The sequence below is a fragment of the Achroia grisella genome, unplaced genomic scaffold (assembly GCF_030625045.1).
Source record: "Achroia grisella isolate CSIRO2021 unplaced genomic scaffold, CSIRO_AGI_Agris_v1 utg146, whole genome shotgun sequence".
Classification (NCBI taxonomy): domain Eukaryota; kingdom Metazoa; phylum Arthropoda; class Insecta; order Lepidoptera; family Pyralidae; genus Achroia; species Achroia grisella.
Genome location: NW_026712636.1, coordinates 1 through 133831, shown reverse-complemented (window position 1 = coordinate 133831; position 133831 = coordinate 1). Strand labels below are relative to the sequence as shown.

The window sequence follows — 133831 nt, the reverse complement described above, 5'->3', positions numbered from 1 at the left end:
GTCGTATTTCAATTTCCGTTTGTATAGGACAGGGAATCGATTGGATATATATAGTATTATAGAATGTACTACTGTACATATATACAGTACACATACAGTAGGTAAAACTGTAGACCATTAATACCTTTATCACGATCATATTTTATCAATCATTCAGACACGTCGTAACTGAACAGTTATTAGTTTCATTAATCGTTACGTGTAGTAACGATTAATGAAAGTTAACAATTGTCATTTACAACCACGTTTGTAACGAGCCTAATATCTGCAGGCTTTAAATGACTTTTTTGTTATTTTGTTAACTTACTACCTCCTCCAGGCTTTGGCTACGTGCGTTGTTTCATGACTATGTATAATTTTCATCTTTATCATTTTTTAAAAGAACTTCGCTTGCAACCGTGTAGTGCCAATTGTCCTTGACAAAGTCGCTTTATACACAACTCTAAAAGCTGTGCTATATAATATAATGTTATATAGATTAAGTAATAGTACAGATCCTTCCATTTTTAAATCTATTAGAAACGGCAGGCTACAATGTGCATTGCAATGGTAATGGATAGATAGTCTTAGAGTAAACTGTTAGTACTCATTGTCATTCAGCATTCATAAGGTTCCCACTCCATGTGTTGCCATCACGCTGACACAATAGTGGGCGTCGATAAAAGCTGCAAACGTTGGGTAGTGTGGGTAGAAGGGGGAGGTCGTATCACGATTTACTCGATCGCATCTGCCTGGTCGTGCTCCCGCGTCCTTCGGCAGACGCGATTTGAATCCTGCAATGTTACGCAACAGTGCCGTATTTGAACGATCTCAAAATGGTTACGTTTTTTTATGATTAATTTATTTAATATTCAAACAAGCTCAGCCTATACTTGGTGATAAGTGTTTACTTAGACTAGTCTATATAAATAGCACCATGACATCATTTTATCATTTGACGCCCATAGCATCAGTCACCCCGGGACTAAGGTATTATGCCTCCTTTCACTGTAATTTCATAGCCTTTAGCCCAACCGCACCTTACAAACCCAGCAGCTTAACGGCTAAAAAAGGTCTGACTGAACTAAGACTATCTCGATAATGTGTGCGAATGTTCATTTATAGATACGGCTCAAGTCAGGTGACTGTGAGAAGATAAAAAAATACTACATGTATGAATACAAACGTGACTCAACCACCAATGATGTAATAATCAAATGCATTGTTTTGTTTATTTCGTTCATCTGGAAAGATGTGTCATGTGCTCGTTGTCGGGTGGGGTCAACAATGGTGTTTATAAAACGTCTGATGGATGATTTAATCAGGCCTATTAACAAAAGTTGCTATTTCTATATTGCAAAATGTATTTAACTCGTTACAAAAAATGTACTTACGTCTATTAGTTATAAAGTAAACAGTTTAAGACACAATTCCAAAATAATTAATTTTATTTATTCAAGAAAATGTAATGAGTTAATCTTATTATATTTTTTTCAGGTTATAAAATATCTGTCTACTATACACCGAAGGTATAGATCACTCGATAGTCAGTTGTTACTATACAGTTTTAGATTTGGCCGAATAAATGAAATTATGTTTAATAAATACCATTTGTATAAGATTCTTATTTTCTTTAATCATCTTGTTTTTTTCTTAAAGTGTATCCGTCAAATGGAGTTGTAAGAAAAAGTTAAAAAAATATTATTTATTTGAAATAAAACATGTATTAAATAGACACATTTACTACAAAATGTAGAAAACTGTTTGTTAGAGCAGGTTGAAGCTTATTGTAGTTTTCCATATCTTGTAACCGGGACATTTACTAGGCCTGTAGTCTTACTGATGTTTGTTTATACGATTACATCAAAATATTTCTAAACCATAGCGATTTGCGTCAGCGCATATGTATACGGCTTTTAGCGCCCCACCGCGAACTAGCATAACTTGTGCCAATGAATAATTTGCGTCATATTTATTAATATAGTTTAACACCATGTAACTACATTTTTACATTAATAACAATTTGCTCACGATTTTCGCAAGTGTTGCCCTCTCTGCAATGTGTTAAAAAATATTTCATTATATACAAGTATTCTTTATATCCCTATATCGTGCTTTGTATTTGATTGTTGTTTGTCATTTACCTTATTACCACAACAGTGTGAATTGTTATTATTTAACCTAATTTGATAGGATTATATTGATATAAACATTGCAACTGATTCTGATCTTTTCTTATCTTTGTTAATATTGATATAATGCCTATATATACGTACATATAATAACAATACAGATATCAATTTAATTTTTTATACGTTTCATGTCAATAATCTCACTGGCATGTATTTTATATCGAATATATGGTAAATAAAATGAAAAAATAATAATAGGGTAGAAAAGTTTTAATGTTAATTGTTCATATTAGAATTAATATCACACAGATATTTAATAAGAATATTTAGTATGGAATAATAAAAAATTGGCTTTAACATATAGTCGTTTTATGTACGACACTACTATAATACAAGTATTAGTTGTCATCGAACTTAAAGCTTGGACTGTTTCGGATGAAATTTTCTGTCTATATTTCAATATGTTTCTGTACAATGGATACTCTGTCATAACAAAGTGCGTCATATAGAATCACGCTCGTATATCTAAAATTATTCTTAATAATAACTACTATCTATAAGTTATTATAGTTCTAGTATAGCAAGCAATAGCTCTTTGACTTCAAGGTCTCTACAATAAAACTCCTCTGATTACGAGGTACATTCATATTGTGCTCTTTATAATGTGTCTGCGTGTGGACTTACAACTTTGACGTTAAAGCTTAATTTAAATTAAGTTTAATAAACCACTGACCATTGAATGACTTCCTTACAACGGTATCTCCTAGAATGCAATCGTGGTTAACTCCTGGTTAATTCGGTACCTTGCAGTAACCAACTCGACTTCATGTAATTCTCCTGTCATCGTTTACTAGTGTCACGCCAGCGTATGCCGATAGCACCATGCGCTATTCCATACCCACCCATACAAAAAAAACAACTGTTATCCGTTCAATCGGAGATGCTCAAAGATTCTTAATACTGGTTAGTTGTTCCGAACATGACAAATTTAATAGGCAGTATTTTTTTATACATTATATATCAGAATAATTACCCCTAAGTTCGTCCCAAGTCCATCTGCACACCTCAACGCTCGCATGACGTAGTGTCGCTACGTGTTGCGAATTCCAACATTCATAAACCTCCGTGCCGCATACAAATGTACGGGGGACGAGTGCTTGAGCGAGCGTACGTGTCGTGCGTGCCAAGCACCTAATGTAAGGATTTGTAGCTTGAGAGCTTGCCCCTACTGTGTACTCAATTATCATTAGAGCTTCGGGTTTACAATTGGGTGAATGGAAAGAATTGACTTTGTTAAATAACACATGAAATACATGATTTCTAGTAACAATAAAATTATTTTTATTTATAAATAATCCTTTATTGCACTTGTGTTTTTTTTTAATGTACCTGCTTTGATGTTGCAAAGCAGGTACATTAAAAAAAAACACAAGTCATCATCATCATTTCAGCCCGGAACGCGTCCACTGCTGAACAAAGGACTCTCCTAAAAATCTTCACGACGTTCGGTCCTGCGCTGCTCGCATGCAATACACAAGTAGTTGTTATAAATTGCAATGGTGATTTCTGTATTTTATTTTCAGTTTTAACATTATACAATTCTGTAATGGTTTCTATAGAAATGATAGTTTTAAGAATTGTCGTTAAGTACTTTTTTAACAAAGTTTACAATGACCTAACAACAGTGTTGGTGACCTAACCACCTGATAAACCACATCATTCGATTCAAAAGACGTATGATGATTATGACTCCATCGACAGTCGTAACCTTACAACCAGCTGCGACAGATGTTCTTAAATGCATCCCTGCCTTCCCATCCCATCGCACGCAAACTTAAACTTGATATACAACTTAGTAACTGGTAGAGAACCTGTATTCCATTACATTCAAATGTATTACGTTACGTTCTTTCCTGTATAGGGTAAGTAAGAAAAATCTTGTTTTGTAAGTAAATTTTGCATTCTAGGTGCTTATTCGATTTACCCAAATATTCAGTATTCTACATTTATTACTGCTTAACTTCAATTAATTTAATGCAAATAATTTATCGTACTATAATATAAATCTTCCGTCTAATCTCGGTCTACTTTCTGATAATAATGAGTTTCGTCTCGTCGTCATCACTTGTTGATGTAATGAGATGAGAATGATGAGTGGTCTATAACTCGCCAGTGCTGTTAAGTGCATATTACTCACTACAACTTGAAGGTGACGTCATAGCTGCCTCATCCATCAAGCTGACTTAGTTAGATCCTAGACTCCTTGTTGAAGAAAAACTACTTCCCATTTCTACCGGGTCCATTACTGAGTTGTATTAAAATTAAGCTCTTGTAATATAAGTCATCTATCGTGTACCACAATTTTCCATCCACTTAACTTTTCCTTTCTCCAAAATTATACATGGTCGTGACATATTTATTAGTAATGTATATAGTCAGTATTTTTTATATATTAAGAAACTGCAACGGTTTCTTGGCTAACTTCAACAGAAGCGGTACCGCATGACTATTGCGCAAACAAGGATGTTGTCTCAGGTGTGTTTTACGTAACCTAGTATATAGAACCCGCTATGTCACTCTGTCACATACTACGGTGATTCACCGATAAGAATTGCTACCATCATATTGTAAATGTAGCTACCTGTTTTTATTTTATAAGTGACTTCAGACACCAATTGAAATAGAACGTCATATGATGTGTCTTGGGATGATGATGTATTGACTTTTGATCTGTATCTGTTTCATTTAGATTTGTTATATTAGGTGGTAACAAGAAATAGGTATTTAAAAATATATATGTTTACCAATTACATAGCTTATTATGGTTATAGTTAATTGAATATAAATTCTTTGGTGTATTAAATGGTATATATTAAATGGTATATGGGACAATATTTCTATATAATATTTTTTTACATGTTACACAATCTCGACATTTTTGTTCACTAATTCAACAATGCGTCGTAAATAGCGTGAAATCATACATAAACATACTCTGCATATAATTGTTAGTATTAATCTAATAAATTCGACATAAGTCATCAAAATTGTAACATTCTTCTACTAATTACATTGTTTTAAAATAAACAAAAGAGTTTAGAAAGAAATGTGTTAATACTGTGTATATAATATATGACTTAACTATCTTTATGATAAAAATGAAACGATAATTCTTTATTGTAACAGACAGTTACAGAAACTAGCAAGACAAAGAGGTAACAATATGCGGCATTATCGTTAAATAGCCATCTCTTCCAAGGAACAAGAACCATACATTATATTAGTTCATTTTACTGTCTTTTATGTCTTGTCCTAACAAACCTCGGTTCTGTTGACCTCAACGCATGGATTCCTTTTGAACTTTATGTTTATTCTATCAACCTCTGCTGGTGTTCCGTCAGCGTACATAGTAAATGAGAGTAAATATGTATATAGTATTGTTGCAGTTTCATTTAAAGAAAGGTCTTTAGCATAGAGCACTTACTTTCAAGATTTTCAACAACAATAACTATATTACACAAGCAACAAAAGCTTTATCTTATTTTTTCTGGAATCGCTGCAACAATTACTCATTGACATTCAAGTTCATCCTTGTGAAATATGAAACAATCAGTCCATAAAACATTTGACTAACTTGGGCTGTTGTTCCTACTGCGTCACCAATTACTATGCCACTCACTATAGTATAATACTGCATAACTTCATGAACAGTCCTTTGTCGTTTTCTCAGAATTTTGGTTTATGTTAAAATATTACCGTTCCCAACTTTCACTATATTTTACAACTTCTCAGGGACATCATCATCTGTTTTGTTTTGAAAAGGAAAGTTACAGCAAAGTTGTTTTTTTTAATATTGATGTAGTCTTTTTTAGTAGCGTCTTTTATCTATTCGGATGATATCAGTTATGCAGTTCCAATACTATTATTATGTTTAGAGAGGCTTCCTGTCCTCGGTATTAGATACAAATAACGAGACGCTTAGTATAGGAGAATTACATATTATTTGGGCGTATTTAAGGGGGTTGGCCGGCCCTCCAACATTAGTGGTAACAAAAAGAGAGACGCAATCAAAATGCAAGTATCGCGTACCAACCATGTACGAATACAAATTCATGAATATTTGTATTCTTCATTTGTGCTCTGCAAGCACTTATCATTAACGTATATAGAATCATCTTTCATTATAACATATTAAGAGATAAGTCAGATTGTCTTTTTTAATTGCGTATTCGATATTGCCAATCAATAACTGATATACCTATTTCAATGTTTAATTGCATTCCATTTGCTCAATCACGTTTGTCGCATCAATGAGCTACATATTATATTATGACTATTACAATAATTACATAGAATTTGTTATCAGTACTATTAGTTCTGATTATTTCCCAATACCTATCCACAAGTTAACGCAATTTAGAGATGTTGGCGCAAAAATGGGTATGTATTGATTTTCGTCGAGTCATAATATTGATGATTGGGCAGAAAATGATTGATCGATAATAAACCAGTATTCTAAATTACGTGTATTCTACGTTATCGGTTTATTTACACAACGCGGGAGCAATCATGTTTATACTTGGCACTGAACGGGCCGACCGTGACGTCACCTTGAGACGGTTGTTGCCACATACAGAATAGATAATTTCTTCTTCTTATTATTTTTCATTGTCTTTCTCTTTGATTGTCGACGTAATGAGTGTTTTACGTGTAAAAATTATTGATATTATATATATATGCAAATATTTGCAGTCTTGGGAAAAATCTTTTGATTCATAAACGTACATTACGTAGATCTCACATACAACACATCTTAGTTTTAAAAATATAATACGATAATATTACTTTTTACTTGTGCAAATTAGTTGTTAATTTTTTTTATTAATTCTATGTATGTATAATGCTACGTTTATTGTAATTTCTGTGTATCTTTAAAATACACTTTACCACAGTGTTTTAATGACGAAATTACACATATTGCATTAGTTCACGCAGTAGTGTAATGTGTTATTGATTTTTTTAAATATATTTGATTACGTATATATATATGTTTCAAGTTTTATAATTAAAAAAAAATCTACTGCTGTATCTTCGACAAGAGCGTAGCTCTTAAATTATGAATGAATGAATGTATCTTCGTCAACTATTCATAATGCTGATGGTAACTTCATGTTAGAGATTCTAGAAACATCAAAATATTTTAGTGTAAGGTATCTAAATATTCTTCGGTTTCTAAGAGTTTGCTGTATTCCTACCTCAAGACAAACTATAAGTACTAGTATTTTACTTGTTATCTAGTAACTATTGCTATAATAAAACCACTGAAGTTATTTATATCTTTACCTACTAAATGACACATTTATCCAGCACAATTATCAACAATCTAGCTTTGAATCGATAAATTTTTTAATTTAATATTTAGATGGAAATCCAAAATGTATAAAAATAACTATGAAGTCTGCAAGCTGGCATTATAGTGACAATACGCATCTACAGGATATATGACTGCGATTACATCTGCAAGAGATGAACGAAATTGGACACTTCTTACAGAGTTTTCCCTTCTCGAGAATAGTGTAAAGTAACTGGAGCCAAAGTGGAATGGCATTGAATTAAATGAGTACCAGCAGTGCCCAAAATCCGTTCAGTAGTTTTTGCTTGAAAGAGTAACAAACATCCATACTTACAAACTTTCACGTTTATAATATATTAAGATTAAGCTATTCACTGTGTAGTATATTCACTGGTGACTAGTATGGAGTGTTCACATTTTATTACAATGATAAAATGCGTGATAAATCTGTGAGAATGTAAAATTAACAGCTTCATTCGTTGCGCAGAACCTAGACAGAATTTCTTACATATTTCTTTACTACAAAACTCTGATAGATTTATTTAAATTTTAATATATTTCAGCCTGTTGATGATTTCATTCTGAGTTGTGATCATAGCGCAGCGGTCGATGGCAACGCTCTGGTCCTTGACAGTGGCTTCATATGACGTCAACCGGTGCTATTTCCGTACAACTAATACATTTTGTATTTCCTAGTAATACGGTACCCTAGAGAGCTGGTTTATATTACATTCTATGTGATTTAGTTTGATTTATGGCGGAACAATTACGTACAATATAACCGCTAAGATTAATGTATTATTTAAAAATAGTGTAATCCGGAATCATTGCTATATCCGGATGAACGTGATTTGTTTGATTTTAGTTAGATTTTTTGTTTAATAGAACAAATATCTAACTAGTATCAACTCTGTGCCTAGTATATTTCTACTTCATATATATTTTTTATAAATATGTTGTAAATTTGTAATACAGAAATGGCTGTAACTTAAAAGCGCAGTCACAATGCGAATAAAATTGAAGATATGACATATAGCATTGCGGATTCAATCTAAAATATTAAAGATATGTAAATGAACTTATATGTACATATATTAAAATATATCTATGATAGTCTAAAAAAATCATCAACAGTAACTTTTTGAGGCGATTTCAATTTAATTTCGATATGCTGGCATCTAAATTTATCATAAAAACATATCATTCTTATTTAATTTATTAAACTCAATTACTCTATTTAAATATTATCTTCTCTGGATATTTTCATATCGTCTTGTTTAACCACCGCCCACACATAGACCACGTAGGTAACTATTATCGTAGAAATTGACAAGCCCACGTATGTTTACATTGGGTCACTTGTAAGCCCGTGGACAATGATACACATATGTTTAATTATTAAACTAGTTTTATAACACAAACGAGTTTTGTGATCATACAGGAACTTAAAGATGAACTTCCTTAATCCTCTAAATGTGAGAATAGTTATTTTGATTTAGTTCATTATTTCCTGTTTTAATTTGGATCGTTTACGATGCGTTAAAATGTGACGGCCTGTTTTTTAGGGATATTTTAGGATTTTTTTTTCTACGACCAGTAAATATTTAGAGCTTCAAGTTTTTTATCATTTATTAACACATATTTCATATAAATATAAAATTTCACTAAAAATATTCAGTCAAACTGATGGGGCCTCGAAAAAAAGAGCAGATTCCGGATCGCTTATCTGAAAAAAAAAAAAAAAACGGCGTTTTAATTTGTAGGCATAAAAGCACGGAATGACCTATAATCAAATCAATATAAAAAAAATTGATTTTTGATAGACATTTGAAATAAAAGTTGCAAATTAGGCGTTTTTTTTTTTTGTTTTTTGCTATAAAAAAATCGAAGTTTTGAAAATTTTCGATTGATAATAGTTCATTCCATGCGTTTACATATATTGAGTGTGCCCTGTAAATTTCAAGTAATTCGGTCCAGCCGTTTCTGAGATACAATGGAGGAAAGTTTGAAAAACACAGTTTTGAGAAAAACGCGTTTAAAGTTTCAAGTCCGTTAAAAACTATTAAAATATCAACTTACTCTCAATCGGCTGGTCCATAGAGTATTCCTCTTCCTCGTGAAACTGCAGATTGTTCAGCTCTTGAGTCAATCCATTGTTTAACGTCACTTACGCGCCGCTCAGCGTAAGATCATCCCGTTCAACATACGCTTGGGCTTCACGACCAACAGGGCATCCCATAATCGACATAACTTTTAAAATACCTTGAAAAAATTAAAGATAATAACTGCTAAGTAGCTAATTTCAACAACTTTGGGACCAGAATGAAGATGTTTAATCCAAATCAAAGATAAAGATTTTATTGTTTTGTGTCTCTGCTCCTAAACAACGAATTAATAATTCGTCTTTCGATAAATCTTCGAAAATCGGTTTGATAGCTTCTTGGACTTGCGGAATTAGAGGTGGTTTATCGTGATGAAATTGGTCCAGTTCATTATTAGCTTCAGCCTTACGCCATTTACACCAACTGTCTTCGCCTTCTGGACAAAATTGATGCTGCTACGACCAGGATGAACATTTCCACTCGTACTTCCTTTCCGTCCACTCATTATGAAAAAAAATAATTTGTAGCTGTTGCTCTCTTCGAAGTTCAACCAAGACTAAAATAACTTCGGTAAAATATTATAACAATAGAAATTTCTGTTTAAGTCTGTAGAAACGTGTCTAAACTTGTATAAACAAATATATTAATAAAAGGGAGGCCAGGTATAAAGCCGACGGTACACAATAGGCCCGGTCTCTAACTGCCAACTCACCGCTCCGAACCGCTCTTTCTTTTACCTGCTGTATCTTTAAAACGACTTCGAATTTTCTAAAATCGCTTTACTACCGTATTCTAGACATGTTAAGGGAGCAATTTATGAAAAAAAAAAATCGATTTTTTCAACCCATCACATAGGAAACCCCCTTAAAACTGCGCAGTTCATAATCTTGAATACTTCGCATGATGGGGGACAGCAGAGGAGCAGGAATTTGTTAGTAGTGGGGAATATGTATCGGAAATCATCCTTGGATTAATTCCTTGTAACTTCATCACGGTGGTCTAAGTGACCTCACTTTATGCTCATTGTATCCATTGATGTCACGTAGCATCATTTCACTTTCATCATTAAAAAAATATATTGTTATATACTTGTTGAATGATATATTTTATTCATTACACAATATAAAATTAATCTTTGTTGTTGTCTGTCTGTTTTCTGTCTGGCTTACGTTAAATTCGGTCATTATTGTTACACAAAATTCTAAAAACAACAATTACATAGCGTATCCCAAACCCAAGTACGTAATCGACCGAGTTGATTGCTACCTATTCTAAGAAAATCGCTAGGAAAACATACATTTTTGTTTAACTTCACCTGTAACAGCGCACTGTCTCGACAAGAACACGACAATGCCATACCAGTGCCAAAATTATTGGTTGAATTTGGGTGACATGAATATTTACTGTCCAAATGACAGATTGAAGTAAAGTGGTAAAGAAAATTATAATGTTTATGTCATTGAAAATACATAAAATAAAAACTGGCTATAAACATAGTACATTTGGAACAACGCTTCTGTTTCTGTTGATAATTGGATATCCTATGATAGGCAGAATCTGCTACTTTTTACAGATATAATTAGAGTAAAAAATAGCGAGTTATGTTTTATGAAAGTACATAATAAAGTTATAACATAAATCGCGGAATTTATAAAAATAAAAACGAGCAGGCACTTCAACAGCCGAAGGGACATCGTCATACAGAAACCGGTAACAAAGCCGATACTGACAAGGCTTCAGTAGTCAAGAGTATAAATAAATTGTTTTTTGTACGCCACAAAACGAGTTCTGTCGGACTCGCTCAATTGCTCTTTCATCCGCTAACAAGGACATATGCGCACAACGAATGTCGGTTCGCTATAAAGCATATTCATTCTGATACGCAGCGATTATAGAGCTAAATATAAACCAAGTGACGGTGATTCATCAGCGGGTAGTAAAAGTGGCGAAACCTTGAATAATCGCGTCCTAGAGAGGCCATAGCAACTTGAATAAGTATAAGTGAACTCAGAAATAAAATATTTGTAATATTTTTATATGTTCACTTTAAATTTACTGATAATAAACAGCACCGATATTAACTTCTTAAAAAGTACTTATGTAATGTATTTTTGGCTACTATATACATATTTGAATTGTAAATAATATTCTAAAAATAATTCTTGCGGAAGAATTAATGTTAAATGTATAGAATTCTGATCAGCACGATCTATAATTAGTATATCTTGTTTTGAAGCAGGTATTTGTATGTTATTAAACTATAATGAATTACAACATGTTTCATATACAACTATTTGTATGTATAAAATTGAGAGACTGACGGATTGGACATGTTTCATTATGGGAGTAGTTGAGTACACTATGTCCCCGTCCCCAGTTATTGAAGAGTACATATATATATATATATATATTTGTATAGAAAGGGGACAACCCGTCTGACTGGGTAAGACCATCTTCGACTCGAAAATATGGAATGACGGCACATTTCGCGTGTAAAATATCTGAAAGTATAAAAGCGAACTTTCTTAACAAGTTTGTGTGACTTGTAAAACTAAAATGTAGTCTTACTCTATTGTTGGTATAAGAACGCTTGACATCGTACAGTTGACAGAACCGTAGGGTTAAGTATAGAACCTCAAGTGTTCAGTGTATGAAATTCAGCGTGGTTTTGAAATTTAAGTAAAATTGAAGTTTTTTGAGATACTATGAACAAACTTTAAAAAAATTACAAATAGGGTTCTATTGGTTACTATATCTTCTTTCTATTTCACAACTACTAATTACCTTAGAAATTATCTCCTTTTGATTGTACGTTGCCAATTTTTGACTGAAATATAAAAAATCTTTTCAGTGTTCATTCGGTGAAATCTAAATATTTTTAACCTTTTGTATATGGAATCTCAGAGAAAATTACGATAATTACGAACCACGGCCACTATAACGTTGCCAAATGACGTCAAACTTGTATAATATAAACTGTTGAATGAACGTTCTGCACCGTTAGTAGCCAGTTGGAGACTTGGGAATATGGATAAATCGTTTATTATTCATGTTTGGCTCGGTGCCCGTCATGTAGGAAGTTGAATGACACAAAATTATCCCAATATGTTCCTGAAAGTGGATGTAAACCAAGATAACAAAAAGCTAGAATTTAGAACAAAAAATATATAAATTCAGCCCAACAACTACAAAATGACATTAGAATTATTGTTAAATTTGTTGCAGATAACAAGGAGGTAGGAGAGTTATCTCTTAAAATAATCTCTTCCAGATAAGCTTTAGAGTAAGAGAAGTAATTTTAAACTCATTGTCGTGAGGCACAAAGAGATATTTAGAGCGTTTAGTCACGAGATTCATGAAGTAGAGCAAACTTAGTATCAAGCACAATATCTTATTTCTTGATTTATCGACTATTTGTTGTCTACTGTATATAAATAGAAAGTACTGACGTCAAAGATATGATAATACCTGAATTCTAGTATATTTATCAGTTATCACGTGAAATACGTCCATGTCGTTTTAAGTGTGATTTGATAATATTATCCTATAAAGAAAGGAGGCAGTTCTGTCAGAACAGAATGTTTTTTCAAATCAAATTAAAATATTTGTGTACTTCTTTATTTGTGTAGTTCTATTGCAGGCTTTTATGTGTATAGTATACTCTATTTATAAGGATATAAATCTACTCTATTCACTGATCTATAATAGTTATTAACATCTGGCAATTCTTCTGTGGACTCCTGCAATACAGGTTCGCCTATTGCGGAGTCCAATATAATCAACTTTATAATGTTTGTATGTTTTAAATATATATATATATATATATATAATAAATAGTAAATTCGGACAATCTGTATGTTATCGTAGTGAAGATCAATATTTCAGCACACAGTTAATGACACTCCAATGTCGTAATAGGTAGTTCCAACCACGACATATTCTACAACTCTACTACTCACTGTCTACAACTCTGGTGGGCATATTTTATGTCATCATATATATAATAATACACGCAGTAAAATGTCGAATAAAAGAAAACAGTAAACATAAAATTTACTTATATTTAGATACTCATATATATCTTTAGTAGTAACTTCCATGAACGCATATAATATAACAAGTAGTTAGAGTTTTGTGTTTGCATGGTAACTACAAATGGTATAATTTTTCCACAGTACATTTAATTGTTTCGTATTTAAGTATTATATGACGTAAATGTATTGGCTTCTTATCAATACGTGTAAAATTATGACTAGCATTGTTAATTAACTTCTGATATACAAATCACATCTTTATGATAACTGATAGGTAAAGTCCATTAAGATTTCTACGTCTGTGTTATTAATATCTATTCATTATGACAGCTCTATTTATTTATAACTACGGTTTCATACTGTATAACGTCGGCTCATTATTCCACATTACTCACAATCTCATACCTCTCATTTCTCCCTAGAAATGATAAAACCCATACCTCCCTAGGTATGGGTTTATGAGTAATGTGGAATAATGAGCCTATTACTAGCAATGAACCATGTTTGTTGACCTCCCCGCGGTTCCCCCTGGAAACCATCGTGATAAATTTATGGTGAATTTCTTATCATGGGCTATCTGACGTGACTCAGACGTCATACTTATGTTAATGTCGTAAGTAGGTAGGATTGAACATACATGTAGATTAAACTAACAAAAAAAGCGCGAATTTCTTCATAAGGTTGGGAACTAAATTGTTACGTGCGGATAAACCGCGAGAAACATCCATAATATGTAGGCAGCACATGGATAAACACTGTTGGACAACAGATTTGGGATTGAAAATACAGTTCGTCTGTTTAATTTTGAACTAGTAAATGGCTACTTCTAAATTATTTTAACAGATTCCAACACTGCGATGTAAGTACTAGCTAAAAAAATATAAATTGTTACATGGTGTCTGATATCCAAGTGGTTTTACATTTAAATGTAAAACAGATCTATTAATATAAATCTAAATATTATATATTATGTATACATATATTATGAAGAGGAAACATATAATTTTATATGTGTTTATAATGGATAAACATATTTAAATATTTTTTTACATGATCTATTATAAAATTATTTTAATTAAAGAAAGGTACATTATTTGAAAGTAATAGACTCATACACTCTGTCATAATAAACTCTACTTAAGGCGGGAAGTACAGCAGCATATATATAGTTACATATAGAGTTAACTTTAAAATATTTTGAAATTCTTGAAATATCATCATAGTAATCTAAATTCATATAGTAAACACACGTAAAATAATATGGCGACATTAAATAGTTAATTATATTTGATAATGAAACACGTTCGTCCCTGTACGTGGCACATTTGCATTTAGGTATTGCGTAGTAGCTTGCTCTGTGGCTACTACATGCATTATCACAATTTCGTGTTTTATGACTACATAGGTACGGCTTCATATCAGTACTGTATTCTTTTATTGTAAAGTCGATGTAAAACACATAGTCGTAGACAAAGTATAAAGTACTATATGACAAGTGAAACATGTACTATTATTAAGTACTCTCAATATGTACTCATAATATGCACTGTCGTCAAGACTAAGTCATTTGATAACCGATATACTATATAAATAATCGTACTGTAGAGGAATTGAACGTACAACCAATTTACCCGGAAAATAAGTCGACAATCTATTACTGCCATTATATGAGGTTATTCGTAATGGACACGAGTAAATTCGAAATATTCTAGACGAAAAACAGACATTATATTTGGTCGAAATTAAAAAAAAAATCCGGTACTGGCATATGTATATGAGATGAACTCGTCTACATTCACATTTATAACTATAAGTGTGAAAGAATTGTGTTTAATAATTGAAGTGAATCCCAGTACTCGCTGTCTGTATTGTAACACAAGAAAAAATTGTCAATTTAAGCAATCTTTTCAATTTTCATATTGCAGGAGAGGCGAATAAGCTGACGGACCTCCTGATCGTAAGCGGTAATATGACATTATGATAACACTCATATATTTCTATTTGAGAGGACTAAGATGTCATGCCTCTTATTCTGTAATTTCACAAGCACCCAATAACCGTAATATAACTTGAAGGACAAGCTGCAGCAAGGTGTTAATATATATGTTAACTTGCATATTTTGACGTCGTGAACAATATCAATGCGTACATATATGTCTAATATCAATACATCATAACCAACGGAATATTCCTGTTCGACCCCTGACCGCTTATCATTCTTGTATCAGCTGTTGGGTCCGCATAGCACTGCGTAGTCGATTACGATACGTACAGCGTAACGCTGTGCACGTGAGTAATTGTTGCTCATGATATAAATAAACACACGGTGGTTCTTGTCTAAACGGGATAGATTGGGCAGCTGTTGACGTAAGAACGACGCTTTGATCATGTATCTTGACAGTTATGATGTTATGAGGTTTGTTTTGTGTTTCAAATTTAATGGTAAGTGGTTACCAACAATTTTAGAACACTTTACAGCTGCGGACCTGGTAACTCAGTTTCGTTGGATACTTCCTTAAAACCGTTTGTTGAGGATTTCTAAGTCACTGAAATTTATGTGATAAATTTTACTCTTCAATGGCCTTGTGTTGATTATGTGCGTTTGATGCGTGTTGATAGATCAATCTGTCACAGCGGTGTTACGTCATTTGGAAGATAGTGACATTTGTAGCGCTATTTCAAACGCAGAGTGAATAGCTTTGTCTGCCAATATGGCAAATACAAAAAAAACAACAAACAACAACACAATACACCTGAGAGTTCGTACGGTGCGAATTAATTCATAATATCCGTTTACAAACTTGAAAATAGTTTGTATATGGCATGACGATTATCGAATAAGTATATAACCAGTTCTCTTGTAACTGAAACTTTAATCATGCACTTTAGAATATAGTATTTTGATAGTAAAAAAAGGTATCTGGAAACATGAAAACAAAATATGAAACTGGTAGTCCACCAGCCATACTACAACATTTGTTTCATCATCAGGGCAATATATTGATCGTAGATTGGAAACCGAGTGTTGACACTGTTAATCAAGCAGAGTGAAATTATTTTCATTTACTAGGGGGTATTATGATATCATTACTATCCATCTAAAGAAACTGCGACTTCCGTCGTCTCACAAATTTTTCATCATATTCGTATACTCTTGATTGAAAGTCAAGTATTCTCGTGGTACTACTAAATCGTTGTCATTCCGGAGGGCTAAGATGTCATCACTCCATAGACTGTAATTTGTGCCTGCCTCCTTCCTTATCTTACCCATGCAACCGACACAAACTTACAAAGCAAGCTGTTTCGTGGCAGGGATTGATGGGATATATATATAACCACGTAGACGAGTTTGTACAAAGTTTACCTTGTTTATATTTATATCTTAAATTACAGTTAATTTTAGAGAATAACACTTCAGATTCACTTGAATCCACCGTAATCTTATCTAAACATCATTCTTTATCTCCATCTCCAAACTAAGACTTATACACATAGTTTCAGATAATATTATTTTAAAATCGGCCCTTTCAGGAGTACCTACCACAGTGTACATATAAATTTTATGTTGTCTCTGAAAATGACATTTCGTGAGCCAGGTCACGTGTCGTGAACTGTTGAACCACTGCCATTAATCACCAGAGACCTTCGGCGAATGACTTTTAACCTTTAAATGTGAAGATATCACAGCCATCGTAATGCCCGGCACCGTTACGCATGCCGCACTTACATGAGTGATACTTAAAATAAACGAATTTCATTAGTTGCTAAATATTATATTGTGAGTAGAATTTACAGGAGTCTGGTGGTTCTGTCAATGAAAACAATTAGTACGTAATAGTTTTGTTTATATGTATACCAACCTTTCTAAAATCTTGTAGTTGTTTATTATTTATATTTATATCTACTTTATAGATATTAACATACTAAACGTTGAAACATTTGTTCTGTACTTACAAGTACTTTAAGACTAGCGTAGAATCGTACAATTCGCAAATGCAAATTTGTTTATAAAAATAAATAAGACAAACTTACTAATATGCTATGTGTATTGTTTGATCAATATTTGAATAATTTTAAAATGGTTTTACAAGGTATGGTAGAAGAGGAAAAGTGTGAAGCAACACATTAAAAATTACATTGCGAAAAAATTGTGTAGGGCTACTTTAATAATTTATATATATATTAAAACCTATTTATAGGAATAATTTTGATGGGATGAACTTAACAAATACATATATGAACATATATGTGTATACGAGATGAATGCTTAACATATATAATCACAACCATTTCTAATGGATGATTGCCAGCCCGTGTAATCATTATATCCAATTACAGTTAGATAGTTACGTAATATTGTTCTTCAATTCAATGACGACTAATGATAATCGTGTTCTATCCATGAGTAAATGTTGTTAGGTATATCTTCGTGAATGAAGACTGCTCTCATTTCGGTATGATTAAATAATTGGTTGGTCTTTTTATGTTGATATCGAATGATATTTTATGATATTTTTATTGTTTATGAAATTCTAAACAAATTCTAATAATCTAGTCGTCAGATGTACCCAACATCTGTCACTAAGCAGGCTACTTTGTAAGCATTATTCTGATGTGAAGGTTAAAATATGCCGCTGAAGTGAAGGTATTCATTATATAGGATTACCTTCGCAAAAAAATATTATCATCATCATGATTATAATTGCTTTGCTACTTCTGGCTACTCGTGCCTCTCTGTTCGTTTTTCATAAAAGGAGGATTTAGCCTACTTTACCATTTCTACGTGGTGGCTTATCAGCACCGATATATTGTGCTTTATTTCTTTAATGGCTTCTTACAGAAGAATATAACAATAAAAAGTGGCCCCGTGATCAATAGTGCATTCCGTCGATTCAAGTTTATCGCTGTCTATCACGACATAATTAATTCTATATACTGTACAGCCTTAAACGAGTCAATTATAATCATGCTAGTTTTCTAATGTTAGCACTAGTAATTATAGGACAGTTTTTTTTTCAAAATTATTCAGATATGAGTTATTTAATTTAAACCACCGTCCAATTCAATTTTATTATATAACGATCTAAAGTTCCTTTAATATATCTATATCTATGTCAATGAAGAGTTATCGACAACATCAACATTGCAGTGTTGTGATCGCATCATGTTTGAATGGAGTTCAATTGGAGTTAGAGTGTTACTTAGGATAATAAAGATTTAAGGCATTTAATATAGCATATAGCGTTAATGAAGGCATTGGTAAATGCAACTCGAATAGATGTTTCGTGTAAGCAAAGACTTGGTGTAGGAGCGATGCGTGTCGGATCCGCGCTTTCTAACACCCGACTCGCGTGACTGCTGCCACGCTATTGGTTAATTTGTGTTAATTTTGCTTCGCGTGTTATAACCACACTTTTGCGTCTAATGTTTCTTACACACGCCAGTGGGCTATCCCTTCATTCTTGATTACGAACGGAAATAATACTTGTACTGTAATCTAAGGAATTGTTCTGTATTGTTGTCAATATCTTCTGAACTTTACAATTCCACGAAAAAAACATTCGCCATTGCGATCGTTTAAATTATCATCTTTCATCACAGGTAATGATTCGATTTAAAATCCCTTTATTATTATGCCGGTTGACTAATTTTCAGCCGGACCCACCTTTCAAGCTTTTTCATCCCTCCCAATTTTCTACAAGTGGATTAATACAGTTTTGTCACTAACACCGCAACCTGCAACTAACTCTGATCATCGAAAAAAGCATGTCTGTACTGACATGCTTTTTTCGATGATTCTTATTAATATTGCAAATCTTGAAAATTGTCATTTTTATGTTTTCAACCCTAAAATCCTATAACAAGTTAGTAGCTGTTCTCCTACAAAATTAGAAAAAAGAAACTAGTTTTACAAATGATTAATTCATGCGCTGTGCAGAATTGTTGGAGTCATTAAATTTATTAATTTAAAAACCCACAGTTGCCGCATAATAATTTAAATTGTTATTTAACTGTGATAGAGCGACAATGTTTCCAATATCCTATATCAGCAATTTTAGCTGGAAACTCTGCATTTTCCGTAATCATGTTTATATTATTTAAATTAATCCTTATTATTTCTCCTTTGCTGCTTTTTCTGCTCGGAGTATGAGTAGCTCTGACTTGATAATTTGCGGAAAAAGAAGTAGACCCAGGAACTTTTAATACCAGAGAGTGTAAACCTCGTACAATTAACAGAGCAATAAAAGAAACTCTCAAATGCTGAATGCTGTTTAAATGTTATTTGTTCCTTACTTTTAAAATAATGGGAGCAGCTTTTTATCCGTGAAGGATAGAAATGCGACAGTGACGTGAGACACGCGAGGCTTGGAAACCATTCGCGTGAGTTGGCTACTGATGGCGGCACGCGAGTTCACGCGATCTATCAGGCACACACCATCCTATAAACAAACCGATATATATATATCATAGTATGAGACTATAGCCATTTTTATTACTAATGTAACCTGTTTATCAAGATGATATATTTAACTTCGAATATGTTATTATTTTTGATAGAACAGTTAGGTAATCAAACGCCCACGTTCACACAAATGTGATCTAAATTATATTGTAGTATGGGCTATTATCTAGTTATGGATATATGAATTTATATTCTAACATAATATAATTTTGGCTAGCACTTCTAAAAATATAATTCTTAAGCTGCTTTTATGAATGATATGTAATTTACCATTTAAATTCCATTAAATATGTACGTTTACGCCTCGTTGTTTGTTTAAAGCATTCAAGACTCAGAAATATATAATACTACTACTTATCTTACTGCTACTAAAAGTGATCTTTGATATAGTTCACGTCATAAAACTGACAGCATCTACATTCTATGACACTAATCAAATTTCAAAGAAAGCATTAATACAATCTAACATTTCTATGGCGAATTAAGATAGACTTTTAATTAAATTCTTATTATTCTATTAGTAAAATATCGATTGTTATTTAAAAGAAACTTGCAAACTTTCGTTGTTTTTATGTAAACGATCTTTTTTATGAATCTGTCGAACGAATCAAATGTTATGATTTTGCTTTTATATAATTTATATGTATCTGTATAACTTCTAGCATCAACTTCGCAACATTTTTTTTTTAATAACTTTATGATGTGTGCTTATGTTTAGGTACGTTTGTGTTGACTTGCTGAATGAACTTATTCATTCTGCTTTTAAAATATATAGGTATTACATATATTTTAAAAGCAGAATGAACTTATACGTGACGTTTGTTAAATTTATATGTGGTTCAAATAAAGCATAATATTCTCCCGCTTATCGTTATGCGCGTTTTACTCATAAGAAATGAATGTCGTATAATAATTACAATAATATTATTGTTACTGAATAATTATCTGTGGTTTGGGGGTAGATGGAGACTACACAATGGCACTATAATCACAATAAATATATTAGCATAATAAATATTAATGTACGCATTACGCACGCTAAACTAAGTTAATTATAAGACAGTCTTAAGTAAAACAAGTATCCTTTGTTCCAGGTATTGGAGAGAGCCTTTGTTGCCGCACTGCGTTATAGTACCTTTTTTTTTCTGTTTTGCATTTTCCATTATTTATTTTTCATCCAACGATTTATTTTCGTGAGACAAATTAAGGGACTCAATTATTGTAATTCTTACATCAGGTGCTATTGATCAACAGGGCGAGGAGATTATTAGTGGTGGAATCTTGATCTGGTTCCATTGCTAGCAGCATACCCTGTCAGGTCACCAATTTTTACCATACGCGCAGTTGGTATCACCATTCTATGATCATAAAAAAAATGGCTATCTATTAACAGCATTTGCTGTAATTTACTCATTTAGACCATTTTCGATTAAAAATATTGTGACATCCTATATGGCATGATACGGTACCTACATTTAACGTTATCAAATATGAGTAACGTTTTTATACATACGTATTTAACCACATTAGTGTAAATAACCAGTAAAGTATATAACTTGTTTCCTATTTAATTCATCAAATCAAAGTCCTTCTGCTAGAAAATAATTTATTCAACGCATTATGAAGGCATTTGGCCAATACAGTCGTGAAATCATCATTGCCATATAATCTAAGATCATTTACATAAAATGAATGTTCCTAACGTACGAGAACAGACGTCACGTCCTAGGCTGATCACGTTTCTCTCGCTTCGCCAAATAGAGATGTTTGCGGTGACCGAAACAAGTTTGTCGAAGGCCATCCACTCACATATTTTAGGAATAAACACATATATAAGTTAAAATCAACTTATAAACAGGTTTTATATTTTGGAACATATCGGTAATATCATGCTTTGAATTTCAAATTTGATATCTTGAGGAAATCGTGCAGTTTTTAGACAAATATTTCAGAAATTGTTGATGATTATAACATTTAATGAGGTGTTGTAATTATTGTATCATTTAAGAAATGTTTAATGCTTGTATTTTCTGCAGCGACTCATAAATTCAAATACTGTTTACTTTATTATTGTTTTGTCTTCGATATTTTAGTATAAATTGGCTATATATATTATTACTTACTATTGTGGATACATACAGTATATAATTGACCGAGACAATAACATCAGATTTAATTCCCGATTATGAAAGAAAAAAAAAATATTTAAATAATTTTTTATTATTTCCGTCCATAGTTATCGTCCAATGCGAGGTAATATTACAGAATATTTAATATGTCTATTAAGTACAGTAAGTAAATATGGCAATAAAAGTAGTTATTAGAACACTTCTGAACACACATACAGGATCTTTTCTATGCTATCACAACATACTTAATAGTTTTGAATTTTAAATCGGACCCTATAAAAATACTTTTTTAGCTTAAAAAGGGTTGTAAGTGCTTGAAATTGGGGATGAAAATTGTATGGAAGAATTCATTTTTGAAGGTAGAAGCAAACTTATTTTTGAGCGCATTAAATATAAATAAATATGACAAAAAGTTGTTGAATGGTGGGAAGATATTTTTTTTATGTACGCCGTTATTATTGAAGCGAAGACGAAACTTCAAGGATTAAATATAATATTAACATAGTCTACAGTTACATTATTATAATTTTGTTCATTACGTTGCTTATACTCTATAGAATGAACATATGGTGCTTCCAGTACTACAAATTCTTAAAGTTTGCTAATGTCACTTGTTGTTATTATTTCACCTGTCCATAACCTCCGTCTTATCTTTCTATGACAATTTCACATATTAAAAACCCTCTTAATGCACAATACGTTAAGGAACCAATGTACAAAATTACAATTATTCTTTGTTTAGTCTCTTGAAGTTTATTAATATGTATTAATAACAATATAATACTAAAAGTGTTATTTTTAAGATTGTGGCTAAATAATAAACGTCACATGTATAGCGATGTATAGAAGATTGATGCTCCCAAAATAACCTAATCAAAAGATGAACGGGTGACCTTGGCCACGCCAACATACCGACACAGAAATAATGCAGGTGGCAGGAGATAGGCATAGAAAGATAGAAAGGAACCGTATAAGCGAAAATCAATTCATTAATATATATATATAAAAAAAATCCGTAAAATATTTTTTTTCTTGCAAACCACAATTAGTGCTGCTATTGTAAAACTAATTCCATGAGAACTAAATGCTATAAAATTAAAGTGCTATTCTAAAAAATTCACTTGGCTCATTTGGGCCTATTAACTAGAGTAAGATTTTCCAGGTGGGTCGCTGCGCACAATGACTTAGGGAACTACTTAACATTTAACACAATCGGCGAACACGCAAGCGTATCGTGAGAATTTTGCTAGATCGCTTCAAATGTCAGATTGGTTTGTATTATGAGGTAATTTCATAATCGCTCTCTCTCTCTTTCTTATTTAACGTTATTAATGTGAGGTTCTTGAAAGACTTGAAAAAAATATGTCACAGATGTTATGGAAATATTGTCATCTTATGATGATGTTCTGGAAATGTTGGATGGGATTGGGGCCTGTCTATAGTAATAGAGGCGGAGTGTACACGTAATTTGAATTGATGATGATATTTCTTATTATTTATGTGGCAATTGAGTACTGTTATCACTACTTTACCGATACCGGTGAAGAAAAACTTGAAATAACTCCTCACAAGTCGTTGGTCACGCTTTGCTTACAGCGTCTGTGTAGAGACACGTGACCACCAATATTACAAAATTTTAATGGATTGTTATGAAAATTATTATATTTTTTATTGTTATTAAAATTTACGTTCTCTGGTAAACCTTGGCTTGTTGATACTAGTCCAGTAGATACGTAGTAAGTTATGCATACCAGTTAGTCACTCGTGCGGAATAAATTTCAAATATGCGGTCTAATAATTATATGGTCTAGAAATTAATTATATTATTAGGGTTTTATTTAGTTAAATCAATAATACGATGGCGTGAAAATGTTATTATTAATACTTATGATAATTGACAATTTATTACATACATAAGAAAAAATGTTGGTCATATAATTTGATGTATTCGTGATTTTATAATGCAACTGAAATGTGATGTGTGATGCAGGGGGGAAGGGGATTGTTAGTAATGTGGATTAATAGCCATATTGTTAACAATGTGCCATGTCAGCTTGACTCTACGCGGATCCTCCTGGAAATCTGAAAACGTGATAAATTCTTAGTTAATTAACTACTATGGACTAACTGACCTAACGTCATGCTCATAGCATCCTCCCGTGCCCCGTGCCCCATGATGCCCCGCCAGAATAAAACGTTAGCGCAGGCAGACGCATTATTCCATTATCATCCACAAAAAAAATGTGACGTAATTCATGGATACTGATATGATACTTGGTAATTAATTCAAAGTAAAGTATATCCCGTAAAGAATTTCAACTGTGCAAAACACAGTTGAAATTCTTTGTCGCATTGCATTTTCGAGTGCAACTAGATCGTGACTGATAAATGGTTGATGGCGACAACTGACAAGTGTATTGTTCAACTGTAAATCTCGACATATCACAATTTATTGCTGTTCTCGTAGATTCACATGTGTTCATCGCAATTGCAAAAATAAAATAACGATATTAGTAGGTATATTGATACTGATAGCACATCGATGTTTTTATCATTTATTTAATAACTAGCTGTTCTCGCGACTACGTCCGCGTGGAATTTAACATTATTTTTCTAAAGTTACTCCTTATTACATTAGCTACCTTACCTACCTTAATATTCATATATAGAGTGCAGTTTATATAGAAGGCACTTAGCTAATATTGGTATTTTATCATGGCAAGTGATGATCAATAATGGAGTACGTTAATAATAACAATACTGAATCGATTTATACTTTTTAGATAATACAATAATAATTAATTTATTTTTTAACATACTCGTAATGTGGTGATAAAATAATTATTAATTAATTAATTTTTCAACACACTCGTAATGTGTTGATCTAATTTCCCCGGTTTTCCTTATATAAAGCAGCTCATAAAACGCAAATAATGAAGTAATATTCCATAATACCACTATTTTCTATTTTATTTTTCAATTTCGAATTGACAACCGATCTGCTCCAGCCAGTAGACAAATCGCTGATTTAAAAAAGTAAAACAGCGGGAAAGCAACAGTGTGCATTACAGTTTTATGGTTGAGTTTCTCTAAAATCAAGTGTGTTAAAAACGTCGTACGCCCTTGCCTTAGCTCGGACTGAAATTCCGCCCCATGTATTATAAGTACTTATAACGTAATATATTATATACGTAATATATTATATATAAACATTAAAATTATTCTTTGTTATATGCTTGTTACAAAATAATCAGTGTTGAGAGGCGTAACAAAAGTCAATTAAATTATTTTAATACGAATAGTACCTGCTGTAGAACTGCCAGTCCTATTCTGGGCCTTGTACGCGTTTGCAGTCATAATGTTTTGGCCAGTGTAAGATAGCGCATTATTGCCAATTGCCACTTTTACTATTTAGATAATTAACGAATGTCCGACTTTTTTATAAAAGTAACTATCTGTTTATCATTTTGTAAAGTTTGTTACTAAACGGTTGATATATAGCGAAATCATGTTTAATTTGAATTATTTTTAACACAAGATCCATAGCCCTATAAACTTTCGTCATCTTAAGTAATAAATAATGTCTCAAGTTTGCCATGTGGTAGCTGATTGACACCAAATACTAACTAAATCAACTTCTTTAACAAAGTTGTCAATACTGCGTGAACTGTATGTTTGCTGCCGCGACGGCTAAGATGGCGGCCAATGACGTCACTGTGCGTTTCCTTTCGCATTGCCTTCACCTTGACATTTAGATTTGATTCTTGAGAGAACGCGACGTAGCTCAATACGCGGCGATCGCTCATCCGCAGTAGTAGTTGCATAATTAGAACTGTCATTTTTTTCTTTGGTTTCTTGCCATATTTCTACTCTCATTCACTACTCAATTTCAAGCTACTGCCAAAAGGAGGAATTAGTTTACTGTACAAAAAGATTACAATATCATTATATATGTTTGTGTAATCCAACACACATCGTTTTTTTTAATTGACAATATTTTATATAATGAGCCTCTTCTTACTTGTGTGATAAACTTTGCTAAAGATCAAAAGTACAAATATAACAGGGTTTATAGGTTAACAGCGCAAAATTTCCACTAAAATGTCATTCTCAACAAACAATGTTATACGTTTAAATATGTGACCTCTTAATTAAAATAGATATAACTGTACAATAACAAATACTTCTTCCTAATAGATAGTTATTGTAAATATAGCAATTAAAAAAATGTTTACAAAAGTGTAGTAGACATTATGAGAAGTTCCGCTTTAATATAAGCCAAATTAATTATTATTATATCTTCAAATTAATAGTAAACTCATATTACTAATACTATAAACGCAAAACTTTGTGGGTATGGATGGATAGATATCCATCTATGGATGGATGTTTGTTACTCTTTCACGCAAACACTACTGAACGGATTTTGATGAAATTTACAGTAATATAGCGTATACACTAGAATAACACAAGCTATAAATTTCATACGGGTGAAACCGTGGGCACAGCCAGTGATAATTACGTGCGCGATAATTCGCGCCGGCTCGTAATATTAGCAACAATTTTATTTTTGTGATATTTCACAATAATCTCAGTACCTACTACTTACACTACAAACGACATTGTTTTAGGCAATTAATTGGCTATCGTAATTTACTATTTAAGATATATGTAAGTAGATAGATAAAACTTATTTGCATTAAAGGACACACACACAAGTTCAAGTAATTCAAAAATCATTTATACATGTAGGACATTTTAGCCGCTTATAAACATAATATAAACTAAGTACCTAAATGATGCAAAGTAAATACACATTGGTCAGTTAACAATATATGTAGGTGTAAACGACACGACATGAGTAACGCAATGTGTGCAACGCCCATACGCAAAAAAGTCAGTATTTCAGTGTTCTGTTTCTTCAAGCAGTAAACCACCGATTTTTAGGTATTGCCCAGGGATATACACGAAGACGCATGCAACATCATCGCATCGGACCATCCTTAACACTATGACTAATAGCCCTAAAAGGTCTTATACAAGTATCTATAAGTGTGAAATAGTGACTTGCAGCTTTTTACAAGGTTATTTAATATTCATTTTTATAACAACTGCATACATAATTATATTTCAATCCTAGTAATAAGTTATTCTTTTGTTAATTATATAAAGTGATAGGGATATATTTTAATTGTGACTTAATAATTCAATAACAGTCATAATTAAATTTGTGACAATTCATAACAATGTCGATAAGACTGAGACAGTAATAGCAATGATGCGGTGGAAATTGTAAATATAGTATTAAAATGAGGTCCTCAGATGACTCATGACCACATTTGGTATTATTAAGTATAGTTAAATTTAATAATTTGATATTTATTGACTCAATTCAACTTATTTATCTTTTTTATTTGAATGGAATAGTAATCAAACTGATGATGCACCTAATAGTAAGTAACCGTCGCCTATATAATAAACAGTCAGTAACAGGTGATAAAAGTAGTTAAATTACAGTACCTACTTATATCACCTCTCAGCCGGAATACATCTAACGATCCATGCATACGTCTGTGTACAAAGTCTACTGCGCTCCAATAAAGGTATGTAAATATATTTTAATATAATATATATATACATATTACTCGAGCCTTAGACAAAGCCAAACATTTTGTAATATCCATAGTGATATCAATGTTATTCGTAAGGCGACGGTTATTGTCTACTAGGTGTGTTTTCAGCTTTATCAACAGACAAAAGCATTTAAATTACATAATACAATTATTCCTGAAACATTTGATGTTTTATACTACATTGTATATATAAGTTATACGACGTTTTTAATAATCGGACCTGTGACACCGGAGATTTAAACCAACAAGCTAAATGCGCCTAAAGCCACACCTAAGTGTGCCGTAAATAAATTTATTGCGTAACTTGACAACTTTTACATTGAAACATTCTATCAAACTACTCGAATAGGGCATTGAGATAACATATCAATATATCGTACGATACTAATGAAATTAAAAATTCCACATATAGGTAAAATGATAATGTCATGATAACGGAATACTGTTCTATATAAAGGTCCGTGACTGTAGCTACTGATAAGCGATTTTATATCCAGGCTGACGCAAGTCCCGTAATCTTATCCCGTAGTGATTTATTTGATGATTGATGATAAATATAGCTTCCCACGTTGATGCCGAAGGTATGATTGATAGGAATGACGACATTGATGTTTTCATTAAATGTAAATGTCTTTGTGATGATTTTTCTATTGAGCCCATTTCATTTTTTGACGTATAACGCCGTCAATGTTATTAAACCATCATGGGTTGTCTCTACTTTTGTACTGCAACACTAAATTAGGAACAGTATATTGATCAAATGTCATACACTCCAAATGACCGATGCTAGTCATATATATATGTATCGATGATTGCTTATTAGATTTTATTTAATCAATGTTATTAGTTTTAACATTATCCAAACACTTCAAACTATCATTTGTAATATTAGTATTTTTTTTCTTGACGGTGACTACTATTCTGTTGAAAATCCTTGCTTAAAATACATGAGAAAAGGTGTATTATTAGTAAGATAATAAATTATTATGATTATACAACATACAGTTGAATTTTTGACAACATACATTAATTAGTCTTTGAAAGGTACAAATTATTATCATGTATCTTTAGGCTACGTCGCGTCGTATACTTAAATATTACTGTAACTGAATATTAAAAAGAGAATAACTCCAACACATTGAATGAACTAATGATGATAGTTGAACCGTTTATGGAAGTTAATTTTTAAAACATTTAACATTATAGTCAACAATAACGTCAACGGTAACTTCTTACGCTCAGTCCAATCAATATGTACTGTATTCTACTTAATTTTGTTACAAAACTGTATACATATAAATGAAAGTCAATTGCTATTCCTTATTATGACTAAATATAAATTACAACTTACTCAATTTAAATATTTTTTCTTGGCCTTAATAAAAATGCTTAATAAACGTCAGAAAACACACCACACACACAACAACCTAAGGTTTAACTGAAAATGGTAAATTATGTAATTACTTTGGATTACTTTAAATAAATACGCGTTCGTGTTGGGCTAATCAGGCGATATATATATAACTAACATTAATTCCTAATAATTTGTTTTTATTTTTATTTTAGCATTCCGACTACTTTTATTACTGGTCAAACGGATTGTAGTTTAAAGGTTGATTGGGATTGATCATCACCAAGCAAAAAGTTGTAATAAATTATATTGTAGGTGATACTAAGTTCATCGGGTCATTTAATAAATATAAACAAGATGCAAAGGATACAGTTACGTACCTACTCATGTGTATCGATAGTAGTAAACAAATTAAATATATTGGTACAGATAAAAGACGAAGCGTCACACTGAATTCTTGTCATTAAAGTTCCTCTGTACGCAAGAGACCCTACAAGTGAATCATTGTGCTATCGACATAAGATAAAACTATTTTTTATATATGTAATGCACGATAAGGTGTGGCCTTATCACGAACATTATTTATAAAATAGTCGTAGGAATTATCCACTTTTTAATCAATGTTTGACCTCTATATTATGACATTATCATATACTCATATACGGATTCTTTTATAGTGCCTTCAAACTAACTACCTATGGATTTGACAATGTCACCCTCTATTAGTTCGGGGGGGGCTGTTAATAGTCGCTTTGTTAGAGTACATTGATAGTAATGGGGCTGACCTTCATCATAACTAAGAATAATAATAACATAAGAAAATTACTTCTCATCTTAATATCCTCTACCAAAAACTAACCTATTGAAGAATAGTCTATATATAACATTTTACTTGATGTTTCAGTGTTTTAATATCTAACTAATAGTTAACAGTTGTCTTTTAAAATATATCAGACAATAATTTATCTTGTAGATAACAATATATATTTATTGGTTTCATGGTAAAGCACTTATTTGAACACATATATATATATATTATATTATTTACTATAATTTATTACTTAGGGATCAATCAGATTTCATATACTTACGTATTACTTTATTTACAAGACTTTGTTTGCAATTAAACTAAATACTAAATGTGATGATTACTTTACTACAATACATCATTATATATTTATATATATATATATAAATCAGTTTAGTCGTTTCTGGGATTAGAGTACACTGGCGCGCAGACAGACATACATTATAAATAAACGAAAACTGTTTTTTTTTTAATAATTATATTTTTAAGACTTCTAATTTATATATACTGATATTATAAACATATGTATTATTAAAATGCCAAGGTGGGTACCTTGTATTAAGAGCAGCAGTTACCAACTCTATACTAGAAACGTCATAAAGCCAACAAACGCCTGTTTGTCTCGATTGTGGAGTGCGTTATCTGATAACGTTCGAGGATCCACGATAATATATCAAATTGACACCTCGTAGATTAGTAGGTTTAAGCTAACTGACAACAAACTAAACTCCACACCCAGATTCTCTTTGTGTGTAAAACATCGTTTATTTTAACGTTTTCATTTATTTAGTAAATACTACAACATAATTTTAAAATTAAATAACTGAGATAGAAATCGCAAAATCTAAGCTTATGCTAAATTTTATGAGGATAGGTGATATTAAACATTTTCAATATTATTGATATAGTAGATATTTAAAATTAATAAACACTAAGAATTTATTAGTATAGATTAGTTTCAAGTATTAAAAACAATAGGTTCTAACCAAACCCCAAAACTTAAATAAATATTGAAAACTTAAGATCTCTATGTAGAGTGCGGACTATTTTACACATATAAGTGTTTAGTGAACATGATATAACAATAAGTGCATATATACAATACAAAGACATCTATAATGCCTCTATTTATATTGCAATTACTTTTGTGAATGTGGCGGAAAGTTTGTTTATTCACAAATTTTAAATAGACATAAGTAAGAGTAGTCTTTAGAAAGAACTTTTTGACGAATGCACCAAATTGTTTTACTAATATTATGATTAAAGTACCTACTTGTATTTCAGTATATACATAGCTTATTTTAGGATGTTACGAAACCAAACTTTTAATTACCTTTTAATGTTGACGATAAATCGTTGCTACGTTTCTTAAATACATGTATTTATATCCTCCAATGGCATCACTAATCAAAATACGCGATATTTTTTTTTAGATAAACATCCGGCAACGAAAACATGATCAGTAAATAATCGCGTAGAGTGGAAAGTTCCCGAAGTTCAGTGATAGTGGTTATCAGTAGTGGCGACAAGCACGCGGGTGCGACGTGGGCGTTATCGAACGCACGTAACACTACGGTTACCGATTGTATATTATACTACCTATTAATTTTTTTGGAATTATTTTTATAAAAAAATATCTAGATTGGACTATGAACGAACCGCGTACAACGATGGTGTTAAATAATTATTAAAAAGGTTTTCTTACAATCATTCACATAGGCAGATTATTAGTCAGCTCAACCTCCATGACATGCTATCCCCCTTCTATCTATTATGAAACCGATCTCCTCCTCTGGTACCATCCAAGCATATACGATGCGGCTGAACACATTATCATCTTAAAAAAAAAGTATACTGTCAAATAATGTGTACACTCACTTTAAATAAATAGTTGATCATTTCATATTTATTTATAAAAACAAATTAGAATTGTAAATGTATCTAACTACATTATTCCTAGTTATACAGGTCATTGTAAAACTTTATAATACTTTAAAGTGCATCATTAGTAGCTTCTTAGCAAAGCTTTGTGATTGAATTAATCAAGTTGCTATACTTGATTAATTCAAATACAAAGCTTTATATTCCTAGCTATGAATTCCACTCCGGTTCACATGGCCCTATCAATATTCCGGTTAGGGTGTAGTTAAAAATCTCTAGAATAGTGCAATATATGCAAGAGGTGATATAAAAAAAGAATTGACCTAGAATTATGTGTTAAAATGTGTGTCTACTACCTAGTATTAATATTTAATGTATTATAGGCGTATCCGTTGGTATAAATTTCAAAAATTAATAGCATGGCAATAAGAATACTACTTATTAAACGAAGACTCTCGGATTAACTCTCTATATACAAACAAATAATATATTTCCTTTAATAATATTATGTACCTACAGATATAAGTACTTAATTAATTACATAAATAGTATTTGGTAAATAATAAGTAGATAATAGGTATTAATTTTACATAATATATATAGTATACAGATAAAATAACGTCTCGTGCGTCATTCGACCACAACAGTAGGTATGTCGTGATGACATCACTAAGGGTTCGTCATCATTATGATATTACAGACCTTATGTCATTGTGTTATTGATGTATTTGAAAGTGAGTTTCGAGTGGCAAGTAAACATCGTGACCAATCGTATGAGGGCAAACTCTATGAAGAATGGAAATGCATTATTTCATACCCGATTTCTTCACCTTCAACGTTAGACCTAAATTATGAGAACATCTATTGAAATAGTCCGCATTGACACCGAATTTACGAATTGCCAAATTTCAGATCAATTGACGGCCAGAAGTGGTTGACAAGAAGATAGACGGCCTCCTTTCGAATTTCGGATGGATTCCTTCCACGAACAAACATTTGTAAACATGATTACAATTGTTTATATCGGTCTAGGTATTCTCTATATCGGTTACGTATATATAAAAAAAATTGTCTAAGTATTTATATCAGTTGTCACTAGACAAATAGTAGAGATAGACAGACCGTCTTTTTCTAAAAAAATCGCAAGAATGTAGAGACTTGATGGCGTCGCCGTCTACGAGAAACTCGTTTCCTGTACTTTGACTTACTTTACACATAGATTCCTAGAGGATGTGTCTATTTGCAAACATACGAATAAACACTCGTTATCACTTATCATATCAGCAATATTTACACGAGGCACGACAGCTGCGTAATATGAGTGACAATGTTTAGAACTTGCAGCGGTTGCGGGCCGTACTAAATAAGTAATATTTTGAAAATTTTATTTACTTTTGTATATATTTATTTAATTCATATACAATCAAAGCAAGATACTACAAGTAGCGTGTTGTCATAATCCAAATTTATTGGATGGAAATACCAATACCGATTTTTCTTATTATATCATTTCATAAACACACGTACAAGGACCATTTTAGAGAAAAGCAGAAATAACTGCCATTATACTAAAATCTGTAAAATTGGGTATAGATATCTATATAGTTTAATATCCAAATTTCTATACGTTTGTTTATCTATATTATATAGAACTTTATGACTTTATATATTCTGGGTAGTCTCCTGTACTACTGATCCGATTTTGAAAATTATTTTAGTGTGGGGCATAAAATATGACGCAGACGAAGGTGCGCGAGCGAGCTAGCTAGCTTTAAGTTTATTTTTTAAACATACAAATATTATAAAGTTGATTATACATTGGACTTCGCACTAGGCGAGCCTAGAGTACCTCGAGAGTCCACAGAAATATTGCCAAATGCCAACTATTACAGTTCAGTGAGTAGAGTAAATTTGAAATATCATAAGAGCCTGACAGATTTGCATAAATAAATATATTTTAATTATCATTACTAGTATCAAAAGTTTCAGTAATGACACGGGTTTATAACTGAAATAGAACGCAGGCGTGGCTACTTGACGGTAACGAGTTGAAATGTAAGACGTGTTTTCCCATACGAGTCACACAGAAATCTTTGCCAACATCAATTTAAAAGGTCGGATGCTTACACAAATTGGAAATACTTCTCGCAACCGCTAGTAACTTAAAACGATGTAATCGCTAACGGATACCAATGCACAAGGCCCCTCTATGTCTGTCAGTACCATAATAATATTTGTTTGCTAATGTTCGTTAGGTTATACGCGACATTTCTTAGTATTGTGTAATCGGAAAGTACTTCACGTGTATTAGATATAATCAATATATCCTAGCGTATTTGGAATTGGTTTTCCAAAGGCGTTCTATTGTAAAATTTCTTTAAGTATGTCTATTGCCTTGAACTCGACTAAACTGGGTAGGATCTTTTTATCTTTTTTTTTTGTACACCGAGATTAAGATTACAGAAGAATGATGCACTCATTCTTCTGTAATCTTAATCTCGGTGGAGAAGGAATAGCAGTCAGTGGCGCAATAGGAAAACTAGTTTTTAGAATATTGGTTGTCATTTCTTATATTTCTAACTTTCCTTAAATAATTTTCACATTCTGAAATAAAGATGTGCGGCCTAATGTTTCAGGTTATTTTTGAGCTTTATCACGGGGCGAAATAAAAAAAAATATAGTATATTTTTTGTTACAATCAAATCTCTAAACACCAATTTTCATGTATCAATTTCATTCATGACAAACATTCATATAATATTAGATTATGTTCTTACTAACTCAAAGATGATGATTTTCCATAATTTAATTTCATAAGTATTCATAACATATACACGCTTTTTTCCAACCACAATTATATCAATTATTTTAGATTTTCCGAAAAAATTATACCAATATCTAATTTGAATAGGCTATCACTAAAATCTAACCTGAGAAAGAGGATTCCTCATATAAGCTTTTTTTTAACTTGATTTATTTTTCCCGTTTAATTGACTTTAAAAAAATTACCATAATAATTTTTTTGGTTATTTGTTAAAATTATAACATTTAAATGCTACGATGTTATAAATTGCTTTAATGTTAAATGTTAACATTACAGTATAAACAAATTATCGTCATCCAAAGTATACCTACTCGTCCATTCTGAGTAGCACAACTGGCATCGCAGTTTCTGTATAGTTTTCCTTTATAGTCATGACGTGTCCTTATTAATTAATCGTCTTTAAAGGAAAAAATAACATGTTTTCCTGTATGGTCAACAAAACAGGCAAACCGCAAATACCTATCTAGTACCTACGTAAAATGTTACATTTATTAATAATTAAATTAATATATTATTAAGACTAAAAGCATTGTCTATTATGAAAATACATACAGCTAAAATATATTGTTGACAAGTGGCCAATTCGTTTCAATACGATACTGCATTCAGAAATACTATACTGGTCAACATTGATTACCGACAGTGTTAGTTATGCAATTATAATTATTATATTTAACGTCCCATTATTAGTTACGAATTAATATTACATATTATATTCGTCATTCGGACGAGTGAGGATCATGATTTAAAGAGGATTTTAATATAAGAATGGGTGATAAATGGAGAGAATGGAGTGTGGATGACTGAAGAAAAGATGGGAAGTATTATATTAAAAACGATACACATAAAAGGTGATTAAGCTGCTGTTAGGAATTGGTAGAAGAAGTCGCAATATGCAGAAGTTGATAAGGCAATCACATTGGTCTGGATCAGTCTGTATCATTGTATTGCCATCCAGATGATTATGCTATTAATTCTGCCATATGTTTTAATACTTTTTGTACACGTGTGTTAAGTTATATAAATATTCTTAATTTTTATCGACTTTTCAGTTTCTACGAATGTACCAACATGAAAATCGTGAAGAATATATTATACCGAAGTATTTTTAAAGCTGTTGTTGTTTTTGTAGGGAAGGTCCTATCTATAAGTTAAGATTACTACGATATATAAAAATTATCGTTAACTAGAATTCGCGAAAATTGTTTATGATGAGTCATATATTTTAATAAAATTGTAAATTTACTCATTATTTTTTATGCAGATAGAAACAATGTTACCTAGGCTACCTTTTAAGTCGTGTCGTTAAAAAAAAAGCATATGGCATTTACATCTTTTTGAATTTAGAATTCAAAAACAAAAGAATGTTTTCAGATTGGTTGAATAGTTTTATAGTATCGACTATTCAAAGGTGACATGTCAGTTGTAAAAATGGAAATCACTAAGGAAAATTTGCGTGCGACAATTTTCTACAACTTTCAAAGGAGATTATCGCGACTTCAGTGCTTTGAGGAGAACACTTCTGTGTTTACTGATGTAGCACCATGTCTTAGGACTATAGAACGATGGTATTTAGAAATTCAACGTGGGCACTCTAGCCTCTGTGACAAGCCACGTGAAGGTCGTCCAAAAACCGCCATGACGCAAGAGAATATCGAAGCCGTGCAGCAACTAATCCTCGAAGATCGTCATGTGACACACCGTGAGATAGAGGCATCCGTGGGCATTTCAGGGACCACTGTCCAAAAAATCCTGCACGGAGAGCTTGGCGTAAGAAAGTTGATCTCTAGTTGGATACCACATTTGCTTAGCGACAACCAAAAAACAGGCCCTGTTAGTTAGTGTCGTAAAACACTGCAGTGATTCAACCGAGGAGAGTCAAAGCATGTTTATGATTTGGTTAGTGGTGACGAGTCTTGGATATATGCTTACGATCCAGATTGTAATCAGCTTTCCACTGTTTGGGTCTTCCAGGATGAGCCAAAACCAACCAAAGTAATTTGCTCACGGAGCAATAAAAAAAATGGTTGCCTCGTTTGTGGCAAAGGGTGGTCACGTCGCCATTATTCTATACTAGAAGATTGCAAGACGGTTACCGTTGACTGGTATACCACTGTTTGTTTGCCACAAATCATCACCGAATTTCGAAAAAACTATTCCAGACGTCGTATGATAATGCAAGTTCGCACACCGCCCGTCAAACAAAGATGTTTTTGAGCACCCAAAATGTCGAAATTTTCATCCGCCTTACAGCCTTGACTTAAGCCCTAACAATTTTTTTACGTTCCTCAAAATTAAGCAAAGTCTTCGTGGTCAATGTTTCAGCTCACCCGAAACGGCCATTTTGACTACCCCAACTTCGGAGTGGAATAAATGTTTTAAAAACTGATTTGTACGTATGCAAAAATGTCGCGAATTCTTTGAAAAACAATAAATGGTAATAATCTATTAGAATATTTATACTTATTTCAAACGACACAACTTAAAAGGCAGCCATTTTCCTAATCAATGCAATTTGATAAAAAATTCTTAAAAATTAATATGTACTTGTTTAAAACAATCACGGGATGTTCTTTTTTTATGATAAGAAATTATGCATTTTCTGACATTGGTTAAAAATGCAATCTATCTATATTGATATTATATATATCTTTCTATATTGTTAGTACTATCTTTTTCTTCTGTGTCTTCAAAAATATCTTTTATATTTTTGAACTTTTCTTTTGAGAATAATTTGCGTTTATGTAATTTTCTTTAATATGATATTCCTCCGCATAACGTGTCTATACCAAGAGTACCGGTACTGTGACCTCTTTGTCTCTGGGGGACTCATGTATACCATACTTGTGAGATGCGACAAGAAGTGTAATTTATAGTTCCGCAATGTATCTCAACATTATGATGTCCATGAATTAATACATATTTTGATCTAGAGACCATCATATCAGTCAACGTTGGTACAGACTAAATATATTACCTTTAACAAACATAAAGCAACGATGTTTACATTAAGAATAAATTACAAAATAATTTATGATATTATAGATGACAATGTGTTCCAGCCAGCATCTGTAGCCGGGTCAAAGATCAATAACCAGAGGCGACCCGGTCGCGGGATCCTTGACCCGATTTCTCCAGTTCCTCCGTATCATCCTGTCACTCCCCTGTTAAAGGGAAAACCATTCTTCATTCTTATTTCATCACTAAATTGAATGCCAATAATACAATGAATTAAATAAAAATGGCTACGTTATAAGACGATGATATAATGATTAAAAATTATATTTTTAAATATTTAAATGTTAGGTGTACATTCCTATTATATTTGGGGTCAGTTTTACATTTGGATTAACAATATATAATCGATGTGTTTTTCTGAACATACTCTTATATAGGATACCATACACCTGGGCCCTTACAAAATTTATTAGAGGACATTTTTATCGAAGTAACGTGTAGAAATAAAGCTACTTTAGTTAGCACGCAAGGACAACTACATATATGTGTCACTCGGTATTTGATAACAATAGAAAATAAATAAATAACAAAATATTTGAAAATGAAGCCACCGATTCGAGTACCAGAAATTTATAAATACTGAAATGCGTAAATAATATATTTAAAATTATAAACAAGTATACAACTAAACACAAATAAATAATTATAAACAATACAACTATGAGTTATTCAAATAAAAAAAGATAACACAGGCAATAGAAGCATTCCTATGGCCTATTTAAAATCTGAGTCACATGGAACTCATACGGTCTGAAAATTATTCTAATTATACTGTATTTTTTTAGTTCAATAAAGAATATATTGAAATGAATTTTATTAAAATTGTCGTAGGTTAAAAAAAAATTCTATACCTAGATACCTACTATGTATTAGTAGGTATCTTACTCGCATATATTATCTGTAGGTAAAATAATTTTTAAAATCGGTACGGCACTAAGTATTACAAATAGATAAACACAAAAAATTTTTTTTTTTTTTTTTATACTCTTATAGAATAGGTGAAGTGAACTGTACCTCTTTGTATGTAGAAGCATTGTGTCATATTAGCAATACAAGTTGCCAAGGCAACCCCGGCGAGGTTACGGGGCTAGAGTCCGGGTTACCTCCGAAATGAGGCCAAGGATTGTCACAGCCTCCGGAAACAGAGTTGGGTCGGAAGCTTACTTACTTTCAGTCGAACACATCATCTTTACTGGACGGAAAAGGAAATTAACTGAAGATAATAAAAATACTATAATAACGGTTACAAATGTGTCATAGTACTGGTTAATACTTATATTGTTCCATGATTTTTTTGTACCACCATGGTGACAATCAATCCTACATTGTATTGTAACATGTTCTAATTATAAAGAAATAAATTAACTGATTTTATGTCAGTTTTCAGTAGATGTGCTATAGATTTAATTATCTTTATGTTAATGGTAGAATTCAAGTCTAGAATGAGATTATCTGCGTGCAAAGTGTAGGATTTCTAGCAAATTAAGTCTACTTGGACTCATCTCTTTCTAATACTTCGCGTTCCAAGTGCCTTATGCTATTCGAGACAGTTTGTAGAATTGTTATAGTTGATTTTGATTCATAACTAATTTTAGACTTTCTTGTTTTTATATTATGTAATGGTTTGTAATCTAATCTGAGTCGGTATGATATTTGTATTTGTATCGTGCTTAATTTTCCGCTTTAATTTCGAAGTATATCGAGAGAAGGAATATATACAGAATGATTAAATTCCATTTCATCAGAACAGTTTTTCTGATCAGTTTTAGTACAACCTTTTTTAGATTTCTGTTCAAAACGGTTTTCACATAGTGCGATCTTTCCATTCATTTTTCAGAAGCCACTGAGGGTATCGATTTGAAATTTAAAACAGCTAAACCAACCATTTATATTTCTTTATTTTATAAAGAAATATGCGAGCGTGCATGGCAATAGTTGTTCATGCACGGGATTTTCATTGAATGTTAGACATAGACACTATATAAGTAAAAGTTGTAAATAAACTGGCTTTTTAAAAAAAAAAACTATTGAATTTCTTGGCAGTTCTACTCAATTGAATCTGTATATCTACTGAACTGGACGGTAGGGAAATTGTAATATAAAAAATTTGACGTTCATGATGATGCATGAGATTTCAAACCCTTACGGACTTCTTGCATTACATATCTACTATTACATGTTATATAAAATATTTAGTGTATTAAAATTGTTATCTAGCGTTGCTCTTATAATGAACATTATATAGTTGTGTTTAGGAATTAACCTCTATACATATCTCTTTATCATCTCAGCATAGTAGCCACTGACGGCGGCTGCGATGCCGTCGACCGGCACCAGATCGATGTCTTCGCGCATGCGTGTTGTACTCACGTCTCGCTCAATAACAAGCAAGATGACACGTCAGCGTTACCCCGCGTTGCGTCGAGGTAAACGACTCACGAACGTTAGTACGTTATGATAGGTCTAGAATATTTTTAGTAAATACTGGCCGAGACAGCGACTTCGTACGCGAATAATTTTTTTGTAAACAGATTGGAATAAAACTAACACTAAAATTTGAATTAAACTTACCACAATATATGCATTAGTGGACTCAAATCGGTTTAGCCGCTTCTGTGATTCGCGCGCACAGATTTACAGACAAACAGTCAAAAATTCTTACAATCACTATTTTAGGTTCTATTACATCGAAACGAAAATAATTAAATCTCACAATAATATTGTGAGATTTAATATCTCACAATATTATTGTGAGATTTAATTATTTTCGTTTCTTTCATATATAGAGTTTTGTTAATTATTAATTTTGTTACATTATTAAAAATTTATCTTTGGTAACTTTACAGTAGTTTAAAGATGTTGATACTGCAAAGTGTTAATAACTCTCGAATATAAACAAAATAATAAAAAAACCTACTCAGAAAGGTTCTAAAACGTAATATTGCCAAAATCAGCAATATTCTGCTGTTTTGTAATATGAGGACTTTAAGCCATATTAAATTTTCTTACTAATGCATTTATTGTGCAATCTTCTTATAGGTCTTGGTCAATTAAATTACGATATATACCTAATCACCTAATCATCTCCTACTACAGGCATTCTCCACGGACATCGCAATATTCGCAATTTGTACCGTATCCAAAATAATACCGCTACCGTTGTAATTCCTGATTCTACGGAGGCATAACTTGCCTCCTGTATGTTCTGCCTCCGTGATCAATAACAACTGGGATGGCACACATATATACATTTACATATAGTATATGTAATGTATATATGTGTATATATAGTATATGTCATATACTGACGTGTATGTTTTCATTAATATCATGTGGTGCTATAGTAAAATCTTCTATCTATATGTATTACAGATTAGTAAACGGCTTGCGATGTACCACAATAATCCGTCCATCTATAGAACATGTCTTTGTCCTTAGGTCATTAGCTTAGCTTACCTATTTATTCGACATTGTAGTCGGTTATATAACCGATCATATTGTCAAATCATGTAGGCGGCAACTCGTTTAATATTTATGTTTATATCTACAACCTACAGTATCTGTAATATTATTTCTACTTATATAAGCATAAAAAATGCATTCTTTGCAAAATGTCGGACTATTCTGCATAACAAATATATCATTCGGAAATTTGTGATTGAATTACGATAACATGATCAAATTACGGAACTACTCCTACGTTTATATCTAAGAATTCAGTCATTATAGATTTGTGTTGATTATTATATTAAATAAATAAATGCGTACTTTAATTTTATGCAAATATTCTTATTAATTAATAACTCATAATTATATACAAATAAATTAATATATAGATAGAATATTTCATTTCTATGTAGGTATATTATATACTAGCTACTTGAGATCTTTAGACTTTAACAATCTTTAAACCATATAATAATTCTTTTAAGTTTTTAAATGTGTTTTGTCAGAAATAAAATGTTCACTTCACAATTTACTAAGAATCTATTTGCTTGATATATATTGACTTTTGAAATATTTTAGTTGGCATTCAGCTCTTTTTAGGTAAAAATGACTAAATATTCATAATAATTATATGTTTCAATAGATAGAAAATGAGTGTTCTGATTAATGTATTTAAACATACCTTAATAATAATAACGCTAAAAAATTCACATTAGGTAAGGTTTTAACGTTTGTCTATAAGTAAATATAGCTGATGTATTCTATAATGCTGTAAGTGGTCAATGCCTTGTAGAGGTTGAGGGGTGTGACGTCACCAATCGATACTCAACCCTCCAGTTACAGGGGGTGATGTAACGTTTTCGTGCTCAAGCGTCCCGATTCATAGCATTTTATGCGTTCAAGGGTGAATTTAGTTACTTTATTGATCTGAAAAACGTAACTCTAATACCAAGATAAATCAGTCTAGTAGTTTTTTACGACCTCGGTCTTTATACGCCCATATTCCCAAGTTAATAGAAGTTGGTTTTACCTACTATTCTTGAATAGGATTAAATTTTCAAATTAAGTCCTAATCAAGAATAAAAGACTTATATTTTTCGTTTATTATTTTTATTCTACAATAATACCCATCTCGTCGTCCCACAGGCGTACAGTGTGGTATGTGACTGAGGGTGTATATCTACGTAACTATGTAATTATATTAGATGTATATTGGTAGATGTTACTGATATACAACGATACTAAAACATCATTGTTTTGATTTCTTTTAATAAAAATACCTGTTATATACTCTTATCTGCAGCCTACTGATTTTTTATATCTTATCGTACATAAAGTATATATCAGTGCTCAAGACTAAAAATAACATTGCAACAATAAATAAGAAATAGAATTTTAATAAAGTAACAATATTTTTCGTTAATATTCATAAAATGGAAACGTTTAGATAATAATATATATTTATAGAAAATACAGGTTTCGCAGTTGTTTTCCATGTAAGCAAATTTAAATTTATACATAGGTAGATTGATTTCAATGGCGTCGTTTAACTTGCTAAACTGGTTCTCTGCCGTATCACCTACCAATATTGTTGACTACTTCAATACCGAACAATTCTCGCAAAATTAATTATTTTAATTTTGTTCTTATTGCATTCTTCACGGTTTTTAGCGACCTGGATTTTGATTAAGTCTCTCTGGATACCTCACTTTCACCTATTTCAGCCATCAAGCAGCTCTTTGTAACCTGCATTTCGGTTGAAGGTTGAGATAAGGCAGTGAAGTTACAGGATAAAAGACATGTCATCTTAGTCCTCCAGAATGACTCAGACTTATGTGAGTATGAGGTGGGCCGTAAGTTTATTTGCCAATTTAATTGGATAAAAAGAATAAAAGAAGAAACAAATAATTCGCAGGTTCCTCTACACGTGTCAGTTTTTAATCTTTACAATGTTGCAGGCTTTATCGAATTTGACTGAAATATATACTGCGTAGTAGACTATCACTGCAGTAACCGTTCTTTGTTTCCCCATTCCAGTTTTATGTCGAACTCTTTCGCATTGCATTTTTCACAAATCACTACTCTGGAAAGACACTAAACATCTACTTGTTGTATTCTGATCATCTTGTTCTTTTTATGTTATCTCTTTACATCACTACACAGTATAAAACAAAGTCGCTGTCTGTCCGTCCCTATGTATGCTCAAATCTTTAAAACTACGCAACGGATTTTGAAGCGGTTTTTTTTAAATAGATAAGAGTGATTCTAGAGGAAGGTTTATATATATAATACATGTACACCTGGGGTACTAGTATACAATTGGCTGAAGCTGGGGCGAGTAGCTACTAATATACAATTTATATATAGTTTTAGAATCACTAGATAGTGACGACTTAGGCGTAATGCCGGTTAGTCAGAGAATTGTGTATTCATTATCTATCTCTTATTTGTTTTTATAATAATATCAACATTAATATTCAATCATCCGTCATCCACTTGTCAATGTCACATAGATTACTTTGTTTACGTTCCGTTTCAGGTTACATGATTATCTTTACCATTTTTAATTATGGTGCGTCACACGATAGTTAACAGTCGGCCATCCTGCAATAGTGTCTGGCCCAGACACATTAACTGATTTATTTTATCAAAGGATATAGTGTCTACAGGATCATATAACAAATACTTAACTAAATAAACTAAAGATACATATTACTTTCATAACATTGACTATCTTAGTATACTGTCAAAGGTTTACAATCTAAAATCAATACTAACAGAGAAGTTTCGGCATGCATTCAGAATGCACAAAATATAACATAATATATATTAATTTACATAATCCAAATCACCCAAAAACATGAACAACCTTTTAGAGTAACAAACAATTATTTGGCGGTGATTGACTTCTATGAGTCAGACTGTAACATATCACCATCACAATCTTCCTTATGAACATTGCATTTTTTTTTATACCTCCAAAATAGAACTTGACATTTCTCATCATGAATATTTTAACGGATAAATTTAACATATCACATTACAAAAGGTAAAAGTGAATTACCTACATATATAGAGAAAAAAATATAAAGAGAAAGTATTATTCTCGTGACATAAAATTAGAAAAAAATCGCTGCCTGAAAATAACAGGTAATATTATTCAAGTGGTTCTAAAAATACTACTACTACTATTTTATAATACTATTTACCAGAGAATTATTTTAATATAACATAATTCATTGAATTTCAGTTATGATTTACTTAACAATACCATCAGCTCACTGGTCAAGTAATCTATTGCACCCTTTGAACCCTGTACATTTAGTATAAATGATTGTAGATACTGATCTCAATTTTCTTTACAACACCAGTTTAACATAAACCAAAACCCACTGTTCCAGATTAATGTGAAATAGAAATAATCTTTATTCAAACAAACTTAATATAAGCACTTTTGAGTAGTCAAGATTTTTGAATCTATCGCTTATTCGGAACGCAGACTCATCACAAGAAGAATAAAGCAATAAACATTTGCGTGTTGCTCTTTTAAATAAATATTGATTTACTTATATTTAATTAACAACAAGGTTTAGATGCAACAAGCATGCGGCAATCAACATAAAAACCGCTACGTAATCGTTAATAACAAATAAGCTATTTTTTATTTTCTACACTGATTTATAAATGATGACATATAAATTTTTCAATTTTATAATAAGCTTTTTTTTTTTTTAAAAGAAAATATTTTATGACATTTGATTTCTTTTTCTGGCAAATTGAGTACAGACTCTGGGAGTTTGTTGTAAAACCTTGCGCAATTTCCATAAAACGAATTACTAACTTTCGTCAAACGAACGTGAGTTTAGTAAGCACTATTATTATTTTATTTATTATATTATTACTTTATATTTAATCGATGGTATCTGAGCCACTTCGGCCATCCAACGTTATCGAAGGGCCTCATTCGATATTATCATAACAGTTAACATCGGGTAATATAATAAAATTAAAATCATATAAAATTTAGTTTGAGATACAATACTTAAAATATGAAAGTTGCCACTGACAATCACATTACATTTCAACATCATGAATTCAGTCTTTGTTATATTTTTCCGTCACTTAATTTTTCACACCAGGTACTAGTCAGCATCTCTGCAAACACGGCTTAGCTAATTAGTGAAATACCTGTTAAAACAAAACATTAAAAAAATGCCACCGCTTGCCCACTATGACTACGTCTCAACAGATCATTTTATTAGACTCAGCCACCGCTACAAGGAGCTACAAACTGGTCAAATTCTCATTAGACTCAGCCATTGCAATATGGTCAGATTCTCATTAGACTCAGCCACTGCTTGCCGCCACAAGGAACTACGCAATCAAATATTTAACAACTGGTCATTTTCTCAATGAGGCATTCAGTTACTTGCGCATGCAGGAGTTACGGCCTCCAACTAGTCATATTCTTTATGGTACTATGCTATTTTTACTTCAATCAAGTGCTCTACATTGCAACTCAACTATGGGTTATATGCACTCCCATCAAAATTTACTATTACTTTTTATTCTATTACATATCTTTAAGAACTGGATTTCCTGGTTCCATTTTACTATTTCTCCAACGCTTTAAAGGACTTTATAACATTTAATCATAAGTTAATTCAATTTAATTATGTACCAAATTCGAAATATATCTGGTTGATATATATCTAGTATCTACCAATTTCTGAACGAACATGTATATTACTACCACATATACTCCTATTATTATCTACCAAATCTTGAGTAGCATCAACAAAAAGCGAGTCGTTCGTTGTACGTCGCATTGAGCACACGCGGATCCCCATTTTCTCCGTGAACTAACGTATACGGAACCATCAGCCGCGATCTCAGCGCAATCATCTCATCAGTATATCATCAAATCTAAATCACCATCATTTACCTTAAAATCCATAAATCGTATTCATAGTCATATGATTATTATATTAATCTCATAATTTCATCAAAGTATTGCAAATCATTTTTCATTGTCATATCAACCGCCCGTTCTATTAGCCATTTTGCTCATAATTCACTTGTCATCGATTGTAACTCATCATTGTGTCACTAGCATTCAATCTTTCAGATATTCGTTCATGTACAACTCTTCACCGCGTATATTTACCGACTATTTTCCATAGAGGTGTATCAAATCAGTCCTTAACAATCTTGCATGTAACTATCTTGTACACCTCGAGCGCTTTATTCATAATATTTCGTCAAAAAAATAGCACCTCTTCTAATTTCCCATTAATTACAACAGACACAAATCAATAAAGGATTAATTTCATTTAATATTTAGTTAGTACAATAGTCAATCCGATTTCTCCAAAGGGCGTTCAGCCACACATACAAGTGCATATAGGTGCGAAAATCAAATAAAAATGTCGTCAAAGACAACGAATAATCTTATTTATCTGATCAATATCAACCAAATATTTGAAAACAACATCACCGTTATTATTATAAACTTCCAATATCTCTACACCTGTAATTTTGTACAATTCAACATTAAAACACCCTCACTTATTTAATACATCCGTAAAGACAATTCTTATATTTGATGAGTTTAATTAAAAGCCTTAGTTAACATTTTTATTTTACTTCAACTCAACAGTTATGTCAAAAGTACAATGGTCTAAATACAACACATCCAATCTCATATTCCAGTCAATTGAGTCAACATGTATACCAACAATTACATGAATTTAGCATTATACGCTTCGATTATACTTTTTTTTTTTCAACCAATTAAAATCTTAATAGATACAATATCTCAAGATTTAACAAAGGTTAACTAGAAATTAATAAAATTGGCAAATCTACAACAGTAATTTAATCAATATTGTTAAAATATTTAACTTTCTTATATCTTAACTTTCATTTATATCCTCTAGTAACTTTTCTTATATATATTCCTGGGATTAAATTGACAGATATAGCTTACTTCCACAACTTATATTGTCTCTCATTTTATTTGCAATAAAAGGTCTTTCAGTTATAGGTTCAATGCTTTCAACGAAATCGTCAATGTACAAAAACTGCTATACATTTAACAACAATCGATTGTCCTGTTTTTGTTTTTCTTTTAAACCTGTGCTTCTTAAATTTGTATTCACTATAATACATTATAATTAAAGAACAATGGCTCAGCTCGCAAACATTTTCTCAACAAATAATTCCGTATAACATGTAAAACTTACAACTTAGTCATGCAGTATTTATTTTTCATTCTACATATATGTGTGTTTATTATCCATCAGTAAACCATATATAGATTCATAAAATACTATCCATGTCTCTCTCTAAAGTTTGCATCCAGTTAGTGTAATTCACTTTTTTTCTGGCCTACGTTTCTTTTGTCTGTCGTCTCTGCCATTTTCTTATATATATATATATATATATATATATGGCGTTTTTTTCATTTCATTATATGACAATAATCACAATACTATTTAAATGTTAAATAGGCATTACTATATGTATTTATACCTGTACATATGTTTTTCTTTTGAATTATTACTATTTATATATTTTTTTCTTCTATAAATTATACTGATACTGTGCTTGTGAATCACTGTTCATCACGGATACCAACATCTCACTTTCAATCTAAGTTACATTTGATTAACTTGTGTTCATATTGATTTTTCCTAATTATATATTCCTGTCATAGCTATTCACCATGACTGTCCTCTACAGTACAGTAGATGAAGATAATTGGAAGCTTGCACATTTAGAAGTGCTATAAACATGACATTTCATCCTCTTTGGTAACAAAGTTATATTAAATAAAACAAACCACATGCTTATAAAGGCATCATAAAACACCAACAATCAGAATCTTTATATAACGGTTGTATAGAATGGGAACGAATTTCCATGCGTGGACAATTATGCAAATAAGGTCAAAAAGTTTTCTAGAATATCCATATCTCTTTACTTTCCTAACAATCTTGTCTGTCTGTGTCTCAATTTTCCTCTATAATAATTTTAAAGCTTATGTACTTTGAATATCTTAACATTGCCTCCCACAGAGACTATTTAAAATAACTAATATACAGCATTAACAGTTTATAATCCTGTAGTTCAAATACATAGAAGGTAAGTTACATAAACCATTTAAAAATAGTATCCAATTTTTCCTTTCTCCTCTATTTCAAAATGATTCACTCCCATCTGTGTTTTTTATTTCCATTTTCCTCTATAATATCTGAATTATAAAGTTTATTATCCAAATTTCCTAGACCACACTGTTTGACACAATCCATGCTTCAAGATGAGTTCATTATTACTATTATCTTCTGATATACATTTATTTATATTAATATTCAATAATATATTCATTGTTTTTTTTTTATTATCTGTAACAAATATATAATACAATTTGAATTTAAACAATGATTTCCTCCTTGTTCACATTTCAATTCCAATACAGATTTAACAATGAATCTGTCCACTTTATAGGTAGTCATTCTACAAATGACAAAATAATAAAACTCAATGGATAACTGATTGCAGCAAATCTTCAGTTCATTAGCAAAAAAGATTGGACAATATAGCAATACATTGCAATATAAAATAGTCTATTTTCTTTTGTGATAACAATTGAATATTCATATTATAAAATCATGACATTTTGGCAATTTACTGTAAGAATAACTCATCAAAAGTGAAATATATATATCCAAACATTCTGTATGTACACAAATATTAACTTATTTCCAAAACTTTTATTCATATTCAAAACTAATAGTAAATTTAAAGACAAGCTTGTTGCTCATATTAGAAAATTCAAAGGTTTCTTGTACAATCAATAATACAATCAAGAGCCAATAACATTCATTTCTAACAAAAGCTTTTCTTTAGGTTAAAAGACAACTTCATAAATTATAAAACTGAACCATGTAAGAATAGTCTTACCTGTAATCTATCACTTTCTAACATGTCACATATTAATGTGGTGCTTATAAATTCCAACACTGGTCTCAAATGACAAATGTACATAGCTACAGGTACCTTCTTTATTGATCAACAATGGCCTATAATTCTAATCAATTTCAAGAGAAGCATCAAAGAAACCAATTGCTCAAACATATAATACATTCAATCTGAGCATACATATAATATATAATTCACATAATATGACACCTTTGAGGAATTGGATATCATTTCTAGGTGCTTTTCAACACATTAATAATCAATATCATATGACGATCTCAATTGGATTTTATACTAAATAATGATTAAATAAGGAACTATTAATAATAATAGTTTACAGTTATTCGGTTTTTTAACATTGGAGTTTACTACCAATTGTTAGCCATTGCTATATATATAAAATTCAAAACACAGCAAGAAATAAATATAATAATTGTATCAGAGTTAAGTACTATTTTCACTGAGAGCTTCATTAATCATGAATAGCATCTAAAATGTCAATATCTAATATTATGAAATATACATATTGATTTATGTTATCAAAACTATAATATATATACATATGACAGAAAAATAAAATATAACCACCATCAAGACATATACCTGGACTATGCATTGATTGTCATTTATCTGAAATGGGATCATAAACATATAAGTGTATGTAAAGAAATAATAACAATTCTTCAATTCAATTCACGTAGAACAAACACACAAAACTAACAGTAAGTTTGACTAATTTACTGTGAATTAGCAACAAACTCAGCAATACCATTACACTGTTTATATGTATAACATGGTATGTGTTCTCATGTTCAACCTGTATGTCAACATAGTTAATGTAACTGTTTCTAATCTGTTGATATCCTATCATACTCTATCATAAGCATTAATAACATAACAATAGTTATTAAAACTTTAGATAGCCATGTTGTTCTATAAATGTAATTGTAGACGTTTAATCTTTATCGTACATATAAATCTATTTAATATGTAGACTATAAAACAAGTGAGAAACTGCGTTTAATGGTGATTAAAAGTGAACGAAATTCACACAACTAGTTACACAGTCGAATGTAGGCTTGGTAATGCTTCTGAACTTTTAGTCAAGTATCCTGACGACTTAGGCGTAATGCCGGTTAGTCAGGAGAGAGAAACACCTCAATGCCTACAATATTCACAATTATCTATCTCTTATTTGTTTTTATAATATATCAAAACTTTTACGTTCAATCATCCGTCATCCACTTGTCAATGTCACATAGATTACTTTGGCTCTTGACGTTCCGTTTCAGGTTACATGATTATTGACTTTACCATTTTTAATTAATGGTGCGTCACACGATAGTTAACAGTAGTCTAAGATAGTAAACACAGAAATTGTGTAATCAGCCATACATTAATATTTTACTAGTGAGTTTAGTCATAACTGTTTTTTTTCATCCTCACATTTATCCTGAATGTACTAAGAGATGTATACAAAAAGAAAAATGTGACGATGAATAAAGATATCTTCCAGCTATATTGTATCTTCATAGATAATTGGATCTCATCTCTATAAATGAGGCACCAATAGGTCCTGTGTAATATTATTAAAAAATATCTAATATATAATCTAGTCTTCGCAGGAAACAAAATTGTAAAAATGTATTCAAATTTGTATGTAGTTTCTAGTTGAGCTCATGACTACAGAGTCATTGACTCAGTTCTCGTACAGACACCTGGTAATCGATATAAAAATAACTATTTTTTATTTTACCTGTTTTAGTATAAAATAAATACTAAATTTCATGTGAATTATGTCAGATTAGTAAAACCTGCACTTAAATCAAAGCATTAGCGCATAAAAACGCGCATTGTAACAATCGTTTTGGGTTTTGTCATAATGTCCAGTAATAGATATTCCCTTCCATGTAACAGCAGTGATCATTTTTTTATTTGTACAAATATTATTTAATGCAATATCAATTATTGTTAAACAATATATGATCCGAGTTTCAACGTGTTGCGCGGTAATAATAAACATTGACACGTGTTATCTATGCTGAGCGCATGCGTTCACTTTTCTGTGCGCTCATCGATCCCAGAACTGAGCCTTCCCCCTCTACTTCCAAAAAGCAGAACCTACAGACAGCCTTTGTCCGTAGGTTTACACAATTTAAATAGTAGGTAATGCATCGAAATATGTAACACGTCCACAAAATATAGTTTATAGAAATTAACATTAACAATAGTTATTATCTCTACGAACATTAGAAGGAATATCTCTTTACTTTCGTTAAAATCAAGAATTTTATAGACTGCAATAAGGGAACTGTTTGGTAAATCCAGATAATCTATAAAGAATTGTCTGTAAGGACTACTTCGGAATAACTTTCGACCGTCAATGAAAATGCTAATAGATAAACGAAGAACATGTCGTGAGTCATTTTCTTAGTGCACCCGTGTGTTAATATAGCTAAAGAATTAGTGTAATTCTTTTGGCGAAGTATTTAATAATTGGTTTTTCAAAAGAATTAAACTGCCAGCCAGCGTTTGCCTCATAAGTTTGGTTCTTTTAAGTTTTATATTTTCATAAGATGTATTCAGCTTTTATTTTAGTTCTATTTGAAATATATAAAGAAATCGAATAATTTAGGACGTAAAAATCATATTGATTTTTTTAACAGGTATACGAATTTTATACATCTAAATAATTTGTTTCTAATTTACTTGTTCCAAATAACATGGCAACTGAATCGAATTAATTTGAGGTAGAAACAAATTGGATTACCTGATTGCAGAATTTGACAAAAACGAATTTGATAAAAAAGTACTTTCAGAAATTGAATTCATTATGAGGTAGAAAAAAGTGAATCGTGTCATTTTTATAAAAAAGAAATGTTTATCTTATTAAAAAACATGTTTTAAGTCTGTGTAAGATTTGAATCGTAACAAGAATAATAAATAAATACATTTTTTCTATGATGGTAAAATGCTAGCCATTGCCTATGAAAGAGAAAGGCATAAAATACATATTGATAGTTATCAAAACTATATTAATACTTACAGAAAAATAAAATATTACAGTATCTATTTATTGTAAATTGTCAAGATAATTAGAAAGATTATAATTTAGACGAGTTTTCTCGATATACCCACAAATCTCAGAAAATTTTCGTTAATTAAACATGTAAAGACGTTTAATCGGCGTGTAACTATATTGTGATTAAAAGTGAACGAACACATAGTTACAAATGACTAATGAATTTGCGGAATGCGGCGGTATTATTCATTTTGTGGCGAGCGGCAGCCACGGTTTGTCATCCGCGCGTCGATCGTACCGCATACACGATGAGCTCATTATTATTAACCAACAGAAATGAACGGCGGCGCGTCGCGTCGTCGTTCTGCGCGCGTCACGTGACGTCACGCTCAACATGGCCGCTGCCACCCGTCCCCCCCGCTTCTCCGTTTCTGTTGCGCGGTAATAATAATTTAGAATGCAGTCGACCGAAAGGAAACAGCCGAGAATAGATTTAAATTTAATGCATCGCCTCGACTCGTGTTAACATTAATTGTTATTCTACAACAGTCTCTACTCAATTTTATAGACGCTAACTGAATTGAGGGCTAGCGAGTCATTTTGCTTACTTTTCAAATTTTATCTTAAGTTTTATATTTTCATAAGATCTCTGTAACGTAAAAATCATAATCTTTTTGGTATACGAATCATACATCTAAATATTTGTTTCTAACTCGTTTATGTAGTTAATTTGTGTGATCTTTAACATGGTTATAAAAAAGAAGTCTGTGTTTTTCTTTAAAAGTTCGAAAAATTTGTGACAATTTTCAAGCGAAACGAAGAAGGCCGATCTCTCGCACTCTGTACTACGTCCGGTGGCGAGATGTCGTTCCAGATCTCTGTTCGACATTCTCGGAGCCGATTGTGAACTTGTTCAAATGGTGAGCGGCAGCACTGTTACTTGTGGCGAGATGTCTTGTGATGCAAAAGCGGCAGCACTGTTACTTGTGCGATGCCGTGGGCAATGTTGCATGAGTTTTCGGAAGCAGTTTGTCGTGGTTGTGTCAATTATGAAGGCGCTGATCGTATAGAAGTGGTCCTAGACACCGCTAGGCAGCTGAAGCGCGCCCATGGCTTCCAAGAAGGTCGAGGACCTACACATGCCAAAACTACTCATCGAGCTCCTTTGGAAGCTCACCAAAATGGAGCCGAGACTGCCACTAGAGGTCAACCAGCTCCACCGGCACATCACGCTCCCACAGCTGGATTTGCTCTACATCATCCTAGGGGAGCAGCTACAGGTCTTCTAGCAGAATACGGAGGACGTCGCGAGGAACATGAAAATCGGCGATTAACGCATCTTCCTACACATCATTTGACAGCACATGGTGGAGCACGTTTAGCTCCAGGCATATCTCTCAAAAGACCGTTGGAAGATGACGACCCGCCAAAAAGGCTAATGGAAGAGCATTCTCGTCCACCACTAACGCGTGGCGATTCTTTACCAGCAGTATCATTGGCGGCACCTTTCGTTGCAGACCGAGTTTTCAAACAGGAGAAACATCCTTTACGAACTCCATCTTTTGATGCAGCGTCATTTAAGTCCAACGGTAAGACATGTTTAAGTAAAACTTGCAATTATTTTGAAGTCAGCATCGGTTTAAATTCATATAAACATTTATGTTATTTTTAGTGTTCTTATATTGTGATTAGTTATTTTATGAATGATTAAAATTTGATAAATTTGGACTATAAATAAAATAAAAACATAATTCATAAAAAGCAATTCTTCATAATGATCCATAATTTGATCAATAAATAGTATGTATGATGAAACACGTAAACCGCACGCAATAATAGATTTCACAAAAACAATACACATTTTGTTTAATAATTTTAGTTTGATATTTGATTGGCTAATTAGGAACATCAGCATTTGTTTAATAAATATTAATTACAGTAGTATTAGTATTCGGTATTTAGCCATATTATATTAAAACCTGGTATTAATATATAAATTTGCGTATAGTGGCGTCAGCGTCTCGTCTCTCTAAATAATTAAGTATAACCTTTTACAGAATTGTCTTTTACAGACTTTTTTTTATTATTTTTATACCATATCTTTAGTTTTGATGCGCATTTGTAAAATGCACTGCAAGCTGTTGTAGCCCAGGCAGGTTGATTAGCTAATTCCATGCTTTATAATCGGATGTCATGACTTTACTGCACATACCTCTGTGTCTATTCAATATTTAATGTTAAAATTATATATTATAGGAATTTACATATAAGTACAGTGATCAAATCAGTACCTTTCCTATTACTCGAAATACAATTATTCGATGTATCTGCTTAGTTTAAAAACCTGTTTACCAATGTTTTTATTTATTTTTCAAGACTATTATAATTAGCAAAATGGACTAACCAATTAAGTTTTTACGACATATAACTATATATTACTCAAAGATCATTCCGTTGTTTACCAATAATATCAGAGTAAATCAATTATATTGGAAAATGTACACAGTTATTTTATTTCATCACGCACACATGATAGACAACGAACGTGAACGTGCGTGGTCTTGGTTGTTTTGCGCGTTTCGCCACGGGATTCATAATCTAGGTAGGTGCATTAACTCAGTCCATAAATACAAAACCGGTCCGACTAGTTGAGCGTTCTCGAAAGCGAGCCCGCGCCTGCGGCCTCCCGCACACAAACTCGCTACGTACAAACACCCACGTAATGTTAACGCGGTTCCTACCACCGTACCGTGAATGCATGCACGAAACAGCGGTGTGGCAACGTTGCGTGACGACATTTTCGCTCGCGTACGTATGTAGGTGCTCGTCGGGCGAAAATATATAGAGCCTGCCTACGCTTGGCAAAGCCGCCCGACCACATTCCGCTGGCGTGTGTAGGGAGCGCGGCCGCCCGCCGCGAGCTGCGGCCAAAAAGGTCACCGCGCGTGACGTCACCACCGCCATATGGGCCAAGCCTTTGCACCGCGCACCCGACCGTCACTCATGCCCTACACCATGCTACTCTAATGAATATGTTTACATTCAGTTCATGACAGGCGAATTCATTACCCAAATGCAAACGAGACGTTTTCGTAAACAAAGCGGCACATACACATTCAGCGTTTGATCAAATATCTTTTTACAAAAGAAACAAATTTATTTAAAAAGGATATAAATATCATTGTTTCAACATTAATAAAGAAAAGTTAAAGTTAGAGAGTACAAAGACAGAACATTTATACGTTTGTTAGCATTGTATTTATTATTAACTATAAACCTTGCAATATATTATCCATGTATTCAAGCTCTTAGATATGTTTCATCACGAACTAACATTTCTACAACTCTGCACGCACCCATAGACTTGTTAATAGTAACGAAATTGTTATGGCAATAGTGTTAACCATACGACTTAGGTCTTAATGCAGCAAATTCTTTCTATACTGGTCTGTATAGAAAGAATTTACAAATTAATACTACACTGAATTATAAATGATTAATAATTGTTGTTGTTGATAGTAGCCGTGTCGATAATGGAGGGTGTTTGTATTATTTGAATTGTCAGTCTGGTGGAGTTAGCCCAAATCTACGAGTAGCACTACGCGACCACCTATGACACACCACCGCTCACTACGTAACACACGCTATTTATATGACATTATGCGTGTGCGAGCGTGTGTTTACGATCTATCCGTCGGTCCACCGCAAACGATGTGTCATCCAACATTGAATGTGAGGTTATTGGGGCAAACTGAAAGCTATGTCGTTCGTTACTATTGCATCGTCGCCGCGACGTCATGCCTGCCAGAAATTATCCTTCATTATACCAAACTACATTTACTTTTACTACGGTTTATACGTGAATAACAATAATAATATATACACGTAACATTAAAAAAGTCCAAATTATTAAATTTCGTTACGAATTCAATTTTATATATTTTCTTAAACGTTTTTAAACGTAACGCATAGTGAAATATAACTAAGTGCTGACTTTTAAATATGATCGTCTCATCTCTTGATTACGTTAGTTTTGCTAACAATTTTTGTATAATTTACAATATCTACAGGGTATGGTAACAGCGCGCCGCTGACGAACGGTTCGGCAGGATCACCATTGGGTAGAACAGCTGGCTCACCTCCCGTGACTGGAGCCTCCGCTGGTGCAGGTCCTTCACCAATGGCTGCGCTAATGTCGGTGGCGGATACTTTACCACCAGGCTCGCCTCGGTCAGCTGGCGGATCACCACCCCAGCCACCACCTCAGCGGTCAGCCAGTCGATCCAGTCAACATTCGCCTAACTCATCAGGTACGTATCTAATTTACAGTTGAAAATGGACTGATACTGAATTCCAATTGGAACTAGATTTTCACACACGAATGTTATTTTGAAAATACTGAAGTAATAACTCAAAAATAGTTTCGTTTGCTAACATTTTATAGATTCTGTAGTTACCGTACGTATCGTACGGCGGGTCGGAGTCGACCTGCTTTAATGTCGGCTCCGGCATGGCGCCCGACGACCGCTCGCGCACATGCCGTCCGCTACAGTCTGCTGACTTGTCGCCTATATATTCGCGGATATGTCACATAAAACGTCACTAAATTAAGAATTCGACAATCAGCGGTAGTTCAGTTACGCTGACTTAATCGGTACTAAGTAGATTTCATTCGCGTGATTCCAATTAGCAGACAGTAGCTAACAATTGCTCTCCGGTCCGACAGGGTCGAACGGCGGGCGGCGGTCGTCGGGCTCCCGGCACGTGTCGTCGACGACATCGGTGTCGTCGACAGAGGCAGGCGAAGGCACAGATGCGGCAGCGCCAACGCCAGCGCCACTGCTCAAATGTACACTTTGCCAAGAGCGCCTTGAGGACACCCACTTCGTCCAGTGCCCTAGCCAACCGCACCATAAATTCTGCTTCCCCTGTTCCCGGGATTCTATCAAGCGACAGCAAGGATCAGAGGTTAGTTTCTTGTTTAATATTGCATGTGATTTTTACATTTTCTGCACGATGAATCGGCTTACTGTATGTGTTTGCTAAGTATTACTAGGTCAGAAAGATACAAATAAATGCAACTAAAAATAGTAGACAAGACAATATAATATTATCTTATTCTTTCTAGGTTTACTGTCCAAGTGGGGAGAAATGTCCATTGGCAAACTCGACGGTGCCATGGGCATTTATGCAGGGTGAAATTGCAACAATACTTGGTGAGGAGTTCAAACCGAAGAAGGAGCGGGAGACTTAGGCTAGCGTAGTGTCGCCCCGACTCTATCTCTTGTCTCTCCCGATGTGAACGCTCGTTGTGCACGGGAGAAGTACCGAGCAAGCCGCGGCACGAGGCCGCAAGCGCCGGCCGTCAGCTCTCAGCCGCACCGGCGCGCGGCTCCGCGGCGAGGCGGGGATTGGTCTCGCCTACACCTACCGAACATTTGTATATAACTTTGTAAATAGTCAACTTATAAGTTTAGATCGTTTACTGAAAAGGTTTGGCGAATCTAAACTTATTTTAGCGGCAGCGGAGGCCGTAATGATAACTACGATATGGGCCGTATTCAGCATATTGGATCTGATTTTGTGCGTAAATTTATATATTTCTCCGTTATTTCGCAAAGCCAATTCAAGGTTTCGAGTTTTTTAATGCACAAATCTGGTGGGATATTCTGAATAGAGTACATATCAATTTTTAAAGATTTTTCGACTAATTTTTGTCTAGATAACGCATCGTTGCAGAAACGATAATGTTGATCTGAATTATTCGTAGCGTAAGATAACGTTACTTTTCGAGAAAATTGCGCTGATTCGTGAGCGAGATTTCTTCGCATGCCATTTTCTTAGTTACCCGTAGGTCCTGAACCATAGTGAACTTGGCATTTATTTATGTGATTCTTATATATTATACGAGTATTATATGATATACGATCATGACATTATAACATGTAGTCGAGTGTACTGATTGTAAAAGCATAGTTTTGGATATTGATTGGAAGCATGTCGCTCCCTGTACAGATATTATTAAATATATGTATATTTGTATTTATTACATTCAATACATATGAAATAGTGTTTTTTTACTATCAATTTAAGTATTAGAGTGGCTCGAGTTCCGTTACCGTCTTGCATTCGATGACAACAATCTGTCAAACAAATAATACTCAGGTATTATTGTTTACTTGGTCGTTATGTACCTAGTTGTTTCATATTCTGTTGATTGGAAAAATATTAAATACTATATATTTTATACGTGACCTCGTTGGAGTGGATATTTGAGTTGATTAATTTGTAAGAATAATTTAATGCGTCAGATGTCATGAGGGGAAAGTAAGTCCCCGTTCGTGCTTCAAGCTGATTCATTGAACTCGTTGGACTCGTATACATTCAGATTTACGTGGTGGCAGTAAAATAGGCTCAGTTTGAGATGCGACCGGTGGGTAGAAGATGGTGGCAGTATTAGCAGAATCGCTTTACATATGTTGGGGGCGTACCTAGTCATTTTATGAAATGTCAAATTGTCAGAACCGCTAACACGCGGCCGTTATAGGAACTCTTAAAACTCGCTGCTATATTTGTATAAAGTGAAGTAATTATCATTATATATGTCATTAATGTTAAAAAGTAGTAGTGTACGTCAATTTCGAAGGCTATCAGAAAGCTGGACGTCTTGGGTGTTATTTTGCATTTTTACTGGCTTCAAATTGTTTTAGTACGTTATTTTCGATCTTGGTCTTGCTCTAATTTAATATTAACTTGTTTTACTATTTTTTGTATGTCACTTGTCCTGGTAGGATAATGTGGATATATTTTGTTACATTTAAAAATGTGTCTAATTAATGTTGCTTTGAATAATGTAATGCGATAATCAATAACTTCAGACGTTATGTCTATAAACAACGCATGTTAGTACATTCAATTAAATTGAGATGTCCATTATTTATTTTAGAGATATATATAATGGTGTACATATACGTATGTTGTATATATATGTTCTATGTAATTGTAAATATATGTTTGGAACAGCCACTAAACTCTATATACAGTATTAGTCAGCTATTACCGCATTAAACTTTTATAATCGTTTCTGAAAATCCTCAGATTCTATATGTACTATTGTCACCTAAATTGGTGATTAATGCAAATATATTTTAATCGATGTAGATAATCGCATGTAATTTTCTTTCTTAGATGCAGGCGATTTTAAGTAATTGTACGACTAACTGATTCATAAACTTATTTGTTCACAAACTTTTATGATAAGTACTTAAAATTAATGATAGATGTTTTCTTGAATCTGTCGTTTCTGGTAGATTCGAAATTGATTGTTAGTATTATCAATGGTCAGTGGAATTCCACCCGGCATCGGGTTTGTCGACTGTTAGTTAGTGCTCGCCAATGGGCGACATTGATAAATTGTAAGCACAAAATGTGCATTTTACTTTTGTACTACTGTTGTATTAAATGTATGACAACTAACAATACTTTGGCTAAACTATTTCAGAAATGTTTCCTATCGTGTATAATACATATATATGTATGACATTTTGTTTTTTTCTTTGTATACAATTAGTTGTTATTTTATTTATGGTTAAATAATATGATTATATTACATAAACTGTCATACATTTAAGACGCCAGATTGTTATAGTCCGCCTTTATCCATAGGCTTCTTTGTAGATGTCGATAGAAATTCGACACATAAAAGTATATACATACTTAATTTTGAGAGTCGTCTCTTTCTTACTGTAAGCAGCAAGAGAAATGCTTCGATTAAGACGTTAATGTACATGTTGGTGAAAATACAATTGATGTGATTTTGTACAAATGCACTTTTATTTAACCCTCACAACCCGCTCTCAAACATATCCCAATAAAAAACATCGAGTATCTATGACTTATTTTTTCTAAATAATTTCTGTACCTTACAAAATTGTTGACAATAAGTCAAAAATGATCGATCATGATGATTAAAATCAGAACGAGATGGCGTTATAAATAAGATATACAAATAAATTTAATTAATGCAAATATTCCATTTTGTACGTTTTACCTTTAAAAACAGCAGTTGCTATTTTTAAAGGTCACAATATGCTTTAATAGGTGCGTAGTATGAAAAACTAATGAACTACATTAGTATTTAAATAAAAACCTAAATGAAGGGACATTTTGACAAAATGGCGCCTCTAATACCCGTTACTAATATGGGTAACGGGTATTAGTGGGTCTATAAGAAATTTATTATGTGTTTCGTGTAACTAGAACACGTATAAAGATCGTCTATCGTATATAATGTAACTTTAATTTAAAAATGAAGTTTAATACCATTATACTAGTTTCTGAGGTACTCTTTATATACTAGTTTCAGATATACTTATCTATAATTTGATTAGAGATTATTCTAAAGTATTAAACAGGATACAATAAATTTTAATAATATACACAATGAATAACTATAATTATTCATTCTTCCGGAATTTCAATTCATTTACTACAATATTTCTCTTTGTTATATACATATATATACTTCAGAAATATATGATTGCTTGCTGTCTCACACATGCACACATTTATATTGTCGCCTTATATCTATTATACCCATTGTTTTCATTCATGTATTATGTTTTATGAAGTTACAAAAAGTGGGCCCTTACATAAAAAGTATTGTATTAAAATTACCTAATTTTCCTGTCCACAGAACGAACTACTGGAACAGCGTCAACGGAGCGAATGCCAGAACCACTTTGCCTGACCAACAGATGAGGACTGACGCTCCTCGGTACCCAGTTGATAGATATTTGGTTAGTACTCTATACCATTTTTTTGAGTCATTGGAATGACAAACCAGCTCTTGTTTTCCATTGCCTTAATACGTTACTAACAATTGGTGTATGAAGTGAAGTTAACAATATTAACATATATTGTTAACTTCATATACTTCCAAGCCAAACAGAGCTTGTGGTATTTGTTATTTTGTTTTGTATGTAAGTATTTTCGAGATTTGAGATTCATTTATAAACATGTCTCATAATTTTTATATTCTTTAAAGTTTCAGTCTTCTTAAGTATGATACTCAATTTGAAAAGTACTACGTAAGTACTAAATTTTCGACATATTTTAAAAGGATTTCAAAACTGTTAGATATAACGGGGTATCACCCATATTCCTACTAAATGTAACTGTCCTCATTCATATGAGATATGCTGTGGTTAGTGGTTATATGTTATTGTTAATACTGTATAATAATAATGCTATAATAAATGAGTTTAATAGTTGATTAAATAAAAAAAAATGTAAACAATTATGTTTCTTATATGTTACAGGTTGAAAGTAGTAAGAAATTTGAAATGGTTAACATCATCAATGATGATATTTGGAATCCAGAGCCAGCTTTAAAACCTGAAGACGAAATTATATTAAAAAGATTACATGAAATGTTACAAACAACTGCAGATGACTTAAAAATACTTTCTAAAGAATTATCTAAGCAACATGAGCCTGGAGTACAAATCAAATCGCTACCAACTCCTTTAGATGAAGAATTTAATGAAAAAGTCCATATAGAAGAAATTGTAAATGCCAAATTTAATGGTTATAAAATAACTGAAGATTCACATCCACGTGTATCTGATCTGAGTAAGGAGTTCAATGGAATGAAGTCGCTGGCCAACGACTTACAAAAACCTAAAATAAGCGCGGGAGTACAAGTAAATCCGACATCTATACTTAAGAAAACAAGTATACGGAAGCTAGGATTGTCACGTACTAATGTGATACACATTGATGAAAAAGATAACATTGGCTATAAAGAAAACATTTTAAATAATACCAAAATAAACAGTAACTGTCCTACTATTGCCTATTGTGAATACTCTTATAAATATTCTAAACCAAACATCACTGCTACTCAATATAAAAAATTACAACTTCAGAAAATGCCAGGAATTAATATAAGAAGTGAATTGAGAGAACAAAAAGTTTTACAATTTGATATTTTGCCCGATAGTAAAGTTGAGAAAGGTGTAAGTATAAATAAAAATAATGTAGCATTTATTGTTACACAACATGAATCGGAATATACGTTGCAACAAAAACTTAAAACTGCTGATAAAAAACAAGACGGTCAATTGACACATGCCTGTGAGAAACAGTCTATAAGAAAAGTTTCAAGGATGCCGACATATGATAGCAGTGGCTCCAATAACAATGTTAGCTCCAATAGTCAATATAAACCGAAAACTCAAAGGCAAGTTAAAACTCAATTTTCTACTAGAGCATCGTCACGTAATATCGGGAGACTTCCTAAATCCTTAATTAATAGAAAACAATCAGATAATAGATCACAGTTAAATTTAGAAGAATGGAAGCGAAAACTACAATCAGTTTATGGGCACACATCAAATTTAAATGCGGTAAAATTACCAAAATCTAAAAATAATTCTAATATAACACGTCCTAAAACATCAAATAAACAGTCTCAAATTTTAAATAATAACACTGAATACATACCATACTCGCAATTGACATTAGGTGGTGTTAGAGTAAGTGATATTGAGAAGGAATTGTCTGACATACCTAATAAGCATGACGTTGCTATAAGTCCAATACTAGACCGAATCTTAAAAAGTCGTGAAAATTCTTTTCATAAAGACATGCCCCAAAAAAACAAACAAAAAGATAATGAAAACATACTTTCGACTTCTGATGAAAATTTACTTCAAGAAGTAATTGACATTGAGAAAACTATTAATAAAACATTGTCAAAAACTGCACAAAATACACAACCAACATCAACAAATATTTCAATTACAAGTAATGATCAAAACGAAGATAGTTATGCCGATGATTTTGAAGATGATAAATCCGGGCACACAGATCATTCCAAGGAAGGTAAGAGTAACAAATCACCATTTGATTCTATTATGTCAAGTTCTGATCAGAACTTAATGAATTCTTATAAATCAAAAAATGCTTCGGAAAGTGAAAAGAAAATCCCAATGAGACTTTCATAAAAACATCAAATTTATCAATTAAAAACAAAATAGATGTCTTCGAATTTATACATTTAGTTGACACACAAGATACTGCGACCCAAAGCACTACTTCGCAAAAAATATCTTTAAAAGAAACTCAAACATCTCCAAGAAATGAAACATTCAATATTCAACCAATACATAACGACTTGTGGCCAACACTCGATCCTAAAGGTGAACTTGAAAAAATGCTAATATTAGAAAAAGATTTTATTAAACAGCTCATAATTGATGAGTATGGTGATTTTTTGGAGAATTTTAATAAGCCTTCTACATCTCGGAATAATAACATGGAAGATAATCAAAATAATATAGTTGCATTTCAAAAAAATACACAAACCTCACCTGTACATGTAAAATGTGTAATGACCTCTCCAACTAAAGTAAAAACTAGAACTACATCACCTTTTAAATTATTGTTGTCAGTAGATCAACATACCAGCCCTATGACATGTGTATCAAGCAAAGAAGAACTACAGTTAGAGATTGAAAATGAAGATGACCTTGGAATATCTATTAATTTATCCTCGCCTAGATTTAATTTGCGTTTACCACAAAATTCTCAGGAAATACTTTCAAATCTAGAAAATTGTAATCAAAATGTATCCAAGATATACCAAAAAGAAGAAAATTTTCAAGGAACTAAGACGTTTAGAAAGTTTACAATTTCTACTAGTACCAGTTCTCTAGATGGAGATAACTCTTCCTCAGAAATTAGCAGTTTAGGTGAAGTCAAATTAAAGAAAAAGCTAAGAAGAAATAGAGTTGAATCCACTTCAGATACAAGTTCAGCATCAATAGTTTCCAAATATAGTTCAGATTTACAATCTCTCGGCATTCTGCCTTTGAAGAGTGAAGGAGAAATTAGTGCTGGACAAGTTACAAAACATAATTCACAAAAAACAAAGTGTAGAGGGAGTATTGGTGAAACCAGTGTTGATGGATTACAGTAGAATTTATTTCCGTGCTTTTATATATTCTATAGAGAACATTGTTTAAAATTTTGGTAACATTCCTTGTGTGCCTTGAAGTGTTTAGTAATAATGTTGTTTGTTTGCCAAATCAAGTGTATATTTGCCTCTACTGTTATTTCTTACCTCAAGTACAAATCAGTTATCGCAATAAATTTGTGATATTTTTATGTAATGTTATATTTTAAGTCTAACATAATGTATGTTATTTTATACTTTTAGTAGACTTAAGCCTATTTTTGCACTGACATAAATTTTAGAGTGTTTATAAGTGTTTTATTATTGTATTCACCTGTAATAGTAAAAACAAAATTTTTTTTATAATTTAATACCTACAAATATAAATATTTTGTAGGCCTTATTACATTTAAATTTAAATTAAATATTAATATAAAAGAAGGGTGTCAAATGGTAGCTAAATTGCAGGATAAGAGACATGATGTGCTCTGGAATGGCAACGCAAGAGCAGTATCATGGGCATCGCATGGGCTAACCTGTATAATCTATACAATCAATTTGAGAGTTGAAAATTTTATGTTTGATAGTACCTGTTTTTGTTAGTCTAACTACTCCATAAAATTAATGTGCGGAAAGTCATATTATTTGAGATATTAATTTTTAGAATTTTAATTGAAATTGTATCTACCAAAATCTGTTAGATATACATATTGCGAAATGCATCCTAACCTTTAAATTTTCATAATAAAATTACAACATACAATTATCATATTAAAAAAACTTAGGAATCGCAAGCACCCATCGAGGGGGGGGGGCGTACCTACCCCTCCCCGCCGCCGAAATCGATTGTATATGCTGTACAGTCCTTCCATTGCATGCTAATGTGCTTGTCCTTAGTGCTGTTTAGTATATATAGACAATATTACCATTTGCCTACAGGTGAGCCGACAGGTTATTTTCCATTTTATGCACATAAAAAAAATAGGCTGCAATTAGTATGAAACCTGTATAAGCTATCACTGAACATACTTACAAGTCACGTACGTTAGCAGTGTTTCCTCTTCTGTGTCTAACTTCTCTTCGGTATATATATATATATACAGAATTAGATAAGTCCAGTATAAAAAATTGTGGTCTAGTTCAGATTGATTATGTGCTACGAAACTACGAACGGTACAGCATCTAGGAATAACAGACGTTTAGAAAAAGTATTTTATACCAGTTTTGTTTCGTGTCTATTTACTTTATTTTATTTAGATAAATATAACCTACAATTATATATATATTAGTTATAGTTTGCGAAGTATTCGGAAGTGCTTATTTTTATAATGCACTTCATGTAGTCAAACAAAGAGATAAGAGTGATGTGAGTCGAATTACATAAAAAATTGTAAAAGTGTTTTCAATATCATATCTCTCAGACCTGTGTTAAATATATAATATATCTATTTGAAAAGTGTACACTTGTTTCCATTTGTATGTGGAATAGTATTATAATTCTTTTGGTATAATTTACTTTACTCTTTGATTATAATATATATTTTTTTCCATATTCGTCCATCTCCTATTCAATGATGAACAGGCAAAGATCCTTAGACCGTACAGCTTAGTCTACGTTTAAACTTCTTCATATTTGCTCAAGTGATGAAGCCAAAGTCCACTATTCAATGATGGAACAGGCAAAGATCCTTGGACCGTACAGCCTAGTCTACGATTAAACTTCTTCATATTTGTTTAAGTGATGACGCCAAAGGCCAATTTATAATAATTAATTTGGAAAATCATGTTTTTTTTTTAAATGCCTTATATATGACCATGAATACAAGTTCTTCAGTTCAGTAGAAAACATTTTTAAATTGACAATTGATTCAGTGTTGTAAATCGCCTGCGCTAACGGTTTACGCTGGCGGGGCACCTGTGGAGGATGATAAGATGAGCATGAGGTCAGGTCATGTCAGCCCATTGTGCAAATTCACCAGGAATTTAACACGATGGTTTCCAGGGGGAACCGCGAGGATTCGTTTTTTTTTACTACATTCTAATAATTGGGAGCCTTTTACTTGTACCCCAAAAATATGAAACATCTATAAAAAACTAGTACGTATATGGACTCAGAACAAGCAGTAAAATATAACGTGATCATAAGCGGGCGGCGGGCGGCGGGCGGCGCGGGCGGCACAACGACGGCGAGTACTTGTGTGATGGTCGATGGTGATAAGATCTTGTATGGTAAGAATGCCGGTAAGGAGAAGGAATGTAGGAAAGATGGCACCTGGACTGGAGTAGGTTCACGCTTCACCGTGTCTGCTGTGCTGTCGTGGAACGTCGTGGGTCACCAATTTAGCGTCTATATTGTTACCGCTATTATTTATGTTATGTTCAGCTGGTACTGGCAGCGACAGGAGGAGGAAGATTAAATAACGAGTCCAGTGGTGGCTATGTATAAATGTAATATTCTTGTGGCATTTACAATAGTTGTATGGTTTTATTATATATATAAAAACGTATATTTAATGTATGAGAAAAGAAGCGATTGTGTCCCAATCTGACAAGCTTGTTATATCTTCTTCCACAATGTCACTAGGCAACGGTGTTGCCGCGCACTATCCGTAAATCGCCACAAATACAATCAAAAAGTGTATTTTATCTTCTTTGAAATGAATATGTTAATTTAATTATAAGGGAACACTGAATAGCTTATGTTACAACCCTATTGAGGCCGATTCTGGATTTGTATTTGGGCAGAATTTTGAGCCGTAGTTATTCTTGTGGGTCGGGGCGGGCGGGGGATGGTTGGAATTTAGACAACACAAACGTGCAGGAATTATGGAACTAGCAGGTCTACTCTGGAGTCCAATTCCAATATCAGGAAGATATTTTCTTCATAAATTAACTTCGGAAATTAAACAGTTTTTACTACCCCCACCACTCCACTCCTGACCGTTTTAGTTCCCATATAGTATTACGCAAATAGGATATGGTAAATATATAACGCCAAAAAACATCCGGAAAACTACGCTTGAAGCAAGTTTGTTATGGACAAAAATGGAATTGTGTATTTTTCACTTTGATGGGGTCCGGATACACAGTGCATTATCGCCGCGCCGTAAAAACGTGGTAACATTATTGCATAATTAGACTTCCAGCAAGATTTAGGGAAAATCCAAACGATCATCTGGCCACACTGTTTCTGTCACATGAAATGCTTCGGTTACTTTCGTCTTTGTGTAATGTTTATATGAAACTTATTATTGTGTTGTGTTATCATTGTCAATATAACCACTCAAATAAATTATATGTATCTCGTTTATTAACTGGACTTCTATGTATGGGTGCTTGATAACTTCAAATCATTGTCTGTTTTAATATTTAATAGTGTAGAAACTTTAGCTGGAATAGGCTATTGATTTGTACAAAATGAAGTTGTTTATCCTATTAATAAGTTTAGGATTATGTTGGGCAAGATATAAACATGTTCAAAACAATTACCAACCAGAACAAGTTCATATTTCTTTTGGAGGTGAGTTATATTTGTAGAAAGCAGCAAATAATATTAAAGAAAATGTTCTATATGGTATTATTTTATATTGTGTTATTTAATGTCAATATAAAATATTATTTATAGTTTACAAGTGCGCCAGTTTCACTGAGTCATAGTCTATTTAGTATAATGTTGTCTAACTTTATTGCACCTAGAAATTGTAACCAATTGTTACTGTTTATTATTACTAATAATGATTGTATTCTTATTATGAAGATCTAGCAACTGTGGTTTTTAGTCCTAGTTGTAATAATACTTAATCCTTGTCCTTACGAGGTTTTATGTAATGCTCCTTTCTTAACACCTTCAGTGGACAGGTGATTTGTCTTCTATTCCCAAATCCTATATATGAATAATGTTATGTACAAAATCAAGTTCTTTAAATGAGCTTTGTATAGTTTTTTATACCATTATGGTGTTAAATGTGCTTAGGGTTCATCTCAAACAGTTGTTTATAACATACTCCACTACTGTAACATTCTTTAATATATATGTATATTTTAAAGTAGTTAAAAAATTTCATGGAGCAAAATAAAAACAATTTTAAGAAGTTAAAATCAATTGACAGTTTTAAGTATAAATGACACAAATGTTTGAAAGCTTTAATTAACTTATTTTTCAGTTTGTATTTATTCTCAGTGTGCAATAAACAGTGTTATTATTATTATTATCATAGTTCAAAATGTAAGTGTTTTGTTAATGTTAACTGTGATTGTAAAACTGATTTCTAAATGATGTCAAATGGCCATCCTTAATAACCTGTTTGATTTCATTTTCTGCATTTATTTATTTGATTACATTAGTGTATATGATAGATTGATTTTAATTTAAATACCCCTAAATATGTACTATCTATTTGCAGTTATAGACCTCTGACTACAGCTGCTAAACTACAGAGGTAAGTTGCACTAACCTACCTCTGTAGTTTAGCAGCATCCTTTGTACTTACCTCTTCTTTGTCTGATGAAGCTGTAAAGGCCAGCAATGCCTAACAAAATAGAATAATTTAAAAAATTTATAAAACCTCCTAACTTTAGAATATTAACACAGACCTGATACTTGAAGTTTTAAAAATAGATAAACTACCAGGAAAATTGTGTTTGGACCCTTACTTTAGCTTATCGCAATGTTTAATTTTTACATGGTATCTAAAAATACTGTAATAAAATGATTCAGACTTCATACTAACATAAATATATGGTGTACCATAATAATTTAAAATTAAAATTATATTATTTTATTGTATATAGCAATGTAGCAATGATTGATATCTGGAAATTTGCAGTAGGACAAACAATATGCAGTAGGTACTTAATACATTGTAGATAATAGTTAGCTTGTTGTTATATTAAATAACTTTATAATTGCCTGTTATATATATTAGGCATTTACAGATAACATTAGCATAATCACTTGACATATGACATATACAATAAGTACATAATGAAATAAATATTTTGCTTCTTTAAAAACATGAATACAGTTTTTTATGATAGTTAAACTTCAGTATACATTATGTTAAGAAAAAATGCATATTATGAAGATATGCTAACTTGAAAAATGATAGCCGTGATTATGAATATTTATTGTATCATATCCACAAAAAATGGTGTAACTTTATACTCTGGACTTCTGCTCTCTAAATAACCAATTTGGTTACCATAACCTTAGAGCCCTTATTATGTATTACTATATGACTATAACAATAAAATTTAAATACTTATATATGTATGTAATATCTTGCATATGATTCCCAAACATTAATTTTGTTTTGTAACATGCATCATGCATTGCCTAATAATAAGCAATAAAATATTTGTTTCTAGAAAAAACCAATGACATTGTCATCACTTGGTCTACCTTTATAAATACGGGATCAGAAGCAAAATATGGAAAGAATCAGATGAACAAACATGCCAGTGGCTCCAGCAAACTATTTACAGATGGCGGCAAAATGCACAGGAAAGAATGGATACATCGCGTATTGTTACCAGATTTGGAATTCAACACACGTTATAGTAAGTTACAAGTTCTAGCTTTACTAATACTGTAAAAAAGATTACAGACTTCATGAAAAAACTTGCAACACATCTGTAATTTTCTTGGTGGTTCCTAGTCTCCATTTTCTTGACTGGCGGTAATCCTTTAACATTAGGGCACCCATAAAATTATTTAAATGATTAAATATAGGTCTCTATATTGTACTGCATAGTTATTGACCAAAAATCTCTATAATTGAAGTCTACCTTTATGATTATTAAATTAATCAGGAACTAAGTAATATTTATAACTCTACGGTTCAAGAAGTAATAGATACAAGTTTTAATTGGTTATTTAAAAATAAATAACTATAGAAATACTAGCTTCTTTGTCGGGTTTAGCACACTGTATGGTTTTTAAAAAACCTATTAAAGAAGTAAATAGGATAGTTCTAATGTAAATTATACACTATACAGTGTACCGAGTGGGGTCTGACCACGGCTGGTCGGAAATGTTCTCGTTTAAGACCCCTCCTGCTGGCGAAGATTGGGTGCTCCGCATAGCAATATATGGCGATATGGGCGTCAACAATTCAATGGTTAGTGAAATGTTTCTATTTATTATTATTAGCTGATCGTATCTCGTTATTCTCACTGCACACTGCTTATTCTCATCCTACACTGAAACATAACTTATGCTTTACGGTTGAAACAGGCAAGACTGGGAACGCCACAATTGTACTGTCTGCTTGGTAAAAATGTCATCTGATTTAAATAATTTTGAAACAGGAAATTGTTAAGGATGCTAATTCATCATCATTATCTGCTTTTTGTGTATCCCATTAATTTAGGGTTAGCATAATATGATTTTCTCTTTCATTCGTCCCAGTTATCTCGTTATTGACTCCCTTTCTTGCCATATCTTCCATATAGTCCATCTATCTTTTTTTTTATTTATCGAAATGTTAAGGATACGAATTCATCATTTACTTTATACTGTATCCGTAAGTTGATATTATAGAAACTATAGTGTGTGACGGTATATCAGCCACTAATACTTTGCTATGCAAGCTGTGGGTATGAAAAATCGACGTTGGCCGATTCTCAGACCTATTCGCTATGAATACAAAGTTTCATAAAAATTGGTAAACCCTTTTCGGAGGAGGTTGGTAACAAACACCGTGACACGAGAATTTTGTATATTACACTGATTAGGATCAGAAGCATTGTGTATTTAGAATGTAATGTAGACAACAGAAAGGGAACAAGTGGCCAATTTAATAGTATATTTTTTTACAGTCGTTACCGTACTTGAAGGAAGACGTGGCGGAAGATAAATACGACATGATCCTCCATGTGGGTGATTTTGCATACGACATGAACGAGGAGGAGGGCCGAGTTGGTGACCGATTTATGAATATGATCGAGCCGATCGCCGCTCGAGTGCCATACATGACCTGCCCGGGGAACCATGAAAGTGCCTAGTAAGTATATCAATAGGTGACCGAACTCTTAATCAGTAAATATCTAGTAATAATAAGAGTGTCTATGCATGTAATGCCCATACAATGACAGACGATTATTGAGACATATAAGACTGTAGACAAGATCATGGTCTGGTAAATTTTTACCTTAAGTTTAAGTCACAAGTCGTCATCGTTTCCTGCCATTACTTTTTGCCATATTTACAATTATTATTATTACATGACACAACACTACATACCTTTTATCTCATTTTGATATGCAGTGTTTCACTAGTTTGAAACACTGCATATAAATATATAGTAACTTGAAAAATGTTTCGTATATAATGTGTAAATATTATTTTGGTATATTTATATTTACAGCAACTTCACACATTACTCGAACCGTTTTACGATGCCGGGTCAGGAATCGAACCTGTACTATAGCTTCGACGTGGGGCCAATTCACTTCGTGTCCATCTCAACTGAGGTGTATTACTTCACGCAATACGGAATCAAATTGATAAGTTACCAGTATGAGTGGCTGAAGAAAGATTTGGCTGAGGCCAATTCTGCTGCTAACAGGTAGGTGTAAAGTATAATAGATAGAATAGAATACTGTTACATTTACTAAATGATCTATGATCGTTTTCTAATTTGGCTCCAAAATAACAACAATTTCATGAAATCGATATTTACATATTTTATTTGTGCGTTTTTGTGGTTCATGGCTTTCATTAATAAAAAATAATACAGTAATTTCGAGTCAAATTAATAATACATATGAAATTTATTAATTTGACTCATAAAATCGACCCTATTAAGAGTGATGAGATTTTGAAAGTATTTTAAATTTACAGTCAAAATGAAAAAATGATATTATATAACGTGACTTAGGAAATGACAGTTATTTAGCACACCGCCTCACTTCCGATAGTCGAAGGTTCGATTTCTAACATGGTACAAACATGTATTTATGTGTTTGCTTTAGTTATCCTGTAGCCATAACACAAGTCTTGAGCTTTGCTTAGCTTGTGTTGTGATGGGGTTCTTTTTTGTTGAGATGTGTTAAATAAGAATAATATGTATGTTTGCAGAATAATTGTATTGTCTCTTTTTATAATTTTCTTTACAAGAATGTCAATCTATATTTGACAACAACTATTATAAAAAGCGTAATCGGTGAGGAGGCCGTATATACACCTAACATCCTCCCGCAGACATGAAGTACTCATCAGATAGCTTATAGTAAATGAGCTTCTAGAAGGTAAAGCCTCTGAAAGGGGCGTACGAAAACATCAGAGTTCGTCTTAATCTTGGCTACTCTGGCTATCCCTTCCCACCAGGGGTACCATCTTTCTACCCAACCTCCCCTCCACCAAGTAGTGTCCGGGGGCTTAATTTTCCAGCTGATATGCTTGTCTTGAACCAGATAAAGTAGAATTACACTACTCGATGGTAATATTATTAAATGTCTAAAATTTCTATTTTCCTCTTTACTCAGAATTAGTTTAGTTTTCATTCTTATCATACCCTTTTCATCTGTAAAAATAGTCTTCTTTTTCAATTTCTTAAACTCGTCATTTGCTTGAAAATATTCTCTTTGTATAATCATTACTAATTTATTTTCCACTTCTTCATAATCATCGGATGTCATAATTGTATCTAGTTTTTGTTCTTCCTTCTTTTCTTTAAAGTCGTAAGTAATCTTTTCATACTTCAAAGAATGTTTCCTTACGTCTTTTTCTATCTTTTCATCTCCTTCGTATTTCTTACTCATATCCGATGAAATATATTCCATTGTCGGTTCATTTACTTCTTTTATATAACTTTTAAAACCGAACTTGTCCAACTCGATTTTTTCATCACTGTCAACTTCTCGTTTAAAAAATTGAAGTAGTTCTCCAAGTTGGTTACGTCTCTCTCTCTTGCACGTAAAATCTCCTCAGAGAGAGCGGATTCCCTCACATTGGAATCAAACCTTTTCAGCTCAATCTTTGGTAATGTGAATCGTCTCTTCATTATATTATTTATTGATTCTCCATTTACGCTCATATTTTCATCTGGTGTTCTTGCACTTATATCCTGTCTCTCAGATGATGCGACTGGTAACTGAGAGGCAGGTTGACGTTTATTCTGCTGTTCTATAAGTTCTTGATACATATTATCTAGAGTAATCCATTTAGTCAAAAATTCATCTGCCGTTTCACAATCTGCGTAAAATTCATCTTCATTTGTTTCGTCGTCATTCACCCATTCATTGTAAATATCTTTATCTACTTTAAATAATTCGTCTGCTATACCTTTAAATATTGAATGACACGCCTTTATTTCCGCAGTATTTGGTATGGGTTCCTTTAATAATTCTGATAACTGGTTCCCAGTCTTTGTGAATAATCGGCGTAAATTTGTTCTTAATTTATTTAATCTCAACATTTTTCTTCTAAGTCACGGTCGCCAGATGTTGTGGTGGGGTTCTTTTTTGTTGAGATGTGTTAAATAATAATAATATGTATGTTTGCAGAATAATTGTATTGTCTCTTTTTATAACATATTTAGACTGATGTCAATCTATATTTGACAACAACTATTATAAAAAGCGTAATCGGTGAGGAGGCCGTATATACACCTAACAGCTTGGAACTAAATGGACCTGTGTAAATGTCCAGGATTATTTTCTTAGGCTGTTGTTTTATATTAACTCTGTTTATAGGAAGAGTCGCCCATGGATAATAGTATTTGGACACCGTCCGATGTATTGCAGCAACTCTGATGACATCGACTGCAGTTTAGAATACACTAGGACTGGCTTGTTCGGATTGTTTGGTAAGGGAATAATTACCTATTTATAAAACAATCTATCTTCATGCCGGCTCCGGTAACCGCTGATTCTACTTTTTTAAAATGTTTTGTAAACTAATTTAAAAAATACTGCCCAGTTTTTAAAATACTTTCATCTACTACACGTTAGGTGTTGTTAGTAGATGCCCGTGAATTTTATAAATTACATGTTAGTTTCCGTTGTTGGAGCCCCATGATCTCACATTATGTTTTGAATACACATTAATTGCAGTTGTTGGGTTCTCATGATCTCCTATGATGTTCTAACTCCATGTAAGTCTCCATATTAGATCACAAAGACCTCCCGTGATCTTCTGATATCGATATAATCAGTAATATTTATTATTTACAGGTTTAGAACCCCTACTGAAGGAGTTCGGAGTGGACCTCGTAATATGGGCGCACGAGCACTCGTACGAACGCACTTGGCCGCTGTACGACACCAGGGTCTACAACGGCTCCTACGAACACCCATATGTGAACCCCAGGTATGCTATAAGTACAATTTACAACTAAAATGGCGGTATCCATATATTGCGTCACGCGTTAAAGGAATGGGAAGGGTAGACAAAGTGTGATATTGTCTGCTTATACCTACACGTACGCTCTTTCACGCGCAAATTGGCTTTCACGTAGGAAAATATGAATGACAAATAGAATGATTTCTCGTTCTTTTATTAGCTGGCGGCGCGCACAGTCTTTTGAAGAGTCAGATCGCACATTCTCACATATTTCAAATGTGCGTGTTTTAGCGCCTTTTTTTAAATAATTATTTAACATTTCAAAATAGTGGATGACTTTGGAGCAAACACATAATTATAGAGTTACTAGCTACTCGCCCCAGCTTCGCGCGGGTGTACTTGTATTATACATATAAACCTTCCTCTTGAATCACTCTATTTAAAAAAACCGCTTCAAAATCCGTTGCGTAGATTTAAGCTTACATAGGTAAGGACAGACAGCGACTTTGTTTTACACTATGAATTAAGTAATAATGATTGATAACTTTTATAAATATTAAATGTCTTAGGAAAATTAAATTAATGGATAAAAAATAAAATTTTAAAAGAATGTGAAATTACATAATGTGGGCTAAAGAGTAACCACAAAAAGGCTTTCCCACGCTCATGATCGTGCGTAAAAGAACACGTCATGTATAGGCAGTTATTCTGTGCCGTGGCAAGAGGTGGGAGGTGTGATAAATGTCACATCTTTTTATTTTATTAGTTATTTGAAATAACCAAATTTGTTTGAATAAACTGTTTGATTATGTGATTTTATTTAATAAATTTTGTATAATATTGTATATATAATATTGTATAATATTTCTCCTTTTTTATATTAATAATTGACAAATTTAAAATGATTAAAACGTGTAAGAGAGGGGACATATCACAAATTTAAAAAAATCGTAAAGGTTATCTGACGTAATTTATGGATTATCCCTAATTATATACCGAACGCTTATTAAAAGGCACATATCCATGGACGACAAATACTTTTATATAAATGAGAACATATATAATGTATAAAAATACATAACAGTAGTTACCTACGTCTATAGGAGATAAACCTATTTACATTACACAATACACAGACTTATAAAGCAGTGACACTCGAAGTATAGATATATTCACGACATTGTATAAGTTTCTCTCAGAAGCAAATGCAAAATTGAATGTAATTTTTAAAACCTTTGCGGATGGCTGTACTTACCATTGTGTGGGCCGCCAGTGTTACTTTTCGTTTTAAATAATAGAAAATTATTATAATGCTTGCTTTTACTATGATATGAAGAATTGCCTGAAATTCATATGAGAAAAGGAGATCGAAAAGGCGATCGAAACCTAGGTAATTGACAACAAAAGGTAATTACCAAATTAATTTAATACACGTGTATGTTTTGTGTTATCCTGAAGTCTTAAATAATTATTAATAATTCGACTTATTCCATACCGTCATTCATTCGATTTTTGAAGTGTATTTACACTGCATAAATCGATTTTACAGAAGGATCCAATATGGAAACCTTACTAACGGTATGGAGTATGATGCATAGTTATTAATTATTTATTAGTTTGTGAGATTTGTACAACATATATATTTGTAATAGTAGCCTATGTATGTGTCTTTGGAATAAAGCATGTTTCAATAGAACAATGAAATATATTTTCAAATCAATGCAGTAGTTCCACAGTATACATTCCATATACTTAATGCACATAAACTTAGTATATTACATCAATGCACAAAGAGAATACAAAATAAATGTAACACTTTACAAACTATTTGCATGCACCTATTATTTTAGCCGTTGATAGCTTTCAAGACTATTTTTATTTTTGTCTAATAATATTAATTTTATTCAAATGTTTCAGGGCTCCAGTACATCTTATAACGGGCTCCGCTGGTTGCAGAGAGGGCACGGATCCATTTAAAAGTAGGTATAATATTATAGTATAGAACATTCTTTTTGTAATGCGCTAATTGATATGATGATTATTTAACACTGTTGAAAGACAAATTTATATCATGGTTAAAATTTCTATATTACTAAAATTTTGATAAAGATCGAAACAAAAGTAAAGGTACTTAAAATATTTTTTTATTAATTTGAAAAGCAAATAAATTAATGGTTCACTTGATGGTAAGCGGTAAGTATCTCCTATGTACATGAACAGAGGACTAAGATGTCATGCGTTTTCTGTGATTTTGTGAAGTCAGTCAGTATTGTGAGAAATGTCCCAGGAATGAACTACAATAATTTCCAAAACATATGGACGTCAAACTTGACAGATATAATATTAACAATCCCTAGAGCCCATTACTAACAACACCTATCCCCTTAAAAAGACGAGGTAACAATGTGTTCAAGTAATATCTGCCTTGAATGAATATAATATATGTATATAAAATTTGTTAACAGAGCCACCCTTGAAATGGTCAGCGTTCAGATCCAGCGAGTATGGTTATACCAAGTTCTATGCTTACAACAAAACGCATATACACGTGGAACAGGTAACATCTATTGACTGCTATGCTATGATGCAGCTTTTTGTATATGCATTAATGCTAACATGAAACTTAGCCTCATACAAAATGAAAATATATGATAAATTCACGTACCTACTCAATTTGGCTCTTTACTCTGTACTGATATACATAGTATTCTGTTCGATTTTCATAGGTCAAAATCTCGTACATACATGTGTGGGTGAAAAATCGTCGTACAAACGCCAAAAATCTGTTACTTGTATGTGGATTCCCGTACGGATGCCTTCCCTGATACGCATTATTTTCTATTCCCTTATAAATTAAACTTTGAAGCCTTTACGACAAAGTGGTCTTCACGATACTAAATTTCAATTGTAATTTTTATAAAACGTTTAAAATACATTCTATATTTATTTTGAGACTAAATAAATTATTTTAAATGCCTGCTGGATACACAGGTGAAGTGTTTTTATTTTAAATAATAAATGGCGAACAATTTATGAACCATCTGATTTACATGTAAATCTTGGCAATACACATAATCAATCTGGTTGGGTGACGCTTGTAATAAATACCCCACATGCATTGCCATTCTGGACGACTAAGTCACTTCATCATTGATACTTTCATAACCTGTAACTTCACTGTCATATATCAACCTCAAACCAAAATATAGCAAGCTAGAGGTACTCATGCAGACAACTTTGTACAAAGTGTACTTGGGTAAAATTTTTATATAGTCTTCTGGCTTTTTCAGGTGGATGTGGAAAATCCTATAGACTCGAAAAACCCACGTGTCATGGACCAGTTCTGGCTCATAAAACACCTTCATCAGCCATATATATAAATATACAATATTATTAAATTAAGACAATACTTGCTTTTCAGTAAAGCTTTAATAGTTATACGAACTCAGCTTATAAATATATTGGTGTTTGTAAAAGAATCTCAAGGTAATGAATAACTAGACATTTAGATTGTTGAGTAAAACTTAAAAGTTAGATTAATCATTGATAGTTAATGGTTAATACGATATATTACTTCGTATGTAAAGCATTCGCTTACACATACCGAAGTTTTTAATCTAATTCTTATGACTAATAATGTAACGGAGTAATACACCGTTTATTGTTTCATAAAACCAAAGATTTTTTGTGATTTTGTATAATGTTAATTTGATTAGATTTTTTTAATATGAAAATAATGTCGGCAAATTATCTGTCTAAATAGAGTTACTAAGACTAATCTTGATTTAATATGTTACGTTAACAGCCTTTAAATACAATTTGTATTTGTCAAATATTTTGTGAATTTCCCAGTTAATAATGACATTAATTCAATGTTTGGAGTCATAAGTATGATACATATCTATATTAGCAGTTATAGAAGTTATTTAGTTTTTAAAATATGAATTGTAATATTATTTTCATATTAATAAAATAAATACCGCCAGCAAATTGTTCAAAAATATCAACCCTTCAATTATATTAATTGCTATTTGTCGTTTTAAATTGGCAAAATGAAATCAGAACATTTAATGTAACATGTAACATTTATTTATTACCCGTTATTTTACAAAACATATTGAACTAATTTTACCTTTTAAATATATTTTGTAGCAAGTTTTAATTTAGAAAGTATGATTTATTCCTTCCTAACTTAGAGTAATGAGTTTTTTGTTAATGATAAAATGATACCCGATCGATGAACCGATGTATATTGGTCAAGCCATAAAAAAGCGCGATATGTCCCCGGGGAGATTACGCGGGGCGTCGGAATACAAAACACTGATTTTTAACGCCGTATCAACCGCACGCGCATCTTTAGTTTATTTTCATAGCGTTCCGTATTATTAATGTCGGGCTAAAGCGTTGTAATATAAAGTTCTAGTAATAAACGCATTGGAGAATCTATAACAGTCCAACTAACACTCCCTGACGCCTCCAAATTGGTCCTTCAACCACTACTTGGACGACTGGAATTTTATTGCGACGCAAGCAGCATCTACGGCGCACTGGCTTCTTTCAACGGCGCATTGGCTTCATTCAACTGCGCACTGGCTTCTTTCAACTGCGCACTTCAACGTTGCTGTTTAGTCTTCCGACCAGAATTCTATTAACGCACTAACTGCACGAGAAGAACAAGAAGAGGATTACTTATATGGATAGTGCATAAAGACCGTGAGATCGTTCCATTATCTTATCTTTACACATCCATCCTCATATCATCTTCACTTTAACTTCTCCATTATCATAATCATTCCATCATAATTACCATTCATATAATTATCATTTTCATTACAAACCATAAAAGGTTATTGCCATTTATTCATTAGTTATTTGCAGTCATAGTATATATATGCGTGATTCCATAGTGTACTGCGTAGTACTGCATAATAATTTAGATAGTGATTGATTAGCAAATCTTATTATTATTTTAATCACACACAGTCATTTAACGAATTAATCACAATCAATATCATATTCATAACCATAATACGTGGATTCTTTCATAAAATCATAACGTAATTAATAACATTATAACCTTAAAACAAATAATTGATCTTGCAACTTGTAAATAGTAGAAATGCAATTAATATCATTAGTCTGCGTTTAGTTGCTTCACTAATAACCAATAAGTATACAATATTTCTATTACTGTGTATTAATTTTTGTTTTTTTTCCTAGGTCGTTCGGTAGTTCGACTTTGTACTACTGTTTTTTAAAACTGCGAAGCGTGGTGCAGAAGCATTAAACAGATTAGTATCGTTTCTATTTGCTACTTTATAAAAATAGTAATTTAAAACAATCACCTATAACAAAATAAAAATAATTATTCTTTTTTATTTCCTTTTATTTGCAATTCAACTTCATCATATAGTATTCATTCAACTCATCTTTTAACGTTTACAATGTCAGAATCTAAATCAACATATATATATATAACATTTAAAAGTAAACTTATTTTTGCAATTATATTAATATTTTAAAAGAAAGTTGCAGCCATTCAATTTGAACTGCAATCGCGTATTGATAAAATGGAATTACTATATTCTCTTCATCTTCAGAATGACTAGACGATCCTGATCAGAGGTATCAGGAACGAGACGTGTTCGAGAACCAGTATCATCTAAAACCCTTCATCATCAACTTGTTTGAAATCACGAGTTCATGATGCTTGTATTACAAACACAATTGTTCGCGACTATTGTAAATATTTGATTATTGAAAATTAATAAAATTTATAATTGTATAGTTTCAATTCCCTTAATATAATTGCATTGTATGTAAAGTTTAAATTAATAAATAAAGGAGCATAGAAAGTAACTAAATGTGCGTAACACAATCGTTACCTAGTACGTGACACGGTAAACATATTATTCATTCATCATATTCATTCTATTCTAATAAAATATAAAAATAATACTTGTCTTTCTTGTTTAGTACTTGCAGGTGCACCCGCAACCTTTACGGGAATAGATACCCGTACATCTGGTCCTTCGATTTTTGTTGGAAGAAGAAAGCAAGACCATCTGGTCCTTCAAAAAGAAGAATAAAGATCATCTGGTCCTTCGAGAAGCCGGATTGTTGGAAGAAGCAAGACTGCACAGAGATCAAGATAACAATAATACAAGAAGCATAAGAACAGCCATGGAAGCTCAATTAAACGAAGAAAACACCGCCGTCACGTCGCCTGTCGCCGCTATGCCGACCGTCGCCGCCACTATTTTAATATGAATCGACCACCACGACGTACACGTCCTAACCTACTGCTACCATATGCAAGTTTTTAACAACTTAAAAAAGAAGAAAGAATACCTGCCAGAGAAGATAATCCGCAAAGAGAACTGGCCGCCGCACGATATTTACAGACACGGACGACGAAGAGGAGGACGAAAATGAAGAGGACGCCGCCACATTAAGAAGAGAGTAGTCCTACGGGCTATACGACATTGGCACTAAATTATTGACAGACACGAAAAACAATCAGGGGATTAATATCTCATGATACCCGCCGGAGAGGGAACAGGCAGCCGCAGCCGTGCAGCGACGCATTCCGACGGGACCATGCAAGCCACAACGGTCCGAGGGAAGACTCCTAGCACCAATGATGCCAACGAAGAAAGAAGAGGATAAATGATGAAAAGGAAGAGAATGACTATGGCATCCAATGCTCCACGGTGAAAAACTATGTTTTAAGCATTTGAAGATGGCCTAAAGAGTCGTTTATGACCGATTCAAGAAAACTTTAGATTACGTCGGTGTTTAAAGGGTGCGGCCAAAGAGGCTGCACACTTTTTCCTATACATTTTATATTTTTAGCATTGATGGCAGATGAATAAACTTCGTGCCGCGGCTGTCAGACAACTCATATATATTCGCATCCAGTAGCCAATGTCACTGCAACAATTCAAGCCCTGAAGAAGAACCATAAACGAAAACAAATCCATCATGAAGATGCCAACCTACGATTTAAAATCGATATTTTTAGCAGAACAGCCAGCTGATCAAATCTATAATATAAATTGAAATAACCTTCGCACCCGCCGAAGTAATAGAATGGCCAGAAGAGAAGCGTGAAAACATACAATTAAACATGAATAGTGTCCGACGTGCAACAGATCACCACCCGTAATATATCATAGCCACAAGTATTATAAAAAATTATCGTTTCAATAAAAAGATTGTACAATTTAAGACGAAGAGATGCAACGTTGGTTGACAAACATACCCACTCCTTCTACAAAGAGAAGAAGGACAGCGAGCCCTCGATGGTATTCGCGTCTGCGAGAGAAGATAAAAGATTTCCTCAAGATATGCCGATATTCGGTGTATAATAATTCGAGGCGCAACGTGCACCATCATCGAAGCTAGCAAATGTCACTGGCCCTAATTTAGATACCATATAACACTTGTTTATTGACGAAGTTTCATAAAGGTATCTGCGACCATATATACTCCACAAACAGTATCACAGCGCAATTGTCCACACTTCGATATAATTACAATAAGAAGGTCATTCTATTTTTTGCTGCTCGCACATAGAAAAAGGCAATGTCACTAATGTCATTAACCTGGGTTGGGTGTTGCACGGCACGGGAGCGGCGAGAGCGAGACAGCAAGTGCACAGAATCAGTCACTTAGTCGACGGTTGAAATAATAGAGCGATTAATGAAAGAACACTTATATCATACAATGAAGAGGAACAACGCGCGCTGAAAATATTGCAAGAAAAAACTCGCCCGTTACCGTTTACGAGACCGCGTTATGGAAACGCGAAACGCAGATAAATATATTGAGAAAAAACTCGACAAGAATGAAGACATGAAGAACAGATATAAACTGCAAATTACCATCTCTCTATGCAGAAATTGAAGACCGTCATCAACCCACAGAAACCGGACAAGCTGCGCATCGTGCACGAAAGACATTATGCATTGTCAACGACATTCTGTTCCAAATCACTACCTGGGGTCCTCAGAGTATAATGTGGCGGTCACAAAATGATGAAATTTTATGTTCATGCGTGTCACAATACGAGAAGAAGACCGAGACATTTTCTAAAGGAGATCGACGCCATCCATGTCGAATATGGATGAAGAGCGTCATCTTCGTTCGTCGCCATGCACGGCGATATATTGAAGAAAAAACGCGAACTACAATCCCGGAGGCGGCTGCATGGTTGTCAATCATTTTTAATATGACACTGAAGAGCAACACGAGTTTCTAAATCCACAGCCGGGCGAACTATTCTTCAGCGCTGGGCATAATCGCGCCATGTTTTTCTTGAAGAGAACATGGTGCAACTCGACGCTGAGAAGATTATATTTACTTAAACTTTTTTTCAACGGGAACAAACTTCCGTTACACATCATCATAATAAGATAGTAAGTAAAATTATTATTTCGAAAATATAAAGCCATAGAACATTTACAAGATACGTGGCGCACGTGATACAAACTGAAAACAAGCAGCAGCGTGGCGGAGCTGGATATATGCACGCGCAGCAGTATTTAATACCACGGTGTTAACGACGGATACACATTCGTCGACGCGAGCTCAATTACGCATATGGCGGGCCGTATACCGGCGAATTGTGTCAATCGCACAAATACAAGAGTGGCAACAACAAAATCTGGAGCTGCAAATATGTCACACACGGCTGAAGAACACGATTGAAACTTCGTTCAAAACGCATTATTCTCATTTTAACATTCGTATATATGAAATTATTATGAAAACGAACGATAGATTAACGGCCGACAACGTTTTTACAAAACACCACTTCACTTCAACACACAGATGGTTCCGGGGGCCGCAGTTTCTATATCGACCAGAAGAAGAGTTCACATTCCCAATACAAAATGCGAAGAACACAATTACAACACCGGCGGGAGCCACGGAGTCATCAAGTTAGAAGACGATACCAATGACGCTACATCTAAATACCGTTTTTCGCACTAAAAATACTGGCGGCCTACGAAGAAATTGAATCCCCGAACAACGCGAACTCGAATTAAATACAGCTTAGCTAGAATGTTCATATTGTTATTTGATTATTGTTAGCTTAATAAAATTTATAATTGTAGTAGTTTCAATTCCCTAATAGGTAGAATTAAATATAATTGCATTGTATGTATTTAAATTAATAAATAAAGGATCGAGTAGAAAATGGTCTTATCGCGCTCTCCGTCCCGCTCGCACCTATGTGCGTAACACAATCGTTACCTAGTACGTGACACGGTGCGAGCGGGCGGAGTAAAATATTTTTTTATTAATCGCTTGAAAACTCTGCTCGAAATAATTACACTTGTCTTTCTTGTTTCCATGCACCCGCAACCTTACAAACAAGTACGGGGAATAGATACCCGTACAACAATAGTTTCGTACGTCTTCCCAAGATACAGTACCTTTTTACAATGGCAGTTACCAGCATTGGCTTGAATTCCGCGATAACATTTCTATAGTTCATTCCAGCACGGTCATTGACGACATAAACAAATTTCATTATCTTCGTGCTTGTTTGCAAGGCAGTGCAGCCCTTGTCATCAAAAGCTTAGATTTTAAGGCTGAGAATTATGCTGCCGCATGGGAATTGTTGTGCAAGAGGTACGATATAAACGCTTGCTTGTAAACAATCATGTTCACGCCCTTTTCAATGTAAATGCCATCAAAAAAGAATCTAAAACCTTGCGTTACATAGTTGATGTCACAAATAAAAATCTTAAAGCTTTGGCTACGCTTGACCAGCCTACAGAAAGTTGGGATAAATATTTATATGATGTCAACTAAATTAGATATTGTCACAAATAGGGAATGGGAGGAATACAGAAACAATCGCAACGATCCACCTACTCTAGATATTTTTTTAACCTTTTTAACTAACAGAGCAGATCTTTTGGAACTGTGGCAAAAAATAACAGAGTAATTCTGAATCTAATCATATTCACAAATCCAATGCTTTATAATTTCTTCATAATATCATTTTCATGTATTATGCTTTCATGAGCACTATTTATTTAATTGTGATGCCTTCAGAAAGCTTCCTGTTGAGACGCGTATTGAAAAGGCTAAGACCTTCAAAATATGCTTAAATTGCCTTCGGCCTGGTCACCACGAATCACGCTGTAAATTATCACATTGCAAATATTGTTATCCAAACACAACACGCTTCTTCATCTCGATATTCATAAAAGCCTGTCGCATATGACAGCGTTGTGTTATCTGCTGAACCATCTCAGTCTTTAATTAACACAAACCATGTTATGCTATCCACAGCTTGGTCAAGGTTCGACGGCCATGGAAAATCACATGCAGAGTCTTATTAGACAATGGAAGCACAGGAAACTTTGTCACAAAGGAATTTTGTGCCAAACAATCTTCTTAAACGCTGAATTCAATATCAATCAACAGGTATCCACGAATTCATTGTCATGCTCTCTTACATTGGAGTCTTATTGTGGTGTCTACAGGACGGATATCAATTGTTTCGTTTTACCTAACATCACTGATAAATACATATATAGATGTGCATAACTTAGAAATACCGCCTGGGGTTTTTCATAGCCGATCAAATTTCAACGTGCCGTCATCCATAGATATCCTTGTAGGTGCGGACGTCTTCTGGAATGTGATCGGTACAAATCGTATCCAACTAGGCAAGCACAAGCGCCTCTTTTTTGAAACCAAAATCTTGGTTGGTTTCTGGTATTTTTCAACCTAGTCCCAAACAACATATATGTATGTTTTCAAACGACCATACCGACTTAACCCGATTTTGGGAACTAGATACAATTACATCAAATTATGAGTTCACTCCAGAAGAACAGGCATGTGAACGTGATTTTATAAATTCTACACAGCGTAACATAGATGGACGGTTTGTAGTTTATATGCCGCGACGTTTTAAATTCATATAATGCTGGTAGATTTCTTTCAGCGTCGATACTTTGAAACGTTATATATAGAATTTATATTTTTATAATCTGGGACATTTGAATGAAGATACATGTAGTAGTAATAAAAACACAATTCAATGCTACTTGCCACATCATGGCGTCCTTAAAACTAGTACAACCACACAACTACGTGTTGTATTCGATACACGTCCTCAGGCAAGTCTCTTAATGACATAAACGCGTAGGTCCTACTGTGCAGGACGATTTATTAGCTATTTATTTTAAACATAATAGCCGACATTGAAAAAATGTATCGGCAGATATTATTACATGAATCACAACGTCCATTACAAAAAATATTATGGATTCGATCCCTCCCACCCAATTAAATCATATACCAAATACACTTATTACAATCAGGCCGTTTCTAGCCACTAGATGTCTCACACAATTAGTATGATATATTCTCAAGTAAAACGCGCTATTTGTCATGATTTTTATGTTGACGATTTTTTGTCCGGTCATGATACAATTGAAGGCTGTATATCATTATGTCAAGGTGTTATTGATACACTTCATTCAGCCAAATTTAATTTAAGAAAGTGGCATTCAAATAATTTATTTATTTTAAATAGTATAAACCAAAATAATGAGATATCTGGTAGCGTAGATCTTAGTGCAAAAGAATGTGCAAAAACATTAGGTATTTATTGGAAGTGTTCAACTGATTATTTATCATTTTCTATTAATATTACACCGCAAGATAAAGTAACAAAGAGATTTATTTTGTCTATGTTTGATCCTCTAGGTTTAGTATCACCATTTGTTGAAGCAAAAATATTAATGCAAAAATTGTGGATACATAAATGCTCTTGGGATGAAAGGGTCCCAAAAGACATAGAAAATTTGGTCAGAGTTTATACAGTTTCTACCACAGTTAAATAAACTTGAAATTCCTAGGTGCATTAAAAACGACAAAACAAATAAAACAGAAATACATATATTTACAGATGCTTCGGAGAGCCATATTACATGCATATAATATAGCTAGCGATGAATCAATTGATGTCCGTCTTTTGGCTTCCAATAAGATTCCAATTAAAACCACCACAATTCCACGACAACTATGTGGCGCGCTCTTAGGAGCACGACTATTCATGAAGGTAATGACGTCGGTTACTCTTGAATTTAGTCGTAGTGTATTTTGGACTGATTCTACCATCGTCTTAGGCTTCTCTAAATATAAACCATTCGTGTCACCGAGTTTTAGAAATACAAGAAAATTGTCATTATTGGCGGTATGTAACTAAATCAAACCCGGCAATTTAGTGTCTCGAGGTGTTAGAGCAGATTTATTAGGTAATTCTTCGTTGTGGTAAAACCCTGCCTTTTTAAAATTAGATTCCTCTCAATGAACTAATTAATACACTTCCAATTTACGAAACAATTCAAACATTCCATATTAATAACAAGCTATCAATAAATAATAATAACACCAATTTAATTTCATCACTAATAAATAAATTTTCATCGCTACAAAATTACAACGTGTACTTGCATTTGTCTTAATTCATTAATAACTGCCATAAAAATGCAAGTAAATACACAATAACTTGTTTATTAGTTAAATAATACAAATGTTCTATTACGTACAGTTTTTCATTCCCTGTGATTACTATGTATAATGTTTATAAAAATAGACTGATTGACACCGTTTGTTGGTTCTGACTACCTCATCCGCGTTTTTTCTCAATATCAGAAACATCGCTTATAATGTATTCGAAATGCTAATAAAAAACACATATCTGTCCAAATTAGAGCCAGACATAATTATAATAGGCGGCACTATTTTAATCTTGATTTAATAGATTCAAGTTAACAGCCTTTGATGGGTAACCTACCAAAAAACGAGTTTGTATTTGTCAAATAGAAACAGGTTTTGACCAATGAATAGCTGACCGCAAAGGTAGAGGCTGTAAACTTATGAAATCATTATTTGTGTGTTTGTGTGTCAGCCACAAAGGCCGTGCATCTGGAGTATGATTTAACCAAAGATAGCTTATATTACTACAGTTATAGCACGTCGAGAAGTAAGCCGCAGACGCTGTTCTCGGACAACGGCACGACCTTTGTTGGAACTTTCCATGAGCTAAAATACAAATTTGACTTCGTAATATTCAACTTTTCATTCATTAATAAAATAAAAACATCATCTTAGGCAAATTGTATGAAGAAATGGCTACTTTCTTATTCAAATAGAAGCCATCCTAAATTCTCGCCCCCTCACCCTTCAATTATATCCTCTTACTAATCACTTCTTGTTGGACGATCTCTGATCTGTTTTAGCCGCATCCTGATATCGTCAATCGCCGATTGCGTTTCCAACGCAAAATGAAATCAACAGAAAACAAATCAATGTAACATGTTCGTTTATTATTTTGATTACTTCTGGGACGTTGTATTTTAAGAGACAAAACATCCAAACGAACTAATTTACCTTTTTGAATATATTATTGCGCGATGATGTTTTAATTTACACACTGATTTTTAACGCCGTGATTTATTTATTTTCATAGCTTCCGTATTATTCCAAAGTTGTAATGAGTTTTTTTGTTAATGATAAAATGATAACAGTCCGATCGATGAACCGACGTATATAAAATAAGTTAGACTAAGGCTATAAGCTTGTAAAGATATTACTACCAATTTTCATTTGATACTTTATTAACTTAGCTCGTGTTTCCAAGTCTCTAATGGTTCATAGAACTTTGAAAACCCATACATTTTAATTGTTTACAATTGAGAGTTCTTAATAACATCGTTACATAATTAAGGGTCAGATGTGGTCACCACAAACTTCTAATTACGAAGGCGACTCCGTGACTATCCAGAGGTTATACTGGGTAACAATGAGGCCAATAATCGACATCAGGTACTAACAGCCCAAGAGCCCACGACTGCCAGACATACGTCATTTTAATAAACGTGAAAGTTCTTGTATGTGGGTCCCCAACACAGGTAAGAACGAAACCCAAACATGAAACCTGGATCGTGGTTCCTTTGGCAGGTACCAAAGGTAACAAAAAGGTGTAAAAAATTTTCATATCAAATTCGTTATTTTAAGAAACTCCATATTTTCATATTTTGTTCGTAGCATTATTATAACTTGCGCTGCTCATTGCCAGACACGTAGTGTGGTTCCAACCCCCCGCCGGACCCCCCTAAACTATACTATTTTATAAATAAACTTACGTCATTTTAATAAAGCTGAAATTTATTAAAATGACGTATGTCTGGCAGTCGTGGGCTCTTGCTCTATAAAGTTTAAATGTTGCTGTTAAAATTGAACTTTGGCCAAACAAGTTATCGAATCACGATTATATATCTAAGGATTAATTCAAACGCTCAACAAGTGCGCGGTTACGTGATCAACACTTGTTTATTGTCCAACACTTGTTTTAATATTTGAAGCAGACATGAAATTAATATACTTTTTATCTTCATTTTTATAATAAATTAATGTTATAAACGTTGTAGGGCTCCAGTGCACTTAGTTACGGGCTCGGCAGGCTGTCGGGAAGGACGAGATCACTTTAGGCGTAAGTTTTATGGCAAAGATTATATATTGACAATATAAATAAATAAAATATTATTTATTGATGCCTTTGAACCTTTTAATTTAAATTAAGAATCATTAAAGTCGGTTCAGCTTTGGAACTAATTGTGATTACTAAGTCTCGGATTATTCGAGACTTAGTAATTACATACTTAATTCCACCTAAACAATATAACATATGATCCAGTTGAAGCCCCAATACTTTTAAGCGATAAGAAAAGATGTTATTTATAAGTCCTAGAAAAGAACTAAAAAAATGCTCTAAGATATTTTTGGGCCATATAGCAATTTTGTAGTTTTATATTCAAAGATATATTATAAGACAAAGATATAAAACAACAAGTATATACATACCATGGGTCAAATGATAAAATGAAATATGTTCATATATTTTAATTAAATTTAATTAATGTAACTTTTCCAAGTAACATTCCTTTAATTTGTGTACAGATAATTCGGCGAAATGGTCGGCGTTTAGATCGCAAGACTACGGCTATACTAAGTTAAAGGCCTACAAAAAAGGGCCCATTTATATAGAACAGGTAATTCTATAATATGACTAATATACATAATGATTACAACGATCATGAATACATATTGTACTACACTATAATACTACTTAAATTCGGGTAGGAAGAGAAAATGGTGCGAGTCGTCTATACCTCTTTGAATCACTTTATAGTCATCAACCTTTTCATATATTTTTATTTCGGAAAAAATGTGACGTACACAAAAGACTGAAAGATCCTATGTGAATAAGCATTAGTTATCTGAAATAAATACATTATTAAGCATATATATTATGTTGCTAAGGAAATAAAATACATAGGATTTCTATCACAATCCTTAAAGCGGTGCCTTTGGTAGATTCTAGTGTCGACACTCCACGCATCATAGGCCTTTTCAATTAACATATATTAAGAGAGGTAAGTATTGTATAATATCTTGAAAATAATGTGTTGGACCATTAATACGCATTACTAAAAATTCCCTCCCTGTCCGTTAACTATAATTCTGCAAATCATATATTAATGTTTTTACATTTCAGGTGTCAGCAGATCTTGAGGGGAAAGTTATTGATTCATTTTGGTTGGTCAAAAACACGTAGTATTAAATTATTCTATAATATTTATACTTATTTTTAGTAACGTATTCGTCCTTTCGTTCTCTATAAGGATTGTTTTATTTAATGCCTTGGTTGCATACCAAATATTAACTATGCATTTACTATTACCATTCCCTCTATACGTTGTAACTATCATAGCCAATTATAGTGTCTTAACATAAGCTATTTATGTAATTATAAGGTAGTGTGTAAAACTGCAGGGATTTTACTAACGTAGTTAATCTTAACATGAATAATTTAATGGTAAATATATGTATTTTACTATATTGAAATTTAGACCTGAATAACTGTATTAATAATGTGTAATAACACAAAAATATAATAATAACTTTCATTGAAATATTAACGAAGCAATTGCTTCAGTCTTTGGATGACGAATACCATTTTTGAGCGCAGACACGATTATGATTAATTATTATTTGTCACAGTATTATATAAAAGTTAAATATTTTTTTATAAAATGTTGTTTTTGTAAATTGAATAATTCTAATATATCTAAATATTTCACCTCAAATTACCTGGTATACTAATTATATTGAGAATCTTATTACAGAGTAATTGCTAATGACGATAATTATAGTCAGAGTACATACAATTTCTTGTAAATCATAGTCTGATTTCTAACAATATGGAACCTACCCATGCTGATGCACTGAGGCATAATAAATGTGATAAAATATGTGTGTGTGTGACAAAATTTATTTTATATTATTTTAGGAAAATTATTTTAACATATACACATTTAACATTATGATTTTGTCCTTTTATTAAATGATCCTTTTTAGTCTTTCACTTATCAAGTAAACTTGTTTACTTTTCCTACACAATACTATATAATGTAACTCTTTTATTTTGTATTATTTTTCATTAGTTTATTAATTTCTATAAACAGTGATTGGAAACTGCTGTGGTTATAGCTATTTCTTTTAGTTTGTTTCTTAATTTTACCCTGTCCAGTCTTATGAACCTTACTTTTCTTTTTATTTGTTGATTGTAAAGTAATTGGCGCTAACGATTTTGACAGGAGGCCTTCTAGGAAGTCATTTTCAGTGCATCCTTTGTACATTTCAGTCGCATACTTCAAATGTAAAAAGAAATTGACTGCTAATCTCAGATACACAGCTCCAGATACATTCCTACTATGGTCAAAGGGGTCTTGTATACACATTATGCCATTTACATTTAGTGGCTTATATACTTTACTTATAACATTCTTTTTATATAGTGCAAATTGATTTGGAACCATTTTAACATCTTTAAACAATTCTGCACTTAAAGGCCGTCCCAAATATGGTGACACAATGTTTTCTTTAAAATTAAAAGTACTGTAATATTCAAAGAACCCTCCTAAGAGTTTATACAGTGACAGATTATTCATGGATTTAAAATTGAAGTCCTCATTGAAACTTGTGTTCCAGTCATCAACCATGATTGCTTCTGTATTTCTCTGCAGTTGTATAACAGATGGTAAGACATTTATTTGTTGTAAGTAAAATATTACCATCATTGTTAAAGCATAATTAGGCAACAAATTAGTGCCGGTGATCCCATGCACTTTTGACCAGTATTTTATTAAAACAGCCAGATTCAGTGCATTTGGGTTACTTTGTAATAGACAAGCTATTAATTTACTATTTCTTACCCCTGAGATTGATTTAAAACTAATATCACAATGAGATTCTGTTGGTACATGGAAGCATTTCACAATGGGTACTTTTGCATTGGTTATTGCAAACAGTTCTTTGAAATTTACAGAGAACCTCATCAGTGCATGCTTTGCTTGCATTACATACTTCTCACCTGCTATCTTGAGATGATCTGGTATTGAAACATAGCAATCTGCATCACTAGTTTGTATTCCAAGACCTGTTACTATAGAGCCAAATGGCATTACTATGCAACCTGAAAAGTTATGGAAAATTTATACAGAGTAGTTGCAAAATATATTTACATAAATAAATGTGTAAAACTCTAATTATAAAAATGGTTATCTAAACTTGATTAATTTTGAATTAGATGGTCTCTATGGTCTAGTGGTATGCCACACCTCCTTACTTCCAATGGTCACCAGTTCGATTCCTAACACTCATAAATACAATGTTTGTATCTGTCTGTGTGTTTTCTATGTATAATACGTATATATTTACAAAATATGTACATGTGTATTTGTATCAGTTATCTAGTACTCATATCAAGCTTAAGACTAGATGATAGTGTGTGAATTATCCTGAGATCTTATATTATTATAAATATATTAAAAGTTTAAGTACATCAACAATTATATTGAGTCAACAGTTGTTTCTTTCCAAGATATTTAGCTTTTTTTATTATGTTGTTTTAATAATGGCATACCTAATTAAGAGTAAGATTTAAATATTTCAATTAAGTAGATAAATTGTCTCTAAAAATATTTAATAACATAGTGCATTATTATATTAGTTATAATTAATTAATTTTAAAGTATACATTACAATGTTGTAATTAATAAACTTGAGCACTATCATTGCCTGCTAACTACTAACTATGTCACAGCATTAGATTGGCTGGAAGATATAAGCCCAGCCTTGCTCACATTTTTGTATAATCATCTTTATTTTTTAATGTTACAAGACTGGTAAGTCTTGTAACATTAAAAAATAAAGATGATTATAATAGGTATTACATAGATGTAATAGGTATTACAAGTGCAATAACATATATATTTTAACATTATATAACATACATGTATACTTTTTAAAAATCTTAAAACTGAACAAAAAGTTCTATGTATAAAAACAATTCAAATACTGTAAGTATTTACCAGGCCAAACCCTTTGTAGGGATTGTTCCAGGTCTGAGAAAAGCCATGTCAAATTTTCCACATCATTCCTTGATAATCTTACATTTTGTAATAAATAGTTCACTTGTGATTTAAAATCTCCATGTAGCTTTAGTAAAGATGTACTCAAAATATCATCTATAACAAAAATATGCACAGTTATAGTGTTTTTATCAATATTTGCTACTATATTCTATATGTATAATAAAATTGTCTACATAAAGGAATCAACTATTTAATTACAAATAATACACCTATATACTGTAATGTATTAATTTGAATTTGTTGTTTCTAATGTAATATCAAATATTAACTATGATATAATTATTATTTGAAAAAGAAAAGAAAATTTAATTTTAAAATGACTTTTATACCTCCATTAGGTTTTGGGAGGCGATGGATATATCTATGTAATGGGGTGCTGTTTGGTTTACTTTTTTAAATTATTGTAATTAAGTTGGCAGTAATTGCCCTTTGCAGCTTCATGGGAGCATAGCAGGAACGTGAAACATCCGAATGACTTATGTACAGGCTGACGGATAACGCGTACTCACGGATATGATTTGTTCAAACCTTGATACAGACAGTAGTAATTTAGTCCTCATTGCTATGGAATAAAGAAACGATCGAGGAGTGACCGTGTCCGATATTCAATTAAAACTTAATTCAATGTATATAAAGTCAAATTATTTCAAAAGGTTTCTAAAAAATATATTTTGTTAGTTCAAGTCAATAGCGAAGTAAACTTACTTTTATATTCCATTATTTCATTTGAGTGAGAAGCTTCAATCGTAAATAATAACAAAGTGATTACTAGGTATAATTATGTACACCTTTGCAAAGTACAATTAAAATTGTATTCAAATCATAACAAGAAATATTTAATCAGATTAAGTTAGATGAGTTAATATAGAATTGAGAAATAACAAGCAGCTGCTTTGAGTTGTTGTTATGTCAATCCTATTGTTAAGTCAGAAGCACAGATCAGAGAGAGTATGTTATTGACATTTAAACAACTACTGTATTGTTAGTAGTATATTTTATCCACAAATGGATAGGCAAAGGTACAAGACATACTGCTTAATCTTCAGTAACTTTTCCAAAAATTCTAAATTCTTCAAGACGAGCTTGCCAAACCTTTTAGTTGATTATAAGATTATGTTCCATTGTTTTTCATATTTGTGTCAATAATTTTTATTCTGCGATAGTTGCTATGATGAAGTCATAAATTGGTTTAAAGGTAGTAGTACATTTGAATAATTAAATTAATTAAACAACATACAGAAAGACAATAATTCGTGTATTAGTTGATTCTAGTAATGGTACGTTATACGTTACGTATGACAGGTATATTGGTATAGTGTTTATGATTATGTGAACACTAGGATGTGTTGCCAGATGAATCTAATATATATTTTAGAAAGAGTATTATAAGAATGATTAAGAATGAGAACATAAGGAGAGTGAATATTATAAAAAATAGTCTTTTAAATTTTATTTCTTACATACTACAGTAATTCTTAAAATAAAATCTATTATCTATTTAAATTTGTTCATATGTTGGATCAAATTAACTGTCAGGAAAGTCTAATTAACATGATCTAAGAGTATATATTTACTATAAAGTAAATACTCGTTCATCTTGTACACATTGACACATGTACTGTCTACTTCAAATGTAACAAACTGAAGGTGAAGGTATTTTTAACAATGTCAATTTTTGTTTATTCAATTGTTATTTCTAACGGATATAGCTTCTTTAGAAGCTTTGTAGCTTATTATTTTATAAAATTCTTTAAAACTCCAATCGTTACCTAATGATCAAATCATGTACCAATACTACACACCACAGGCCATACTGTTAATATGTATATATTACAAATATTAAATTATTTTACGTATCATACAAAATTTCTTCCCTTATGGTACCTACCAAAGTATAATTTACACAAAACGAAGTACTAGTATTTGTTAAATGACAAGAACGCGAACTTTATCGTTAATTCATAATACATATTTAATGAAAAAAATGCTGATAATTTGTTTTCACCTATTTATGTAAGTACAAAGCGTAAGTCAAAATTTGAGACACCAGGTTAAAATCATACACCATAATATCTGGTCTCGCGGTTTGATTTAGTATACCTCTTGCAGAATATATAAAATAAAAGTATTAAATTCAAAGATGTCAGAAAATAGATCGATCTATTCATATCACCATGAGCAAAGCTTTAATATTCATGGTGTTAACATATTTAAAATGATTTTATAACAATAATTAATAAATCACTATGTTTGTCATTATATATTGGTCACTATTTAAAATCTAACACTGAATGTGAATATTTAGTTTCATTTTATATTAATAGAAAACCAACAATATTTTAAGTCATGAATACAATTCTATAAAATGAAATTATAAAAAAGACAATAATTATAGCTTAATATTAAAATAGAGTTTATCTACTACGATAAAATAAAACTCTGACAGAATGATGTTTACATTGGTTTCATCGCGGGATATATGGTTAAGTTATAGCGTGGTGTGTTTCGTATGGAGCCAGAGCTGAGATTAAGGCTACACCGTGGAAATGGTGCAGCCTTCAATTCTTATTCACTCGATGAGTCACAATGGTAACCATCACGATTGCTGTCAAGAAATTTAATTGTCTCAGCTATCTTCGCCGCAGTGTCGTTATTACAACTTCTTGTGTAAGGTGCCAGTAGGTGCGTGAACCAGCTCTGTAATACAGAGACGAAAAATTTGCCGAATTCCTTGAAGGTACCTATGTTGCCATTGTTCAGCTTAATCGATACCACAGCCCGCTTAGGATTGTGGCAGTATGTCATTATCATTTGAAACTGAATACTGATTTGTTCGAGTTCAGATTTCAAAATCTCCTCCGTTATTCTCGCTTGTTGCTGTTGCAAATCTAGGTTCATAATTCCTGGCATTTTAGAAGCTTGCTTTCTCTTCCATATTGGTTTTGTAACCTCGCCCATATACTTCTCTTTTTCTTTCTTTGAATCAGGGTTTACTTTTTCTTCTACTTTACCAAGTTTAATTTTCAGCATACTTTCAAATATTAGCAGAATAATATTTCGCACTACTGACTTCCAATCCGGATCGATGATGTTGTTTATAAATTTCGGGAACAAATTGGATCTAAACTCTGGATGACCTCTCTCTTTACTAATTTTGGGTTTTTCTAGAAGAATCATTTTCAGGAAGTTTTCACATTTGTTGGGCTTGTCCTTTATGTAAGCACTTGACGCAAACCTGAAGTATTCCTTGATATTACTGGCGTGCCGACTAGAGACTGGCGAAGCAATGTTATGGCACTGTTCAAATGGATCTTGTGCGCACCATGACGTGGTGAAACGCAACCCTGGCGTGTTCTGATTTTTTATGTTATCTCTGTATCTTTCAAATCCTTTGGGTAAATTATTCGGATCTTTGAATAAATCTTTTTTCACCGGTTCACCTAAGTATGGACAAATAACCATTTCCTCGAAATTAAACCCAGCATAGTATTCAAAAAATCCACCAATTAATTCTGATATTGAGGATCTGTTAGATGATTTCGGGAGCCCATCAAGTTGACTCATGAATCCTGTATTCCAGTGATCAACTATATAATCATTTTTGGGGTCTTGCTGGAGCCACATTATAGAGGGGAGGATGGGGTTGGTACATTGTTGAAGGTAGAAAACAATGAGCATGGTGAGGGCATAGTTGGTGACTTTACCACTGCCAGAGACCTCATGTACTCTAGCCCAGTATTTAATGAGAACAGCCATTGGAATTAGTCTTGGGTCAGTTCGAAGGAGAAAATTGATTAAGACGCTGTTCCTAGCACCAAGTTCTGTTTTAAATGAGACATCACAGTTGGTAGAAGTGGGGTTGTGGAAGAATTTAACTATTGGTGTATTAGCGCGCGGTATGGACAAGATTTCGGAGAAGATTTGAGGATATTGGCGAAGGATTCGTGTCGCTTTGTTCACAAAATTTACATTGGGAATACGATATTGAGGTGGGACTTTAACGAAGCAGTCAGCATCACTCGTCTTGATTCCGAGCCCTGTCGGAATGGAACCGAATGGGATAGCTGCGCAACCTGTGAAGTAGAAATATAAACGTTTTAAGAATACTGTGAAGAAATATTAAGCATCGTTTTGTAACGTTATTATATATTGGTAAGAATATTATTAGCAGTATTTAGTCAATTTACAAAATACTAAAATGGGAAACATTAGAGCCATCTACTCTACTCTACTACTAAAAAAAAACATAAAAACCCATATAGTTCACTGCTTATTATAATTTACAATGTGAAAACAAAACATTAGAACTGTGTATCATCAGCATGAGCTATTAGTACATCAACATGTTGCTCACAGTGTAGATTCGGCAGATTTACTCTGGATCTGAATTTAATATACTCAGGTCAATAATATAAATACAGATTTTAATGTCAGTTATTTCCATTTTTCAAAATAACTTGAACATTTACTACATATTACTTGTGACTACAAGTAACTTTGTATGGGGTGAAATAGGGGATTTCACAGTCTTAGAAGTTATTTTTTAAGATAAAATACAGTCCATATCCATCCCCATGATACAATCTAGGCCGAACAGATAAACAGATACAATCGCATTTATGTTAGTTTGGTATATTGCTAGCATACAATTTAAAACTATAAAAAGGGGCCCCATTTCAAAGTCATATGATCGACATTAGTTTCCAGAAGGTAGAACAGCTGATTTACAATTTTATCATATTTAATTAAAACTAGAACTTTGGACTTATACATGCCTGGCCACTCAGTCTGTAAAGCACTCTCCAAGTCAGAGTAGAGTAAACTAATCCTGAGAACTTCCTCCTGTGTTAGTCTGATCGCCAATAGGATATTATCAACCTGCTGTGAAAAGTCCCCAGAGAGATCAATATCTTTGGGGTGGATGATTACACCTGAAAGTTACATTTGTCATATTAAAAATTAAAGTAATTGCCTTCAGTAAAGAACTTGTCAAAATACATTCTTAACTAATGATTGCATTTTAAAATAATAGTATCACTAATATATCACCGAAACACAGCTTAGAAAACCAGTTGTCTGACGGCTGAAATAGATGAGACAGATACAGCCCCGGATCTTCATATTTTTTGAGGCGGAGCAAAAACTAAAATAGGCTGTCCCCCTAAAACTCCACGCGCTTCCTCTCCGGCCAAGATTTTTTCAAAATACATATACAATTTATCTAATTGGTATTGCTGTCAATTAATGTGGTTTTTTTAACTGGTATATCTTTCATTTTCAAATGAATGAAATTGAACACAAACAATCTACTTTTATTTACGGCCATCGCCGTCTGTCCGTGGACAAGTTGTGAAAGGTGCGTCAAAAATGATAAGTTGTGTGAATACACAACTTATCATTTTTGGCGCACCATCCATTCCACGCATCTGCTAAGTTCCACTCAAGGGCCTATGTTGCCCCCAAGGCGCCCTTAGATTTGGGGCTGGGCGGATATTGCGTTATTATAAGACTCGAGATCCGTAGGGCTGTTTTACATAAGGTAAAAGATATACCTAGATCGACAGTTCTGTTGTTCTTCCAGTTACGAAAAAAAGTAAGTTATATGCTTTAAGGGTGTTTTCCTATGTGATGGGTTGAAAAAATCGATTTTTTTTTTCATAAATTGCTCCCTTAACATGTCTAGAATACGGTAGTAAAGCGATTTTAGAAAATTCGAAGTCGTTTTAAAGATACAGCAGGTAAAAGAAAGAGCGGTTCGGAGCGGTGAGTTGGCAGTAAGAGACCGGGCCTATTGTGTACCGTCGGCTTTATACCTGGCCTCCCTTTTATTAATATATTTGTTTATACAAGTTTAGACACGTTTCTACAGACTTAAACAGAAATTTCTATTGTTATAATATTTTACCGAAGTTATTTTAGTCTTGGTTGAACTTCGAAGAGAGCAACAGCTACAAATTATTTTTTTTCATAATGAGTGGACGGAAAGGAAGTACGAGTGGATTGGTTCTTCTGATGAAAACCCTCAGCATCAATTTTGTCCAGAAGGCGAAGACAGTTGGTGTAAATGGCGTAAGGCTGAAGCTAATAATGAACTGGACCAATTTCATCACGATAAACCACCTCTAATTCCGCAAGTCCAAGAAGCTATCAAACCGGTTTTCGAAGATTTATCGAAAGACGAATTATTAATTCGTTGTTTAGGAGCAGAGACACAAAACAATAACGAATCTTTGAATTCTTTGATTTGGACTTTCGCTCCTAAACATCTTCATTCTGGTCCCAAAGTTGTTGAAATTGCTAGCTACTTAGCAGTTATTATCTTTAATGAAGGTTTTCAAGGTATTTTAAAAGTTATGTCGATTATGGGATGCCCTGTTGGTCGTGAAGCCCAAGCGTATGTTGAGAAACGGGATGAAAAGCGAATCTTACGCTCTGAGCGGCGCGTAAGTGATGTCGTTAAACAAGCCAGGATTGACTCAAGAGCTGAACAATCTGCTTTAAAAGAGTTTCACGAGGAAGAGGAAGGAATACTCTATGGACCAGGCATCGCCGATTGAGAGTAAGTTGATATTTTAATAGTTTTTAACGGACTTGAAACTTTAAACGCGTTTTTCTCAAAACTGTGTTTTTCAAACTTTCCTCCATTGTATCTCAGAAACGGCTGGACCGAATTACTTGAAATTTACAGGGCACACTCAATATATGTAAACGCATGGAATGAACTATTATCAATCGAAAATTTTCAAAACTTCGATTTTTTTATAGCAAAAAACAAAAAAAAAACGCCTAATTTGCAAATTTTATTTCAAATGTCTATCAAAAATCCAATTTTTTTTATATTCATTTGATTATAGGTCATTCCGTGCTTTTAAGCCTACAAATTAAAACGCCGTTTTTTTTTTTTTTTCAGATAAGCCGATCAGCCGGAATCGTGGAGGAAGTGGGAGCTCTTTTTTTCGAGGCGGGGGTGTTCAGAGCGCTGTAACTCTAGTTTGACTGAATATTTTTAGCTGAAATTTTATATTTATACTGTCCAAATATGTGTTAATAAATGATAAAAAACTTGAAGCTCTAAATATTTACTGGTCGTAGAAAAAAAATCCTAAAATATCCCTAAAAAACAGGCCGTCACATAGGAAGACCCCCTTAATATATTGTTTGTATAAGAAAGCTAAAAGGTTATACCCATATTACACTACTAGCTGATCCGCGAAAATTCGTCTGCATCACATTTACTGGATATATATCATGGTATTTCACCCAATACACATATTTTTTTAAAAAGTAGTCTATGTCATTTTAATGTATAGCTATATTATTGTAGATTCATCAAAAGCCGCTCAGTAGTTTTTAAGAGACAGAGTAACAAACATCCATACTCACAAATTTTCGCGTTTATAATCTTAGTAAGTTGCTATACTCTTACTTTTTACAATAATGATAACTAATAATAATAATAATAATAAAATCTCAGTATAATTGACATAGCAGCATATAGACACAACCAGAGCTTGTGTTATAGGTACTAAACAACTCATACAACTACATAGATTTTTTTAAATACCATACATATATATATTCATACCCAGATAGATAAAAACAATAATATTCAAGAATATAAATGTTTAACTTCAAATTAGCATTACCTTTCTCTTTACTGCGAGGAAATTCCCTCTTCCTGTTATTATTTTGTCTGTTATGATTCTCCACAGCTACTGCACTGTGTGGCTGCACTGTGAGGAACGATCCATAGATGGTAATTCTTTTCGACTCCTTTATCGCGCTCTTCGCTTCCATAGAATTCGAGAACGAGAGCGTTGCAAACTTTTGATTGATTTTGTCTATTTTCACTTTACCAAATTGTGTAAATGTACGACCTAGATCTTGTGGTTGTGTGTATGCAGGATAACCTTGAAAAAAAAAACATTATTACTTAGTAAAAAACTTCAAAATTAGTAAGTTCTATTTAGTCCAGTGCTAAAACAATTTCGTCATTTTATTACATACATACATATTTATTCTACCACTCATTCGGTGCGTTCGGATGCAATATATTTATATACGGTTTATTGTCAAAAAACCTTATAGTGAAAATGTTAGTAACAGGTTAATAATAAAAATTTATGAGAAAAATATAGTACCTTTACCAACTTTTCAATAAGTAATATTTAAAAGTGTATGTAATTCAAATATAGGCGATATTTGCAATTTTGAATCGGCTAAGTCATCAAGTTCTTTTCCATTTTATTTACAATAAAAAAATAGGTAACAATCATACCATTGATTTTATATACTCACCAGAAACAAGTACCATGCAAGGGTTGCTTGGTGCGTCTGGCCCGCGATCCCTTGATGCTTTCGCGACTTCCATTATTCATGGATATATTCTCTTACCTGAAACAAAAATTTTTGTCTGATGACCAATCAATAAATATTTTCTTCTATGTATCAGTTACATCAAGCAAATTAAGGACTAAATTGGAGTCAGGTCGTATCAACATTTATACAGAATGGCTCTGAAATTATGAATGAATGGGCGTTAAAAATAATTTGTACATTAGAAAAAACAACATATTTATTAAAATGTAAATGACATTGTAATAATGAAAGATTAGATTTCTTTTGTAATGGATAAGATTAAAAAAAAAATTAAAATCCAACAGTTCATCTTTCAGTGAATTTTATTAAAATACGCTCAGCCCTTTACAGTAAGCTCACATAATCAATTCGAACGAGACAATGCTTCAATCGAAAGCGTCGTCAGCACGGGTCGTCCGGCCTGAACGTGAATATCAGCCCATTCTTTCTAGTGAAAACGAAACAGACAGATACAGTTTCATAGTTTCAGAAATATATAGAGGTTAAAATTTTTTTTAATCTCACCTTGAATGGTACCGAATAACTATTTGGAATACGTTTTTGATTGTTATATGCACTATTAAATACAAACAACGAAAAAATAAAACACTATTAAAATCTTATATACATATCATAACTTAAGAGGTCCAATTATAAGACCTTGTTATAGCATAAACAAAGCACATTAATGCTTACACTCACATATACACTACGACTAAGTACATATTAACAAATTGTGACAGCGGATATTATTGGTGATAGTAAAGATAATGCGATACAATGACTAATGTAATGACCGCTTTAGAAAATTTGTCATCTATTACGAAAATGGGTCAATCTTTCTTTATACGTTGAATAAGTTTTTATTGATTTGATGTTATGTATTGGAACTAGTATAATAAAGTGGCAAGAGCTCCACCGACAAGAGCGTAGCTCTTAAATTATGAATGAATAATAAGAGAGAATTATTGGTAGTGGGGAACTTTTTTTATTAAATAATATTTGCCGCTTTCTTTGTGGCAACATATTTTTTGGCCTGTCTGATTATTATTATTATCCAGTATATGTATTCCTCAGTTTCTTATTTATATATTTATTATTATTAAAATGGTAGCTCCATTGCTAGTGATGTCTAATCTGGTTGACCTTCGTTCTTCATGTAAAAAAACAATGGAAACGAATTTCATTTATTAGGAACTAGCTGTTCCAGCGACCTGACTTTATGTACGTCTTATTATCCTCCATTAATGTATCGCACGAGTTAATGCAATCGGGTTCACTGTTTATAAACTGATTTTAATTTAAATTTATTGAAATGTATAAGCGTGATTATATCCGGATGTTCTAATCTCACTATCTAACCAATATAATATGTCGCAATACAAAATCTAATCTTATAGGGGAATACCCGACTTAAGTTTCATAATATATATCGTTTAATTTTAATGAATGCAACGCTGAGTGAAACTTTTTTGAGTAACTGATTTCTTTTCACTCAACGACTTTCACAAAAAAAAAAATTTACGTACACAATTATGGATAAAAAAAATAAAAACACAATAATAAACAAAACAAAGATATATTCGTATTCGATTTATAGATAGCCCGCTTCTTCAAGTAGAGAGGAGTTAAAGGGTTATAGATACTGTCATGAAGAGGCGTAAAAGTATTTTGACGAAACGGAATGGGATGCTACTTGGGTTTAGCGAAACGATCACATTTATCTTTTTATAGGCACTTGGCGAAGTAATAATTAAATAATCACATTTAGAAAAAATACTATTTTCATAATTTCCGATGTCTAGTCTCCAATATTAACATTACATTTTAAATAGATAAATTAAAAAATATAATGATTTATTTTGTAAGATCTGTGCTCGCGTTATGCGTGCAATATCACTCGTGCGTTGCTATTCTGGAGAACTAAGATGTCATAGCACTTACGACTTATTTTTACTGTGGACTAAAATACTTAATAGTTTGGCTATGTTAGAATATCCACTACATTTTTAATCCCTTCAACTAAAACAATGTTGTATTATTTAACTTATTTAGTGAAGCACCATCATCACACTATACAAAAATTTTAAAAAGATGTATTCAAAACGCACAACAAATAGATAATACTAGATATATAACCCACTCTAAAAATATATGCAGGGCCGCTTGCTTAATTTTTATACAATATTGACAGTACAATAATAAATATATGACATACACATAATTAAACATAATGACATAGAATACAATGACTTAAATTCAATTGCAAACCTATTTAATAAATACTTCATTGACATTACAAATATTAATAATAACAAAATACATAGACCAAATAAACATAACATTATTAGTAACAGTAAAAGCATGTTTTTAACGCCAGTGACAGAAGAGGACATTTATAAAATCATATATTTTTAAGCATTAAAAAACACAAATTCAACAGGATATGACTGTATAAAAAAAACATTTTAAAAAATGTGCATCATCTTTAGCACATCCATTAACTTATATAATTAATTTGTCTTTCATACACAAGGTGATTTTTTAAAACGTCTGAAATACTCAATAGTTAAACCTTTTTAAAAAGGCAATCGCAATAATTTAGACAATTATCATCATTACCTCCAGTTCTGTCTAAAGTATTTGAAAAAGTCATGTATAATAAACCACTATAATTTTATAATATCATCAGACATTTTAAAACAATGAACAATTTGGTTTCATAAAAAACAGATCTACGACACTTGCATGTTTTAGCAATTAAATATATAACTGAATGTCTAAATGAACGAATCCCCTACACACAACTTTTTCTAGATATGAGTAAAGCCTTTGATTTCGTTAACCATGACAGACTTCTTGATAAATTATATTGCTATGGTATTAGAGGTGTAGTACTAAAATGGATCAATAGTTACTTAGAAAATCGACATCAACGTGTTGAAATTACTGCAATTAATATGATAAATAAAGAAAAAAATGACGTTTAGATCTCAATTTTTTTTTTTTTTTTTTTTTTATTTTATTTTGAAAACCAACAGCGAAATACAAATAATAACAAATAATATGTACTTAAATATAAGGCCAATTAAAGGTTTTCTCACAATTACAATATTCAGTATTACATCACTAAAGTATTAACATATTATTGTTCTGTTTATCCACAAGTCTAATTTATACAATATAATGCTTATACCATCTAATTTATGCAAATTTTACTAGTTAGTTTCTACGAAGTAATAACTGTGTAGCATTAGATTTAAATGTTACCTTTTTTATGCTGAATATATCGATTTCACTAAAAACATCGTTATACAGCTTCGGTAGTCGTATTCGTGGCGCGTTCCTTGCGTAGTTGGTGTATGCTCTTTGTATGTGTAGTAATGGTGGAGTGTTGCGTCGTGAACGTTTAATTGGTACATTGTATGATATACTCGATACTAAATCTGGACAATCGAGACGTCCGTTTACTATATCATGTAATAAACAGATATCCGTCAGCTTACGTCTATCTTCAAGTGTCAATATATTGTATATGTTTATAGTTATCCTTATAAACAGCTGAATTTGGCTTACGAAATCGGTAATTTAGATTTTTTATAAATATCTTCTGTAAACGTTCTAAGCGATCTTTGTGAATATTATACTGTGGGAACCAAACCGTACTAGCATACTCGATAGTACTTCTGACATAAGCGTAATACAAAATTTTTATGGTGTTAATATCATTAAAAGATTTACTACTTCTCATTATAAATCCAAGATTTCTATACGCTTTATTGGTAATTTTATCAATATGTTCTGTAAATAACATTTTATTATCTAAATAGACTCCTAAATCCCTACTACCTTAGATCTCTTTATAGGGACATCATTAAAATTATATAAAAATGTAATAGGGTTAGGTTTTCTGGTAAAACTGATGCACTCACATTTGCTGATATTTACTGTTATTTTATTATCAGAGTAATAACGAAATAGAGCTCTTAGATCAGATTGTATTTTTATGCAGTCTTCTAATTTGTCAATTTTAAGAAATATATTGTCATCTGCGTACATTAGATGTTTCACGGAAGTAAGACAAGTGGGAATATCAAATATGTAAGCATTATAAAGTAGAGGTCCTAAGTGGGAGCCTTGAGGAATGCCTGACGGTATCTCAATAAAATCTGATCTATAACCCCCAATCACAACAGCCTGAGAGCGTTTGTTTAGATACGATTCAATCCATCTAAGCAAGTCCCCATGAATTCCCAGAGTTTGGAGTTTTCCCAGAAGGATCAGATGATCCACGCGGTCGAATGCTTTCTCGAAATCCAGTGTAAATGACGTCAACTTGACCACCTTTATCCATATTAGTTAGGATATAATTAGAAAAGCATGTCAAGTTGGTGACATTGGAACGCTTTTTAAGGAATCCATGTTGAGAATCTGGTAGATATTTATGTATGACTGGATATATGAAATCAAGAACCAGCCTTTCAAAAAGATTGCTCACTGTATTTAATATTGATATACCTCTATAATTTTCTACATTTATTTTGGTTCCTTTTTTGTGTATTGGTACTATATGCGCTTTTTTCCAAACATCAGGGAATATACCCTATAAGAGACATATTAAAAATTTTTGTTAACGGGAGACTTAGAGTTTTAGAACAGTTTCGCCAAAATATCGGTGGTATACCATCACATCCAGCTCCTTTTGATACATTCAGATGTAATAAAGCTTTTCAACTGCTGAAACAGATATTGATAATCTTGAAATATTGTCTTTATAAGAGATAGATTCTTCCGCCTCAATTGTATCGGTTGAGGGTGACAGAAATACACTTCCAAAAATTATTAAATGCGTCACAAATTAGTTTACCGTCTGTAAACTCATTTTTGCCATATGTAAATTTGTTGGATAGTTGGATCCGCCTCGTATAGATTTAATATAAGACCAGAATGCTTTTGAACTATATTTAATTGCTTGTTCGGTTCGCTTAGTAAAACTTGAGAAACAATTCATCTGTACGCGATGTTGACGTTTTCGTAAGAATGCAAATTCATCATAATCCATTTCGTTACCATACTTTTTCCATTTTTTATGCGCTTTAGATTTTTCTTTAATAATTTTAATTAAGGCGAGGCTATACCAGATAGGATATTTGTGAGTACTATGTTTGGCCTTAAGCGGTATATATTGACATATGGTATCATTGACAATTCCATAGAAGGTTTCACATGCTTTTTCTGTTGAGTTACCTTTAAATAGCGAGTCCCAGTTAATTGTACTAAAAGCTGTATTAATCTCTTCATAATTACCTAATCTGAAATTATATTTAGGTACAGTTGCTTCGACTAATGGTGTCACAGATAGATCTAAGACATCTATTGAGAGTGCTGGGTGTGCGCCATCAATGTTAACAAGCGGTGAACTACAATTTATTATATCAAGAGGGAGATTACAGAAAACTAAATCTAGGGTGTTACCGGCATGATTTTTTGTTGTATTAAATTGTTTGAAGCCTAGCAAACTCATATCATCTGTCAGTATCTTGCCCGCCCTCTGAACATCAATATTACCTGTAGTTATATGCGTAGGGCCATCGATGTCCCATGTAATACAGGGTAGATTAAAATCACCAATCACTAAATAATTTTGAAAGTTTTGTGTAATTTCTATAGTTGTTTTTACATTTCTCAATAAGATGTCTATATCTACAGGGATACGTTCAGAATTAGGTGGAATATATGCCGCAGTAATATATAAGTTAGCGGTAGCCGCAAGCGCTCGCGCTGGTATCATTATCGTTACCATCTCTGACGGTGGTTTATGCTCTGTAAAATCGCAGAGGGCGGCACATAACTCGTTACGAACTAATATCATTACGCCACCTCCCCTTTTTTCTACTTGATACTGGGTCACGGTCACATCGGAAAACGTCATATCGCTCATCACAAAATTCTCTGTCGTAAATTCCCTCATGTAGCCATGTCTCGGTTATGATAATAATGTCATATTCATTACATAAGATTTGTTGTCGTAGTTGTAGGCATTTAGTACGAATCCCGCGAGTATTCTGGTAGAATATCTCAAATTTTTTGGTTTTTTGCTTTTTGAACTCAACACTGTGATAGACTAATACTCCAATAATATTTATTTAAAAGTAAATTATTTGTATGAGTATAATGACATGATTTATGTATGTATATATGAGAGTTAACAATTACTGTGTAGTGACACACACATTTAAAAAGTAATCTATACAGAGTGTTGAACAGCTGATTACCGAATATACGATTGAACACATCATCTACTGTTGTTTGGAATGAATAATCCATTTTTATTACTAGTTTATCTATCTCATGACGGACACATAATTTATAGATTTTTATACTTGAATTTATAATGTAGAAACTTAAATATAATACTGTGATCAAAACCCGTTTCCATAAACTCAAGAAAATATCAATAATTAACACTATTTGTATATAATTATATACAATAAATAAAATGAAAGATCGCTTAAAACCCACCATTACGATAGTATGCACAAACATACAAACAGCGCTGTTTAATATTGCTATTAAAGTTTTGTAAACTTGCATCAGGCATAAAAACAACTCGTTCAACCATACTATATCGAAAATAGAATAGTAATGATTATGATTTTGTCGTATTATTAAGTATCCATCGCAAAATTGTAACACATGCAACATTTTCTCATCTGTGATATATAATGATAATATAATGAATAAGTGTTCCAAGCCATTACCTAGCCTTGGTTGGTTGCCATTCCATTCAAATACACTCTGCAACTGTTTATCATAGTCACAGTTCCTGGAGTTAATAATTTTATTAGTACAAAAATATATTTTAAATAATATTGTTAATCTTTTAAACGGTTTATACACGCACAATAATTTATGTTTGTTCGAATCTCGAGGGTATTGCAATAAGAAATTATAGTTTGACGTTCTCCTCTTAGTGCAATATACTTTGGCGGTTATAGGTACGGTGCACAACCGTAGTACAATACTTGAGTGAGTCATGTAATGAATTACCATTGCTCGCGTTCTAATACTATCCGCGCTTGCAGTGTAAATGTATATATATGTGTTATGTAGTGTACACAGAGATAGATTATTGTACATCAATTTTATTTTATTAACTAAAAAATAAGATGGATAAAGTCTTTGGATGTACACGGTGTATATGAAAATATATATCGCCAATATACTTTTACAAAGACACCACTCAAATTGTAATTTGTAAAAACTTACGATACTATTGTGTACTTGTGTATAACAGTCATAGACCAAGCCAGCATACACAGACTGTATTAGCTGAACAAATATTTTTAATAAAAACATTATTGATTTTACTGTAATCATCGATATTACTTGTGTATTGTGTTTTACTTTAATCGAATAACGAATAATAATGTTAGGTAATAATGTATTGAAATAACGGTGTTGTAAATATAGACAAAAATAACTCTGAATCACTAATAAATAGGAAGTATTATAACTGTTTATTGTTATGCACTGATCTTTTTTAAATCTTCTTCGGTAAAAATTTGAATTGCATGTGCAGTATCGTCCTTTCGTATGAAAATGCTGCCATTTTTTATCCACACAAACTGATATTTTTTAACTTTGGCCAGGTCTTTAGATTTTTTTAATAACTGTTTGTTGTACGGAGTGAGGTGTTCATTAATAAAAATATGTTTCTGTTCGCCTGGTAAATCGATATCTTTTGTAGTCAATCGTGTCTTCCGTGCACGAGAAATGATGTTGTCTTTAAGTAACTTGGAGTTGAGCTTAGCTACAATCACTCTGGATCGACCTTGGAGTTTTATTTTTGGAGTGATTCTATTTACTTGCAAAACGTCACTTGCTTGAATATCCATACCGAGTCTTTTTTACAATTTTTATGACACTGTCTTTTATATTTTCATTGGTAAATTCAGGCACACCTACAATTTCAATATTTAGTTGCCTATTTCTTTGTTCGTTTGTGTTTATTGTTGAGATTAACTGCCGATTTTGTAATTTTAGATTATTGATCTCTTCCTCGAAGCAGTCGACACTTTTGATTGTATTAGACATTTTTTCAAATTTTTTTGTACATTCATCTTGTTGCTCGCAGGTAAATTGTAGTGCTTTCTGAATTGTGGCAATTTCTTTATGTGTTTCATTTTGACGCCTGTCCAACTTCATATAGCTGGTCTTTATGTCACTGTAATCCTTACGAATGTTGTTGACCTCTGTTTTTAGTTCTAAGGTCTGTTCTTTTAGGTTATTTAGATCTTTTATGATAACATTATTTAGGGTATCATTGATTTGTAATAGATTGCAATTGAATTCCCCTTTCAAGTCTTCCATTTTTTTTAGTACGTTTTCAGTAAATAATCTGAAAGACTCGTTGATATCATGATCATTTTTACGTTTCCTTGATGTGAGGATTGATAAATCAGGATCTGATTCATAACGCTTATTTTGTGGTGACCGTTGCATACTGAATGTTAATAATGGCAGGTATTAGATAAATTGTCGGTCTGATATATTAATCACAAAACTATTATAACACTTTTTTGTAACGATTAATCACACAGTACGATAATATACACTTTCCGTAGATTTAGTATACTTTAGTGTTGTTATTTGTTGTCACTAGTTATTTTACATTTATTTATTAAGATAAGAAGTAAGTGAACACGTCCGTCGCTGCGCTTGCGCACGCTTCATCATTATAGAGATAGTAATAGAGGTGTTCCACAAGGGACTGTTTTGGGACCATTAATGTTTTTGTTATATATAAATGACTTGCCAAATGTTACTGACGAAAAATGTATTCTTTTCGCTGACGACACTACAATTTTAGTTAAATGTTCCAATAAAAATAATTATGAAAATCAAATTAATAATACTATTCAGGATATCGAAAGTTGGCTTACAACAAATGACTTAAATTTAAATATTAATAAAACAAATCTAATACAATTTCAGACATATAACAGTGCTCCAATTAATTTAAAAATTACTTGTAATGGCATTAAAATACCAAGAGTAGATAGTGTCCCTTTTTTAGGAATAACTATCGACAAATTTATAAAATGGGGATTTTCACATAAACAAGCTTATAATATAAATTAGATAGATTTGTTATTTCTGAAAGAGATTTTTTATTATTCGACAAGTTGCTACAATAATTCTCTTTCATGTTATCATGGCTATGTTTCGTCACTACTACGATATGGTGTAATATTATGGGGAAATTCTGTAGACTTCCAAAAAGTATTTAAAATACAAAAAAAATGTATCAGAACACTATGTGGAGCGCATATAAGGGACAGCTGCGTACCACTATTTAAAAAACTTAATATTCTCCCACTTTTCCTTGTCTGTATATATATGAAATGTGCATGTTACGATTGACAAATTTTATTGTTATATATTTAAGAGAAACTGTGAATATATCTCTAAAACGTTAGATTATTATGGTTTTAGACAGTAGTAGACAAAATTGTTAAACATACGATTAGGATTTTTCAAATAACGTATATTGTATGGCTTATAAAAATTTTTAATCATCTTCCAGACAATTTTGAATAATAAACAATTTAAAAGTATAAAAGAATTATTAAATAAATGTTATTATTCCACAAATGATTATTTAAATGATAATATCAGTTGTATATAGTATTAATAGTTTAAAAAAAATAATTTCATAATACAATATTGCATAAAAACGTTTATAAACAGCGCTGTTGATAATAATTACGTAAATGTAATAAATATTATTGTAAGATTTTACTACTGGATATGGCAGGGTATGTTTTGGAACTATTATAATCTTAAGACTTTGTCTCATTATCCAGTAAATAAATTGAATTGAATGTGAATATATTTGTACATTTTTACCGTAATCCACTGATGTAACTGAAGGATCTTGAAGAGTTCCTTTTTGACGTGAATATGCTGTCTTTTCATTCGAAAGACATCATTTTATTTGACACAATCCATCTACATTCCATGAACTACTGTGTGAACGTGCCATGCTTAATATGAAACATTACCAACTATATATTTTTAATCTATTTAGAATATCATTAGTTTTGATATTAAAAAACATAACACATAAGTTTGTATTTTTTTTTGTGTATGTTATTATATTTTTACAATTCCCAAGTGTTGAATACACACCTAACTTTATTGCGTATTTCTTTGCATTTTCCGATTTGACCATTTACATCAAATATGATGAGTTAGCGTGTGTAGTTTAATAATCCTGTAAAAGAATAACATTGTCTCACAACAGTTTTTAAAGTTCATATTTGCAAATGAATCCGATCATGAGATTCCAGAATCGAGAGGTGCTTTTTGCTCAGATTTATAAAGCCTGCTTTATCTCGTTTTCTTCACCGTACTGTTTTATGCAAATCTCTCACATTATTCAATTAAATGTGGAAATATGTTTATTCTCCTCAGTCTCACTTATTTCAGTCGCCTAGTAGCTTGTTTTTTAAGTTGTGTTTCAGTTGTATAGAGTGTAGATTAAGCAGTGAAATTACAGGATTAGAAGTATGACATTTAAGTCGAGTCTAGTTTGAAATGGCAAAGCCAGAGTGGTGTTACTAATTGCCACCGGACGGTGTGTTATCCGCAGTGCTGCGAAGGTTATTGATTACTATCAGGTAGATACTTAGTTTTATATTCCAATTACATAAAACAAAAATAATCACAATGTTATTATTATTTAACTTCAATGCACACAATACAAAAATATAGTACGATCAATTTGGCGGTCTTAACAGCATGCGGAATTTTCTACCAGTCAACCATGGTGGCGCAGAGAATAATTGTTGTCGCTTATTCTTCAGGTCGGGTCCCACATTACCGGCGGAGACTTGTACGGTATTGTACATGAGAATACTCTGGTAAAACACAAGATGTTGATGCCGCCCAAGGCCAAGGGTACCGTCACCTACATCGCGCCTTCAGGCAATTACAAAGTCACTGTAAGTATGTCAGGTTTAATGTAAACGAATCCAAGATAACAATGCTCTATTTGTTTAGTGCGGCAGTATGATTATTACTATTTCTATTTATATAAGATCTGAAGTATTATGATTGTCTTTGAAAAATGAGTTTTTTTAACCTTTAAATAAATTGTCGCGTTGTTTTGTTTCAACAATTTCTGCAGTAAGTTTATAAGCTGTCTTTCGGTGGAAAAGATATGGCAGTGATATTATATATCTATAGTAGATACAAAGGCATGATTTAGTCCACCGCATTGGCAATAAATGAAGGTAATCACGATCGTCACATAATGTCGAGATGTCCGTGGCACAAAGTTAACCGACAAACATTACTATTTATTGGTTAAGTTGGACTGTTTTTACGGAGGTAGAATTTTGTAAAAAGTCCTCTGTTGATTTCGGTTGGGTGTTACAAATGCGACGATTACCTCCTCGCATCAAGTGGGCCATCAGCTTTTGAAATTCCAGTGACAAAATTGAGAAATAAATATGCCATAAAATATATATTTTGAAACATCTCACTTATTGACCGTCTTTTATAACATACCAGAAAACTACCAGGGCTGTAAGCTGTAATAGACGTAGTGTATTTCTCTCTAGATGTCTAAAAATAGACCCACCTTATCATCAAATGTTCAAATATTTAGATTTCTCTATATACAATTGTTTGCTTGTACAGACGTGGTACTGAGACGGAGTTCGACGGCGAGAAGGCACAGTACACTATGTTGCAAGTGTGGCCGGTGCGACAGCCGCGCCCCGTCACTGAGAAGTAAGCCAACCATCCCCTGCTCACCGGACAGCGTGTGCTTGATTCACTTTTCCCGTACGTATAATTATGTTTATTCACTGCGATTGTTAATATTGTTAAACGGGTAATAACACGAATAATTTTATGGTAAATAAAGGTATTTCCAGCCATTCTCGACGTTTCAACTCGAATATGTAGACAGGAAGCATGCTATATTAGCTTCAGAAGCTTATTCATATTGTGATGATCATCATAAAAAAACTGGAACTAAATGTTAGTACATTTAGTTCCATTTTAAATATATAATTTAAAAATATTCAACTAAACTTAGATTTAAGAATCTTTGAATGCATTTATTTTATTTGCCACTCATTCAAAGCTGTCACGTCATACGAAGAAAGAGCAAGAATCTTGCATATTTTAAACTAATGTAATGTTACAACGTCAATGTTTATAATAGGTGCGTACAGGGTGGTACCACTGCCATCCCCGGAGCCTTCGGTTGTGGAAAAGACTGTCATCTCACAGGCTCTTTCCAATATTCCAATTCTGACGTCATCATCTACGTCGGTTGCGGAGAGCGAGGTTGTTTAACGGTTTTTCTAACCTTTAAAACAAAGACAAAATACCACAAAGAGTGACCATTATATGACAAGAGAGACCTTTCAAAATTTCGTGACGTCACAATTCAAAGTGTAACAATCTAAGTATTAAATGAAGAAATTGACTATTAATGAGGAACTTAAAAATATTACTAACTTTGTCTAAATTGTGAAAAGTTTACTACTAATAGCTAATTTTGTGACGTCACACTTGGGAGGGGGAGTCTAATAAGCCAGTGACTAGCGTCAGAAAATAGGGTCAAAATATCATGAAATATGTGTTACGTAATTTGTGAATAGATATTACGAACATTTGTTATTTTTTTTATTCCTTTACTAAAAAAAAAGATTTATTTAAATCAAAGAACCCAGTCCTTTTTTTTGTAAATATACAATTGTACATAAAAATGTCGTTGTAGGTAACGAAATGTCTGAAGTATTGCGGGACTTACCCGAGCTGACTGTGGAGATCGAGGGCGTCACTGAATCTATCATGAAGCGTACTGCTTGGTCGCCAACACATCAACATGAAAATCGCAGCCCGTGAGGCCTCCATCTATACTGGTCAGTATATCGTTTAACTTAAATACTATTATCGTAATATATGATGACCTTGGTGGTTATCCACACAGCCTTACTTCCTATAGTAGCAGTTTTGAGTTGACTTTTACAAAAATAACATTTTTTTTTGATTGTATAGTTTTGGGTGAGTTCTAGTTTTTAGTTATGGATATAAAAATTAATCAAATTCACTTTTTGTACGCGATTCATTAATGTTAGTATTGTATAAAATTATATAAAAGACATTTTTCGAAATTACGAACGAACTAAAGATAGTTTTTATTACCACTCCAAGATTGATGAAATTATTCTATTATATTGTAAATATAAAAAATATACAAATTACAACATTATCAGCACCTAGACAAATTTTTTTCTGTGGCAACAATTCCATAATTAATCTGCTTTGAATTATACATCAGATATTTAGATACAGCAATATATATATTATTTATTTTGTATCAGACGTGCCGTATAGGTAGTTTTTTGTTGATCCATTTTCACTTGTTGATCCGGAGGCCTTTTGTTGATCTAATGCCAGCTGACCATATATAAATGTTGATCCGTTTTGAGCCACAACTGTCACGACGAGTAATAATAATAATTAAGCGATTTATACACGATTTTATACAAATCCACCTTTTGGCATACGACCGCTAATGATCCAATTCAAACGGGCCAATCATGCAGCATTTGCCAAGGGCTAAAAATTGGCACGTTTGGGCTACTACATTATGGCTACAGTAACTTAATAATGTCTAGCTAGTATTTCAAGAATAATAGTCTATCTAATCTAAATATTTATAGAAATCAGTCTGGAGTAACGTGACTCCAGATCAAAACTCAATACTTGTTATTTTTTGGACGGGAATTTTTCCTTTTGTAACAACGTACTGAGCGAATGAAGAGAAGACGCAACAGCGGATCTAGGGGGGAGCGTCATGGAGGTCTTGGGAGTCATGGGGGGTCATGACTCTCCCCCCGCTTAATTCAGGACTTAGGTAGACCATAATTGAACTAAAAAATAATGAAACAGCAAAATTTTTTGCACGCTCGGAGTGTTGTGCAGTTGTATTAATTATAATTAAACATTGTTACTTAAAATATAACACTTAAAGTACTATAACACTAAAAGCAAAATAAGTATTTTCAAAATACTTTTACAGAATAAATTACCTTTTGAGTTTTTGTCCAAACCTCAGATATTTTATTTATTTTAGTATATCAATCATTACATAGTATAGTATAAAACTAAGTCGCTTTCGCATCTAACAAGTACATAAATAAAGAAAGAAGACTTTTTGGCTCTGAATATATTTCAAAAGTCAATTACTTGTGTTAATCAATTTATATACTCGTTCTTATTTCATAGTACTTGTTTTGATCCGAATGTATACAGATACCGTAACGGTCTATTAATTATGAATTTATTATACCTAATAGATATTTTATTTTGACGAGACTCCGTCTAGTAGTAGTATCCGATAAGGGTATGCGAACCCTAAGTATTATTTCAAAATGACCAGTAATTTCGAAGAAATAAGCCTTTAATTTCAAATCAACTTACCAAACGGACGCTCAAGGTTCGATTCACGCCACCGATTTTTTTTTGTTATTTTTTTTTGTTTAGTCTTTATTTTATATTTTATATTAACTATTTTAATAATGAAATGAATTTAATCGAACAAAACGTTGTTAGTATTAAATTGATTTTAATTTACATTACCTATTATACTTTCTAAATTGTAAAGCAGCTAACAATTAAAGTAAGATCTTATAAATAATTAACACAACAAGTAAAATATTTTAAATGTATTTTCTTTATTATCACAAAATATTTTTTATGCATAATATAATAGTTAATATCACTTAAAATTAATTTAATACTTAACGACGTTTTTATCGATTAAATTCATTTAATTATTAAAATAGTTAATTTTGAATATTACTTTAAAAAAAAAACAAAAAAAAAGCCAATGGTAGGAATCGAACCCGGGATGGCTGTGTGGTAAGTTGGTACACAGGTACATTCCTAACTAGTAAAATTAATTATATATGCTTAACTACGTTTTTATTATAAATTAATAGTCGTATAAATTAAATTGATTATTAAAATATTAAATTAAAAAAAAAACAAAAAAAAAATAATAAAAGTAAACGGACGGAAAGAAATTCGAACTCGGAGTGTCTATGTGGTAATGTGGTATTGGTACACAAGTACACTACTAACTAGGCCATATTGGTGTTGCTTGTTATGGTGAAAAAACTAGTATATATATAAGTTACACGTACAATTTCAAAGACTTATTTCTTCAAAACTACTGGCCATTCTGAAATAAAACTTTAGGGTTTGCATATGTAATGTTTGCATATAAAATAGGATTAAAGGTTACCAGTGTATTTACACTTTTACTGAACAAACAGAGTTGTTTAATACTGAAAATATTGTGTGGATATATTACTTTCAGTGCATTTATAGCTTTGCTATTTTCCTAATTATTATTATTAAGTTATAAAGTGGTTGAATCTTACGTAGAGTGTTTTTATACGTTATTTCTAATTTACCATTTATTTTAAGTTTTTTAAACTCTATTCATCGAGACCTATCTAATGAGTCCAAACACGATATTTCTGCTGTAAGTTTTCGAAAAGTATGTTCATCATCTGATAATACTGGTGCCAGCATGAAGTCAAGGTTAACAGATAACTAATTACTTTTATTTCGTCAAAATTTTTAGATTACCTATAATAAATTCATAATATCGCTACCTATTCAAATCAAAACAAGTATTAGGTACTTCATGTACTAGTATATAAATTCATCAACACACAAGTAAATGATTTTTAAATATATTCAGAGCCAAAAAATCTTTGTGCATTTAAAAAAAATGCCGATACGGATTCACTATTGCAGGAAATTGTTGAAAAAATATATATCGAGTATAAGTATCTACTACTATCGACGAATACATTTGGCAACAACGCATGGTCTCGGTCGGAACGGCAACATCGCATATTAGAATACAAAGATAGTGGTAGAACGCGGAACGGCAACATGTTGCCATTCCGCCACGCTACCGTTATAGTGGTAGAAGAGAGAGATAGTGGAATCAGCAATATCTACGGATCGTGGCTGGATCAACTATAATGAGCAAGTGTATATATATATATATATATATATATACATTTGTCTTTAATTCAAAGGAAATATAAATAATGAACGCATCACATTTAAAACAGTAATAAGTACGTACGTAATATTATCACATGGTAACAGCACGTATTATGGCAAATATAAACATCGGCTGATTTGAAAAGATTTATTATAGTAATAATAGTAATCTAACAATTCACACAGCTTCATCTAGACCCAAGTTAAGCTAGCTGAAGATTATGTTATGGGTACTAGACAACTGATATAAATACAAAGATTTTTTTTACGTAAATACATATATATTATCTATACATAGAAAACACCCAGACCGTTACAAACAATCATACTCATGAATACAAATGTTTGCAGCGTGCGAGGAATCGAACCCTCGACCACCAAGCAGGAATCAAAGCGGTGTGCTAGATAAATCGCTAGACTACCGACAACTAGCTGTACACGCGACTTCGTCCGCGTGGAATTTAACTTCTTATATTTTAGAAAATAAAAGTTAAATTCAACACGTCCGAAATCGCGAGTACAGCTAGTCATCAATAAATAAACACGTAGGTATCTCTAATATATTATACACTAGCTTAGTTCTCGCGACTTCGTCCACGTGGTTTTTAACTTTATTTTTCTAAAATAAAAGTAGCCTAAGTTACTCCTTATTACATCAGCTACCTGCCAAAAAATGTCCCGTCAAAATCGGTCCAGCCATTTCAGAGATTAGCCGGAACAAACAGACAGACAGACAAAAATTGTAAAATATGTTATTTTGGTGTATGTACCGTATTTATATTCATATGCAAGTAGTAAACAACGGTTATTTCAATATTACAAACAACAGGCTTCAACATTCTCAAGTACCACAAAAAAGATGTTTTTTCTATCAAATAAACCGTTTTTTACAAGGTGTTCGCGCGACTTCGTCCGCGTGGAATTTAACTTTATTTTTCTAAAATAAAAGTAGCCTTTGTTAGTCGTTATTATTCATCTAGCTGCCAATAAATCTACCGTCAAAATCGGTCCAGCCATTTCATGATTAGCCTAGAGAACAAACAGAACAGACAGACAGACAAAGAATATAAAAATTGTTAATTTGGTATATGTACCTTATATATATTCATATGCATGTAGTAAAAAACGGTTATTTCAATATTACAAACAGACACTCCAATTTTATTTATATGTATAGATTATTATTTATTTATTCATCCAAAATAATACAAATTGTGTAGGATAACGTAATAGTAACATTACAGTAAAATTTTGTCAACAACATAATAGCAACTTAAACATTAAATCTCGGTATATCTATAGACTAGTTGGCCCCAGTTCGTCCGCGTGAAATTTTATCTTTATTTTTCTAAAATAATAGTAGCGTAAGTTACTCCTTATTACATCAGCTACTTGGCAAAAAAAGTCCCGTCAAAATCGGTCCAGCTATTTCAGAGATTAGCCGGAACAAACAGACAGACAGACAGACAAAACTTGTAAAATATACCGTATTTATATTCATATGCAAGTAGTAAAAAACGGTTATTTCAATATTACAAACAGACACTAATTTTGATTTATCAGGTAGTATAGATGTATATTCCATTAAAAAAAAAAAAATAACAGTCACAATGTTATTCGTATTTAACTAATATATATAATAATGTAATAAATTCATTTAAACAGAAATTGCGGGAACATTATTTAAATTTCTAACTTTTTTAATTCCTTGTCGCTTTTTTCACATCTTTCTGATATATCCCTATAGTTCTGTCTATATTTTCTGTTTTTCTTACTTTCAATTTGAGACTGTACTTATAATTTGATTATCGGATCATTATGTATTTATTTATATAGAATATTTAACATTTATGGGTTATATTTACATATATATTTATGTATGTATATTCTTATTTTTTTATAAAAATTTATATTTTGCTTTGTATTTATATATCTTTTTTATGACATTTCTTATTTGCAAAATAGTTGCCTGGTAATTAACGCGGCAAGATATTACGTCCACCACATGTACAAATTTTTTGTGCATTAAAGTTAAATAAATAAATAAAAATACACTATGTTTAATGAAAATGCGTATTGTCTAGTGCTTTGAGCATGTATCAATATAAGGTCAACAAAAAAGTCCGTGATGGTATATGTCTATCTCTTAAGTTAACCAACAATAACCATTTTTTATCTTTTACATTTTACGGGGTTTTTTTATCGTATGTTTCCTCTTAAAATCATGTAAACTATGTTATTACGTCATAATCTAAAGCATCAATAATATTTTATAGTGAAATATCCTATAAAATACTAAAAAATAAAGTGTAATTCGTTACGCGATATATATTATGAAGGTCAAAGGTCGGTGCACCCCGCGTATTTGATAAATAGTGACTTCAGGATGTCTTTAAGCTGAAAATAGTATGTACGTGTATATGTACAAGTCTTAAGTGTTAAGTTTTTCAAATGTACAATAAAGAATAAATATTTCTTATAGTACAGTATTACGTACATTAATATAATACCTACTTTTTACGGATATCTATTGTTATCAAAATTAAATTATAAGTTCTTAAGTTGACCACGACTATGTGCCCTCTCTTGGCGCCAAAACGAGTGAAAAAATGAACAGCATACGACGACAGCAGTACCTATAGATTCAACTGCTTATTCACGTATAATTATTCAACTATTTATTGTTCATATTGTTAGACCGTTACGGTATCAGAGCCAAAATGTCTTCTTTCTTTGTTTTATAATACACTATGTAATGATTGATATACCTAAAATATCTGAGGTTTGGACAAACATTCAAAAGGTACTTTATTTTGAAAAAGTATTTTGATAATACCTATTTTGCATTTAGTATTTGAAATACAAAACACAAAACTATTTTTTTTTTGAGTGACATTTCTATGAATTCACTGTCGATAAAGAGCAAGTCGATGGATAAAAGATAATGTTTATAAAAAATATAATAAATAGCCCTGGACAATTAACGCCAAATATGTATTTACAAAATAAAAATATCTATTTATATCAGTTCATCATCAGTCTGCGTTAATATACATATAAAACACCCAGACCTTTGAAAACAATCGATGACCGATGAGTACAAATGTTTGCACCGTGCGAGAAATCGAACCCGCGACCATCGGATGTAAAGCGGTGTGACCATCGAGGCAGTCGAAATATATAAATAATCTTATGAATTTAATTTATTCTAATTTGTTTGTGTGCGCGGGGTGCGGTGTACGGTGATTTTGTGACGCACCGTTGCTGGAGCTTGCATGTATGGAGCCTTGCGAATATAAAATATCTAGATTAGTAAATTAATAAATTCATAATTGATAGACCGTTACGGTATCATATATATTCGGATTAAAATAAGTATCGCAGTAAAACCAGTATATAAATCATCAACACAATTAATTGATTTTTGAAATATATATACAGAGCCAAAAAGTCTTTGTGTATTCAAAAAATATCTAATTTGTTTGTGTGCGCGGGGTGCTGAATCTATCATGAAGTGCTCCCCCACATGCAACGGTGGAGTTACTATGTATGGAGCATTGCGAATATAAAATATCTAGATTAGTAAATTAATAAATTCATAATATGATAGACCGTTACGGTATCTATATATATTCGGATGAAAATAAGTATCGCAGTAAGGACGAGTATATAAAGTGATCAACATAATTAATTGATTTTTGAAATATATTCAGAGCCAAAAAGTCTTTGTGTATACCAAAAATTTAGCCGTTCGGAGCTAGTCATGCACGAATTATTAGTAAAAAATGTGTCGAGTATATCACTCCACTATCGATGAAATATATATTATATTGTACATAAAATAGAATATACGACGTTGCCATACCGCCTGAGATATACGCGATAGGAGTCAAGTTATTCAGTGCAAAAGGTGGAATCGGCAAGTGTTTAGGTTGATATACGTGATCAACAATATATATATATATATATATATATATATATATATAGATAGATATCTATCTCCTATAAAATTATGGAATGCAAAGCTTAAATAAACAAAGCTTTGCTTAGCTTGGGCCACTAGTATCCAATATTATACTGAATCTTAAATTTAGTAAAGAAAATATTTTTTTTGCCTTGTTTGTAAAAGAATAAGTTATTTATATTAAAAATATAAACAGTTCAGAGAGCAACAAACAGTATATTTCAATACTAGATGTATTGCTTAGCGATTAGACCAGGTTTTGTACCAGTTAATTTCTTTTTTATATTTGGTGCAATAAAGAATAGTGCAATAAAAAAATATAATGTATATATGTGTATGCAGGCATCACACTTTCCGAGTACTTCCGTGACATGGGTTACAACGTGTCCATGATGGCTGACTCCACGTCTCGATGGGCCGAGGCGTTGCGTGAGATCTCCGGTCGTCTGGCTGAGATGCCTGCCGATTCGGGCTACCCCGCCTACCTGGGTGCTCGCCTGGCTTCCTTCTACGAGCGTGCCGGCCGTGTCAAGTGTATGGGCAACCCTGACAGGGAAGGTAGGTCACGTTTTACTATCTGAATGATATTGTGGGACCACCTTCCACCTATGGTATTTCCGAACCGAAATTGGAACCTTCAAGATAAGAATTTGTTCCTTGTGGCAACACACTTCCAATATTCCTGGTGTTGAGGGTGTTTATCGGCGGCGTTCATCATTAAGTCAGCCGCAAGCTCATTTGTCTAGCTAGCTATACTATAAAAAAATCTTTTCCAGTCCAACCTATCTAATATATAATATCTTTTCATAAGGTTTATTATTATGTAATAGTGCACCCTTCTGGGCTAGTAAACGCTTCCAAGGCACCAGTGGAGGATGATAATATGAAGATGAAGTTAGGTCAGTAGGCCATCGTGGTAAATTCACCAGAAATTTATCATGATGGCTTCCAGGGGAAACAGCACACAAAAATAAAATTCAAACTTATTACGCACATTTAATAGTGTTGAGCTTTAATTGGCCATAAACAGTCATAGTATTTAAAAATGTAATAATAACTTTACTATTCTTTCTTTCATTCATTAATAAATTAAGAGCTACTATTTTGTCGGTGGAGCTATTACTATTTTCTACGATCTGCCGTAATCTTTTTTATATGTTCTCTTTCCTTAACAGAAGGTAATTTTTGATAGATTTCTGATTAATTTTTACATTTTAATTTTGCTAGGCTCCGTATCCATCGTGGGTGCCGTATCCCTGCCCGGTGGTGACTTCTCCGACCCTGTCACTTCAGCTACGCTCGGTATCGTCCAAGTGTTCTGGGGTCTCGACAAGAAACTTGCCCAGAGGAAACATTTCCCCTCCATCAACTGGCTTATCTCATACAGGTGATTTATTATGACTTATAACCTATATATACTTACTCTTTTGATTGTGGTAGTCACTAAACCAACTCGCCTGCGTGTTCAGGTTTTTGTAAACTGTGAGACGGGAGTGAGATATGGCAGTGAATTTAGAGGGGTATATTACCATTGGGATCACATAATGAAATAATCTATGTGGTGCTCCATACATCAGTATAATATGGCGACGGTCGCCACTTATCATCTGCTTTACCGTGGCAAATATTTTAATCTTGTATATTTGTAATCTTGTTAGGCGAGGCGGCGAGGAGGCGAGGCGGCTAGTTAAAATATATCTTAGGATTTTGTTGATTGTCTTCTATGTTATTTACAACACTAAACATGACCCCGTTGTTCATATGTATTTAGTGTCTGACACTAAATATGAAAAACTGTATGACTTTGTATAATTATAATGAATTTTGAGAATAATTATATATACCCATTTATTTAAATTTTCTGTGTTTTGTTTTATGCAGCAAGTACATGCGTGCGCTGGATGACTTCTATGAGAAGAACTATGGCGACTTTGTACCACTCAGGACCAAGGTATGTACAAATCAATATTTATTATGTGTACTAATTAATAAATTATGTTGTGAAAATTCATCAGATAATTTAAATGATTGTCTTTATATCAACAATAAAAACCTACAAATGTAACAGTAATTAAGACCTATAATATTGTTTATGCTACGGCTGTGTCTTTTTATTTGAAGTAATGGTCATAATTAGAGAGTACCTCTAATTATGACCATTACTTCAAATAAAAAGCAAGGATTACTTTTAAAACAAAGTTCTGGAGTAAATATGGATTTATAAGTTTCCAAAATTGAGTCTAAAATTCAAACAAGTCTTAACCTCATTTGGACATTGGAACACGAGAGATTTGAAATTGTTTCTAGCTTAATCGATAATATGAAAAAAATATTATATACGAGAATGAAGAACTATTAATAAGCCTTTTACATTTTATTCTTCAGGTCAAGGAGATCCTTCAAGAGGAAGAGGATCTGTCTGAAATCGTGCAGCTGGTCGGCAAAGCTTCGCTGGCTGAGACCGACAAGATCACCCTTGAGGTTGCCAAGCTCCTTAAAGACGACTTCCTCCAGCAGAACAGGTGAGCCGTTCCCTCTAACGTAATGTTATAAAAATATTATTTTTGTTTGTAATACATAAACTAAGAACAAAAACACGCAGTCTAAAAGATACATGTTATCAGGATTTATAGAATCAAAATCCCCCAAGGAATTTTACTCGAAACTTGAGTTAGGAATATTTTGGTTGAAATTTGGGGGCAAAAGTCGACATTGAGCAAACTGGCATCTGCATCTAATCTGCAATATTTATGTGTGATAATGATTTTTTTTATGTGGAGTGTGTTGGCTTATTTTTTCTGGCTTAAGTTTCTTTGACTTATTGATGTTTTTATATAGTAAAGTCTTTAATGATGTATGTATATGTGAACAGCTACTCGGCGTACGATCGCTTCTGCCCGTTCTACAAGACGGTGGGCATGCTCAAGAACATAATTGCGTTCTACGACATGTCGCGACATGCCGTCGAGTCGACCGCGCAGTCAGACAACAAGGTCACCTGGAATGTCATCCGCGACGCTATGGGCAATGTCCTCTACCAGCTCTCCTCCATGAAGTTCAAGGTTAGTTGTTATCACCATTCACTCTGTCTTTCCTTTTCACTCGAATGACTGACGCTAATATACTATTATTTTTTTAAAGTATGTTTTGTTTTAACACTTACAAAAAAATTACTAATTGGTATTTTTACAAATGTACCGTTGACAATGTAATCCAATTTACAGAAAAATCTATAATTAATTACTATGTAATGCCCGATGTTTTCGAAAATTTTTTAAAGTTTTTTTTGAAGTATTTGTAAATACGAAAATAAATATTGCGTTATGAAACTTTGTATCATGGTATCAGTGTGGAGGCATATTTAGGTCTAAATTAGGTAGGTCGAAATTAGAGCAATTATAGAAATATATTTTTATCTATGATCAATTGTGGCTCAATTGAAAAAGAAATCAGAATCTCAAGACCTGGATTGTATATAAGACTTTGCAGTCTTAGCAATCATCAAGTATAAAATTGTTGTAAGAAGTTAATAGTATAAATAATTATTATTACAGGATCCAGTAAAAGACGGCGAGGCTAAAATCAAGGCAGACTTTGACCAACTCCTCGAAGATATGTCAGCAGCCTTCCGTAACCTCGAGGACTAAGATACTGGCGCGTTCACGTCAGACGAGCGGCATCTAAAACGGGGCTATAATCACAAACTATCCCATTACATATTTAATAAACAATACCATGGACTAAATAATAATATATTGGAATCACCCAAAGCCTAATTAAGGGGTGAATATAGCTCGCTCGAGTTGACATTTCTTGTTAATACTTAGTAATAATACGTGTTGAAGTCTATGTAGAGTGCATAGGTTTATATTACTCGTTTCAAATCAAATATTCGTGATGCTATTGTTGATCAATCGAGTCGTAGATTCTCAGCGAGGTGCGCGCGCTCGAATAATGGCACTAAATACGTTACCCGCAGTTTCCAACGTCGGTTAGTCTCATTCGGTCGCGCGACTCTATGCAGTTAGTTGTTATTTATATTCTTATTATTATTAAATAAATATACTATTTATATACACTAACAATCAATTATTTGGCCCATTGATATTTTATGAATCGTCGATAATATCGAGTACCCTCTTGCATTCCACGTTGTTTTAGTTGTATGGAAATTTAACAATTCTTTTCAATGACTTGTTTCAGTTTTTTTTTATTAAAACGATTATCTATATTCAGTATTATGTTACAAGTGAGTGCACATTCTACGTAAGTGTAGTTGTTTTGGTTTCAATGTGTACAAATATATCCGCGCAATAATATATTTCTGTGACGTTAAGTGTTGAGAGGTGAAGAAAGTTATGAATAATAAAAAAATATAAAGTGTATATCGTTGTTTCATTTATAAAAATGCTTTGCTTGACACGATATATGGCATTCAATGTGTGGTATTGTGACTAGTTTTGTCTCTATATAATTTCACTAATTTATTCCATGCTCTAATTTAAATATAATATATAATAATTATTCGTTATTTTTTTCATTTTACCAATTATCTCACTAGAACAAAATACATTACACAAGTATTCAGCATTCGGTCTAAAATCGGTCTAATTCGGTTTATTTGTAGATAATGGGTAGTCGGCCGAATAATATAAAAGCAGTCGGATAGATCGAATACCAAATAGTAACAGAATAATACCTAGAAAATGTAACATATAGTAATACTTGTGCCACCTGAACTAGTATATAATTGTACTGTATCTCAGGTGCAACAAATTCCCAGTTAACACATGCAAAAAAATAAAGGAATTAAACGCCAGATATACTATTATTCATTGCTGATTCTGAATCAGTATTGTGGTTTTTTCCACAACTAATATATTGATCTATTTAAAAAGTCACTGCAACTGTATTTTCACATACTTCCACGAGCAATCGTTACTAGTTTAATTAGTATTTTTTAGTCTATTGATCAAATGAAACTTTATATTTATCAATAAAGGAAACATTATATTAAATAGTGCTTAGGTACTATTAAGTGTACTAATCATTCACCTTTTTATATATTCAATACCTATATATAATTTTGTTGAATGTCTAAGAAGGAATCTCATAAAGAAAGTACATAGGTACTGGCAGTCTACCAGTGACTTACGGTTCTTACGGTGACAGCTCTTAACAGAATATAAAATAATGAAATTTCATCAAGAGTAATTTTCTGAAAGAAATTTAACTTTTTTATAATTGCGATTATATTTTACTATACCCAAAATGAAGTATAGAGATGAACCTAATATGAGCGATACCACGATATTAATGAGTGTAGAAGATCTGATAAATAGAGCTATGGGTCCACCAGATGTAAATACAAAGATTTTGATTTTTATGATAACTGTTAGGCAAATCATGAACTATTCACTACCAGACTAAGCCATGTTACGTAAAGAAGTGTAGAGGTTTTAATCAATAATTATAATCTACTTGGGATAATGATTGACTTTGCTTGGTTGGCAGCGTTTGAGACTCATAATTTGTAACAACACTGCGTATTGTACTACTGACAGGCTACTATAAGTTCCGTTTCGAAGGGTGAACCTTTGAATAGGAACTTAGCTTGTCAGTTATTATACACATACAGGAACAGAATATTTATCATTATAATATTTTAGTTATGAGCTCCTGATATTTATTTTAAATATCCTGTTTATAACTGCCAAAAAAGTTTAAAAACTGCTATATAAAATCACTGAGAAAGATTATTAAAGTATAATAAATAAAATTATAATAAAATTTATTTACAGAAAAATGTAATAAATTACAAATTAGTGCAGACAGTTCTTCACATTCTTGCACGACAAATGCGCATGCTCGAACAACGGGTGGAGGTCAGAATTGAAGAGCATCTATCACCTCGTGAGAGAAGAGAAAAGACTAAAAAAGTAGAAATATCTACTGATAGCTCATCTAGTAAGAGTTCACGACCTCATACTTCTAAAGGCCGTATGGGAGAGATTTCAGAAGAAACTGAACGAGATAAAGAGAAAGAAAAATCAGAACGACCCATTTATAAAGGAGAGCAAAAACAATATACAGAAATAGATACAGCAATAAAAAGTACACATAAGGAAATAGAAATAGAAGAACAGGATGAAACGACAAAAAGTGAAAAGGGTACCAAGCAAAAAGCAAAACAAAAGACAATTTCTAAGAAAAGGGATAAAAGTGAGAAAGAACTAATAAAGGAGGACGAGAAAGAAGAACTAGAAATGTTAAATGACAGAGAAAAATCTGAAAAAGTAACAGTAAAGGAAAAGGAGAGAGAAGAGCGATCAACTGTTAAGGACAAGGAAAAGGTTGTAACAAAGGAAAAAGTGAAAGCGGAAAAAGCTATTTCCAAAGAAAGGGAAGACAAAGCAAATATTGTATCTAAAGAAAGACCAGGGGAAGATAAAAAGGAAACTGAAGATAAAGTAATGAGGAAAGAAAAGGAAAGGTCTGAAAAAAATGCTACAAAGGATAAGCAAAAAGACGAAAAAGATACACTGAAAGAAAAGGAAAGAGAAGAACAAGGTGGTATTAAAGATAAAATAAAGGAATTGAAAGTTCAAGATAAGGTTGACAAAACTGCTACTACATATAAAAAGAAAGAAGAATATCAAAAGTCGGATAAAGTAACACCTAAAGAACGAGAAAAGATGGAAACAGAAGCAATAAAAGAAAGGGATATGGAGGAGAAGTTGTTGCAGAAAGATAAAGAATTAGCGGAGATGGCGGCTAAAACTAAATTAAAACGTGATAAGGTTAAAATTTTAAAACTGACTTATTCGATACGTATCCGTATTTTATGTATCGAATAAGTCAATTTTATTTACATGTTACACTTAGTATTTATTATTTCTGGTATATCTCTATTATAAATAATTTAAATCGATTAGCGAGTGTTAGCAGGGCCTTTGATGACGACAAAACTATGGAGCAGAAGAACAATAGTGATGAATACCGCCTAAAGAATGGAAACCTCAAGTGACGATGGGAACCAATAATTGATGATGAAAAATGACGCTCGAGAACCAACCCCGCGATGACCAGTATAGTGTAGTGTAATGTTTAATGTATTTGGAATGACAAATAAGCTGACGGCCGACCTAAAGATACTACGGAAATCACGTTAGCATGTGATTTCCACGAGGCTAAGATGTGATTAAAGAGACTAAGATATCATGTCCTGTTCACTTGTAATTTCACTATCTAATCACTCCCTAAAATCTAAACACAGCTTACACAGAAGCTGTTAGGCAGCTAAAGTAAGTGAGATAGGAGCCCTCTCATATATTTCACGTAGTTTATTTCTGGTAATTAAAATCTTACTAATATTATAAACGAGGAAGTTTGTGAGTGCGGAAGGATGGATGGACGGATGTTTGTTACTCTTTTAGGCAAAAACTGCTGAAAGGATTTTAATGAAACTTTGCAATAATATAGCTTACCATCTGAATAACACATAGGCACAAATCACAAATTTAACGCGGGTGTAACCGCGAGCATAGCTAGTAAGGAATAACTTTGTGGTTCCATTGAGCTTATTAATGTTCGCAGGAATTATGATTTATTTTTCTAATTGCATTAAAGTTCAGAAAATTTAAGATGTTTTTTTCTGTTTAGAAAGGTAAAAGCCGGGTTGGATCAAGAACGAGTATTGTTATATCAGGTTGTAATTTTCTTACTTAATTATTGTATAATGCAGTACATACACTTAATCAATGTTTGTATGACATAAGAATGTTTGTTACTAAATTACATTTAAAGGACTGGACAGATTTAATATCATTTTGGATATCAGAAATACGTGCACTTTTTTATAAATTGTCGGTATGGCATGACGTATTAGTAGGTAGTAGGTCCAGATGTGAAAGATGCCTGTGAAAGTTTACTTATTGATTTCTGTTTCCTCAGAGGTGGAGCGACAAAAAGAGAAGGTGTTAGTAGGTAAATATTGTACGTATATGTCAAATTTAATATTTGCTCAGTACCTATAGTTACTAATTTGTTTATGTGACTTTCAGTTGAGAAAGGGCCAACGACACGTGTTGGTATGTTAACGTATTTTAAATATTTACAAATATAAGTATGTATACACATCCGATATCTATACGTAATATTGAAATAACCGGTTTTTACTACATGCATATGAATATAAATACGGTACCCACATACACCAAAAAAACATTTGTTCAATTTTTGTCTGTCTGTCTGTTTGTTCCGGCTAATCTCTGAAATGTCTGAACCGATTTTAATTGAATGATGATGAATAAAATCCTGTCTTTTATTGGCAGGTAGCTGACGTAATAACGAGTAATGTAGGCTGCCGTTATTTTAGAAAAAATCTTTTATTTTTGAAAAATAAAGCTAATTTCCACGCAGAAGAAGTCATTTGTACAGCTACCAGCTAGTTAGTAAATAAGTAGATTAAATTACGAGAACACGATAGATCCTGTTGTTCATCACTAGGAAGTCGTAATAAGCCGACAGAAGAAGAACGAAAAGATAGGGAAAACATTCCGTTGGATATGGTGATTGATTAGTGATGAATGTTTATGAATTTATCAGGATTAGGTACCTGATATATTATAGTCGTTAAATAATACAAAATAATTTCTAGAAGAGACCGATTTGACAGTTTATATTACTAGTAATAGTGGAAATACAGATAGAAGTAACTTTTATTCAAATAAACTTAATATAAGCACTTTTAAATCGTCATATTTTTTATTCTAACTCATTTAGACTTACCACAAGAAGATTGAGCAATAATCTTGGGTCTCTTTAAGTTACATAAATGTTGTTCAGTTATATTTTTTTTATTTTTTGAGTAGGTGACAAATATTAAAGCTTACGTTAGTAAATAAATAGTTATTTGAGTAACAAAACAAAATTATGCATAGTTATCTGAACAGACCAGTCCCTACAAGCAGCGCCTCTTCACAAGTATAACGGGCGCGCCAGACATTATTGTGGTTACCATAGTTTAAGAAGCCCGGTGACCAAAACCGAATAATATTTGCCATTTGCTTGTATTCACATTTAATACGCTTTAATTATATAAACATTATTTTAATATATTTACCACTGGTAGATTCGCGAGGACGTGAAAGCCTAGAAGTGGTTACACGATCCGAATTTGAAATCCTCGAAGCTTTAGTGAATGATTTAAAAAAGAATGTTGGTCCATTGCCAACACCAGCACTGCCGGATAACAAACAACTGAGATCCGAACTGGCTAAAGGCAGTGCTTCTCTTATAGATATCATGAATGCTATGCAGGTAAACATGCTTATTTAAATGTTTGTACGTCTATTAAGTTATCTGTGAATTGTCTAGATTACAAGTACGTAATCCAGATACAATAACACAACTTAGTATACTTTAGTAAATCTTTGCTATTTAAATTATCTTAGTTACAATGAATAAGGCACTGGTAGGAGCCATTTTTTGTATTTTATAATAAAAAAAATGAAATATTAATCGACTTGATTTAAATATAAGAGTGAACAGAATATCAGCAGGTATGTATTGGGTGTATATACCTCACTTCTATATTTTTTTCTAACATTTCACCAGACAAATATCTACATGTGTCTGGTGAATGAAGAATCTACATAAAACAGTGAAAATAAATTTTGAAAAAAGTGAGAGCGTATCAATGCTTAGATGGTCGATAATTTTTAGGTGAAAGCTCGTGTAGAAGCAGCTGAACAAGCTATTGGCCGTATGAGTGAGTTACTCACAGAACTAGCGGCAGTAGGTGCTCTGCCCGAAGATTTCGCTAACAGAATTGTAGAGGTTCAGTTTGAACCACTTGACACTTTGAAGCCGACTGACACCATAGAGACGCATGACGCATTTGAGCTACCGTTGGACACATCAGACGTAAGCCGTCTAAAATATTTTCTTTCTTATTTTAGATCATAATTTCAATTATAGTCACGGGTGTCATATTATAATGTGATGTCTGTAATACTATTAATATATAACGACGGTTACTTCTTACCATCATTCTTTGCCTTTAATCTTTTTTTTAAAAAGATACATCAAAGTAATTTTATTATTAAGCAAAAGCACTCCATTTTTCAGGATAAATCTCGAATAACTCCCGGTAAATCAGTAGCTATAGACCCGGCTTCGATCAAGTCAGTTGCTCCGAGATCTGCGCAGTCGGTGGTATCGCCTTTCAAAGCCTCAGTCGGGATGCCATCCCTAGCTTCACGCCTCTCCACCGCGCCAACGTTGTCATCTTTGCCTAAAGTTACTCACGTAGAGATGGAGTTAGTGTTTTTTTAAGTTAATCACACAAGAACAAAACAAACAAAGTCGGCTACATTTATAAACATCTATTAACGTTAATCAAACGACGTAATATATAACGCATTATAATGTGATCTATATATTATTTTATTAAAATAAAATAATAGAAGGTAAGAAAATCCGAGTATTTGGAGTGTAGTTTTCTAACGTTTCTTAATATAGATTTATCATTTATCATACACAGTTTTCGCGGCGAAGCGGTGACGCTACCAATTACATACACAAAAGTGTAGTACTGTTTTAATAACTCATTTAAAAAGAAAATGTTATTTTTTTCTAGTGATGCTCTCCGTTCTCTAAAAGAAGATTTATCAAGAAATGTAAATCTAATAGTCTCGAAAGCTTCAGCAGCCGCAGACATGGCAGTGTCTATGGCGAAATCAGTTTGTTAGCTTATTTTTATAATAATAATAATTTATTTAAAGCAACAAAAAGGTTCATATAATGTTAGTAACAATTTTTATACAATCTAATATTAGTGAAGTACCGAGTATATATTTTCTTCTATTCTATCTACAAAACCTTGGCTATAAAAATAAAAAGTACCTAGATTGGTGTAATATTTAATCTACTTAATACTATTTTTATATTATGATTAAACGGATGGAAAAAGGACAGATTTAAAACTGCTTATAGTTAAATTTATTTAAATACTAGCTGTTCCCGCGACTTCGTCCGCGTGGAATTTAACATTATTTTTCTAAAATAAAAGAATTTTTCTAGACTAAGTTACTCCTAATTACATCAGCTACCTGCCACAAAAAAGTCCCGTCAAAATGGGTCCAAACATTTCAGAGATTAGCCAGAACGAAGAGACAGACAGACAGACAGACAAAAATTTAAAAAAATGTTATTTCGGTGTATTCATCTTATTTATATTCATATGCATGTACTAAAAAACGGTTATTTCACACAGACATTCCAATTTTGTTTATGTGTATAGATAAGTAGATTACTAATGAATGAATGAATGGTATTGAATTCCACGGTAGGTACTGTTTGCGTATAGTAGCTTGTTTTTTAATAAATGAAAATTAATGGAAATGTTTACAACGGTTTTAGCGCATTAACAGTACACGCTGACGGGGCACCAGTGGAGGATGAAGTCAGTTCAGTTAGCCCATCGTGGTAAATTCACTAGGAATTGTTGGGAAATCTACAATTACGGTTTTTTAGAGCGATGACGTGGAGTTCGATTTTGGAATTTGAAATCTCTATTTCCCATTATTAATAATCTTTACCCCATAAAACGACATCACATGTGGACTTCACACACACATCTCTGAATGTTAAAAACATGTGTTTTTACATTTATAGCTGAAAAGCTGAATGTGGCAGTACAGTTAAACACGCGTGTATCGACGTTACACTCACTCGTATCCGACTATTCAGAACAGCTCAGTGGTTTCGATGCCGGACTTTCTACTCAGGTAATTAGTTTCTATGATATTCAATTTTTTTTTACACATTTGGATAATAGACTCGAATGCAGGAATGGAATAATGACCGCACATGATTACGATATGCCCATACATTATTGTTTTTCATGTATATCAGCGACTCGTATTACTTGCCGTCAGATTATTTGTCATTCCAATTACTTAAAAAATAAGGCTTCTGAAATGGTATTATGAATAGTATTATTTATTTCGCTATATATTAATGGTAATGTTTTAGATGCAAGGTTTCCAAGACCAAATAGACCAACTGCGATCAGATTTAAAAGATGGACTAACACAGCTCGAGCAAGTAAATAATAATGCTGAAACAGTAGGTAAGATATTATTATATATTTCATATATTGATGAAACAGAGTTATTTCTATCCTAACATTACAAATGCGACAGTGAATTTGTTTGTTACTTTTTCACACTTAAACCGCTGAATTAATAATTATGACAAATTTATTTTACTATATTTTGTAAATATACACATAATTTACATAGAAAACACCCAGACCGATACAAACAATCATACGCATAAATACAAATAGTTGTACCAAGTGAGAATCGAACCTGCGACCATTGGAAAGCAAGATATTGTCTGTCTTCAATAGAAGATCAGAAGTCAAAACGACAGGTTTTAGAATTTT

The 133831-nt window shown here is 32.4% G+C and overlaps 5 protein-coding genes and 2 pseudogenes across 5 annotated transcripts; 5 read left to right on the top strand and 2 right to left on the bottom strand.

Annotated features, from left to right (window-relative positions):
- The first annotated feature begins 52467 nt into the window (after positions 1-52467).
- On the top strand, positions 52468-59131 carry LOC131855526 (interferon regulatory factor 2-binding protein-like A; annotated as a pseudogene).
- Positions 59132-67301: 8170 nt separating this feature from the next.
- LOC131855578 (acid phosphatase type 7-like) lies at positions 67302-90309 on the top strand. The gene is made up of 10 exons (XM_059206856.1): positions 67302-67638; positions 69486-69677; positions 70116-70237; positions 70938-71122; positions 71486-71686; positions 73815-73927; positions 74295-74430; positions 88872-88933; positions 89401-89492; positions 89999-90309. Exons 1-10 carry the CDS (start codon positions 67536-67538, stop codon positions 90056-90058), a joined length of 1266 nt encoding a protein of 421 aa, XP_059062839.1. The 5' UTR covers positions 67302-67535; the 3' UTR covers positions 90059-90309.
- A 449-nt stretch (positions 90310-90758) lies between these two features.
- Positions 90759-93869, bottom strand: LOC131855579 (terminal uridylyltransferase Tailor-like). The gene is made up of 3 exons (XM_059206858.1): positions 93645-93869; positions 92877-93032; positions 90759-91978 (listed from the first exon to the last, which is right to left on the bottom strand). Exons 1-3 carry the CDS (start codon positions 93655-93657, stop codon positions 90924-90926), a joined length of 1224 nt encoding a protein of 407 aa, XP_059062841.1. The 5' UTR covers positions 93658-93869; the 3' UTR covers positions 90759-90923.
- Positions 93870-95274: 1405 nt separating this feature from the next.
- On the bottom strand, positions 95275-101329 carry LOC131855633 (speckle targeted PIP5K1A-regulated poly(A) polymerase-like). Its single transcript, XM_059206928.1, has 4 exons — positions 101238-101329; positions 100586-100849; positions 97715-97870; positions 95275-97012 (listed from the first exon to the last, which is right to left on the bottom strand). The coding sequence occupies exons 1-4, from the start codon at positions 101308-101310 to the stop codon at positions 95505-95507; spliced, it is 2001 nt and encodes a 666-aa protein (XP_059062911.1). The 5' UTR covers positions 101311-101329; the 3' UTR covers positions 95275-95504.
- Positions 101330-112168: 10839 nt separating this feature from the next.
- On the top strand, positions 112169-125756 carry LOC131855666 (V-type proton ATPase catalytic subunit A-like; annotated as a pseudogene).
- An 841-nt stretch (positions 125757-126597) lies between these two features.
- On the top strand, positions 126598-128404 carry LOC131855525 (myb-like protein X). The gene is made up of 3 exons (XM_059206801.1): positions 126598-126738; positions 127179-128208; positions 128313-128404. The coding sequence occupies exons 1-3, from the start codon at positions 126649-126651 to the stop codon at positions 128402-128404; spliced, it is 1212 nt and encodes a 403-aa protein (XP_059062784.1). The 5' UTR covers positions 126598-126648.
- An 886-nt stretch (positions 128405-129290) lies between these two features.
- Positions 129291-133513, top strand: LOC131855658 (uncharacterized; the record flags this gene model as incomplete). Its single annotated transcript, XM_059206955.1, has 8 exons — positions 129291-129363; positions 129441-129467; positions 130511-130698; positions 131104-131304; positions 131509-131699; positions 132020-132126; positions 133057-133169; positions 133417-133513. Coding segments are annotated over exons 1-8 (997 nt in total), but the record flags the coding sequence as incomplete, so codon positions are not given.
- Positions 133514-133831: the final 318 nt, after the last annotated feature.

Coding starts and splice junctions, on each gene's coding strand:
- LOC131855579 (XM_059206858.1), bottom strand. Junction 91,979..92,876: donor CCTACAAAGGGTTTGGCCTG/GTAAATACTTAC, acceptor ATAACTTTTCAG/GTTGCATAGTAATGCCATTT.
- LOC131855525 (XM_059206801.1), top strand. CDS start 126,649: ATGAAGTATAGAGATGAACCTAATATGAGCGATACCACGATATTAATG. Junction 126,739..127,178: donor GAGCTATGGGTCCACCAGAT/GTAAATACAAAG, acceptor ATTTATTTACAG/AAAAATGTAATAAATTACAA. Junction 128,209..128,312: donor AAAACTGACTTATTCGATAC/GTATCCGTATTT, acceptor TAAATCGATTAG/CGAGTGTTAGCAGGGCCTTT.
- LOC131855578 (XM_059206856.1), top strand. CDS start 67,536: ATGAAGTTGTTTATCCTATTAATAAGTTTAGGATTATGTTGGGCAAGA. Junction 69,678..70,115: donor GGAATTCAACACACGTTATA/GTAAGTTACAAG, acceptor TACACTATACAG/TGTACCGAGTGGGGTCTGAC. Junction 89,493..89,998: donor GGCCCATTTATATAGAACAG/GTAATTCTATAA, acceptor TTTACATTTCAG/GTGTCAGCAGATCTTGAGGG.
- LOC131855633 (XM_059206928.1), bottom strand. CDS start 101,310: ATGGAAGTCGCGAAAGCATCAAGGGATCGCGGGCCAGACGCACCAAGC. Junction 100,850..101,237: donor TTGCATGGTACTTGTTTCTG/GTGAGTATATAA, acceptor TTTTTTTTCAAG/GTTATCCTGCATACACACAA. Junction 97,013..97,714: donor TTTACAGACTGAGTGGCCAG/GCATGTATAAGT, acceptor TCTACTTCACAG/GTTGCGCAGCTATCCCATTC.